The sequence below is a fragment of the Nyctereutes procyonoides genome, unplaced genomic scaffold, assembly GCF_905146905.1.
Source record: "Nyctereutes procyonoides isolate TBG_1078 unplaced genomic scaffold, NYPRO_anot_genome, whole genome shotgun sequence".
NCBI classification, from domain to species: domain Eukaryota; kingdom Metazoa; phylum Chordata; class Mammalia; order Carnivora; family Canidae; genus Nyctereutes; species Nyctereutes procyonoides.
Window position 1 is genome coordinate 80934127 of NW_026575125.1, and position 144179 is coordinate 81078305.

Below are 144179 nucleotides of genomic sequence, written 5' to 3' on the forward strand. Positions count from 1 at the left end.
AAAGTCGCCAAAAGCAGAATTCACATTACATTCAGAGACTGGGGCTCTAGCTCTCTGATTCATCTTTCTTCTCTCCCAAAGGATGACCAACGCATATTGAAAACAGGACTCTGGCAGCCAGTGGATGGGCCTTTCTACTTTTTGAAGGAGTGAAGACAATGAGAAGTAGACTCTGTCCATGTGTCTGGATCAGGGCTGGGTTTGGAGGAGAAATGGTGTTTTTCTACAGACAGACAAGAGCAGGCCCATTTCACTGAAGTCCAGGACTCCCTTCTGACAGGGTTCAGTGGCAGGCTTCCCTGAATCTGCTACAGCAACCACTTGCCCCCACCATCTCCCCTTCCAGGCATTCTTCTTGGAATCCAGTTCTCTGCTCCAACAGTCTCCCACTTCGGAAAGCTTTGTCAGTGTCACCGGATGTACACAGGCAGCAGCTTCAGCCATGGGAGAAAGTCTTTCCAACTGGCAATCAGTTCTGACACTGACACAGATGAGACAGCAAAAAAGGTTGTAACTTTGGGTGGTCATGCCAGTGGCTCAAGAGAAAGGAACAGAATAACAAAGACCAGGAAGATAAAAAACAAATAAACAACAACAACAACAACAAAAACGGGGCAGGAGGGTGGTAGAGAGGGAAATTGCAGAGAAGTACAACATCCCTTTCTTTATATGTTGGTTGTTTTTTGATAGAAACTCCTAGAAGCCTTGTTCTCAGTGGCTCTATAGGGTGGGCACTGAAGTGCCTTTCGAGCCCTAGCAGCGAGGCTTCATGAATGCCACTGGATGCCTTGAGCACTGGCAGAATTTTTCCCGGGGAAACCATGGCTCTGATAAACTCCAGCTGATCCTAATCTAGGGGATCTCAAATAAGCACAAGTCTGCCTTCAGGTCACTATGCATCGAAGTTGGAGCAGAAGAAGATGGCAGAGGAGAAAGTGTTTTTGTTTTTACATAAAAGCAACTTTCAAAGAATGACATGAAGTCAATGACTTCATGAAGTCATGAAGGCAGATTTTATTTTTTTATTTTTATTTTGTTTTAGATTTTGTTTCTTCACAAGAGACTCACAGAGAGAGGCAGAGTCATAAGCAGAGGGAGAAGCAGGCTCTCCTCAGGGAGCCCAACGTGAGACTCAATCTCAGGACCCTGGGATCACAACCGGAGCCGAAGGCAGATACTCAACCCCTGAGTTACCCAGGTCCCCCATCAATGCAGATTTTAAAATTGTTTTCTACAAGTTCTTAGTGATACCAACTGGAACAACAGACACTTCTGACTTCTGAGTTCTTGCAAAATCCTTAAACACATTCAGAATCCTAAAAGAAAAAAAATCAGTAATATTTAGGATTTTGGCATTGTGTGCATTCCATTGTAATATTTGTGTGGAGTTTATGGAGGCTTGAAAGAGAGAGAAATAGAGAATTACCTGTCTTGCAAGTGGGCAAATCTCCCTAAACACCTAATGCCAAGGTGCTTTCAGCTTTATTTGCTCCCTTACATGCTTAGAAAACCAAGGCCAGAGAATGGTCTGATAGATTAGTCATTCTTCTTTCAAAGTTCTGGCTCTCTACCTAGTCACTCAGACACAGCTCACTCAAGCTGTACCCATTTCACTGTCTGGGATGTAATGGGTTGAAGAGCCATCTAGCTTAAACTGTTGTCATTTAATTCCCATGATTTGACTCCAGTCCAGGTGACCCCCAAAAGGGCCTTCGTACTGACAGCAGTTGGCAACTCCAGTCTGATCATCACTGATCTCAAATACCTTGAAGAGAGTGGCTTCCAGAATTTCCTGGATACTCAAGATCGCCGAACCAGATTCATTGGCATGTATTGAGCAACTATAAACCATAGCTCATCAGTGTACATTTCACATGCATCTTCTTACTTCCTAACCCGGTTATAACAGCTCGGCCCTATTATTACCATGAGCAAACTGAGGCTCCCACCAGCTAAATCATTTACCCAAGGTCACTTAGTGCTTAAGTGGCAGGATAGGAGTCTGCTCCTTCTGCATGATCCAAGAGGTTGCACTGACTCCTTCCAAAACTTTGTCAATGATTTTTCCCCTTCAATTCCTTTCCAAGACTCTCAGGAATAGCCCATGCTAGCTGCCTTCTGTTCCTACCACCAAACCACTCCTTAACCCTTTCCCTGCTCCCCACTAACCAGCCATCCAGAAGGTGACCAGTGACAATCACCAGCAAGTCCAGGGGCCTCTTATCAGACCTTCAGTTGTAACACATCTATAGGATCAGACATTCCCTCCTTCTTGAAACGCTCCTCTCCTTGGCCTCTGCAATTTCCCCATTTTCCTGTTACCTTCCTGATTGTGTCTCTGTCTTGTTCAATGGACTCCTCTTATGCCCTCCCCCCTCCCCATAGATGTAGATTTCCCTTAACTCTATCCTCCACTTTGCCCTACCCTCCTGGATTCAAGTATTATTCCTCTGCATATGAAATGACCTCTGGGTAAGGTAGCAGAGCATAATGGCCGTGAGCACTGACCCTAAATTCAGTATGCCTGAGTTCCAGTCTCCCCTCTGTCACATGCTAGTAACTTTGGTGAGTTACACTGTACCTCTGTTTGCTCATTTATAATATGAGGACTACCGGGGATCATGTACATGGTGCACTATTCCATGTCTGACAAGTAGTGAGCCTCATGCAAATATTTGCTTTTATATAGTCTGAGCCCCCAGGCCCTAACTTCCACCTGTACTCCAGATCCACACCAACTGGTTGCTTCATATTTCTACCCTGAAGGTCACTAAGAAACTCACCATGTCCATAATTGCCTTCATGTCTCCTTCATTTCTACCTGTGCAAGATCCCACTGTTTATTTACTCATCTCTGTTGGAGATTGCCTCTTCCCTCAGTATGCCATCCAAACCACCCTTTCACTCACCATGGATATTCCATTGGTTACACACCCCCACCGATTCTACCTTTCCAGATTCTCTAATCTGGGCTATGTAAAGGTTCCGAAATTGATAGTGGTTGAACACCATGTGAATGGAGTAAATGCCACTGAATTGTCCACTTTAATTAATAATTAACTTATTTATTTATTTATTTATTTACTTACTTATTTAGAGACAGCACTAGCATGAGTTGGGGGGAAGGGCAGAGGGAAAAGGAAAGAATTCTAAGTAGGCTCCATGCTCAGTGGGGACTCTGGTATGGGGCTTGATCTCACAATGCTGAGATCATGACCAGAGCTGAAATTAAGGGTTGAATGCTTAGCTGACTGAACCACCCAGATGCCTCTGAATCGCACACTTCAAAATGGTTGAAATGGTAGGTTTTATGTGTATTTTACCACAATAAAAAAAAATCCATGTCTCTCCACTCCCATAGCTACCACCACAGTCCAGGCCACTGGAATAAGAGCCTCTGAAGTGAGCTTTGATGTTTCTACTTTTGCCTACCCCCAAAGGCACTGATCCAGTAGGTCTGAGGGTGGAGCCTGGGGACATGCCTACTAATAAGCAACCCTGCAGAATGCTTACTTTAAGGTTAGGAATCTCTGCCCACAGGATGAAGTTCAAACTCCTTAGTCTGGCAAGGCCCTTTATGTCTTTTCCTAGTGTGCCTCTCTTCCCCTGTATTTCACCTTTTCCTACAGTTGCTTTATACTGTGGCCAAGCATGTTAATAGGCCATGAACTAAGGAGTAGGATTAGGAGAACCCTCTGAACTTCAAGGAGAAAGAAAGCAAGAGGGAGAGGGGGAGGAAAGAAGGAAAGCAAGAGCTCTAGATTTAGATCATACTTCAAGTCCTAGCTCCTCCACTCACTAGCCATATGACCCAAAGGAAGTTCCGTAATTTGTCTGATCACCAGTCTCCTCTGTTGTTTTTTTTTTCCTCTGTTGTTTTTTAAAAAGCAGTACTATGCGGGCAGCCTGGGTGGCTCAGTGGTTTAGCTCTGCCTTCAGCCCAGGGCGTGATCCTAGAGACCCAGGATACAGTCCCATGTCGGTTTCCCAGCATGGAGCCTCCTTCTCCCTCTGCCTGTGTCTCTGCCTCTCTCTCTCTCTCTCTCTCTCTCTCTCTCTCTCTGTGTGTGTGTGTGTGTGTGCGCGTGTCTCATGAATAAATAAATAAATAAAATCTTTAAAAAATAATAAAAAGCAGTACTATGCTACAATCTGGCTGGGAAGATTGGATTAGGTAACATATGCCAGATGTTTCATGTTTGTAATACTTTTGTTAAAAAGAAATTAATGGGGGGATCCCTAGGTGGCTCAGTGGTTTAGCGCCTGCCTTGGGCCCAGGAGGTGATCCTGGAGTCCCGGGACTGAGTCCCGTATCGGGCTCCCTGCATGGAGCTTGCTTCTCCCTCTGCCTATGTCTCTGCCTCTCTGTGTGTGTGTGTCTCTAATGAATAAATAAATAAAATGTAAAAAAAAGAAATTAATGGGTTTTTAAGCTGGGAGGAAAAAAAGAAAGGATACATGTTAAAGACATAGTTTTTCAATAAATATTAGAGTTGTTTTCTTAGTATTTAGCCCGTGTGTCATCCATATTGAGAGCTAAATACATTTTCTTTTGCTGTTGTTATTATTAATATTAAAGTTGGGGCTAGGATCAAGCACACCAGCAGAGAGCTTAACCTTGGCAAGGTGAAGGAGCACGTCTTCCTGAGCGTCGGAAGAGTTTGAGATGGCTATGTGCAGATGGGTCAGATGGAAGTTGAAGAAGCTGCTGTCATCTGGCCTCAATCTTTTCAGTAATGAAGGAGGTGAGGTCATCTCCTGAGAATGAGGGGGAGGCATGGGGCTGGGGGCTTGAGGAGAGCACAGGAAGTTTGGAGCAGCTGCTGTAGGGAACGTGATAGGGAGTCAGCAAGCGAGGAATGAATGGATTGTTGAACAGCCAGAAGGGCAAGCTTAGGGTAGAATGCATGCATTGGCATTGAACCCAATGAGTAGGGTTTCTCTGACAAGCTAACCATGGAAACAATCACCTTCAAGGGGTCACCCAGGGCTGCAGACTGGAAAGGCAGGAATAGGACAAAAGTTAAGGTGATGAAGGATTCGAAGATGAGCACAGGAATAGTGGAAATGTCCACCAACCTGGGCTGAAAAGGTTTACTTATTCATTCAAAAAATATTTAACTACCATATGCTATATAAATATTATGCAAGTGGCTGGCATGGGAGATACTGCAATGAACCAGAAACACAAATTCCTTGCATTCAACATATATCCATACAAAGACTTGCCCACAAATGTTCATAGAAGCTTAGTTCATCATTGCAAAAAACTGGAAACAACCTGATATCCTTCAGCAGGTAAATGGATAAACAAACTTTGGTACATCCTACGATTACTAAGTAATGAGAAGAAACAAACTATTAATATATGCAACAACATGAGTGAGTGTCAAAATTAAGTATGCTGAGTAAAAGGAAGTGCATACTGCATGATTACATTTATGTAAAAGTCTAGAAAATGTGAGTTAATTCATAGTGACAAAAAGCAGGACACCAACTGTCTGGACCAGTAGGAAGAAGGCACAAACGGTCAAGAGAAAATATTTGGTGGTGATGGATATGTTCATTAACTTGACTTTGGTGATGATTTCACAGGTATATATGTAAGTCAAAATCAATCACATCATGTATTTTAAACATTTTTTTTGGAGAGAGAGAGAGAATGCAACGATGAGTGGGGGAGGGGGACAGAGGGAGAGAGAGAATGCCAAGCAGGCTCTACACCCAACACGCAGCCCAACACAGGGTTTGATCCCACAACCCCGAGATCATGACCAGAGCCAAGATCAAAAGTCAGATGCTGAGCCACCCAGGCGATTGTCACATTATATATTTTATTATTTTTTTTATAAATTAATTTTTATTGGTGTTCAATTTACCAACATACAGAATAACACCCAGTGCTCATCCCGTCAAGTGTCCCCCTCCGTGCCCGTCACCCATTCACCCCCACCCCCCGCCCTCCTCCCCTTCCACCACCCCTAGTTCATTTCCCAGAGTTAGAAGTCTTTATGTGTGTGCTTTTTAATGTTCATTATACTCCTCCCAAGGTATACAAAATATATCTAAAGTTTTTAAATTGGCCTGAAGAAAATCCCTGCCTTCACGGAACTTACAGCCTAAGTGGGAGACACTGATAATAAACCAGTAAGTAAACAAACATGATATTTTTAGACAGGGCTTCATACTATGAAATTAAAATAAACAAGGTAATGGGATAGAGAATAGTGTGCAGGCTGGGAGAAAAGAGCAACTATAGATAGGATGGTCAAAGGAGGCCTCTGGGGAAGTGGCATTCGAGCTGAGACTTGAATGATGAGAAGGAAAACAGCCATGAGAAGATATGGAGGAAGAATATTCCAGGCAGAGAAATAGCTCATGCAAAGACTCTGAGGCAGGAATGAGTTTGATGTGTTCAAAGAACAGCAAAAGGATTAGCCTAACTTGTGTTTAGTGAGCAAGAGGGAAGGGTATCAGATGAGGTTTAGAGAAGTCTTGGAGAACACGGGAAGGAGTTGGAATTGTATTGTAATTGTGTGGGTAATCCAATGGATGGCCTTAGGTAGAGATGAGACATGATCTGCTTTATACTTTAACACTGCTCTGGCTGTTGTGTGAAGAACTGACTGCAAGGGGTCAAGGGTAAAGGCTAGAAGACCAGTTAGAACGTGTTCTATTAAACCAGGTAAGAAATGATGGGGGTGTAGTCTATGGTGGTAGAAGTGGCCATCATGAGAAATGGTTATATGTGGAATTCCTTTTGGAAGTACAGTTGAAAGGACTTGACCCTAAATTGAATGTGAGATGGTGAGGAGAAATGCAGAATCAGTAGGACTCCTGTTTTGGCCTAAGCAGCTAGATAAATAATGGTAGTACCATTTACCAAAAAAAAAAATGGGAAAGATTAATATGGCAATGCCCACCAGCCAAAGGACACCAGGAATAAACCTGTAGTTGAACAAATTGGGTTTATGACTCATGGCAACAAGGGAGATTCATACCATGGGGAATCATGGGTGTCCCAATAACTGGTATTAGAAAGCACTTATTATTGGATTGGAGCTTCTCTTAGGTGATTTGGGAGAGGGTCTAAGGAAGTGATCATCTTCTCTGGATTGGATGCTATTAGGAAGGGAGGGTAATTCTGTGATCCAATGTCTTAGTAACTCTTATCTAGAATGAAGAAAGACTAAAGGCATAAGGGGGAGAGAAGTAGCAGTTAGCTAGGAAATTAGAATGTTTGGTATTTTCCAGTTTCACAATAACCTTGTTTTTGCCTGTATCCAGATAACATTATACAGTAGCCTTGTTTTATCTCACTTCATCATGATCACAGAGACATGTCTTGTCATTAAACTAATCTGATGTCAGTGTTCTGTGAGATGGTTTATGTCCAACACGAGAATAAAATGACCGACCTGTGAACACCAGGCCAGATTCTAACCAGCAATGAGGCCCAGATATAATCGTCAGACCAGTTCTCTGATGGCAAGGGCTGCTTTTTCTTTCTCAGGTAGAAGAGCAAATTTTGGGAGGAAGGGACTCAAAAGCTCTGATTTGGACATGTTAACTTTCAGACAGGTTTAGATACCCAAGTAGAGATGTTCAGAAGTCAGTCAGACACACAAGTCCGGAGCTAGGGTAGGGGGTTTCCAAAAAAAATATAAATTTGAGGATCATCATTGTTAAAATGATGTTTATATATGAAGAAGATATTTTGCATGTTGGGACTAGTTAACATCACCACGGGAGGAAGAATAGATGGAGAAGAGAAGCGATCCTAGGATGGAGCCATGGGCAATTCAACAGCAGGAGGAACTAGCAAAGGAGATTAAGAAGAAAAAGGATTGGTGAAGAAGGAGACAAACCAGGAGATTGAGTTGTTGTGGAAGTCAAAATAAAGTCTCAAAAAAGGTGCGTTAAATGCTGCTGAGCAGTCATAGAAATGAGGACTGAGAATCGAGCATTATATCGGCAACACGCAGGTCATTAGTGACCATGACAAAGCCTTCCCATTGCCGCAGTGGAGGAAACAACCCTACTGCAGTGGATTGGGGCAAGATTGGAAGCTACCATAACTGAACCTTGACCATGAGCCAGGCACTATGTAAGTTACTCAATCTTCATCACAACCCTGGGAGGTAGGTACTATTTCTTACACCCATTTTACAGATGAGGAAAGGAGGTTTGGAGAAGGTTAAGTAATGTTCCTCATATTACCCAGGCAGTCTGGCTCTAGAGTCCATGCCAAATGCATTACACTCTTCTGTATTAGTGGATGATGGAGACCATGAAAAAGTGGGGTTCTTGAACTGACCCATCCTTGAACTTGCTAGAGGTAAAGCCCAAACCTCTGAGGGATGGTTCCAGTTACTTGGGACATGGAATGGAGACTAACCCAGCTGATTCCAGAGCAGCCTGCTCCGAGTAGTGTTTGTCACATGGGTATGGCCAGAGTTTGGTACGGATGTATAGAAAGATGGAGTGAAATGGTAGCAATTCCTCCTTATGGGTCCTCAAGGACTGCATCCTAGTATTTCTTCCCTCAGTCTCCTCAACCATTCCATTCCACCATCCTGTTTGCTAAGGTAGCCTTCCAACCCACAGAGTCTAACTGGGGAGCAGGCCAAGGGCTTCTCTCTCTCCCTTCTGCCTGTCCCAGTTACTCCCATCCCCACCCCCATCTCACCCTCCACCCTAGGAGACTCACATGGAAATGCAGGTGGCTGAGGGTTGAATCTTCCAAGCACTCCTAGAAATAGTGGAGATGAATAAAAAAAAAAGCCAAAGTGCTGTTCTTGAGCTTACCACAATGGTGGGACCACCAGACCACCCATCTCAGATTTGGGAATCTAGGACAAACCCTTCCACCTTCACACCTCTCACCATCATTGTTGTCCAAAAGCCACCATTGAAGATGCACTGCTCCCCTTTGTTGTGGCAACTTGGAGGCAGTCAGCTGCCTCAAAATGAAGCTAAACATCACTTTCACAGCCACCAGCTGCCAGAAATTCATTAAGGTAGACGAGAAACACACACTTTGTACTTTTGATGAGAAGTGTATTACCGCAGAAGTTGCTGCTGACACTCTGAGTGAGGAATGGAAGGGTTATATGGTCCTAATCAGTGGTGGCAATGCCAAACAAGGCTTCTCCAGGAAGTAGGGCGTCCTAACCCCTGACCATGTCCACCCGCTACTGGGTAAGGAGTATTCCTGCTACAGACCAAGGAGGATTAGAAGAAGAAGGCAGAAATCCATGGGGGTTGCTTTGTGGATGCCAACCTCAGTGCTCTCAACTTGGTTCTTATAAGAATAAAAGGAAGAGGAAAAGGATATTCCTGGACTCACTGATACTGCTGTGCCCCATTGCCAGGGCACCCCCCAAAATCTCACAGAATCCACAAACTCTTCAATATAAAGATGGTGTCTGCCAGCATATTGTGAGAAAGCCCCAGAGCAAAGAAGGCAAGAAGCCTAGGGCCAAAGTGCCTACCACTCCACATCTTGGTACTCCACATGTCCTATAACACAAACGTCAGTGTATTACTCTGAAGAAACAGTGTCCCAAGCAAAATAAGGAAGAGGCCATAGAATATATTATGCTTTTGGCCAAGAGAATGAAAGAGGCCAAAGTAAAACAGCCAAAACCAGATTGCCAAGAGATAGAGGCTGTCCTCTCTGAGAGTTTCTCCCTCAGAGCCTGAGTCCTGTCCAAATGGAGGATTCCTAAGAGTAACAAGTTGATAAGATCAGACATCCAAAAGGATGACTATTAGGGTCATCACTGGGATGAAGAGCGGATTAGATGTAAGTGAATAAGACCAACAGCCCCTGGCAGCAGGGAAGGAACAGTTCTAGAAGATTGGGACTGAGAGTGATGGTAAAGCTTGGAACAGGAAAAGAAAATGTGAGATAAATACTGATCCCATAGTTCTGCCAAGGGCTGGTCCTGACCACAGTGCCCCCAAAGGAGTGGTCCCATGAGAGCAGGAGCGAAATTAACATGCCCCTTTTCTCTATTCTCTCTTCCAGGCCTGCTGGATCTGCAACCCCTGCTAGGTCATCATGAGATCCTAAAAGAGCCAAGGGGAAGGCCCCCTGTTTCTTCAGGGACCTGACATGTTTTCAGGAATGGACAACTTGTGGGTCAGGTATGAGGGAATTCAGCGAATTTGTACAGAAATCCAGTCTTCTGTGACCGCCCTAGTCCTCAGCAGGGTTGCAAGAGCATCTGACAGTAAGAGGAGGATGTGGCTTGAGGATCTGTGGGAAGCACAGTATACCCTTCCCTTGACCACCAGCCCCAACACACCCAAACCTTTCAAGAGAGCACTCTTTCCAGATTGCATTGAAATCCACAACTAGAGACTCTTCCCTTGAGTTTCACCTTTACGTTGTCCTCAATGATCTCCTATAAAATGTGAACACCCCTGCAGGGGGTGTCATGTGAAGCAATGATTAAGCCCTATTGCTCGATACAAAGTCATTTAGGTGCTTGCCTTTTCCTCTAACTTAAGAAAAAAAGCACCGTTGCACAAGAACTTGAAGGTACTTAATGCTACTGAATATTGTACACTTTGAAAGACGGCTAAGGTAAATTTTACCTTCTGTATTTTTTTAAGATTTTATTTATTTATTCATGAGAGACACACAGAGAGGCAGAGACATAGAGGGAGAAGAGGCTCCCTGTGGGGATCCTGATGTGGGACTTGATCCCAGGACCCCGGGATCACAACCTGAGCCGAAGGCAGATGCTCAACCACTGAGCCACTCAGGCGTCCTTACCTTCTGTATGTTTTACCATAATTAAAAACAAAAACAAAAAGAAAGATGTATCTGAGGTATCCCTCTGTCCGTTCTGAGCAAATTCTCTTCAGACTAAGAGGCTCAAACCACAGCTTTTTCCAAGACCCTGCCCTCCCTCAGAACATAGCTGATGAGGGACTGGCAGGGTCACCTAGTACCAAACTGGGCAAAATTCAGTGTCTTGGTACTTCCTGTGTCCTGCAACACAAACACTAGAATATTACTCTGAAGAAACAGTGTACTAAGAAAAATGAGGAAGAACCTGCAGAATATGCTAAGCTTTTGGCCAAGAGAAATAGGCCAAAGACAAATGCCAGGGACAGGTGGCCAAAAGAGAGGCTGTCTTCTCTGAGAGCTTGGTACTCCACATGTCCTATGCTCGAAGATCCAGCACAGAAGGAAGAATCACTTTAATCACACTAAATGTCTTCCTGGGCTGGCCTTAGGGTGTGTTAAATAACAACAGGGGCTCTAAAAGTGACTTCTCATCTGGCTTCTTCTCCCAAAGCCATTTTGATAGGTAATCCGTTCACCGAGGGTTGGCTATTGATCCTTGGTGGTCCTCAGTAATGCTCCCTTACCTTCACAGAACATTCTAAAATTTTAGATTGCTCTTCCTCCACCTCCCTCATGAAGCCTATGATTCCTTCCCTTTATTCTCTTCTGCCCTCTCTCAATCCTTGACCTACATCTTCAAAGTCTAGATTCCAGTCCTGGTGGAACTCTGAAAGTACAGCATTATTGTATTTTTTTTTAAAGAGGTCACCGTGGGCTTATGGGTAGAGGGGATGAGTAGGATGGTGAGATGGTTACCCACAGACTCATAGTCATCCAAGAATCTGAGGATGGTGGAGATAGGTTCAGGAATCTGGGAGCTAGAGGCCAAGTCCCTACAATCCTCTTCTCTGAACAATAATAGCAGACTCTAAAGAGTGGAGAATTTTCTATGCCCCCTGCCGCCCACCTTCCACCACCTAAAGGCACTCCCCCATGGAAGGAAAAAGGAAAATACAAGTCTTAACACCTTATGCTTCTTAGAGCTGCTATACTTCTAGCTTTTCCCCATGCATTGTCTTACTTGATCCTTAAATCCCCACAGCTGTGGAGACAGGCCCGGTGAGGTTAGGCAGTTTGTTCTGAGAAACAAAGCAGGCTAATTGGCAAAGCCAGGGCTGGACCCTGGCTTTCCTAATTCTAGTTCTGTGCTCTTCACCACACCACAGTGCATTTGCTTTAGCTGTCAGGCAAGATTATTTAGAAATCAGCCCGGAGCCTTTTCTCTTTGTTGATACAAATCATGTGCAGATCTTTGGTTTCTAAAAGAGATGGCAAATTGAAAAGGAGAAGGTGGTAACTCCAAACAAATGAAAGACCCCATTTATAGCCCTCTAGAAAAGTGAACAATAATAACATAATAATAATAATAATAATAATAACATAATGCACAGCATTATGTCCATAATCGAAGAAAAGTTTCCATTTATTCTTGCACTGTTGATGCATGCTTCCAGACACTGGAACTCAAAACATCTCCTGATTGTGCTCTGTTGGAAGCCTCAAGTTACAATTAAGGAAGCATGGGTCTCTTTCTTCCTTATTATTGAGCAAAGAGATTCGACCTGATCTAAAATAGGATCTGCTTACACAGAAGGGAGAAATAGCCGGGTGGGTGGCAAAAGAAGAATCACTCCAACTTATTAGAATCAAGTTCAGGAGAAGGCTAACGTTTCCCCCGATTTGTACAGTTAGTTAGCTCCTGCTACTCAGAAATATATTATCAAAACCACCAAACCCCTGGTTTTCCTTTCTTCTCTCTTTTGCTGACCACAATATGACTACCTCAGTGCTGTTGACAACCCCCACTGGCTGGTAGAGTGTCCTGGCTTCTGGGAGACGTCATTCATTATCTGGGAAACAGTCGTAATCCTGAATGTATTTAGAAAAAGCGACTGGCCAGTAAAGCAAACCGCTTTCCCCAGGCCAGGTCACTGTTCTCACAGGAAGAGCTCTGTGGCTCCTCTTGCTACATGTTCTTCATAGGTACCCTAATCATCATTAAAAGGTTAAAATATTTTTAAAAGCAGAAATAATAGTTTTGCGGTGGGATTTGTTTTCCCACAGCTGGTGCATTAATGTTGCCTATGGGCATTGGCTGGAAGCAGCTTCCTTTATGTATATTTGCAATGTGTTTTTCTAATGTCTATGAAAAACGGTACCAACGTGTCAACACCTACCCAGGGATTATGCTCACTATCAGAACAACCTTGTGTCCCCATTTATGCCAGATAAATGAGGGACATTGCTGTACCTGACTCCCAGGGTGAGGACTATTTCCCCCACGTGCCCCTGACATGGCTGGGTATCTGTGCCCTCCCTCCACATCTGTGCCTCCCTGCCTGGCCCTGAGGTAGCTTTCACAGCGTTCCCTTTCTTCCAGTCATTGTCTTGGACTGCTGCCCACTCCCTGGCCCCCACCTGCCTTAAGGCTGAAACTAAAACTGGAGATCAGCCAATGGGGCAAGGCCAGTTGATCTTCAAGGAGTGGGTCCTGGGAATGAAAGGAAGTTCATTTAACTTATCAACAGCTCCAGTAAAATACTAGATGGGCCAGAAGGTCAAAACCAATGCCTTGAATGAGGCTTAGATATTATCAGCTCATTTAAGTGCCCCATAATATGTTTGCCTTGCTGTCACAGAAATCAGCTGCATTTAAACAAGTTGGCTTAATGCTAAGAGGTGATTTTTATGTGTGTTTGATGAAGCCCAAACAGCCACCATCAGGAATAAGTATTTAAGCCCTAAGCAGGCAAGTTCTGATGACCTTCTTGAGACAAGGAGAATAAATGAATAAACATGCATCTGTCACTTTACCCATTGCTGGTTAAGACTGCTCAGTTGAAGCATCGTCCCTCTGACTTAAGATATACTGTATTTGTTGGCTTTTCTCTTTTAGTAAGCTACATGTTGGAGACTTACAAAGGTGGTTTCTAAAAATTAACTTTGATAATGGCTAATAGTGATGGGTATGAGAGGTCTTTAAAAGTATATCCTGAAGAACTGCTTTAGTGGGAAATCCTCACTTAGCATCATGATATTTCAAGGTGCTTCCAAATTAAAGAAAAAAAAGTAGTTATAAAGCAATTCCAACTTTTGAAACCCTTGGAAAAACAACCCATTTAGCTGTATCAACTGTTTCTTCCAGTTCCAATTCCAATCACCTCTACTGTATTGGAATTGAATACACAAATATAAATACCACAACCACACAACCCTCAAATCTAGACATTTCCAAAAGCAAAAAGGATTCCTTTTCTACATAGTCCTGGGACTCAAGGCTAAGATCTTTGAGAGAAGAGTCTTAGGCTATTGCTTAAACAACTTTTATTACCTGTGAGATTACCCAGGTTACAGAGGAAGGGAACATCTGAGCCACCTGTTCCATACATGAAGCAGACAGCTGCCATAACAACTGAATTGACCTGTGGGGGGAGGGGGCGGCATTTTGAGGTACTGAGGTGATACACCTAGCGATAGTTACCCACTCCAGAAGATGGCAAAGTTGCTAAAAGTCAGGCAAGTTACCTCTGGGATGACAACTGGATGCAAGAAAGCCATAGAGTTGGGGTCATAGGCCTTCCCCTGCCCTTGGAGTTTCCCTCCCCCTTCAGTCCTCATTAAGTCCATTGTAGCCCACCAAAGGGTCCTAATGTCCTGCTAGCTCCCTGCTGCAAGAGGGAGGGGAAAGATGTCTGAGGTCTCTTCGTTGTCTCTGTCTCGGTCCCTAAGGCAACAAGAAGCTGGAGCTGCTGGGGCCTGCCTGGCAGGATGGCCCACCCGTTGGCTCCGCAGAGTGAGCAGTCCCGGCAGTCCCCGGAGCAGAGTTCTGATGGACTTCACTGCTTCACCTCAACGCCAAGGGCTGGACTTGTGCGATTCAGTTCCCAGGCGGCTGGAGCGTGGTGTCAGGGCTGTCTGAAGACAAGAGAGCAGAGGCGGTTTAGTGCAGTTGGCTGTGTGGGGTGGGAGCAGAGGCCTCGGTTGGAGGGAGAGGCGGGAGAGGAGGGAGAACGCGGTCTGGGGTGGGTAGGGTGGTGCTTCTTCCAGGGCCTGCCAGACAGGGTCTAAGGGGTCCTCTCGTCGTCGTCTGGGCCTCAGGTGAGGCGGCGCCTGGAAGGGGAGAGAAGGAGCAGGCCGCTGGGGGACCGCGGGGAGCCGAGGGGGGCGCGCGCAAGCAAGCAAGCGGAGCGGCGGTCCTAGACCCCCTCGGCGGTGCCCGGAGCCGGAGCGGGCGGCGGCCCGAGGGCTAGCGGGTGGCGGCCCTCCGCGGGCGAGCCAGCTGCGGTCTCGGCGTCGGCGGCAGCCCACTCGTGCACCGCACAGGCCTGGGCGGGCTCGTCCTTGACGTTGACGAGATTGCGGGAGCGGGTATAGGCCAGGATGAGGCCTCCGGCCAGGCAGGCGTAGAAGATCATGATGAGCAGAATGTAAAGATAGGCGTCGTCGCCCTTGGCACTGGTGGCCTCGCGGCCCACGAACGGGTCACGCACGACCCCCATTCCCATGCTCGGGCCGGGGCCAGCGCCCAGGCCGCTGGCGTTGCCCCGATGGTGCAGCTCAAGCAGCAGGCGGCTGAGCAGGGTGCGTAGCCGCTGGCTCTCGCTGCAGTTCATGGCTGTCGGGGAATGGCACGGTGGCTCCAGGACGCTGCTGACCTTTCCCCCGGGGGCGCAGGGAAGCAGGCAAGAGAGAGAGAAAGGGAGAGAGAGGCGGCGGCGGCACCTGGCTCCTGGGCGGGCAGTGGCTGGGGGCACTGGCAGCGCGGGCCTCCTTATCCCCTCACCCCCGCCCTCCTCCCCTTCCCCACCACGCCCCCTCCGGCCCGAGGCCGCCTCTTCCCAGGCTCCCGCTGTCTCGGCGCTCTGGGGAAAGGGGACAGCTGGTAGGGGGGAGGAGAGGGGGACCAGGGAGGGGGTGAGGCCCGCGGAGGGGCGGAGGGGCGGGGGCTCGGAATGTGCGAGGCCCTGGGCGACAGAGGCTGGTGTAGCAGCGCGCTGGGGCCAAGCCTGGACCCTGGGCTGCAGAAGAGAATTCCTTCCGAGTTCTGGCCACCTGCCCCGCGGGCCGGCTTTGACTTTGGTGCAAAGACAGCCTCTGGCCCCCCAAGGCCAGCCCTGCCCCAGGGTGCCACCAGCGCTGCCGCAGAATGGGCAGCCGAGGCCATGCTCCTCCAACGTCTGATGGCAGTGGCTCCGGTAGCCAGGGCCCTGGCCTATCTTTCCAGCCTTATCTCCTTCCCCACCCCTGCACCAAAGCAGAGCATTTCAGATGCTCAGGACAAATCTGGTGACTGAAGCGCAGTACAACTCCCTGGTCTCCCAGAAGGGCTTCTGACAACAGACCATCCTCCTTGGAGGTCCCCCTGCCCTGCCCTCCTATCCATTTGTAGATAGGCCTACCCACCTTAGCAGGGGGATTGTACCATCCATGGCATGAGCCTGTTTCCCTCTGGGAAGCCATCTTCCCAGAAATGAAACCAGGCTCGAACATTAAACGGGAAACGGGCATTAAAAAGGCCCTTTGGGGGCACCTGGGTGGCTCTGTTGGTTAAGCCTCTGCCTTCAACTCAGGTCATGATCCCAGGGTTCTGGGATGGAGCCCCAAATCAGGCTCCCTGCTCAGCTTGGAGCCTGCTTCTCCCTGTCATCCCTGCTTATGGTCTCTCTCACTATCTCTGTCTCTGTATCTGTCTCTCTCAAATAAATACATAAATAAACAAGCAAACAAACAAACTTTTTTAAAAAGGCCCTTTGTGACAGTCTCTAGATATCTTGGGATCTGAAGAGTGTGAGTTCTAGAGAACATGCGCACCGATCACCTCCACATCCCATTAGGCTAGCGCCCAGCCCCATGCCTCTCCAGGGCTTGATAATAGGTCTAGGCCCTGCTGGCTGGTTGTGGGGCAGCCATTTTTCCCCCATTGGGAATCTTCTTTGAGGGGAAAATCAGACACTGCGACAAAGATCAGACCACAGTATGTTAAATCACAATCAGCCTGGGCTTCACAAAGGAACCGTGCTCAAAGGGCTGATTTTTAGACAATGAATAGAAAAAAAACATGAGGCCGTGGTTGCCAAGTGATAATAGAAGGAATGAAAAAAAAAAGGATAGGGCTTTATGCACCCTTGAGACTCAAGCTGCCTTTTTGAGAACCTTTCGTCCAACTGCCATTCAGTGTACAGGTGCCATGAGTTAAAAAAAAAAGAGGGTTTTGGGGTGCCTATCCCCCTGCTGCCCCTTCAGGGAATGCAGCTTCTGTGTGTTGGGGTGAGGTTGGAACCCCAGGGCACTATACCCAGAGTCTCAAACAAAGCCTTGCAACTTCTAGACAGGTCTCAGAGACACTCCATATGGCCCTGACCACTGACTCCCTCCCAACCACCTTGCCTCAATGTCCTCACCTTAGTGGGGCTCAGGGAAGAATCACTAAAGTGACTTAGCATGAAGAATGCCAGAGAACACAGCTAGAAAATTCTTGAAACCAGATCAACCTAAGGATAGGACTAAAAAGCTAAAAGGCTCCTCTTATCATGCTCCAGAAATCTCTAGCGTCTAGGGATAGGGGGTGAGAGAGAATCCCTTTCACTGTCACATAAAAGTAATCATTTAAATTCCTATTGTACTTTGAACAGCCTTATGAGCTCAGAGGATTCTTTTCATTTTCAGAAGAGGAAACTAGTTCAAGTAGTTAAGTAGCGGAACTAGAATGATGAAGTTTGACCTTGTTCATCAGAGTCCTAACACATTACTCTTGTCACATGGATGGTATCCACGAGCTGCCTCCATTTCTCCACACCTCCCTTCCCTGGAACCTTCTAGAATCCAGCATATTTTGCCAAACCACTCTCTGTAAATTCACCAATGACCTCCTGACCAAATTCAAGGATCTCTGCTCAGTTTTCATCTCTGACCTCAAGGATGAATTTGATACCATCAACCACCCACTCCTTCCTGTAACTGTCCTACCCTTGGCTCTCATGGCATTGCATTCTCAAGTTTCTCTTCTTATCTCTCTGACCCATCATTCTCTGTCTCCTTTGCTGGCTCCTCTTCTTTCCTCCTCTGTTAACTGTTGGAATCCTTGAAGACTCAGTCCTCAGCTATTCTCTCTTAACATCCATTTCCTTGGAAAGTGTCTCCTTACATGGCTTTGAGGACCAACTGGCATATATTTAGCCAAATTTGAATCTCTAGCTCTGATTCTTTGTCACATCCACCTGCTCCTTCCTTTCTGGTTTGGCCACAAACTTAATCCAAACTCTCTTTACCTCAGGTCAAATATGCAAACGTTTGGCAGAGTCTCCTGGCAGATCTCCCTGCCTATAACCCAATCCACCCTGATTTGGGTAGAATACAGATCTTCCTCAACTTAAAATGGGGTTATGGGGCAGCCCAGGTGGCTCAGCGATTTAGTGCCGCCTTCCACCCAGGGCCTGATCCTGAAGACCTGAGATTGAGTCCCATGTCAGGCTCCCTGCATGGAGCCTGCTTCTCCCTCTGCCTGTGCCTCTGCCTCTCTCTCTCTCTCTCTCTCTCTGTCTCTGTCTCTCATGAATAAATAAATAAAAATCTAAATAAATAAATATAAAATAAAATAAAATCGGGTTATGCCCCGATAAACCCACCATAAGTTAAAAATTTCTTAAATCATGGGCACCTGGGTGGCTCAGTTGGTTGGGCTTCTGCCTTTGGCTTGAGTCATGGTCCTGAGATTGAGCCGCATGCCAGGCTCCCTGCTCAGCGAAGAGCCTGCTTCTCCCTCTCCCCCTACTTGCTGCTCCCTCTGCTTGTGTGCTCTGTCTCACTCTCTTGCTCGCTCTTGCTCTTGCTCTCTCTGTCAAATAAATAAAAAGCAAATATTTTAATTCAAAAATGCACTTAATACACCTGACCTGCATCGCAGCTTAGCCTAGCCTATTTTAGACATGCTCAAAACTCTTCCATTAGCCTACAGTTGGACAAAACCATCTAACACAAAGCCTATTCCATAACAAAGTATCAGAGGTCTCACGTAACTTACTGAATACTGTACTGAAAACAGAATGGCTGTAAGCCTATCAGTTATTTATGAGAACAAATCATAGCATATATAGCCAGCATGGGAAAAGATCCAAATTCAAAAAAAAATTTGAAGTACAGTTTCTAAGAATGTGTACCACTTTCACACTCTTGTAAAGTCAAATAATTGTTAGTCAAGCCATCCTAAGTTGGAGACCCTCTGTAACTCTCTTCCAACACCACTTCCACCAATTCACCTCTATGTTGAAAAACCCAGAATCGCTCCCTGTTGCTTCTTTAATGAAGTCCCATCTTCTTTGGTGGGCCTGAAGTCCTCACCATTGATGGACACCATCTCCTCCCCTTGAATTTGAAAAACAGCTTTTGGGGTACCTGGGTGGCTCAGTCAGTTGAGAATCTGCCTTCAGCTCAGGTCATGATCCCAGAGTCCTGGGATTGAGCCCCACACTGGGCTCTCTGCTCAGCAGGGAGCCTGCTTCTCCCTCTTCCTCTACTTGTTGCTCCTCCTGCTTCTACTCACTTGTGCTCTCTCTGTCAAATAAATGAATAAAATATTTTTTTAAAACAGATTTTTCCCGGAGTCCTCTCCAATACACTGTGCCTTCCACCTTCCTCAAAATCCACTGACTGGAGGAAGCCTTGCTTGATACCCCTGTTGATGCTCTCAGAGTCTTTACAATGCAACCTTCCTGGTGGTGCCTTAACTCTGACTCCAGCACTCAGCAGAGAAAATTTGGAAAATGGAAAAAAGGCCAAGAAAAAAATTACCAATAGCATGCACACCTGCTGCAAACAGGCGCACACATGCATACACCCCCTTACACACATCATTGTTTTGTGACCTATCTTTTCACTTAATCACATCTTGTGAATTTTTCCTATGTCAATTACATTTTAATAACATCATTTTCTTGTCTGCACAGTATTTTAGACCACAGATCTACCATTATATATTTAAGTTAGCTCTTATTGTAAGATTTCTGATTCTTCCCAGGTTTTTGCTATTCAAAATAGTGTTTCTTTTTTTAAAGACTTTATTTATTTATTCATGAGAAACAGAGAGACAGAGAGGTAGAGACACAAGCAGAGGGAGAAGCAGGCTCCATGCAGGGAGCCCAACGTGGGACTCGATCCCAGGTCTCCAGGATCATGCCCTGGGCTGAAGGCGGTGCTAAACCGCTGAGCTACCCAGGCTGCCCCTCAAAATAATGTTTCTATGAATACACACAAAGCTAATTCTAATTCCATTAAATGAAGTAATTGCTAGAGAGAGCACACATTACTCATTTACAGAAGACTGGCATGGGGAGCGGGAGATGTGTGAAAGGGGGTGGAATTAGGAACGAAGACTAGTCATAAAATTTTAAAAGGCCCAACCCTTGGCAAAAAAACAACCGGTGTGTGTGTGTGGGGGGGGGGGATTCTGGTTTTGTTTTTACTTAAGGGGCTGCTGGGTATCCCTTCAAATCCTAGTCTGAGGCCAGCCCCGAATGGCTGAGATGCCAACCCCATTTCCCCACCACACTTAATGAAACTGCAAATCCCTCAGACAAGGATTGGATCTCATTCCTCCCACCCTTCCACCCCCTCCTAAACCTGCCCTGTACCTGTCAAATAATCATCTGTTTCTCCATCGTCCAGAACTCACTTATTACCTGGATGGTTATCAAGTGTGTCAACAAAGGGAAGTCATTTATAATCTTGTATTTAGACTTTCACAAAGTCTTGGAAAAGATTCTGTTCCATGCCAACTTTGTCTTAAAAGTACAGTTGAGGCGCCATGTGCTAGGAAATACTTTTGCCATTCCTTGAGACTGTGAGTGCTTCCTGCCAATAGCGCAGCTCCATGGAAGTTGGTTGAATTGAACCTGAGTTGAATTTGGCTGGTGGCCAAAGGACAGGCACAGATGGTAAGCACTGTTGGAGTCCAGAAGGCTGGCAGACCCCCAATGGGCTCCAAGAAAGGGCAAGAGAGAAAGCTTCTTCATACACAAAGTATAGACCAAGAAAGAATCATTCATTCATTCACTCATTCGACAAATATCTATTGCATGTTCCACTGGGCAGAGGGCACCGTGCTGAGTCCTACAGACATGAAGGTGAATGAGTCACATTGGCGAACTGTCTGGGGCTTCATAACTGTAGCAGCCACTCCATAAACTGCAAGAAAGCAGGGAGCGTGAGGATCTGGAGTGGACTGAGTAGTGGGCATGAAGTCTAGCCAGAGTTCTGGCTTGGAAAGAATTCGGACTTGGGACATGCTTTAAACACTAGAGTCCGAAGCCTTGTTTGAAAAAGGAAGACCGCAGGTGGTCTGAACTCACTGTCGTGGCAATGTGCCCTACCCACTCCCGGCAGCACCATCTCGATTCTGTGGCTCACCACCAGCTGCCACAGCAGGTCCATGCTCAAAAGAGGGAGGAGAATAAATAAGAAATCTCCTGGGTCCCACCAGGGCTTCTCAGTTGTTATATAGGAATATGTGCAGTACTTGGAGGGGGTTGGGTGGAGACTGGAGTTTGATAAAGGTCACAATATTTGTGGTTTGGAATGGACCTGAGGGGCTTCAGGTATCTACTTTAGAGACTTTGGGGCATCTTGGTGGGCTCATGCTGCAGCCATCCTATATCCAAGCCACAAACTGAAGCATCAGATACAGTGACCTGGTCTCATGTATTGAATGCTTAACATGCACTGGGCAGACTCCATTATTATAGTCACTAACTGTACAGCAACCCTACGAGTTGGGTAGGGGTGATGTCAAAAATATTTAATGGCTGTAGTAGGTCTTGGGCACTGATCACTCAGAATAGGCAACCAGTTGGAATAGATGCTGGCCATAAACAACCAGTTTAGCCTTGCAGAGCCACAACATTATGGAGCCAAGAAGTAAGAAAGGAGCACAGACTAAATGGCTTCCTCTTTCGCATCTGCTGGGAAAGAGGAGGATCTCATCTCCTCTCACCCTGGATCATTCTGCACCTCTCTCCTCCCCAAGGGTGCGTCCATTTGTTCTCTCTGCCCATTGCAGGTACACGAGAAGCTCCCTTGGCTGTTAATCCTTCTAAAGCAATGAAATCTGTTGCAGCTGCCCCACTCTCCCAGCAGTTTTCCAAGGATATTGCTCGTTGGCTTAAAATTCTTGAATGGGCCCCACTGGATCGCCAAATTATCACCCTAGGGCACCCTCCAAGACTCTCTGTTGCTCTGGCTTGAAAAGGCCTTCCAGTCCTATTTGCAACAATAACTATTCACATGTCTTTCATGCCAGGCACTTGTCCTTTTTAAATTATTATCTTTTTGCTGAGATACAACTGATTTACAACATCATGTCAGTGTAAGATTTACAGTGTGTGGGTTTGATACATGTATACATTGTAATGTGATGACCCCCACAGTGGTAGCTAACACCTGAACCACTTGACCCATGTATCTCTTCTTCTTCTTCTTCTTCTTCTTCTTCTTCTTCTTCTTCTTCTTCTTCTTCTTCTCCTCCTCCTCCTCCTCCTCCTCCTCCTCCTCCTTCTCCTTCTCCTTCTCCTCCTCCTCCTTCTTCCTCTTCCTCTTCTTCTTCTTTCTTCTTCTTTTTTGGTGGTGAGAACAGTTACGACATTTTCCCACCAGATGAAATTTCACTCTCCTTAGCATCCCCAGTGTAGGATAACAGTGACATATGTGCTTGTCAGATGGTCCCTGCAGTCCTTTTGAGGACAGGTGCTGTGTTCCTCCTCCTTGAATCCCTCACTTAGCATGGTGCAGTGGCTGCCAAATCATAGGTGCTCAGGAAATATTTACCTAGGTTTGAGGTCTGCCTTCCTCCAATGAGGGCTCTTTTGTAATGCTTGAAAGAAAAATTCACTTCATGCAGGATGCCAAACTTAGTGGTTATAGTTTTTCCAGAAAGGAAACTTCATTGTGCAAAATTTCAAACACACAGCAAAGTGGGAAGAATTTTCCAGTGGATACCTTGTCACTTACTATCCATCACTAATGGTTTCCCATCTGGGCTTTATCTACCAGTTCCCTAGCCATCTCTCCACCTGTCTGTCTATCCATTGTCTTTCTTCCCTTTGAAGTTGCCAACTGCTAAGCATTTTCCACATGCCCACCCTTAACTTGAATTCAGTATTTGCTTAAGATTGTTTTCCTTTCGAGGTAAAATACGCATACAATGACATGTGCAAGCATTAACTGTACATTTGCTGGGCTTTGGCAAATGTAACTGTGTAACTTAACCACTGGCTAAGATAATAGAACCTTATCACCACTCAAGAAAGCTTCCTCTTGTCCCTTCCCAGAGATAATCACTCTTCTGATCCGCACCCCCCCAATTGGTTCGTTTTGCCTGCTACAGAACTTCACATAAATGGAAACATACAGCATAAATTCTTTTGTATAAGACTTCTTTTACTCGGCCTGATGTTTTCAAGAATCATCTATGTCATTACATACATCAGTGGTTTGCTCCTTCTGATTGCTGAGGAGTACTCCATTGGGTAGTGATGATAGTACAGTTTGATTATCCATTATCCATCCTCCTAATGATGGATACTTGAGATGTTTCTGGTTTCTGGCCATTAAAAGTAAAGCTATGGGGCGCTGGGCTGGCTCAGTTGGCAGAGCGTGCAATTTTTGATCTTGGGGTTGTGAATTCGAGCACTCATGCTGGGTTTAGAGATTGCTTAAGAATGAATCTTTTTTTTTTTTAAGGAAAACTGCTATGAATGTTTTCATACAAATCCCTTTGTACGAAAGGGTAAATATCTTGGGTAAATATATAAAGGTGGAAATGCTGGGTCACCAGTAAGATATTTTAGAAGACACAGCCAGACTGTTTCCCAAATTGGTTGTATCATTTTATACTCCCACCAATCATGTATGAGGATTCCAAGGGTTTGTGGTTACTTTTAGCCTTTGTCTTGTACCCATGAAATGCACTTACCCTTATACTTATTAAAGGGCCCAGCTGGTGTGTGGTTTATTACTTAAAGCCGGTGTGTGGTTTATTACTTAAAGCCTTCCCCTCTATTTTGCTGAGTGTTAGATATACACCCAAACTGTAGATAAAGTTGCTAAAATGTGAGAGTCAGTTCTGTGTGAGGACAGCCTTCACTGAAAGCTTATGTGTGCCAAGGACTGGGATAAGCACTTTATATGCATTATCTCCCTCAGTCCTCACAAGGACCCCATGAGGTAGGTACAGTACGATTCCTGTTAGACAGATGAGGAAACTGAGGCCCAGAGAGGTTACATAACTTGCCCAAGGCCGCATAGCTTGCAAGTGGTCACACTGGTCATCTTTATTACTGTCATGCTATAATGCTGCTGTGTAATGTCCTTTGTATAGAGGCTTAAGGGGGGAAAAAGACTCCTTTGTTGGAAGACTCATCTCACTGCCTTTATTTTGCAGCTGAGGATAGGAGGTCCAGGGAGAGGGGACTTGCCTGAAGTCCCCCATCAGTTGATAGCAGAGCCATCTGAATCCAGTCCAGAGGAATTTCCACTCCACTGCACAGCCTCCTTCAATTCGCTGCACAATTCAGATTTTATTTCTAGCTTTTTAATGGTGACAAGAGTCTGCAAACCACTTTGAGGTCTTTCAAAGCAGTGTGTGAATCTCAAAGGGTGGCAGAAGATCAACCTTCCTTCTGGGCCAAGACACAAGGTCAGAAAGTCAATTGTCAAATTTCTGTCAATACATGCCTCGACATTATCTCAAAAATGTTTCTTCCACCCACTCAGTTCTCTCTGGAAAGGTAAAGAAAACAAAGTGGATACTCAGGGTATTTTGTGGGAAAGGCAGAGTCCCGAGGGCACTTTTCTCTTGGACTCCCACAGCGCCATCTGGTGGAAGCCTGGGATTTCTGCAGTTCTTCGTTCAGAACGTTTTCCCTTTTTAAAAATTTTGTGTATATATTTTTTAAATTGGAGTTCGATTTGCCAGAATATAGCATAACACCCAGTGCTCATCCCATCAAGTACCCCTCTCAGTGACTGGGTGATGGGCACCCAGAACGTTTTTCAACTGGAGAGTTTAATGGCGGGTTTCCCTGCCAGGTCCTGCGCCAGGCCGGTTAGTCCCCGCGGGATAGAGAGGAGACCTACCTTCTATGATAAAGCTAACTTTCTAAGGAGTCAAGGGCTACCTAGACCGTTGCAACGTGGTGTGGTAAAGACCCCATAAGAGACAAATGATAGAACATGGTGGTTAAGAGCAGCCGCTCCAACCTCAGACAAATAGGCATTTTGGTTCTGGCTTGGCCACGTAGTGGCCGGCTGTGTTATCAGAAGCCATCAATGAGCCTCTCCTACGCAATGTCCTCACCATATGATGAGAACAGCAGGGTTCACCTCCCCTCACCCCTGCGTCGTGAGTTATGGCAAGGCAGCCTTTGCTTCCGGGGGTGCCAGGGCTTTCGGGGAGGGCCTCTGAGCTGGGACATGATCTGGGAACATTTAAGAATCACTGGAACTGAGGCCCAGACCAAATGAGAAATTGGTTCCCACAATGAGTAGGCACAGCTTGACATAAAATTAGATGCTAAGAGAAATATCAAGACGAGTTGTATCAACTACCATGTGTTTGTTCTAATTTTTGGCTTTGTTCGGGGCAATAATGCTTCAGTGGCTCTTTATTCATCCAGCATTATGCTAAATAGGCATGATGGGGCTTACTGATTTCCCACTGCCTCCAAACATGAACAGTTCACAACCCCTTCTCTGATTTTCCAAATTGTGCCTGGCATACACCAAGACGGTATATGACTCTGTGTTGTTTTTCCCTGCAAACTTTTAACCCTTTCCTTTTATCCAAATGTTACTCATCATCCAAGGTCTAGACTCTCTCGTTCATTCATCCATTCATGAAATTTTTTTTGATTGACACATAATTGACATGTTAGTTTTAAGTATACAACATAATGATTCATACTTGTATGTATTGTGAAAGGATCACACTAAGTCTAGTGAATGTAGGTCACCATATGCAGTTATAGAATTTTTTTCTCATGATGAGAAATTTTAAGATCTATACCTTTAGCAACTTTTGAATATGTGTCACAGTACTATTGACTATAGTCACCATGCTGTACATTACATCCCCATGACTTATTTATAACTGGAATTTTGTACACTTTGACCCCCTTTACCCATTTCAACAACCATCCAACCCTCTCTGGCAACCACCAGTACATTCTGTATCTATGAGCTTTTTTTTTTTTTTTAAAGATACTACATATAGGTGAGAACATACAATATTTGTCTTTTGCACTCCAGACATTTCCCTTAGTGCAATGCCCTCAAGATTCATCCATATTTTCACAGATGGCAACATTTCCTTCTTCTTATAGCTGAATAATATTCCTCTGTGTGTGTGTGTGTGTGCTTCCTGTATTTTCTTTATTCATTCATCCATTGATGGACACTAAAGTTGTTTCTATATCTTGGCTATCATAAATAATGCTGCAGTGAACAGGGAGGTGCACCTCTCTTTTTGAGATAGTGTTTTGTTTTCTTCAGATAAATATCCAGAAGTGGAATTGCTGAATGGTATTTTTTAACTTTTTGAGGAAACTCCATACTGCTTGGCACTGTGGCTGTACCCATTTACAGCAGTGTACAAGAGTTCCTTTTTCTCTACATCCTCACCAACACATTTTATTTCTTGTCTTCTTGATTCTAGGCATTCTGGCAGGTGTGAGGTGATAGCCCATTGTGGATCTGACTCGCTTGAAATATTTTTCTGAGAACACACTATGTGCCAGGCACCGTGGCAGGCCCTGGAGACAGAGCAGTGAATGAGACAGACTCCGTCTACCTTCACAGAACCAACAGTCTGCCTGGGACTATAAGCATGAAAACAAAGTATCATGGCCACATGTTGCCAATGCTTTCCAAGAAGGGGGATATATCTAGAAGAGCATTTTCAATAGTTTTCACTGAAACAGCACACATAGATACCATCCACGATGCTCTGGAATTAATGAATAAGAAAGCAACCTACCAGGAAGCCCTGGCCACCTCAAGGGCCAAGGGCATTAATATCTCAGGCACACTTGGAAGCTCTGGGTGATCTCTGGTCTGTAATCTCAAGCTTTGAGATCGCTGTTGCTCTTACCCCACTTTGTCCTTGCAGGCTGATGGACACAGAAGGGACGCTGCTACAGGTGAATACACATTCTTTGTTACTAGCTAGAAGCTGGTAAGAGTCACTCCTACCTCTTCAGCATTAGGCTCGGACTGGAGGCTCCAAGGAAGCCTTCCTCCCAGAGACAGGTTGCTGAATCCCTACAGCTCTGGGCTAGTTCGGAGTTTTTCTTCTCTGAGCAAAACCAAAGGCCAACCAAAATATCTCACAACCTTGGGAGATGGGGTTGGGAGAGCTCTTGTTTATATCATAAGTACAAGGGAAGAATTAATAAGCAAAGAGAGCCCAAGGGACCTCTTGCTGACAAAGCAGTCTCCTACTGAAATGAAACAGAAGACCCCATGTCCTCTCATTTCCTCAGAGCCCCTGAGGGAGGTTGATTCTCTCACCATCTCAAATCCCAAAGGCTAATGAAATGTAGATGTGGATTAGAAATGATGTGGACCCCCCAGGAAGGCTGGGGATCAAACCAGACCGATTCTAACTCCTCTCTTAGTCTCTCAAGTCCTTCATGCCTCCAACAGTTGCTATCTGGGCAGGAAGATTTACCTCTCTGGCCCTGCCCTTCACCCCTCCTGGGGAGCTACCTTACTATTCTCCTGTGCTCACGTATGCTGTTTGCCATCCCAAATTGAATGTGGACATTGGAGTGCCCTCTCTTAAGGAATGTTGAAGTTACAGCTAAGGTAGGGGATGTTGGCCATGAAGAAGAAATTGTCTTTGGACATGTCTGTAATAGACATGTGTGTATATGTATATCCCATTCTGAGCTTCCTATAACTCCGAGGGCTGGCAAAGAGCAAGGGCATGAGAAGAAATACCCGACTTCGAAAGAACTGTTTTCAGATTCCTGCTGCAAAAGTCATCCTGGGGATATACAATATTTGGGAGTCTCTTGACTTTTTTCTTTGATCTATTTCTTAAGACCCCAAGGCCAAAATATAAATTGGGTAAAGTCAATGTTTAGCACTTCCATGTGGCCCTACCATAAAGAGCCTGTTTCTGGTTCTTGATGCCCTTAGCAATACCTCCCAAGAAACACCCTGGTTTTAGATCTCATTCTCTCAGAACCTCTTTGGTTTTCAAGCATCAAAATAAGTAAGCTGCCACAGGGAAAGAAAAATCAATCTCATACAAATAAGAGAGGGTTGGGGCACCTGGGTGGCTCAGTGGTTGAGTGTCTGCCTTTGGCTCAGGGCATCGTGATCCCAGGGTCCTCGAATGAAGTCCCACATCGGGCTCCCTGCAGGGAGCCTGCTTCTCCCTCTGCCTGTGTCTCCGCCTCTCTCTGCCTCTCATGAATAAATAAATAAAATATTTTTTTAAAAAAGAGAGAGGGTTATGGGAGCCAACAGGTAACCAGGCGGGAACCCCCTTCCTTGATGACCCAGGAAGACCATCCTCTCCTCTATGAATTATTCTGTGCTTTGCTTCTAAAAAGTGGTGCTTTTTGTGTGTTTGGGGTTTTGTTGTCATGTTAATCTTCCAATGTGATCCTTAGGTGCAGCCAGGGTGAAGAAGCCCTTGAAGGGATGAGCTTGACATATGGGAGAACACAGAAGTAAAAGAGAACGGGAGACTCCTGCTGGAGTAATCCGGTAAGACAGGCAAAGAGAGATCTCTAGGATCCAGGAACTCAATACCCAGCTGACATTTTGATTTGAATAAGAGTAATATCAACAAGGTGACATTTTAGCAAGGTTAAGTTTGGCGGGTTTCTCTACCAGCAGTGATGGAAGGAATAGGCTTGGCAAGAAGCTGGTTAGGAGGTCGGTGTGGTAGTTCTAGGTGAAAAGGCCTGAGGGTTCAATCGGTGTGGTTCGAGTGGGGAGTGAATAAGAGATGAACTGTAGGTACACGCAGATGCCACGTCTCTCACAAACAAAGCTCTGCTGAAACTACAAGTGCATGTACACATTGAAATATACTAATCTGCATTTGGGTGGGGTTTTTTTTTTTAAGATTGTATTTATTTATGAGAGACACAGAAAGAAGGTAGAGACATAGGCAGAGAGAGACGCTGGCTTCCCATGGGGAGCTGGATGTGGAACTTGATCCCAGGACCCCAAGATCACCACCTGAGCCAAAGGCAGACACTCAACCACTGAGCCACCCAGGCGCCCTACTGCCAAACATTTTTAATAAGCTCCAACCATACTCTTGTACTTTCCAATCAGCTTTCTAGTACTTTCTTCTTAAATGAGCCTGGAAAGATGACCAAGCCTTTAAAGAATAGAGACAAAGGCAAGCAGGGGAAAAAAAGCCAAATGGAGTAAATTGGCTCTGCAGGGTAAAGAAAGCTTAAAAGAAAAACTTAGAAACAACTGCTCAATCACAGAAAGCTTCAAAAAAGGAACATATAGGAAACAAACAAAACCGCCACCTCTTCAAAACATGATAGCAGGAATAAAACATTCAGGAGTTGAACTAGCCAGTAGAGGAACTAGCCAGTAGAGGAACTAGCCAGTAGAGGAAGTCTCCCAGAAGGTAGAATTTTTTAAACTATGAAAAATAGGAAGAAAAATACTATTAAAGGATCAGCCCAAGTGATTCATCATTAGGACAACAGGAGAGAGAGAGAACACAAAGGAAACAGAGAGAAAGAAATCAATTAGATAATTCAAAATAATTCCCCAGAAGAGATGTACATGGGTTTCTGTGTTGAAATGGCCTAGTACAACAGATGAAAACATACCCACACGAAAGCACATCGTCATGAGATTTCAGAGAACAGATTTTTATGAGCTTTGGAGAGGAAAATCGAGTCTTATAGAAGGGGTGGGAGAAATCAGAATGGCTTTGAACTGGGGTGCCTGGGTGTCTCAGTGGTCGAGCATTTGCCTTTGGCTCTGGTCATGACCCCGGGGTCCTGGGACCGAGTCCCGCATTGGGCTCCCCATGGGGAGCCTGCTTCTCCCTCTGCCTGTGTCTCTGACTCTTTCTGTGTGTCTCTCATGAATGAATGAATGAATAAATAAATAAAATCTTGAAAAGAATGGCTTTGAACTGCTCAAGCTAACACTGGATGCTTACTAATGTCAGTGGAATAATGCTTTCACTGTGGAGGGGGAATTTTCCATCTTGAATACTACAACTGAGCAAATGACCAATTCAAGATCTCACACGTACCTCCCATATCTCCCTTCTCAGTAACCTACTGTAGGATGTGTTTCTTCAAAGAGGGAATAATTCAAGCAGCAGAAAGACGTGGGTTAAGGAAACAGGTGGAGGGAACTCTAAGGATGAGAGTGGAGTTAGAGTCTAAGATACTGGAGGGATAATCCTACAGTTAAGGAAGGTGGATGATCTAACTTGAAATTGTTCAGAAGGTTCTAGAAGACATTTATTCCAAAGATGAAGAACTGCTCAAATTCAAATTCTTAATATCTGCAAATCTCAGGAGGGACGACTAGTGGTGGAGGGTCTGGGGTTAAATCCTTTGTGACAAGTACACAGAAAAAAACCCAAGCCAATGTGAGAGAGGCTTATTATTGCCATCAGGGGGTTAAAAGTGCAGGAAAGAATTAATCATGGTTTTCCTATACGCCTTCTAGCTTTGAATAGCACAGCTATTATCATTTAAACTTATCAATTTAATTACATGCCTACATTGACAGGATGGGGAGTGTGCCTCTGCAAAGCGAGAGGTCAATAAATAATGACAAGGCTGAAAGGTAGCAACATACCCACACTATTTAGATACAAGAGAGTAAATACCAAAACAAACCACCAAAAGTTGAAAGTGGTTGTCTATGAGGTAGAAAAACTGGGAGGGGTGAGGGCCAGGGGTCGCTCTCTTGCCCAGGCTTCGCAGGGCAGTGGGCTTTAAAACTGCTTACAAGACTGTGGCCTGCAGAGGCTGTGGAGGTGTGCTGTCTAGCAGGAGAACGAAATTACAGATTGGGTTCCTCAGTGGCACTAACTGCCTTTCAAATGCTCAACAGCCACGTGGGGCCAGTGGCTCCTAGAAGGGATAGGAGAGATTCAGGACATTTCCAATTCAACAGAAAGCTCTAGCAGATGGAGCTCTTCTGAGGGGTCCTGAAATCAACTGGGGGAGGGTCACGATCAGCATTTCAATGAATGAACTAGAATAGAAAGTCAGTAAGCATCTCATCGTGTTGGGTCTGGTTTTGTTTTAACAAAAACAGGGTCACAGAATATTATTTTGCATCCATGTCAGCATGTGGACACAGTATTGAGAATCGCAGTTAAAAAAAAAAAGTGGGCACCTGGGTGGTTCAGTGGTTGAGCATCTGCCTTTTGCTCAGGTCGTGATCCCGGATCTTGGGATTGAGTCCAGCATTGGGCTCCCCACAAGGAGCCTACTTCTCCCTCTGCCTGTGTCTCTGCCTCTCTCTGTCTCTCATGAATAAATAAATCTTTTTTTTTAAAGTTGTAAAACGCTTTTTTAAATTATAGGGGCAGAACTCTATTTTTTTTTTTTTTGAGAGAGAGAGCACAAGAGAGTGGCAGACTCCTTATACCCAGAAGAATCCTCACTTCTTGTGATGGTGTCATCCACAGCCTCATATCCTTCTTAGAAACTTTGGGATCTAGGGCATCATTAAAAACCCACCTCAGGAGGCACCTGGGTGGCTCCTGGGTTACGCGTCTGCCTTTGACTCGGGTCATGATCACGGGATCCTGGGATGGAGTCCCACGTTGGGCTCCTTGCTTCGCAGGGAGCCTGCTTCTCCCTCTCTGTCATTCCCTCCCCTACGCTTGTGCTGTCAAATAAATAAAATCTTAAAAAAAAAAAAGCAAACCTGAGACAGCACAATCACAACTGAAAGCTAGATGTGATGAGCCCCAGGAAACATTACACTCCCTCTTTTGTCATTCACTTTTCCCTATTTGCAAAGGGTATCTTCCTTTGAAGTTCTGTCTTTTTTCTTTAATATAGGAAGAAGAAACTGAGGCTAAGAGGGCATCATGAGATTTGTCCAGGGTTACAAGGCCAGTGATAGAATGAGCCAGGCCTCCTCACCTCTGTATCCAGAACTCTCCAGTCTTCAGGGACTGGCAAGCCTTGAAGTCTTAAAGCCCTGAGTGTGCTAATAAGCAAATATGTGAGACTACCTCACCCGTGAAGATGGTCTGGCTACAATAATGATGATGTCGGCTAACATAAGGTGATCCAAACACTTTACGGGGACTAACGTGTTTTAACCCTCTCGACCACCTGATGGGGTAGAGCCTATGATCAACAAACCCCATTTGCTCAGATGGAAAAAAGTAGTGGACCAGTGTTCCTGACACTTGCTTAGTCGCACTGCTAGAGAGGAGGGGGCAGAGCCTGAAAATAGCCTGAGGCCATCCAGTTCCTGGACTCTAACACTGTTTCATACGCACCCTCATAGGTCTCAAATAGATTAAGGAGCCTACAGGTAACAGTTACCATTTAGCAGCACTTCCTAATGATCCGCATACGCACCCTCATAGGTCTCAAATAGATTAAGGAGCCTACAGGTAACAGTTACCATTTAGTAGCACTTCCTAATGATCCGCACACCAGGACTGTGCTTTGTTTCACAATATCGGTAGTGCAAAGGAGTTCTACTTTATTAACTATAGCAATGTAAAGGTTTTGGGTTCATATTCTCCAAACCAATGGATAGGATGTATACAGGCCAGGTTAACTGCTTAATGCAACTCCATAAACCTACAGATGAATGCTTTGCAAATATGTGTTTCAAAGTCTGGCTAAGGGGTGCCTGGATGGCTCAGTTAAGTGTCTGCCTTCAGTTCAGGTCATAATCCCAGGGTCCTGGGACTGAGCCCCACATCGAGCCCACATCATGCCCCCATCATTGGGCTCCCTGCTCAGCAGGGAGTCTGCTTCTCCTTCTCCCCCTGCTCTTGTGTGCCCTCTCAAATAAATAAAATCTTTTAAAAAGTAAAAATAAATAAGTCTGGCTAATAGGGGTGCCTGGCTGGATCTGTCGGAGGAGCATGTGCCTCTTGATCGCCGGGTCATAAGTTTGAGCCCCATATCGGGTAGAGAGCTTACTTAAATAATCTTTTTTTTAAAAAATCACCTAATCTAAAATAAATAAATAAAGTCTGGCTAATAGTATTCAAACCTGCAGGTTATGTCTTGGCGCATCATTAGGCACAAATAGCCCCGATAACATGAGTAGATTTATTTCTTAAGATTCGAGTGCAAACTTAAAAACAGGAACAAACCAAGCTTTTCATTAGGAATAAACACAAAAATCGAAGTAACAATCTTGCAATCATGCATTTTAACAGAAAGTACAAAATATGAATACGTTCTAATTTGTAACTACATTTGAAAATTAAAATATTTCTCTGAGTTCCAAATACCACACAATCATTAACCTGCTCTCTCATCTTGTCACCTAAGAGACATTTGTCATGTGCTATCAGGAAAACACAGGCAAGGATTTTTATTAATCAGTCTTTATGCCAGAAAGAAACATTATTCTCCTCAACTTTTGACTCTTTGAATCATTCACCTGTATCTCAGTTCTGAAAAGCCATATGATTATAACCTCTGTTCTAGGGTAAAAAAAAAAAAAACCAGCAGCAGCAGTAATACAAATATCAAGGAGGCAAGATAGTTTCATGTCATTAAAGCAAAAGTCACAAGTGTTCGACTTAGAAATGTACAGAATTGTAGTAAATTTTTAAAGTACAATTTCATTTGATGGCTGACATGTCATAACAACAGTGAACAATTTCAACAGGTATAAAAATGTAGGATTAAAATCTTTAGGCTCAAATACTTGAAAAGTCACTATGAATATGGAGAGATTGGTTTACATAATACCATGTATTTTTTTTTTCAATGAAAAATCAGGGGGTAGAGTAGTGGCATCTCCCTGGTCCCATAACAATATTTGGAGTTTCACAAAGAATTAGCAGCACCCAACTTTAAGTGTTAGTTCCATGTTTCTAAAGGACCTGTACAACGATTAGTTGGCAGTGTTCTAGCTTTCAGGAGATGGGAATGGGCAGGGGTGCAAATATTGGAGTATGCATGCAATTCATATAGTTAAAATCACCATTCCGAAAGGGAAAACTATTCACATATTAAAAAGGAAATCATCCTTAAAAGATCAACAGTGGAGGGCCTGAATAGGAGGAGCTGAATAGTAGTCTACTTGATGACAATGGTTCTTCACCCTTCAAAGGCAAGTTGGAAAGAATAAGAATACTCACACACCCGTCACTTCAGAGAGAGCTTGCCTCGAATTTAACATTGCAGAACACTGAACAGAAATCTTTAAAAAAACCTTCATTCTTGCTTATAATAACACCGGATTATTTTTTTTCCTTTTCACCACCATATACATAACATTTAAATATTTTCATTATAAATATCTTAGAGCAAAAAGAATGTATTTTGTTGCAGTGGTGGCCCACATCTGTACAAAGCAATGTAAGCAACATATATATGTATATATATATGTATATATATATAAAATGATTAAGAAAAAAGTGCAAAGAATAACAGTATTAAGAATTTTTGCTTTTTACAGTAACTATGGTTCAAGTGTGATAATCTGTCAAATACAGAATCCCGGATTTGAATGAAAGATTTAAAAAGAAGCCCACATGCCAAATTACTGCCCAAGAATCAGTCCCTTATTGAGGACCCTCCCTTGGCCCAAATCGAGCATTTCCAGTTTCTAAACTCCTCCCACAGTCAGGAAAATAGTGGTAATGGTGTGTTCTTCCCCCCTCACTTCCTCAATTTCATCCAAGTGAAGTCATCATTCAGGGATTTGAACAAGAGATGGGGGAAGTCATTCCTCATAACCCGCTTTGCTCAAATTAAAGCTAAATGAAAGGCTTTCTGAAATCAACTATGATCAAGGATGAAATCAGCAACAGCAAACAGACCTTGAGCTACAAGAGTCACTGAAGAAGAGGATATTTTAAAATCAATCCCTGTTACCAAAGGTAAATTCAGAACTAAAATTCATTCCCAGGTTCAGTGCTGTGCAAGGGTTGGAATTCTAAAGACTTAGGATGCCATCACCTTTTTGCATGAAGAAAAGGCTTCCTGTTAACATGGGATTCACTTTTGATCACCTCACTCTTGGTCTCAGCCCTTTCTTTTGAACAAACATGGCCAATTTCCAATAGTCTTGAAAATGTACTTTGCCCTTAAGTCACTCAAATAATGACAGCCGCTGATTTTAAAACCTCCAAGTTTCAGAAAAGCAGTTCAATTTCCCTTTAAATATATTACTAAGTATTTTTGGTGTGTTTAATGGTTGTTGTATTCAGACTTTGGGCATTGTAATTATTCACAATAGAATGGTTCTTCATCTAACCTATGCCAACAATTATGAATCCTAAAATGGTTTCCAAGGTACTACTAGTTGATTCTATCATATTACAACTGAATTTTGCCTTCAAGATACATGGTTGGAAAGAGACTTTTAAAGTCCTGCAGCACTTCTGCGTTGAGTAGTGTTAAAACATATTTTTTTTGTCATGCTTACTATTTTAAGCTTCTTCTGAACTAGGAAGACAACAGACATCAGAAAATGCAAATTGCCGCAAACTACGTTCGACTCTGACTCCAATTTATTTTGTTCCACATTAAATATGTTCCTTGAAGAAAACAGATCTATTTTAGGCTAATTTAAAAAAAAAACAGGATTTTTGTTCTAAAATTAATAACACAGCTCAAGGGAAATGACTCTTCACGAGAACTAGGCAAAACTAAGTTAAAGTAGACTCAACGACTATTTTAATCACTTTGCTTTTGCTTTTGTTTTTTTAATTACCATGTCTTTAGAATGATATACGCCTTATATTCTGACAGCTCAACAAGGCTGAAAATTCTAGAGCTGAAAAAAAAAACACCAGGCCACCTCCTGTATGGCTGTAAGTGAGCAGCAGCATTCTATTTGCCCCCATACATTCGCTCGATGTCTTTGAGGTAATGGTTCTTCAGCTCCTTCCTCTTGAGTTTGAAAGCATCAGTGACCAAACCAGTTTCCGGCGTCCATGGCTCTGGACTTAAGCGAACCTTGATTGGAATTTCAAATCGCTCCAGTTTCACTGAAATGAGAAGTGAGGGGAAGGCAGGAGGAGAGGGAGAGACAGGGGAGAAGGGAGAGGCGAGAAGCCAGTTAATTAGTAAGGATCCCAGTACCTTACAATGTCATTGTAGAGTTCTCGAAGTGTACATGAATTGTTTCAGTTGAATGTACTTTTAGCCTGCAGTTTCTCATTTTATTCTGCTATATATGCAAACCCCCTCCTCTTCAGAGTCTTCCTATTTGTTGTGTCCTCTGCCTGGGATGCTCTTCCCTGTTGGCAGCTGTGTGGCTCACTTCCTGACTTCACCCAGGTGTCTGCTCAAATGCCGCGTCCCGGAAGCGGCTTCCTTGGCCCTTTGGCCCTTGTGTCCTCTTTGCCTCCCTGTCCTCGGGCACTACATCTCCTTCTAGATACTTCTCACCACCCAACAGATTACACGTATCTGCCTCACCCACTAAAACGCAAGGTCCATGAAACAGAGGTTTTGCTTTGTTCACTGCCTTGCACAGGGCCACCGTACGAACCCTCAATAAACACATACCTATGTATTCATTTGTTCTGCAGAAAACTACGCCTCTGGACAACTGTTCTGCATGAGCTTTATTAGACAGTCAAATAAGAATCAAAAGGGGGAATGGGGAGTTTCATACTTTGATGGGATAAGAATTTGAGGCCTCACATACTGTGTCTGCGTTAACCAATTCAGCGCATGTGGAGAAAGATGCAAGAAAATAAGGCCACAGAATCAATCAATAGAGCACTTCGATAATTTAAAATTCAATTATAGTCCCTCAACTACTTATTATTAATACAAGCTCATCCCTAGCATCCTGAAAGCCTTTTGACAGCAGTGTAAATCTGCAGAGGAGCTTTATTTTACATGCAATTATGTAAAACAGCAATTATGAAGGAATATGCATGTGTGTGTGTAAAATCTGCTAAACAACCTAGGTGACTTGAGAGACCACTTGGCATGGGTGACAAGCCAAAACCTCAAATTCATGGAAGTTTTTGACCTAATATTGGTCTTGAGTTTCAGGAAAGCTTGATTCGATTTACTGAATTTCTCATTAAAAAGAGAGAAAAATATAAAGCTGAGTGGGGAAAAATAATCTTTCAAACTATGGAGAACCAAATTCCTAAAAATAATACCTGAACCAGCAGTAAAAGAACATGAAACTTGTTTGAATTCTCCACATCTACTCTGTTGACACATTACGGCTCAGTTATGGGGAGGTGTCTGAAAGCTCATCTGCTGAGATCACACTAGGATCTCAAGGAAACCTTTACATTCTCAAGTACAGATCTAGCTCCAGAACCTTTTTATTTCATGACTTTCCTTATTTACATAGGCCCTATTCATAAAAGTCACTGTATTTAATTTTTATTAACTAAATTCTGGTTCAAAGGCGGGGAAAAGGCTACATGAGAGGTTTCATTTTGGGAACTCCTAAATATCTAGTGCCACAAGATTTAGAGAATAATGGGCAATTACCCAGTTTCTGATAAACAGGATATGCTGCCAGCAAGTACAAAAGAGCACGGGGAAGGAAAAATAGAATTTTACACGTGGCATTTTATCAGAATCACCTAGATTATGAAATATAGCCTGCAGGTGGCAGCAAATGTTTTTTAAGCCACTGGTAGTTATCAATTGATTATAATAATTGATTATCAATTATCAACCAATTTACAATTGGTTGTAAAACTACTACTTTGTATTTTTTTAAATGAGACTTTATTATTATTATTTTATAAAAGAGAGAGCACACTCATGAGTGGGTAAGGGGGAGTGGAGGGGCAAAGAGGGAGAGAGAATCTTAAGCAGGCTCCACGCCCAGCACAGAGCCCAACCAGGGGCTCCATTCAACCCACAACCCTGAGATTAAGACCCTTAAGCCAAAATCAAGAGTCCAATGCTTAAGTGACTGAGCTATCCATGCACCCCTATTACTTTGCATTCTTATGATAGATACTACCTATACCTGAAACCATGTCCATAGGGTTAATGAGGTTAAAACAGAAAATTTAAAGCTTATTTTTCAGCCACCTGCTTCTCCCTAATCAGCTACTGTTTCTTTCCAGACCCCCCACTAATAAATCCACTAGCCCCCTCTGCAGGCTAAAAAATGAGGCTCTGCATTCCTTCCCCGGAGGTAAAGAGCCAAAGGAAGGCCCCATCTAGTTTATACTGGTTCATGGAGCTTACACCTAGCCCCTCACCTTGTCTTTAGGTGACCTCCTGAAAGCAGGGGCCAAATTTTGTCTCATTTTTGTGTTAAGTTTCCACCCCAAAGTGAATATGGGATGTATATTACATATAGGTTTGCTCAATGTGCATGCTCCATCTTAAGAATCATAAGTTTCTGGTGCCTGGGTGGTTGAGTCAGTTAACTGTCCAAATGTTGACTGACCACACAAATTTTTTTTCAAAGATTTCCCTTCATAAACTCTCTATAATTTTTTACATTATGATTTGTTCCTCAGTTTTTTTCAAATAACCAGTTTCATTTTAAGACTAAATAATTATCTTTCAACAAAAACAAATTACCATTCTTCATACCTGTTTTTCTCATTTCCTTTTTTTTATCTTTCAGTTTTATTTTAGTCCCAGTTAAGCTACAGGATCATATTAGTTTTATTTTATTTTTTAATATTAGTTTTAATATTAAAAGTACAATGGAATAAGATTGGAATTTGGTTTTTCTCCCTGTTAAGATGACAAAAACCTGTTCTCCTTGTGACAACACTGGAAACACTGACTATATCACTAAGGCTTAGATCAAAATGTCCTATTTGAGGGCAATGTACATCATCAACCCAAATGTGACCAGATAGCCTTCAGGAACGAAGGTCAACTTTAAGGATCCAGTAGAGCCCCTTGGAGATACCAGCCTGATACCCTGCTTCCAGAGTACCCAGAAGCCATTCCAGGTGAGTAAAGGAGGTCACTTCCGGGCAGGTGCAGGAACCTCAGGATATCTCAGGGACCTCAAAGGGAGGAATTCACCCAGATCTATAGATATTGCAGGAGAGTCTGATAGCAAATATTTGGCCTGGCTTCTGAGTCTCAAGAAGCTATTAAAAGTTCAGTTCTAAAATTCTTTATGAAAAGTTCCAGCAATAGATATTTAAAAGAACGTACATGGCCAATCACTACTCTGGCTGCACTCAAGTAAAAAATTAGGCTAAGTTAAAACTGAATTCATTTTACAAATAAATTAGTTTTAAAGTGGTAATCTTTGTGCATGTTAGATGCTAGTTCTAATGAACTATTTCTAGGTGTTTGTCGTGTCCTATAAAATGAGGCTGAGTACTGAATTCTCCTGGCTTCCCTTGACTTGAAATCATTTAAAGTTAAAACTGCTACAACGACCAATGTTTAGACAATACAATCTTCTTGCATGTTGCCGTGTGGGCCACTCGGAGAGAACACCAGGGACTAAACTACAAACCAGGAGATCTGTCAGATGGCCACTGCCTGCCATCACTCTAGCTAAAGATGCTTCAAGCCTGACATCTAGAAATCTTCTCACTGGCAGCTCTCAGGACTTAGACACTGGCTTCATAATTGGCTCCAACCATTAACATGTGTTTTTCTTCTGTTTCCATAGAAATGTCACTTATTAATTACTTGCTTACATAACATAGGCCTAGATTTGAGAGCCCACCTGCAAGACCACCTCCTGAAATGAAATAGCTGCTTAACTGAACTGACCTCAAGACTCAGACTGTGCATGACGTATGCGGTACACTTCTTCCCCAAGGTACAGAACAGGTCAACTCCAGCTACAATGGAACAACGTTGATCTGTGTGCTATTTTTCTAAGAAAAGTCTTGGCCAAAAGGGAGATCTCCCCATTACTCCTAACCAGCCCTGAGGGAGCCAGGTCTTGGCAGCTGGAAAATAAGAGAAATCTACTGATTTAAAGATCTGGTCCCCCCCCCCCCGCCCTTCTCTACCCCAAGGAAATCATAAAGAAACCAGTCACTGCACTAACCCTCTTAAACCTTTTTATGCTATATGTTGACAAACTAAACTCTAATACTAATATTAAAAAAACCTTATTATCAAACAAAATGGGAATCATTGGAGTTAACGTGCCTGGTTACCAGGAGGATAGAATCTGACGCTTGTTTGGGGAGAACATTTTTATCCTGGTAGAGAATCCAGGCTCATGAACATATGATTGAGAATCTTACTATCACCTTAGGTGCGTTCACTGACAAAACTGCTCTCATCACTGTTGCCCAACAGAAAGAAAATAGATTTGTTAGCCAAGGTAGTGTTTGATAACTGCATTGTTCTGGACTATATTATCCTTGCAAAACAGGCTAGGATATGTGCCATTTCTACACAACTTGCAGTGTATATATAATCCCTCTAAAGTAAGAACTCATTTAGATAAAAATCAGAGAGCATGACACTTGGCTACAGTGAATTTGCCCAGAGGTGTGTTGAGAAATCAATTTTTACTGGACTCTTTCTCTGGATCCTAGAAGAGATGAGGTCAATTCTCCAGGGACTACTAAGATTTGGGTTATCTTTACATTATTGTACTTTACATTAGATATGTAAAAATCAAATTTGCGTTCCAATATTATTGTAAAACAATCAAAAAAAGGAACTAATATTCTGGTCACTCCAAATGTCCATATTAAGCCAAGTACAAGGAATTTTTCCAACAAAGTACAAAGTTGCTTCATTCCTCCAATCACTAAACTGTGCTCTTTTCCATCAGGAAGTAGCCAGAGTGGTCACTGTCCCAATTCCTTCAAGATTGAGGGCAGACCAGAACTCAAGGGAAAGTGAAACCATGCCCAAGAGGTCAATGAGTTTGAAACTAGCAGGAAATTTAAAGCTTGTTTTTCAGGGACCTGTTTCTCCCTAATGAGCTACTGTTTCTTTCCAGACCCCACTAATGAATCCACTGGCCCCCTGTGCAGAGACATACACTGAAGGTCATGGGTAAGGTTCCAGCCTATGAACAAGCAAGGCTCTGCATTCTTTCCCCAGAGATAAGGAACCCCAGACCCCATTCAGTTTATGCTGGTTCACAGAGCTTGCACCTAGCTCCTAACTTTGTCCTTAGGTGACCTCCTGAAGGCAGTGAAGTGAATATGGGATGTATATTACGTATATGTTTGCTCAATGTATGTGCTCCATCCTTCCTAAGTCTCATATTTTCCTGCCATTTTCATCAATATGTGTGTATTCCCAACCACTATGATATTTTTAAAAACCCAAAAACAGAAAGAAAAAAGAGAGAACCCTGTCCTCTCCCCCTTCGGGGAGTTGGATTTGAGGCTTGCCCTCCTGCCTCTTGGCAGCCTTGTTTGGCTGCCTCTAAAATCAACCCTTTCCTTCCTGCATACTCAATGTCTCAGTGATTGGCTTTGCTGTGTGATGGTACACAAAGTTGGGTCTGGTTAGGTAGCTCATACTTCTTAAAACATGAAGAGGCCCTCTATTAAAAATATGTATGCTTACAGGCAGATTTAGCTGAACACAATCAAGACTATTTTATTCTTTTTGCATTAGGTCTCTGAAATAATCATTGGAAGCAAAATATTGGCAAGGTAAGTGTTTTGTGGCACAGGGCAACTAGGACTTATACGTTGAAGCCCATAATTATTGTATATTATCCAAATTATTGTTTGATTTCGTGCCTCAGTCTAAGAAAGTTATGAGGACCCCACAGGTCCTAGAATTTTACTCCATTTTTCACCTGATTGTGATCCAGGTTGACTTTCCCCATTATTGCTTTTACAGTGAAACATACAAGGACAAATTACTCAAGTTGCATTTTACCCATTAGTACATTCGGAGAGTGACTCAGAATAACAGCCTATTGGCTAAAATACTTTTTGGAATACCACATTAAAAAATTAGGATCTCTATCAAAGAATATTCTGGTAGCCTGGTGACAGTAATATAAAAAGTATGGTTTATCAATGGTACTATAACTGATAAAGCCATATTTAAGAAAAAAAACATTAAGCCCTTGTCTTTATGGTCATGAAGTAACTTAATTTTGAATCTGGTTATGTCAATAGGCATCTGTTATTTGAACCTTTATAGTGTCCAAAGTTAACTATAAGAATGCTCTGTTTTAACATAAAGACTTCTAACTCTGGGAAATGAACTAGGGGTGGTGGAAGGGGAGGAGGGTGGGGGGTGGGGGTGAGTGGGTGACGGGCACGGAGGGGGACACTTGACGGGATGAGCACTGGGTGTTATTCTGTATGTTGGTAAATTGAACACCAATAAAAATTAATTTATAAAAAAAAAAAAAGAAAAAAAAAAAAAGATTACCATAATAAAAAGCCTATGTTCACAAAAGAGAAGCATGCAAGACACACAGGGGTCACTGGTACATAGCAATTACCAAATCCCGTAGTGCGGTAGTTGTGAAGACTCCTTGAGCTGGAAGTGGAGAAAATGATTTGCTTGGACTCTGGTCCAGCTTTATGAGAGGAATCTCTTTGTCCATTGTTATCTGTGGGCCTCGACTGTCCTCTGGGTTGTTCCTGCCATTATCCTTTGTGTACGCACCCAAAGTTAATGTTGGAGAAAGTGCCTTTTTTAGGGGCTTCACCACATTTATAGCCTATTTTCTGTGGGTGGGGACTTGATAAATTGGAGTTGCTTTGGAAGCCCAAAAGCCATAGACAAGGAGGAATTATGATTCATTGGCAATGTAATTTCCTTAAAAACTTAGTAGGATTCTCCTTTATTTGCTTAGAGTCAATTCCTCATGAAATTCCCCACAGTGTTCTTTTATTATCCTCATCGCCCGAAGGATGCCTTCTTTCTTTCCTGTTATTGATATAATTTCTGTGTTCTCTCTTATTGATCTGTGTTCTTTGAGATTTATTAATTTAATTGATCTTTCTAAAGGACCCAGGTTTTGGTTTCATTTTGTCTGTTATTTTCTATTTTCTGTTTCATTGATTTCCATTTTTACCTTTTCTGTGCTTTCCTTCCACTATCGATTAAATTTTCTCTTCTTTATCTAGCTTGTACTATATTTTCTTCCACTGTCTTTGTAGTTTTATTTCCACAGTTACATATTTATTTCTCATGAACTTTATATTTTCTATGAAGTAGAGGGTCTAACTTAATTTTGCCTATGTAAGTGATCCAGTTTTGCAAACACCATTGACTAAATAATCTCCTCTTTCTCTAATATCACTCTCCACTAGACTAGATTCTTTCTTTGTATGTGAATCTGTTTCTAGGCCTTTATTATACTTTTTCTATTGCCCTACTTCCCTGTTCTATTACCAGTATATTAACTAGTATGGCTTTATAATATATCTTAATAGGCATATAATTCTTCCTTTATATTACAAATAATTTTTCTCTGGGTACTATCTCGAACTTTCACTTATTATTGACATTTTAAAAAAGATTTTATTTTATTTATTCATGGGAGAGAGAGAGAGAGGCAGAGACATAGGCAGAGGCAGAGGCAGAAGCAGGCTCCTTGTAGGGATCCCAATGTGGGACTCAATCCCAGGGTCTCCAGGATCACACCCTGGACTGAAGGCGGCACTAAACCACTGAGACACCCAGGCTGCCCTATTATTGACATTTTTTTTGTTAATATCTTTTTCTAACAACGTTTTAGACACTCTACAGAGGTGAATGTGTTTTTCCCCTCAATAATGCAAATAAATTCCTGTTCTATAATTTAAAAAAAAAAAAAAAAGAATGCTCTGTTTTGGGGAGTGCCTGGGTGGCTCAGTCAGTGAAGCATCTACCTTGGGCTCAGGTCATGATCTCAGGATCCTGGGATTGAGCTCTACTTTGGGCTCCCTGCTCAGCGGGGAGTCAGCTTCTCCTTCTCCCTCTGCCTCTGTCCCTGCTCAGACTTGCACGTGCTCTCTTTCTCTCTCTTTCTCTCAAATAAATAAACAGAATCTTAAAAAATATTTCTTCTTGGGGAAAAAGTTTTTTAACTTCAACCCAGTAACTAATATTAAAAACTAATAAGTGGAACCTAAATAGTTAATTTAAAAGAATAAATTCTAGTAGCCTAGTTAGGGAAATAGGGGTAGGCTTGTGTATCTCTGATAAAAGTATAAACTAGCTTTTCTGGGGGACAAGAAAGTTACGTGTCAACAGAGCGGGGAAAAAAGCCTTTAAAATATACATTTTCCTTGCCTCAAAAATTCCCTTACTAGGGATTCATACTAAAAAAATAAATAAGTAAATAAGTGAATATGCAAGATATGTGTTATATTTGTTTACAGTGGGGCCCAGAGAAAGGAACTCACCTTAAAAGTCCAACAAAGACTCAAGTGGCTACTCCTATACCAGAAAACTATTAAAAATGACAATGCAATTCTGTATCTACAGACTTAGAAACATGTCACTGATGCTGATGGGTTGGGTATGGATACTGGAAAGAGTGTAACATTAACACCCAAAGACTAGTACTATAAAGTGATTTTTTTTACTTCTTCCTTTATTGATTTTCTGCACTGTCTAGTATTTTATGATGAATGTAACATAACACCTCATCAGAAAAGCGAGGTTTTCATTTTTTTAGGAGAGGAAGCAACAAGGTTAAAACTAGGTCGCTAGCTTCTTCTTTTTTTTTAATTTTTTTTAAATTTTTTTATTTTATTTATGATAGTCACAGAGAGAGAGAGAGAGAGAGAGAGAGAGAGAGAGAGGCACAGACACAGGCAGAGGGAGAAGCAGGCTCCATGCACCGGGAGCCCGATGTGGGATTCGATCCCGGGTCTCCAGGATCGCGCCCTGGGTCAAAGGCAGGCGCCAAACCACTGCGCCACCCAGGGATCCCCGCTAGCTTCTTCTTAAACATGAAGAGCTCACCGTTTCTCTCTGTTCCCTTAGAAAATAATTTACACAGTTTAAGATAACTTTTAAAATTAAAAGAAGGTATTAACAGCAAGGAAATAGCTGAAATGAGAGAGAGGGGACACTGGATGAGAGTTCACAGAAAATTTTGGAATATCCAAAGCAAAGAGAATAGCAGTAACTGATGGAGGGTCGAGGGAGCTAAAAGGTAGCTGCCGATAGACAGACAGACAGACAGATAGGCAGGCAGGCAGGTTTAGTTTTTGGGAAGGCTGACCTCGAGAGAGACTCTGGACTCTGAGAATACCAGAGGGAGTAAAGCTGAAAAAACCCACCCCACACCCAGTGTCTTTCCAGTGTCCTCTTTTTGGCTCCTGGAAGGGGCAGGTCAGGCTAAGAGCCTCCAGGCAGGAGACTCAAGAAGTCTTTTTGGCAGAAATGGGTTGATTTAAGACACTGAATCACCTGTCAGTGAAGCCCAGTAAGCTTTCCAAACAGGATTCTAATGGTTCGTTCTGAAGCATGAGTGGCCAGACAAGGGGGCACAGGTATAGGAGAGGCTGTGGCCAAGCACGCAGGAAACAGGACTTGGGGGAACAGACAACAGGGGAAGAATGCTTCAGAACAGGAGCCCCTTGAACACCCTCGGGGGAGTCAGAGACAACACACCGACCGCACTCATGACAGCAACAGGATGTGATCAGAAGAGCACAGAGAAGGAACACCTGGGTGGTTCAATGTTTGAGTATCTGCCTTTGGCTCAGGGCATGATCCCGGGGTCCTAAGATCCAGTCCCACATTGGGCCCGCATGGGGGAGCCTGCTTCTCCCTCTGCCTATGTCTCTGCCTCTCTCTCTCTGTGTCTCTCATAAATAAATAACTAAAATCTTTTTAAAAAAATTTAAAAAGAATATGGAGAAAGTAGGAAAGAGCTTTCAAAATTCTAGAAGTTGGAACTTCAATAAACAGAAGAGATGAGAAACTGGAGGGCCTCTGCCAGAATGTAAAACAAAAAGGATGAGAGAGAAAACAAAAGAAGATAAAAGGTAATAAAACAAGAGCATGAAGGCAGGAGGCTCCCACAGTCAGGTGAAAGGAGTCCCAGATAAAGACACAAACACAAAACCTGGGGGAGAAAAACTATAAAAAGAAGAGCAAGCAAACAAAGATAAATGGATATTTCCCAGAACTGAAGGACAGAGATCTATGGATAGAAAGGGCCCATATCAAGTTGGTATACATAATGACAAGCCATTAGGGCTCTGCACCAGGGCACCTCATTATCAACTAGCAGGACAAAGATAGCCCATTCCAAACACAGGCTGGGTGACCAGTTAGCAGGGATGTTGTAAAATGCAATGAAGAACTGGATAGGCTATTCTACTCTACAACATTTAAAGATCTTTCCAACATACAATTATAATATATATATGTACATACATAGAACATACAATTATATAATACATAGAATACATAGAATTCATATATAATACATAGAATATAATATAGAATATATCCTATATATAGAATATAATACATAGAATACATACATAATATATATAATATATACATAATATATACATAATATATAGTATACAATATATATGTATATAATATATACATAATATATATAATATACATAATATATATAATAGAATACATAGAATACATAGAATGTGTATATATATAATTTTATACAAGATCATTTTCTACATATATAATTTTTTTCAAGATGCAGGTTTTAAAAACCCTGTATTTTATTATTAAAACAAAATAATTAAATAGACACCTCAAAGAGCCTAATGCACAAAACATCATTAAAAAATGACTTCTAGGGACTTCAACAGACAAGCAATTTCTTACTTACTGGCACTGGCAGCTTCTCTAATTTCTTTCAGTATTTCAGCTTCCATGGCAGGGTTATTGCAGATATCAACCCAAGATCCTTCCACACCTTTCTGCTGTGCCAAAAGTGTCAATCTTTTCTGATTAGGAACCACAAAACTAATCACATAGGACTGATCGCTAAAAAATTAGAGAAAAACCACAAAATTGAAATTAAAATGTTGAGAACAATTATTTATAAGTTATTGACTGGAACAGTACACATAATTCCAAATACATATTTCTCTTGTGTGTTACAGTTTCATTAAGATGTAATAAAACCCACTGTACTAGCATAAACACATTTAACCAATGGATAGAACAGAAAGCCCAGAAATAAACCCCTGCATATATGGTCGAATGATCTTCAATAACAGTGCCATCACAACTCAATGGGGAAAGGACAGTCTCTTCAACAAATGGTGTTCAGAGAATCAGATATCCATATACAAAGGAGTGAAGGTAGACTCAGCCATACCATACACAAAAATTAACTCTAAATGGATCAAGAACCTAAATATGTAAGAGGTAAAATTATAAAATGTCTACAAGACAATACAGGGGAAAAGATTCATGACACTGGGTTTGACAGTGCTTCCTTGGATAGGACACCAAAAGCATAGGCAACAAATGAAAAAAACTGATAAATGCGGGTACAACAATAATGTAAATTTTCAACATATCAAAGGATATAGTCAATAGTGTGAAAAGTCAATCTGTGGAACTGAAGAAAATAGTGGTGAACCACTTCTCTGATAAGTTATTATCTAGAATATATAAAGGATTTCTGTAACTCAATAACAAAAAAGAAACCCCAAGTAACCCAACTAAAACAAACACTGGAAACTATAAAACTCCTAAAAGAGTATGGGGTAAGCACTTGACATCAATCTTGACAATGTGTACTGTTGGATTTGGCACCAAAAAACAAAAGCAATGAAAGCAAAAATAGACAAGTGGGACTATTTCAAACTAAAATGCTCTGCACAGGAAGGGAAAGCATCAATGAAATGAAAGGGCAACCTGCCCAGGTGCCTGGGTGGCTCTGTCAGCTAAGCATACGACTCTGGATTTTGGCCCAAGTCATGATCCTAGGGTCGTAGACTGAGCTCTGTGTTGGGCCCACACTCAGTCCAGAGTCGGCTTGAGGGTCTCTCTTTCCCTCTCTCTTGCCCCTTCCCACCCTCTCTCACTCAAATAAATAAATAAATCTTTAAAAAAAATGAAAAGGCAACCTACAGAATGGGAGAGAAATATTTGAAAATCATTTATCTAATAAGGGGTTGATATCCAACATATATGAAAAAGTCCCACAACTCAAGAGGAAAAAATCCAATTAAAAAATGGGCAGAGAAACTGAGTAGACATTTTTCCAAAGAAGACATACAAATGGCCAGCAGGCCTATGAAAAGGTCCTCAACATCACTCATCATCAGGGAAATAAGTGCAGCTCAAAACCACAATAAGATATCATCTCACATGTGTTAGAATGGCTATCATCAAAACAACAAGAGCTAACAAGTCCTGGCATAGATGTGGAGAAAAGGGAACCCTCATGCACTGCTGGGTGGAGATGGAAATTGGCTCAGCCATTATAAAAAACAGTGTGGATGTTCCTCAAATATTAAAAACAGAATTAATGTATGATGTAGCAATCCAATTGTTTGGACAAAGAAATATAAATCCAGAGGATATGAAAAGACATTGAAGAGATATCTGCATTTCCACTTCACTGCAGCAAGTGTCACAAAAGCCAAGATATAGAAACAACCTGTGTTCATCAATGGATGAACGAATAAAGGACATGTGCTATATATACACACACAAAGAAGTATCATTCAGCTATGAGAAAGAAGAAAATCCTGCCATTTGTGACAACATAGATGAATCTTGAGGGTGTTATACTAAGTGAAATAAATCAGAGAAAGATAAATACTGCATGGTATCATTTATATGTGGAATCTTACCGAAAAAAATAGTGAAACTCAGAGACAGAGTAGAAAAGTGGTTGCCAGGGGCTGGGGGAAATAGGGACAGGTTGATAAAAGGGTACAAACTTTCAGTCAGAAGATAAATAGGGTCTGAGGGTCTAATGTAAAACATGGTGACTACAGTGGATAACACTATATTGTATAACTGGAAAGAAGGGAGAAAAAAATCTTTAATGGGCAAAGGACTTGACATTTCTCCAGAGAGGATACAGAAATGGCCAACAAGCATATGAAAAAATATGACAAGCATATGAAAAAATCATTAAGTGGGGAGATATCCCCTCACGCCCATTATGGTGACTCCTATCAAAAAAATAGGAACAAGTGTTGGTGAGGATGTGGAGAAAATGAATGCTTGTGCAGTACTAGCAGGAATGTAAAAAATAGTGCTGCTGCTGTGGAAAATAGTATGGCGGTTCCTTAAAAAAATAAAAGCAGAACTGCTGTATCCTCTGGCAATCCCATATCTGGCAATCTCCATGTTCAGTGCCCAGGAGACACCACCCATCCGCTCTTCCTGACTTCAAGTGCCTCCCGTTGCCACTTGCCCACGACAAAGCCAACAGTCCATGACCTCCACACTCCAGAAAGTGGGCCTCATCCCCTTCCAGCTCCCAGCAGACCCTGTTCATCCTCAGTCTCCCACTGCTCCACCATCTGGTCTTAGCCCCCCAAAACAGCCTTCTCTCTCCCAGAAAGGCTGGTCCTCCTGCCTTCTCTGCCCCTGAATCCCCAAGGCAACATCAAGACCTATGGGCTCCTGTAACACTGTGAGGGGCTCAGAGCAGCCCCAATAAAGTTCTTGAATAGTTAAAAAAATCCCAAAAGAACTGAAAGTAGAACCTTAAAGAATTATTTGTATACCCATGTTCTGAGCTGTAATATTCACAATAGTCAAGAGGTGGAAGCCACCAAAGTTGTCCATCATTGGATGAATGGATATACAAAATATGGTCTATACATGCAATGGAACATTATTCAGCTCAAAAAAGGAAGGGGGGTTCTGACACCTGGTACAATACAGATGAATCCTAAGGACATTATACGGAGTGAAAGAAGCCAGTCACAAAAAGACAAAAACTGTAGGATTCTATTTAGATGAGGCATGTAGACTAGTCAAATTCACAGAAACAGGAAGGAATTGGTGGGAGCCAGGGACTGGGTCCAGGGAAAATGGGGAGTTGTTTAGTGGCTAGAGTTTCAGTCTTGGAAGATAACAAGTTCCAGATACTAACTGCACAATTATGTGAACATACACAACACTAGTCAACTGTATACTTAGAAATGGCTGAGATGATGACTTTTAGGGATGCCTGGGTAGCTCAGTGGTTGAACGTCTGTCTTTGGCTCAGGTCATGATCCTAGAGCCCTGGGATCAAGTCCCACATCTGGCTTCCTGCATGGAGCCTGCTTCTCCCTCTGCCTATGTCTCTGCCTCTCTCTCTCTCTCTCTCTCTCTCTCTGTGTGTGTGTGTGTGTGTGTGTGTGTCTCATGAATACATAAATAAAACCTTTTTTTAAAAAAAGATGACTTTTATGTTCTGTGGGATTTTTTTACAATTATAGTTTTTTTAAAGGGTGTGATAAAGCCCATAAATATGAATTCTATTAACATATCAAGAAAATGGCCCAATCTCTTAGGTATTTGATTTAGAAAACTTGTACCAGCTATGTTCTTAGGAAAATTACTTAACAACTTATCTCAGTCGTTAAGGATGTTAAGTGAAGTAAGTTTTCTGGCATGGCTAACTAAGTATTTATGGCAAAACACAGTTGGTGTCAAAGAATTAGTGAAGGGCAGCATGGGTGGCTCAGCAGTTTAGCGCCTGCCTTCAGCCCAGGGTGTGATCCTAAAGACCCGGGATTGAGTCCCACATCAGGCTCCCTGCATGGAGCCTGCTTCTCCCTCTGCCTGTATATCTGCCTCTCTCTCTGTCTCTCATGAATGAATAAATAAAATCTTAAAAAGAATTCGTGAAAATGTCTGAATCATCTCAAATGATCTTCAAGTTGTTGAACTTTCAGAAACATGTTACATTCCCCAACGCTGATTAAATGTTATTTATCTTATGATTATGAGTGATCAAAATGTTTTCCAGTTGTCCTTTTATTCTAAGTATAAGGAAGCACAAATGCAACTTTTAAAATTACCTTTTGGCAAAAGCACAGATGTTGTCTATGAGTGGACAGTTCTTCAGTGCAGCTTCCACCTTCCCGAGAGATACATATTCTCCTGCTTGTAACTTCACCAGATCTTTCTTACGATCTAGACGTCAGTTGTGAAGAATGTTATCCACAGTCTGTTTTCTTAAAGTGTGCACAATTCTGATATTGTTTCAGTATCACTGCCTTAATATTTATTCACAAAGATACTTCTCCTAAAATCTTGTTATATATAATGCTTGTCCATACACATCAATTAAAAAGAAAATACCTAGCTGAAGAAGTACTGGCTCAAATGTTCTACCCCATACAGAATGCTTCAATATCTTATTATAATCTTAAATACCATAATAAACTTAATAGAAGGAACAGGATCTTGGAGCATAAGATTTGGATAACAGCTCTGCCCATTACAAGCTATGTGAGCCTGGGCAGGTCAGCTGACCTCCCCAACCCTCAATTTTATCAGAGATACTGATACCTACCTCATACAAGCATGTAGCACCATGTCTGGTATACAGAACATGGTAATAAATGTTCATTCTCCATTTTCCATATATGACATGATCTTGTTAAAATGACAGTGCTCCTGGCACAGGATGGCACAGCCTGAATAATCATTGGTTGCCTTACAACTTTGAGTTGAGTGCCAACTTGCCTATCCGTAGCCTGGGAACCCATTCTAGGTGCCAACAGAAACTGCCTTTGATTCCAGTGCAAATAAGGACCCATAAAAAAGGGGGCAGGGGTGGGGGAAGGAAAGGGACTGGTCCTATGGGGATTTCCCCAGCAGATCTAATTTCTAGATGAAGAACCACTTTTCCCAGGAACTAACTATATTCAGGTCAGATATGGGTCCAGAGATAGATTTAAATGGACCACTAGGATAGGACTGAGGAAATTTAATGGCTCAAGAAGGACCTGACTGGCAGCTTACAGAATGGTCCTTTCCAGCTAACTAGTCACATTTTTATTTTAGGTTCTGCCTGCTTGAAGTGAATAAACATAGGGCTATCTTGGAGTTAAAAGTCTATTTCCGTAGGCTCAATAAGGGCAGTGCCAAACCAACTGACATTCTCAGAAGAATGAATTGCTGTTAAGGATTTATAATTTTCCAAGGCTCAAGGATCGCTGGAGCCATAAAAATAGCCTCTAGGGAAAGTAACATGTCCACACTGCTTCTTGAGTGGGGAGGTAAATGGTGAGGAATTCTATTCTATGATATACTAGGTAGGGTATGTTAACAGTAGATGGTTATATAGTACACCATGTGTAGCTGACCAAAAAATACCACCTCTGAACACTCTTTGTTTTCTCACAAAAAGAACATACTGACCTATAATCTGTAAACATCCATCAGGATGAAATTCTCCAATATCACCAGTGCAAAACCACCTTTGGCCATTTTCATCCACAGAATAATCCTCTGCTGTCTTCTCTTCATTTTTAAAATATCCCATGGAGATATTTTGTCCACCAATCACGATTTCACCTCTGGGGTTTGGCTTGTCATGAATTGTATAACCGCCTGGAAGCCATGAAATGAAATTAGTTACTGTCGTAACACAAAAAGTACTTGCATTAATTCTCAAAACTCCTATGCTAATAGGTTTCTGCGTTATCAAATTTTATGTCACTTTATGGGAGAATATTAGTTTATATTTATTCACATTGACATGAGGATCATGGGTAACTGTACTTTCAGAAGTACCAAGGAAGGCTCAATGATGATCACCAACCACCACCTATGCAAACATTCCCAACAACCAAAAAATTTCACACTTAGAATATCATTAGAAGTTGGGCTTCACAGAACTCTGTTAAGACAAAAGTACCCCCAAGAAGGTTAACACTTGAAGCTGTTATAATTACTAATATGCCGATATTAATGCATTTCAGATTTTTTTCCTAAGGAGATTTTATTATTTTTGTTATTAAATTTTATTTAAATTTTTATTGGGGCACCTAGGTGGCTCAGGGGTTGAGCCTCTGCCTTTGGCTCAGGTCATGATCCTGGGGTCCTGGGATCGAGTCCAGTATCAGGCTCCCCACAGGAAGCCTGCTTCTCCCTCTACCTATGTCTCTGCCTCTCTCTCTGTCTCTCATGAATAATAAAATCTTTAAAAAAAATAAGAGAACACTGAAATAATTGACAATAACTCTAAAGTATTTTACCACTATTTGTTTCCTATTCATTACTGAATAAAGCTTACTTTAAGGGAAATATACAAAAAACCTGAATCCACAACCTGAAATGTTGGATTTTATGTTCTAAAAGGATTAAAGCAGAGTTCCTTTCAGCTGTTAGCTGCTTTTACATTTTTACACTAGACAACACTGCAATTGGACAAAACCCACTGTATGTAAAACATTAAGCTCATTCCTATTATAGAAAGCACAGGTTCTGATTGATGGCAAGTGATGTGGAGCATTTTTTCATGTGCTTGATGGCCATGTGTAGGTCTTCTTTGGAGAAATGTCTGTTCATGTCTTCTGCCCATTTCATGACTGGATTGTTTCACTCATATGTGGAATATAAGAAAGAGTGCAAGGGACCATAAGGGAAGGAGGAGAAACTGAATGGAAAAAAATCAGAGAGGAAGACAAAACATGAAAGACACCCAACTCTGGGAAACAAATGAAGGGTTGCAGAAGGGGAGGAGATATGATGAGAGGAGCACCGAGTATTATACATGTTAACAATTGAATTTAAGTAAAATATTACCAAAAAAGGAAGCAAAGTTTCCTTCTTAGCAAGGAAATCTCCAAATACATTTCCAAAAATGGACCCACTCCCCAAAACGGACATTAAAGCACAATTCCAGATAATCAGAAAATGAAGATTAGAGGCAAAATTTGTCTTACCAAGTTGTAATGATATACTGTATTTTCTCTGATTTCACGGCCTCATAAATAACCCATCTAATAAAACAACTGTGATGCTGAGGCTCAATACAGCCATGCCCATAGTGCCTATGTTCTCTGCGGATTTCTATCCTAGAACTGGAACGGCAATGACCATAGGAGGAATCAAGAGGGCTTACGCTCAAGTTGTAAAACTCTTGGGAATGCAACTGGATTTCAAATGCCATTTTTAAAAAGAAGTGGCTGTCTGCTCATGGAGCGCTGACAATAACACACATCATAAGAAACTCACAGAGGAGAAACAATTTTAGGGACTTCGAGTTCATGTCAAAGCCCATTCATTTTCTTGGGTTTGAACAACTTAAGGGAATTGTCCCTAGAAGGTCAATTACATTTTCTGTCTATGGCTCCATCCCAAGGTGAGTAATTCCCTTTTGAAATGATTAGCTTTTTAATTGCTTTTGCTTTATCTGGCAAGGCCAGGCTGTTAAATTATTTTGTGGTCAATGCACACATTTCGTGTTTTTCACAATTTTCATCAGGAAGACTGATGTATTTTTGTCTTCAGCTGATTTTTAAAAATTTTTTGTACATTTTTTATTGGAGTCGATTTGCCAACATATAGCATAATGACAGATCTTCTAAGCATAATATCTCCAAAGAAACAAGAGCTTTAAATGTCTTTAGCTGATTTGTCAAAAGGTGTATTACCCATGTATATGAAGTGCATGCTTCCCTTTGCAATTACATATACAAATAAAATTATCCAAACAGCAGAATTGAGTCTCAACTGTGAAAATGTTTGCTGGGATCAAGAGTTAAGGGGTTGGGGTGTGTGTGTGTGTGATCAGTCAGTCTATCCCCTAAAAACCTGGGGTTTCCAGGCACTTGGGTGGCTTAGTGTTTGAGCGTCTGCCTTTAGCTCAGGGCATGATCCTGTGGTCCTGCTATCGAGTCCCGCATCAGGCTATCCGCAGGGAGTGCCTGCATCTCCCTCTACCTATGTCTCTGCCTCTCTCCATGTGGCTCTCATAAATAAATGAATAAAATCTTAAAAAAAACACATGGGATTTCATTTCCTGGCCCAACTAGCAAAGTTGAGCTTCAAATGTTAGGATATATCTCCTTCTCCAAACCCAGGGAATGCCCCACTAAGAAAGTTTTTCTTCTTTACCATCAAGTATTCTCAAGTTCACAATCATTGTGCCTAGATTCTAGAGATTTTCTTTTCATCTTCGGGACCTGAAGATGTTACTGAGGAGAAAGAAAGAACAAGGAATAAGCAGAAGGAGAGGCTCACTTGCTACCACAGACAACCTAACACTTTAAAGCCTGGGTATTTGAGGCTTACAGTGGTTTTCAGCATTTGTTAAAGCAGTAGAGCTTGTCATAAAATTCTTACCTTCCTGCCAGTCTTTCAGCTTAATTTCACAGCAAATAAGAGGAGCTCCAACTCTGCCAGTAGTATAGTCAGTAACTATGAGGGAAAATGTAACAAAGATATTAGCATACCACATTTCAGACTTGTGCCCAAGGGAGACCAGGAATACTGGAGTCAGAGCCGGAGTCTCACAGATGACAAGAAAGAGGCCATTGTGAGTGCAAAGTGTAGTCAACATTTCAATATTTCAACTTCATTTCAACAGTGTAGTCAATTGCAGTGTTACATCATTTTTGCTTCTCAACAGGCTGTCTTTCAGATAATTAAGTACAAAATCCTCTGTTAAAGTAGGGGAGTTGGCTCCACCATTATCCACCTAGGATTCCAGTAAGACAGATTTGGATTGCAATTCCTTCTCTACCACTCACTGATGGACTATGTAACTTGGACAAATTACTTAACCCCACACAAAGCCTCCATTTCCTCATCTAATACATGGAGAAAGTAAGGAAAGTAAGGAAACCTACTTCTTGTAGGGATATGCCATAGGGATTAAATGAGAAGATGCTTGGAAGGTGCTTAACACTTGTTGGCACAAAATAAGTTTTCCATAAACATTAGCTGTTATTACCAAACATGATGATGGTGATGATGATGATGAGGAGGATGATGATGATGATGATGATACTCTCCTTTTGAAATTTGGATGCCCTATTATGCATCATCAAGTATTATAGATCATCAATATTGTACCTAGCGTGAAACTAAGCACTGAAAAGAGAAAACATCTAAAGGGATCCCTGGGTGGCGCAGCAGTTTGGCGCCTGCCTTTGGCCCAGGGCGCGATCCTGGAGACCCGGGATCGAATCCCACATCGGGCTCCCGGTGCATGGAGCCTGCTTCTCACTCTGCCTGTGTCTCTGCCTCTCTCTCTCTCTCTGTGACTATCATAAATAAATAAAAAAAAAATTAAAAAAATTAAAAAAAAAAAGAAAACATCTAAAGAAGGAGACTGTGCCCTCAGTGAGCTTACAAACAACCTGGGCCAAAATGCACATGAAACAACTTAGAACACATTTAAATCGTCACTTGCATGGTACCGGCAGTGAGCACAACAGCACCCCAAAGACTAGAAAGATCAATGTAAAATGAAATCATGCCTGGTTGGCTCAGTCAGTTGAGCATTTATTTTCAGCTGGGGTCATGATCCCAGGGTCCTGGGATTGAACCCCACATCAGGCTCCCTGCTCAGCAGAGAGCCTGTCTTTCCCTCTCCCTCTGCTGTTCCCCTGCTTGTGTGGCACTCTCTCTCGCTCTCTCTCTGTCAAATAAATAAAATCTTTGTTTAAAGAAACCATTGGGAAAGACCTAATTGAAGAGTTGGGCATGAAAAGGCAGCTGTGACCAGTTAGCCAAAAGGGCATTCTATGAGAAGGGAAGAGAAAATATAGATAGGTGAGAGCAAGAATGCCCACATGAGAAAGAATGAGGAGATTGGCTTGTCTGGAGAGCAGAGCCAGGTATGTATGTGGAGATGTGGGAAATAATGGATGGGGATGATGACGCCAGATCAAAGATGTCTGGAAAGCTAGGTTTGCCAGGGATGAAGCAGGTTTTGAGATGGAGGTGTCTAACCCAAGTACACGGGATCAATCAGAAGTGATATCATAAAGGCAGGCACAGCAGTCCAAAGGCTGTTACCTCAGAGCAGTGTGAAGTAATAAAAGGCTCAATGCCAAAGTCAGCATGCGGGGGGAGGAACAATCCAATGGAGAAGTGGGAGGACCCAACAGAAGTTAAAGACACTGAAAAATAAACAGTTAGATGACTTCAAAGCTAATGCCTTCAATGACCTTAAGGATGGTAATACCACTGTGTGCAAACAATCTGTGAGGTGGAGAGATGGTATGGGATGATGGCACTGATTCTGGACACAGTAAGTTTAAGTAAAAGTGGGATAATCCCCAAAATATTATTTTACCCAGTATTTGCCAACCCAGGATGATTTTGCCCCTCAGGGGATATTTGGTAATGTTTCCAGTTGTTCCACTGTCACTACTGGGAGGAGTGAGTTACTCTTGGTATCCATCTGGCTGCTAAACATCTTTATGCACAGGAGAGCACAAACAATAAAGAACTATCTGGTTCAAAATTTCAGTAGTGCCAGGGTTGAGAAACCCTGCCAAAGGATGATGAAAATACCAGAAGAGAAAACAAACAAGAAGTCAGGACTGGGATATGCATTCAAGAGGGAGCATAAGAATGATACTTTATTCCAAGAGTGTAGTTCTCCCAGGAAGTAATCATTTAGAGAGTAAAGATTAAAGGCCCAGGGTGAAGAATTCTGAGGACTGAGTGGCATCAATATTTACAAGGCTCCAAAATAAAGGGCACAAATGATGGTTCAAATAAAAATTTCAAAAAACTCCAACTATTCAAGGTTTGCCCTGAATCTGATACTACTTATGAGATATAAAAGTGCCATGGCTCCCAAAGCTAGTGCAAATGGGTTTTATTGGTGGCAACTGACATCGAATTATTTGCCATGTTACCAACACTCACCTTCAGTAACTGTTCCAGCGCCACATGATTCTGTCAGTCCATAACCTTGACCCACTGGGCAGCAGAAGCAGACATTCATGAATCGGTGTGTCTGTGGAGACAGTGGTGCTCCACCAGACAGCATCATGCGGACATTCCCTCCCAGCAAAGCCTTCACCTTTTTAAATAGTAACCTTGAAAAAAAGAGGAGGGGGGAATAATTTTAATACTGCATACATTGTTCTTGGTGACATCTTAATTTATAAGCTCTGAGTAAGATTTCTCAACTTTGGTTGGACACCTAAGTTTGAGAACCATCATGGTGATTAACAAGAAGTTAACAAAGTGAGATGTTCACAAAACGCTTTGAAAAAAAAAATGCCAGAAAATGCCAGATGGTAGTCACACCTGTGGTGAGCTCAGCATAATGTACAGAGGGGTCGAATCACTCTGTTGTATGCCTGAAACTAAGGGAATGTTACATGTCGACTATATTTTAATTTTTCAAAATGCCAGAAAAACTCTTAAAAATGCAAAAAAAAAAGAGTGCAGTGTCAGGAAATTGGTTTCACATATAGTAAATGAAAGAAAACGATGATGTTAAAGGAAAATAAGTTACAGTTCTCTTTAGAACATTATCGATATTTTTTCTCTCTTAATGGAAAATGTTTCCGTGTCTCCACCCCCAGCACTGCATTTTAAATAGCTGTTATATTCATCTACTTATTATACTGTTTTATGAATACAATAAATTAGAATCCTTCATGCATAATAAAATCTTGATCCACTTTTAGTTAGAAATGACCCTTAAGCTCAAATGTCTTGATTCAAAAGTCTAGTTCTTCTTCACAAGGCCAGATATTAACATTGAATTTTAAATATTTACTCGATTATTAAAATTTGTTAAATTGCCAAGATCAGAGCTCAGGATCCTCTGTGTTGGCTATATAAGCAATGAGGGTTAGAAGCAAATAAAAGAGAAATGCAACCTTATGATGATGGTAATGCTCAAACTAAATTAACTTGCCAGTTACTTATTCAGTTTCCAGATATAAATACACAAGAAGATTTAAAGGCTCACACTATAGAGTCTATGAAATGTACTTACAGATTGCAAAGTGGCGCATCATATCCTTTTTTTATCTGTTCCAATTTGTAATCATACCCTAACTTGAACAGTGTTTTCTGAATATAATTCATCTCTTGGACTTTGCTCATAACATTCTTATAAATTCTATCCATGATCTCCTAAAAGGTAAGCAAAATATTCAATAATCTGAAAAGAATTACACCAACACTGAAACAGTCTTTAGGTGAAGATACCTTGTTTATGTCATCTTAGGTAAAAGTCTTCAGCACAATGGATATATTTATTATATAATTAATTTTACTAAATGTACTTGTTCATGATTTCAAAAAGACTAGGGACAAGTATAGGGGTTTTTCAGTTCTATACACTAACTTTATCTAAAAATTTTTTAATGTTAACAGGACTGTAATTCATTCACCTCCCCCATAAAAACCTTTTTTAATTCTTTTCTTTCAAATATATTCACTTATTTTCAAATAGCACCAGAACACCCAACTAGGGTGAATCTAATCCTGATGGCTTTTTTTCACTACTACCTTGTGACTCAGTGCATGGCAGAAAGATTTACAGTATTTCTTTTTTTTTTATTTACAGTATTTCTTTAAAAAGTTTACTTACAGAGTTTTCTGTCCCTATAATTTAGGCATTTTGATTCCCTTTCGATAGAACCTAAGATAATAAAAAAGAATATAGGATTCTTGCTCACAGCTTCTTGGAAAACTAAAAGCAGGACAAGGTTTGGGATATAGTGACTCCCAAGATAATACATAAAAAAAAATAGATAAGCAAAAAGCCCAGACTATCACTAAATGTTTTCTAGAAATGTTTTTGTTAATCACAAATTAACAAGAATTATTGCACAAAGCACATCTATTTATAAATATCTGGTTTTAAATATTTAAAGTAGCCATTAGGGTAAATTCAGTTGTGCTACAATGAATAACTTTATGAATGGCTCTTCCGATATCAGAATAGAGCTGTTCACAAATGAAGACAACAAAGCCATCTTTTACATTATGCTAAACGAAATAAGACAGACGGAAAAAGACAAATACTGTATGATCTCACTTATATGTGGAGTTTAAAACAGCCAAACTCAGTAACAGAGAGTGGACTGGTGGTTGCCAGAAGCAAGGGAGTGGCGGAAATAGGAGATATTGGTCTAAGAGTACAAACTTACAGGTAGAAGATTAGTTAAGTCCTGGGAATGTAATGTACAGCACAGCATGGTAACTATAGCTAACACTGTATTATATATTTGAAAGTTGCTAAAAGAGTAGGTCTTAAATGTTCTCATCACACACACATATAATGGTAACTATGTGAGGTGATGGGTGCATTTCACAACTTACACATATATCAAATCATCACATTGTATACTTTAAACTGATACAATGTTACATCAATTGTATCTCAATAAAACTAATGGGGGTGCAGAGAAGCTACTACAGGATTCAAGCATGGTACAACGTCCATTTCCACAGATGGAATCATTATTATATAACTGAAATATTTGACTAGATCTGTGATTGAGAAATTCCAAAAGTTCCCCTAAAAGACTTTTAATATCCCATAACTACCCCTCTTATAAAAGTGAACAGGATGTTGGGTGGGAAAAAAAAGCATATGGGAATGAGACAGATGTGTGAGAACTACCTCCACTGCTCCTTCCAGTAGATGCAAGTCATAGGCACAGAAAGGCCTCAGTGAGTAAGGAACATAAATGATACAGTTACAATAAGTTGGCAGAATTTATTGTTAGTACATGAAGTCACCCTCTACTTCAACCTGATAATTACATGATGTTCAACTGAGTCACTGCTTATAAGAAGCAGTGATTTATTCTAAATTCCCTCTTTTGACTATGTGAATATGTGATACTAAATGAATCTTTTATTCTGACACAGTAAAGAAAATATAATCTATCAATTCTTGGTGTGTGTGTGTGTGTGTGTGTATATGTGTGTGTGTATATATATATACATATAGGCCTTTTTAAAGGCCTATCTACAGAGGAGGAGGAGGAGCTAAGGGAACCAACAAAGTTGGGTGAAGCATCAGTGGATCACCAATATGGGAGATGGCTTATTATCACTAGATCCGAAGAGGTAAGTGGAGAGAAGTATTACTGGAACCTGGTTAGGACAACAGCTATGGGCAAGGTTACAGCCAAGGGGAAAGAGATTGTCCAATGGGCACCTGACAGCTTTCCAAAATCACAGCCCAGAAGGGAAGGAGAAAAGGCACTAAGTGTGCAGAATACCCCCTTTCTCTCCCCCTGACCTGTGATCTCTCCTGAGTGCCAAATAATTGGCTGAACCCAACCAGAAATCAGAAGTCAAGCAATGCCCTGGTAACTCATCCACAGAAGTTAGCCTTCTAAGACACAAAGTAAAGAAGAATGGCCAATGTCCAATTAGAAGATACACAGCCTATCAGCTAACTCCTGTTTATTCTTGGGTCCTAAATTCAGATACTACTTCCTATAGTCTGTGGCCCCTTTCTTTCCCTACATTCTCTGATACGGTTTACTAGGGACCCCTGCACTTTGGGTAATAAACCCAAAATATTGCTTCCCCAACCAAAAGAATCCTAAGCAGACAGACATAGTCATTAAGACAACTCAGTTCACACTTGAACTCTAGCACCTATGGGCTCTGTGACCTCAGGCAAGTTTTTTCCTTTATGAAACTGGGAAAACAGGACCCACCTAGAAGAGTCTTAGGGAGGATTAAATGAGAGAATTCATCTAAAGCACTTAGCACAGTGCCTAGAACACAGTAAGCAGGAGTGCTATCACTAGCATCACTTTCGTATGCTTTAATGAGAAGCTTCTTGAAGCTTGTAAACTTGCTGAATTCTACAGCACCTCTAAATAAAAAGGCAAAGGTCACTCTGACCTATCTTAATTCTTTGGTCATTTGGTAATTCTGTAGTTAGAGGCTTAAAAAAAGTAACTTCCATCTCTAATTCTTAGAAAACTTGGGCTGAACACTTCACAATCTAATCTCTGACTTTCCGTGTGCAAAAATAGTTCTGAGAAAGATACTGGGATAAGACTTCAAATCTGATCATAATATAAGCAAGTCATGATACACAGTCCCACTAGAGTTCCCAAGCCTAAATAAGTGCTAGAATATATTTGATTATGCAAGTATGAAACAGGGTGTTAAGTATTTCAGAATTTATTAGTAAAAGGCCAAAAAATGAAACACCTGGGTGGCTCAGTTGGTTAAGCATCTGCCTTCCGCTCAGTCATGGGGTCCCGGGATTGAGCCCTGCATCGGGTTCCCCGCTCAGCAAGGAGCCTGCTTCTCCCCCTCCCTCCTCTCTCTTAAATAAATAAGTAAAATCTTTTTTTTTAAAAGGCCAACAACCAGTATCATCTTTTCGTAAAAGGCACTATTTCACATAAGGATTTTAAATATCTAGAAGTTATCTTTTTTTCTCTGGAAGCTCTCTTCAGTGCCAGTTTCCTGGTCACTCTAAGGGCTGGGAGGATCAGATCCGAGACTCAGTTCCATAACCTTGGATATGCTGTGTTGGTTCTCTGGGATGGCCTACGTTTCATGTTTTTTTTAAAAAAATTATCATGATACAAAAATGATCTTTAGAATCTCTTCTCCCTTTGAAACATTTTTTTTCCTTTGAAACATTATGACTGATTCTCACATGAGGTGATCTGAACTCAGGTCATTTTTAGCCGTTGATTGTCAAGTATCAGCACCACTTAAGCAGGTATACATTTCAGAAGCTTGCCATCTAATCCTTCCCAATGTTTATGAGAGATTTAGATGAACACACTTGCCATAATTCCCAACAAAGTAAAATCAAAATTTAAAACCATACACAAGTCCCTTAGAGTATTACCCTTTAAAAAGTCTGAGTGGGAGCAGTAAATGATATTTACAATCTATACTCACTGGAACAGCTGCCATGAGTGTAGGCTTCAGTACAGTACAGTCTCCTTTGCTTCCTTTTTTAATTTTGCTGGACTACATTAAAGAAAAAGTAAATACAATCAGGAAAGCCAACCTTCACAAAAAAAAAATGCTGTAATTTGAGGATTAACACTGACAGTGACAAATTCACACATGGAATTTGCTCCTCTACTGCCCTGGGATTTACAGGTTCAAATTTTCATAACCTACAAAAGTCTAGAACGTAAGTGTTTTAGCCTGTAGATTAGTTCTTCTAGCACGATTTCAGCCTTCCTGTGAGTTGAAATGTTGATTCAGAACAAAGGAGAGGAGGAGGGGCAAGATGGCGGAAGAGCAGGGTCCCCAAATCACCTGTCCCCACCAAATTACCTAGAAAACCTTCAGATCATCCTGAAAATCTACGAATTCGGCCTGAGATTTAAAGAGAGACCACCTGGAACGCTACAGTGAGAAGAGTTCGCGCTTCTATCAAGGTAGGAAGACGGGGAAAAAGAAATAAAGGAACAAAAGGCCTCCGAGGGGGAGGGGCCCTGCGAGGAGCCGGGCTGAGGCCGGGGCGAGTGTCCCCAGGACAGGAGAGCCCCGTCCCGGAGGAGCAGGAGCTGCACCAACCTTCCCGGGTGGAAAGGGGCTCGCAGGGAGTTAGAGCAGGACCCAGGAGGGCGGGGATGCCTCGAGCTCCCTGGGACACTAACAGACACCTGCGCCCCGGAGAGTGCGCTGAGCTCCCTAAGGGCTGCAGCGCGCACGGCGGGACCAGAGCAGCTCGGAGGGGCTCAGGCGGTGGCTCCGCGGAGGGGGCTGCGCCGCTCCGGGAGCAGCTCGGCGGCCGCGGCGGCGGCGGCTCCCGCAGAGGAAGAGGCTCAGCACGGAGGGGGCTGCGCGGCCGGGAGCAGCTCGGAGGGGCTCGGGCGGCTCCGCAGAGCGGCGGCTGCGCGACCGGGAGCGCGAATCGCAGGCCCCGGAGCACAGGGCGCTGGGACACAGCCCAGGATCCGGCCTTGCCCCGGGACAGGCAGAGGCCTGGAGGGCCCAGGACAGCAAGGACACTCCTGCCCCGAGCTGAGCAGATCAGCGGCCCCGCCCCGGAGCCTCCAGGCCCTGCAGACAGAGAGCCCCGTAGTTCCTGCGGAGGCTGAATCCAGGCTTCCAGAGCTGCCTTAACAACTGCGGCTGTTCCTCCTGGGGCCTCACGGGGTAAACAACCCCCGCTGAGCCCTGCAGCAGGCAGGGGCAGAGCAGCTCCCCCAAGTGCTAACACCTGAAAATCAGCACAGCAGGCCCCTCCCCCAGAAGACCAGCTAGACGGACCAGTTCCAGGGGAAGTCAAGGGACTTAAAGTCTACAGAATCAGAAGATACTCCCCCGTGTTTTGTTTTTTTTTTTTCTTTTTTCTTTTCTTTTTGATTTCTGATTGCTTCCCCCACCCCTTTTTTCACCTTTCTTTCTTTTTCTTTCTCTTTTTCTTCTCTTTTTTTCCTCTTTCTGCTTCTTTTTCTTTTTTTCTTTCCTTCTCTCTCTTTCTCTCCTTTTCCCAATACAACTTGTTTTTGGCCACTCTGCACTGAGCAAAATGACTAGAAGGAAAACCTCACTTCAAAAGAAAGAATCAGAAACAGCCCTCTCTCCCACAGAGTTACAAAATCTGGATTACAATTCAATGTCAGAAAGCCAATTCAGAAGCACTATTCTACAGCTACTGGTGGCTCTAGAAAAAAGCATAACGGACTCACGAGACTTCATGACTGCAGAATTTAGATCCAATCAGGCAGAAATTAAAAATCAATTGAATGAGATGCAATCCAAACTAGAAGTCCTAACGACGAGGGTTAATGAGGTGGAAGAACGAGTGAGTGACATAGAAGACAAGTTAATGGCAAAGAGGGAAACTGAGGAAAAAAGAGACAATTAAAAGACCATGAAGACAGATTAACGGAAATAAATGACAGCCTAAGGAAGAAAAACCTACGTTTAATTGGGGTTCCCGAGGGCGCCGAAAGGGACAGAGGGCCAGAATATGTATTTGAACAAATCCTAGCTGAAAACTTTCCCAATCTGGGAAGGGAAACAGGCATTCAGATCCAGGAAATAGAGAGATCCCCCCCTAAAATCAATAAAAACAGTTCAACACCTCGACATTTAATAGTGAAGCTTGCAAATTCCAAAGATAAAGAGAAGATCCTTAAAGCACCAAGAGACAAGAAGTCCCTGACTTTCATGGGAGGAATATTAGGGTAACAGCAGACCTCTCCACAGAGACCTGGCAGGCCAGAAAGGGCTGGCAGGATATATTCAGGGTCCTAAATGAGAAGAACATGCAACCAAGAATACTTTATCCAGCAAGGCTCTCATTCAGAATGGAAGGAGAGATAAAGAGCTTCCAAGACAGGCAGGAACTGAAAGAATATGTGACCTCCAAACCAGCTCTGCAAGAAATTTTAAGGGGGACTCTTAAAATTCCCCTTTAAGAAGAAGTTCAGTGGAACAATCCCCAAAAATAAGGACTAAATACATATCATGATGACACTAAACTCATATCTGTCAATAGTAACTCTGAACGTGAACGGGCTTAATGACCCCATCAAAAGGCGCAGGGTTTCAGACTGGATAAAAAAGCAGGACCCATCTATTTGCTGTCTACAAGGGACTCACTTTAGACAGAAGGACACCTACAACCTGAAAATAAAAGGTTGGAGAACCATTTGCCATTCAAATGGTTCTCAAAAGAAAGCAGGGGTAGCCATCCTTATATCAGATAAACTAAAATTTACCCCGAAGACTGTAGTGAGAGACGAAGAGGGACACTATATCATACTTAAAGGATCTATCCAGCAAGAGGACTTAACAGTCCTCAATATATATGCCCCGAATGTGGGAGCTGCCAAATACTTAAACGAATTATTAACCAAAGTGAAGAAATACTTAGATAATAATACACTTATACTTGGTGACTTCAATCTAGCTCTTTCTACCCTGGATAGGTCTTCTAAGCACATCATCTCCAAAGAAACGAGAGCTTTAAATGATACACTGGACCAGATAGATTTCACAGATATCTACAGAACTTTACATCCAAACTCAACTGAATACACATTCTTCTCAAGTGCACATGCAACTTTCTCCAGAATAGACCACATACTGGGTCACAAATCGGGTCTGAACTGATACCAAAAGATTGGGATCGTCGCCTGCATATTCTCAGACCATAACGGCTTGAAATTAGAACTCAATCACAAGAAGAAGTTTGGAAGGACCTCAAACACGTGGAGGTTAAGGACCATCCTGCTAAAAGACAAAAGGGTCAACCAGGAAATTAAGGAAGAATTAAAAAGATTCATGGAAACTAATGAGAATGAAGATACAACCGTACAAAATCTTTGGGATGCAGCAAAAGCAGTCCTGAGGGGGAAATACATCGCAATACAAGCATCCATTCAAAAACTGGAAAGAACTCAAATACAAAAGCTAACCTTACACATAAAGGAGCTAGAGAAAAAACAGCAAGTGGACCCGACGCCCAGCAGAAGAAGAGAGTTAATTAAAATTCGAGCAGAACTCAACGAAATTGAGACCAGAAGAACTGTGGAACAGATCAACAAATTCAGGAGTTGGTTCTTTGAAAGAATTAATAAGATAGATAAACCATTAGCCAACCTTATTAAAAAGAAGAGAGAGAAGACTCAAATTAATAAAATCATGAATGAGAAAGGAGAGATCACTACCAACACCAAGGAAATACAAACGGTTATAAAAACATATTATGAACAGCTGTACGCCAATAAATTAGGCAATCTAGAAGAAATGGACGCATTCCTGGAAAGCCACAAACTACCAAAACTGGAACAGGAAGAAATAGAAAACCTGAACAGGCCAATAACCAGGGAGGAAATTGAAGAAGTCATCAAAAACCTCCCAAGACACAAGAGTCCAGGGCCAGATGGCTTCCCAGGGGAATTCTATCAAACGTTTAAAGAAGAAACCATACCTATTCTACTAAAGTTGTTTGGAAAGATAGAAAGAGATGGAGTACTTCCAAATTCATTCTATGAGGCCAGCATCACCTTAATTCCAAAACCAGACAAAGACCCCACCAAAAAGGAGAATTACAGACCAATATCCCTGATGAACATGGATGCAAAAATTCTCAACAAGATACTAGCCAATAGGATCCAACAACACATTAAGAAAATTATTCACCATGACCAAGTAGGATTTATCCCCGGGACACAAGGCTGGTTCAACACTCGTAAAACAATCAAGGTGATTCATCATATCAGCAAGAGAAAAACCAAGAACCATATGATCCTCTCATTAGATGCAGAGAAAGCATTTGACAAAATACAGCATCCATTCCTGATCAAAACTCTTCAGAGTGTAGGGATAGAGGGAACTTTCCTCGACATCTTAAAAGCCATCTACAAAAAGCCCACAGCAAATATCATTCTCAATGAGGAAGCACTGGGAGCCTTTCCCCTAAGATCAGGAACAAGACAGGGATGTCCACTCTCAGCACTGCTATTCAACATAGTATTGGAAGTCCTAGCCTCAGCAATCAGACAACAAAAAGACATTAAAGGCATTCAAATTGGCAAAGAAGAAGTCAAACTCTCCCTCTTCGCCGATGACATGATACTCTACATAGAAAACCCAAAAGCCTCCACCCCAAGATTGCTAGAACTCATACAGCAATTTGGTAGCGTGGCAGGATACAAAATCAATGCCCAGAAATCAATGGCATTTCTATACACTAACAATGAGACTGAAGAAAGAGAAATTAAGGAGTCAATCCCATTTACAATTGCACCCAAAAGCATAAGATACCTAGGAATAAACCTAACCAAAGAGGTAAAGGATCTATACCCTAAAAACTATAGAACACTTCTGAAAGAAATTGAGGAAGACACAAAGAGATGGAAAAATATTCCATGCTCATGGATTGGCAGAATTAATATTGTGAAAATGTCAATGTTACCCAGGGCAATTTACACGTTTAATGCAATCCGTATCAAAATACCATGGACTTTCTTCAGAGAGTTAGAACAAATTATTTTAAGATTTGTGTGGAATCAGAAAAGACCCCGAATAGCCAGGGGAATTTTAAAAAAGAAAACCATATCTGGGGGCATCACAATGCCAGATTTCAGGTTGTACTACAAAGCTGTGGTCATCAAGACAGTGTGGTACTGGCACAAAAACAGACACATAGATCAATGGAACAGAATAGAGAACCCAGAAGTGGACCCTGAACTTTATGGTCAACTAATATTCGATAAAGGAGGAAAGACGATCCACTGGAAGAAAGACAGTCTCTTCAATAAATGGTGCTGGGAAAATTGGACATCCACATGCAGAAGAATGAAACTAGACCACTCTCTTACACCATACACAAAGATAAACTCAAAATGGATGAAAGATCTAAATGTGAGACAAGATTCCATCAAAATCCTAGAGGAGAACACACGCAACACCCTTTTTGAACTTGGCCACAGCAACTTCTTGCAAGATACATCCACGAAAGCAAAAGAAACAAAAGCAAAAATGAACTATTGGGACTTCATCAAGATAAGAAGCTTTTGCACAGCAAAGGATACAGTCAACAGAACTAAAAGACAACCTACAGAATGGGAGAAGATATTTGCAAATGACATATCAGATAAAGGGCTAGTTTCCAAAATCTATAAAGAACTTATTAAACTCAACAGCAAAGAAACAAACAATCCAATCCTGAAATGGGCAAAGGACATGAAGAGAAATCTCACAGAGGAAGACATAGACATGGCCAACATGCACATGAGAAAATGCTCTGCATCACTTGCCATCAGGGAAATACAAATCAAAACCACAATGAGATACCACCTCACACCAGTGAGAATGGGGAAAATTAACAAGGCAGGAAACAACAAATGTTGGAGAGGATGCAGAGAAAAGGGAACCCTCTTACACTGTTGGTGGGAATGTGAACTGGTGCAGCCACTCTGGAAAACTGTGTGGAGGTTCCTCAAAGAGTTAAAAACAGACCTGCCCTATGACCCAGCAATTGCACTGTTAGGGATTTACCCCAAAGATTCAGATGCAATGAAACGCCGGGACACCTGCACCCCGATGTTTCTAGCAGCCATGTCCACAATAGCCAAACTGTGGAAGGAGCCTCGGTGTCCATCGAAAGACAAATGGATAAAGAAGATGTGGTTTATGTATACAATGGAATATTACTCAGCCATTAGAAACGACAAATACCCACCATTTGCTTCAACGTGGATGGAACTGGAGGGTATTATGCTGAGTGAAGTAAGTCAATCGGAGAAGGACAAACAGTGTATGTTCTCATTCATTTGGGGAATATGAATAATAGTGAAAGGGAATATAAGGGAAGGGTGAAGAAATATGTGGGAAATATCAGCAAGGGAGACAGAACATAAAGACTCCTAACTCTGGGAAACGAACTAGGGGTGGTGGAGGGGGGAGGAGGGTGGAGGGTGGGGGTGAATGGGTGACGGGCACTGAGGGGGACACTTGACGGGATGAGCACTGGGTGTTATTCTGTATGTTGGTAAATTGAACACCAATAAAAATTAATTTATTAAAAAAATTTTAAAAAATTAAAAAAAAAAGAAAATAAGAAACAGGCTGGGGTCCTGGGTGATTCAGTTGGTTGGGCTTCTGACTCTTGATTTTGGCTTAGGTCATGATCTCAGGTCATGAAATCGAGCCCTATGTCAGGCTCACATAGCTGGTGTGGAGCCTGCTTAAGATTCTCTCTCTGCCTCCCTCCTCCTCTGCTCCCCCCTCTCTAAAAACAATTTAAATAAATAAAATTTACAAGTTAAAATAAGAATCTGCTGTAATGCAGTTCATTAGTCTATAGTTCAGATGTAGGCTCTGTGAGTCATGTTGACACGGCAGGAAGAAAACCAACTCTTAAGAAACAGTGTGATCTGCCAGCAGCACCAGCCTCATCATTTAGAAGGTTCTGCTGGCAGAACTCAAATGCTTTTATCCTACTTTAAGACGGATAAGGGAAATAAAAAAACTACTTGTTTCATGTATGTGCAAGCGTGTGCACATTTGCAGGTGGAAACCTACATCCCCACATACATACCACACAAGGGAGAGCTGCCCTGTGGAGACATAGATGGACTCTTATGTCCTTTGAGTAAGAGCTGTCTCCCCCCGCCCCGACTGTGGTCCTGACCACTTGTTGTTTTAGAGAGCTGTTCCAGGGAGCAGTAGCCACAAGGAGCCCCTCCTCACTGTCTTTATTATTCTGGGTAATGGTATCAGTTAGTTCTCTCGTCTCTTTAAAAAAAAACAGTTTATTTATTCATGAGACACACACACAGAGACAGAGGGGGGGGGGCAGAGACACAGGCAGAGGGAGAAGCAGGCTCTATGCAGGGAGCCTGATGTGGGACTCGATCCTGGGACTCCAGGATCACACCCTGGACTGAAGGTGGTGCTAAACCACTGAGCCACCCAGGCATCCCTAGTTCTCTTGTCTTAATCACAACTGCAATAACCCTAGTTATGACAACATCACAATTATCTGCTGGCTTCATATGGGGTGCCTCAAGCCTCCCCCATTTTTCTGATTTCTGATGTGATGTAGATTCCTGGGTTTTAGATTCTTGAGATTGAGACTCTTTATTATAAAGTTCATGAAAAGGGTGGATGGGACATTCAGTCCATCTGCCCACTTCCCTACATCGAGGCAACTGTTTTCAGAAAGGCAGTGAAAACAAGGGTTGCTAGTCCTGGGCTTCCAAACTTTCCTGGGGGGGGTGAATCACACTCAAAGCTTACTGAAATTCTTTTCACATTTTCAAAATATATTAAGCATAAGAAAAACCCACTGCAGTGCATTGAAATGTAATCACCACAGATTTTTCTTTTTCTTTACCATTATAAAGTCCCCTACAAATTTTGTTTTACAATTCAAGCTGCAGTTTCATTCACAGGTCTATTTTAAACTCAACTTGAGCAAGTCTGGTTTATTAGTTTACTTGATTACTTATTCTCTCCACCCTGTTCTAACAGATCTTAAATGTGAACTTTCTGTTGAGTGGTTAATCCAGTAGCTTTCCAATTTACAAACAGGTTGTGTTCTTTAAAGTATCAAGTATGTAGCTGTTTAGAACCCAAAACATTTTCTCATGAAAAAGCCACTTAAAAGAGGTGGTTGGGGGACGCCTGGGTGGCTCAGTGGTTGAGCATCTGCCTTCAGCTCAGGGGGAGTCCCACATCGGGCTCCCTGCATGGACCCTGCTTCTACTCCCTCTGCTTATGTCTCTGTTTCTCTCTGTGTGTGTCTCCCATGAATAAATAAATAAATAAATTTTTAAAGAGGTGGTTGGATTATCCTGGGGGTTGGGGGGAGGTGGTCATAACTAGGAAGGGACATGAGGAATATTCTGGAATCCTAGAAATGTCCTTTTTCTCTTAAGATTCATTTATTTATATTAGAGTGGGGAGAGGGGCAGAAGGAGAGGGAGAGACAGAATCTCAAGCAGATTCCCCACTGAGCATGGAGCCCAATGCAGGGTTCCATCTCACGACCCTGAGATCATGACCTGAGCCGAAATCAAGAGTCAGACTCGACCAACTGAGACACCCAAGTGCCCCAGTGTTTTTTTCTTAATCTAGATATTGATGGCCACAGAAGCCTCTATGTGTATATTAAATCCAATCAAGTGGCGCATGTAAGATTTGTGCACGTTAAGTTATACATCCAAAAACAAATTTTCAAAAAGATGGCTGGAATCTCAAATTCAGACACATCCAATTAACCTTTTCGCCTTAATATTACATAACTAACCTAATCTCTCCTAAAATGGTAATTCTACCAAAAAAAAGTATTATAATTTCTAATTGTGAGCATCAAGGACCACGTCTTCTTGCCAACTGCATGCTTTACAGACATTCCCAAATAAAAGACAGCACTGCCTAAATCATAGTGGGCCCCTAGGGGCAGAAGTGTCAGAAGCTGCCCCAAGAATCAAGTCATTCCACCTACACTCAGTTTATCCCTCAGCATTTGGGACCTCACAGCAACCCCAGAAACTCTTTTTTGCCCCAATGTCTGGCTGACACTTTTCTATAGCAACTCATCCAAAGAACAAACTCCATGTAACTGTGGACAGTAGGTACTAGATGTGTGATTTCAAATGGGCTTCCAATACAGGAGTGAGCTCTACCATTGTTGGCCTTCCTACTGTCAACAGCAGGGAGAAGGGAGAACCTGGACTCAGGGCACAAAGCCAAGCATTGCCTTTGGATATGCAACAGTACTTTCCACGATGATGGAGATGTTTGGTCCCTGTGCTGTTCAGTGTGGGAGCTGCTAGTGACACGTAACTATTGAGACCTTGAAATGTGGCTAGGGCAACTGAGTGGTGAAATTCTGCTCATCTAATTGTGATGATCTCTTCTTCAGTATGTGGCTAGTGAATACCACAGTGCTAGAGAAACCGCAGAGTCAAACTGGGCCCCAATCCTCCCACCACATCGCCTCCCAAAAAACCTACCACTATTTGCGGATCATGTATCAAAAAGGCTCAGTGCATTCATGTTCTCTATCCTAGCTATCCAGAATCAACATCTAATAAAGACAAGATGAATTAGTTTCAAATCATTTAAAAAGGTGTATATTGATGCTAACAAATCCACAAGATTATTTTCTGCAGCTACATATTTGCCCATGGGAGCTATTTCTGATGTCAGGGAGAAGGCTTTCACAGAATTAAAATATCTCCAGTTTCAGTAATACGTTGTCAGCCAAACAATGCCACTTAATATGATCATGCTAGTATAGTGAAAAGCTTGTCACCTGGTCAGAGAGTGTAAGTGGAGAAGAATATCCAATCCTACAGCCATAGGTAAAGCAAGATATCTCTGCTGTCAATTCTAGTACATGAGCCAGAGGCAAATAGCCAATGTATGTGTCCTTTGGTCTAAAACAAAACGAGAAAAACACTTTAGCCATTCTTAAAAAGGTGTGGTAATTAGAAACATCAATAATCTTGCCATTTTAATACAGATCGAGTTTAGAGAATGCCAAACATGAGCTCTGATCTTTAAGAAGAAAGTGGAAGAATTCTCTCTTACCCCAGTCCAGGAATTCTCTCACACTGGCCTGTCATTCCAGCTATCAAATTGCTATGGTGCATCATCACTCCCTTGGGTCGGCCAGTAGAACCACTGGTATACATGACAATAGCCATGTCCGAAGGAGTTGGTCTATTTGGAGGGACGCTCACTAAACAAATGAAAGAGAACCATATTTTCTTCAGTTTAAAAGTTAGATTGCTAAACAAAGATGAAGATTTTTAAGATTTTTTGCATCATGATAAACTACATAGAATACTCTCTCCTGATAATCACACAAAGTACCGATCAAACTGTGGTTACCTGCAATGAGAATTTCAAACTCAATTTGGCCCATTTTCTGGATGCTCAACCCAATTCCTGTCTACTCCTTCCCTTCCACTGTGTTGAGGAAAGCTATCCAGGACTTTGGAGAATTGGGAGGATAGAGTATTGTGTGCAAACTCCTCAGGCCTCAGTCTTCTCATCTTTAAAATGCGATGGCTGGACCTGATTGTGACTCTTAACTACTGGTGGGCATGAGAATCACCCATGGAACTTAAACAAAAACACTATCTCTGGTCCCTAGCTCTGAAAACTCTGTGTCTGGAAAGGGGTGAAGGCTCCACAGGTGACATACACATGCCTGATTGGAAACCACTGGACCTGATCTTTTTTTACCTGGTTATAAAAATAATTGTATTTTATAAAAAACTGAACCATGGACACTGAGTTAGATAATCATTATACATTTAACAGATTATTTTAAGATTAGCTTCCAAGCAACAAGTAAAATCCAAAGAACACCAAACCAAAATTAACCTTTTCTATTGTTTTTATCATTGCTTCTTGAAATCTCTATAGGAAATCATTTTTGCAAAGTACTGAATGTGCAGTTAGATGAAAAGAATGGTGTAAGAGGTCCTTTCTCTCTGACTCACTCGCTCACTCATGCCTGTAGTTAGAACACTTGTCATGTGTCTGGCTTTGGGACTCTTTTGGGTCTTCCAGATTTAGTGCCTATTGCCCTATCGGGATTGGATTATACTTTGATTCTCTTTAATCAAAATTAGATGGGAATTTTCAGATACTGAGAGAGAAAGGGAGAGAGAGACCATGTGGAGGGGTTTATAAGCACTTCACTCCCTACCAAAGGTAATATCTAGATAGTATCTAAGCTTCATTCTGTCTGAAAGCAGGGGTGTTTAATCATCTTAGAAGTCCTGAGCTCCAGTGCTATCTTTGCTTACTGAATGACTGGAAGAGGAAAATAGAGAGGCCTTTATTAGACACAGCCATCTTGAACAGGGGTCAGCAGACTCTTTTTGCAAAGGACCAGACAGTAAATATTTTAGGCTTTGAGGGCCATACAGACTCTGCCAAAACTACCCAGCCATAGACACTTGTTAAATAGTCATGATGGTGTTCCAGTCCAACTTTATTTACAGAAACAGACAGCAGGCTGTAATTTACTGACCTCTATGCTAAAGTTGTGCTTCTCAAACTATGTGTTGTGAGGGCCTCCCCCCAATAATTTATGGATGGATGCTTTTGGAAAATACAAGAAAAATGTGTTATTGGGAAAAGGAAATTAAAAAAAGATAACATACACACTTAAAAAGGTTAGATTAAAAAAAACAGACAACACATTACATTTCAATAAATACAATTAGAATAGTCATACACAGAGAAAGTGTATTAGAAAAACTAAATATTGCTTGAAAGTATCTTCTAGCCTACCAGTAAAGAGAACTGCTATTATCAACATTACATTCTTGTCATTCTATGATACTAACAGTTGAGTAAAATTGAAACTCCCTGTTTATTAAGTGCCTAGATTCACACTCTAACCAAATGCTGGATATGTCAGTATTTTAAAACTGTAATGTGACATAAATTTGTTTCTTGCTGTTAATTTATCTACTATGGGCTGACAAGTGTTATGTGGATGAGATGTTTATCTAAACTGCTTCTATGTTTTAAAAATAGCTTTATTGAAGTATATTTGATACACAAAGAACTGCACATATTTAACACATACAATTTGGTATCTGGACATATGCAAACACCTGTGCTACCATCGCCATGATCAGGATAACAGACCTCTCCATCCATCACTTCCCTCCATTTCCTTGTGTTCCATTGTTGTTGTTGACTTGATCTGTCAGGTGACTTCAACTCCACAATTCTAACATGCTAATTTTAAACAGCACACTGAGCCTTCCACTTTCAAGGTGGTATATTGTAGTAAGCTTGTAACCTCCTTTCAATTCCAGGATACACCAAAATGGCCGAGAATCCACAGGCACATTATCACAATTAAATAAACATTTTATAAGATTGGTAAATTTTTAAAAATCAGCTTATAGGGCAGCCTGGGTGGCTCAGCGGTTTAGTGCTGCCTTCAGCCCAGGGCATGATTCTGGAGACCTGGGATAGAGTCCCATGTCGGGCTACCTGCATGGAGCCTGCTTCTCCCTCTGCCTGTGTCTCTGTCTCTGTCTGTCTGTCTGTCTCTTTCTTTCTCTGTGTGTCTCTCATGAATAAATAAATCTTTAAAAAAATAAAATAAAAATCAGCTTATATTCTTTATGGTACTATAATGGTGATCCTGTAGCGGTGGTGCTAAAATGGTGATACCAAAGATTATACATTTGTCCAAATCCACAGAAAGTACAGTACCAAGAGTAAACTCCAATGTAACCTATGGGCTTTGGATGATAATGATGTGTCAGAGTAGATCCATCAATCATAACAAATGTACCACTCTGATTAGAGATGCTGGTAAAATGGAGGAGCCTATGCATTGTAGAGGCAGGGAGTGTATGGGAAACCTCTGTATCTTCTCCCCACTTTTGCCATGAACCTAAAACTGCTCTACAAAATAAACTCTATTTTTTAAAACTCTGTTAACAAAAATGAATTAAATTTTTATGTACCAGTTAACTTTAAAAATTTAAAGTGTGATTTACCACTGCAATAACCAAAGATAAAGTTATACTTAAATTGGGTAATGCTAATATCCTTAAAGATATCTACTGTTGGAGCACCTGGCTGGCTCAGTAGGAAGAGCACATGACTCTTAAGCTCATGAGTTTGAGCCCCATGTTGGGTATAGAGGTGATTTAAATAAATAAAACTTTAAAAAAAAATCTCTACTGTCAGTTTATAAAAATCAAGCAAATAAGAACCGCTGCCTTTCTCTGATGACTAATGGAAGCCATAGCAGTAGATAGGCTTCTCACTCTCAAGACATGTGACACTTCATTTCCTGTTATCATAATAACCTACTAAGGTGAGGTATCACCAAAAAAATACATGTGTCCCATTACTAAAGAGAGAAACAGAACTAAGTGGGATATGTGGTCTATCAGGTTATTTCTTACATAAAATTAGAAGGACCAATACCCGGGATCCCTGGGTGGCGCAGCGGTTTAGTACCTCCCTTTGGCCCAGGGCGTGATCCTGGAGACCCGGGATCGAATCCCATGTCGGGCTCCCAGTGCATGGAGCCTGCTTCTCCCTCTGCCTGTGTCTCTGCCTCTCTCTCTCTCTCTCTCTCTCTCTCTCTCTCTCTCTCTCTGTGTGTGTGTGTGTGTGTGTGTGTGTGTGTGACTATCATTTAAAAAAGGACCAATACCCCTTACATTTCGTACCAAAATCCTTTGGTGAATCAACAGAACTGGCAACAGATCTGTATCAATAAGGACCTCCCAGTTGACCTCAATCTTGCAGGGTCAGTCTGGTGTTGAGAGACAATTCTCTATGGGTCTCTTGAGTTTCTGCATATCTTGTGAACAGAGACAGTGACTGGGTGCCAGACTATCTTTTCAAGGATATGTGCACAATAAACAGCTTTGGAAAATGGAGACCGTGTCTCCCTGCAGAGCCAAAGAGTAGATGTGCTTCCTGCCCAGTACAATAAAAATAATCTCTCCCTCTAGGGCAAAGGGCAGTCATACTGCCCTCTATAAAATATTTGGGCTCCCTGATCTCATGGTTGTTCTCCTGTAACACGACTGACTGCGGGTATGGTTATCATCCCACCCTCTTCACACTGCTGTATGAAAACTGGGATGTGGGGAAGAAACACAAATGCTGACAGTCTGGCTACTGCTTTTGCTGTGAATTAAAAAACTGTCCTTCATCTATGACTCAGGAGTGTTGGACCTCCAAGAAGCTGTGGCTGGCTCACTCGTTTGCTTGCAAAGTAGGGTAGAGCCTCAGCCTCTGTGCTATTCTCCACACTGGGTAAAAGGCTAGAGTCTCTCTCTGTTATTGCAAACATGTTCAGTCCCTAGTGGTCATATACTCAGAAGGTAAAGAGGGGTCAACCAACATTTTTTCCTATCAAAATGAATCCTTTTCTCAGCTAGTAGACTATTGTGATCTTCACATTAAACATAAGGAAAGAAACTATTTAAATGAAGTCTTTAGGGGTGCCTGGGTGGCTCAGTTGGTTAAGTGTCTGCCTTTGGCTCAGGTCATGATCCTGTGGTCCTGGGATCAAGCCCCATGTTGGACTCCCTGCTCAGTGAGAAATCTGATTCTCCCTCTCTCTCTCCCTCTGCTTGTGCTCTCTCTCTCTCACTCTATCTCCAACAAATAAAGTCTTTTAAAAAATAAATAAACGGAGTCTTTAATTTCCTCAAACCTCTGTCCTGATGACCAATTGACATTTTGCCACAAGGCACATCTACTTGTTTCAAATGAAGTATCAAATACCATCTCAGTGGTGGCATAAATCTGAGCATGAGCTTGGCAAACAGCTTTGTGTCCTCTGATACATCATTAAAAAATCACTAGCATTAAGCACTTCAAAAGAAGAAGGCCCGAGAATTGAGTGGAAGGCCCGAGATCTTTTCTTTACGTGAGGTCCAAGTTGGAAAGTTAGTGGGTTACTTGGAAAAAAAGAAGTTTGGCAGCAACTGCCATAAAGTCTGAACCACTGAATACATTAACTATCTAGTAAACTTTATTTTATTAAGATTTTATTTATTTGACAGAAAAAGAGCAAGCATGGGCTGGGGGAGCCAATGCAGGGCTCGATCCCAGGACTCCGGGATCATGGCCTGACCCAAAGGCAGATGCTTAACCAACTAAGCCACCCAGGTATGCCTATTTAGTAAATTTTAAAAGACTGTTTACCTTTGAGGAGAAAAGAAGAGAAATCTTTAATCATATATGGCCTTGATAAACATTTAAGAAAAAATTTTTTAAATCAAAGAAGTTTAGTTTCTACTTCGATTACTTCTTTTCCTAATCTACTGAGATAAACCTCAAGTAGACTAATACATTTTGGTTTCACTGCTTTACTTACAGTTTTCTGGCTTGGATCCCAACTCTTCTACTGATTGCATGCTGTGAATCTCAAATCCTTCAGGGTATTCTGCTTTATTGATAGTCTTATTGTCCACATAAATGATGTGTTTAACACAATTGATATCTAATAATGCTGTCTGTTGAGCAGAAAAAAGATTCAGCTATTAAATGCAGGCCTGTAATAAACTCAATTATTGGGCATTTTCATGTCCTGTCAGAGAACACTACCATGAATTCAAAGAAAAAAATTTATTTACCTTAAGTTTACTTTCTAGAAGTTCAACACTAGTAATCAGGTAGGTAGCCTCAGATTCATTTAACCCATGAACTACAGCTTCTTTGCCAAGTGTGGCATATAAAGTCACAACTACATAACAAAAAATAAAACACATGTTAACTGATAATCATTTATGAGGTACATTATTTAAGTCAGCCTTTTGTGATGGGTACACTCATGGATGCAAAGACATTTTATAATGTCATTAGATTTCATAGTCTCTACTATTACCTTTAAACATTGCCTGAAACTTCCTGGTAGCCCCAATTTCTCCTTACAAATAAATTCTCAGGATTCTAACATCCTAAACCTGAAGAAATGCAGCAATACTGGAAGTGCTACAACTGTACAAAAATTAGTCAATCAAGATTCTCAAGGCCCATAAGTTTCTGGCTGAACTCTTAACTTAGGTCAGACCAAGCCCACCTAGAACTACCCTGTGACAAGTGCTTTCCTTGGTCATAGCACCAAAGAATGGGTAAGTCCTTGAGAATCTTCAGACTGAGGATCTTAAGTCAGAATCATGTTATCATTCCTTTTAGGGAGTTTTTTTAGTGGGCACAGTGTCCAAGTTGATTGGTGACCTTCAAGCTGTAAGTGGGTGGGCCTATATTTTGGACCTACCAGACAAAGGAAACCTAAGCTGAAACCAAGATCAGTTAGAATCAAGGGACATCTGCTAAACTTAGATCAGATTGGAAATTCAGCTCTACCCTCGTCCTGTGGGAGATAGTAATTTCCACTTTGGAGTTGGATAAATGACTTTGCAAACCCAGAAAACTGTAAAAGTAAGTATAGGGATGATAAAAATTTGGCAGTCATATCTAATGTCAGTTCAAGCTGTTATGTGCTCATTTCACATGTAAAATGGAATAAGTCAAAGAGGAGGCCTCGAAGTGAAGCAGTGAACTACAATAATCCTAAGCAATGATTTTTGTTTGTTTGTTTTAATCATTATTTTGTGTGTCGCTTCCTAAATCATACCCCCAAATCCCAAATCTTTCAGGTATAATTCACTTCCAATTGAAAAGTAAAATTCTAAATTGTGTCCATTAAGCTGCCAATTCCCATACTGGCTCTAAGAAATTAACTTTCTTTAACAGGAATCATCAGAGAGCTTTTCACCACAGCATGTACCGTTTTATGTATAGAACTTATGTAGAAAAATTGCTAAAGACCACCTACCATGAAAACAATAGGATTGCAGGACAATTTCACATGTTACTAAAAACCTCTTTCCTCCCCTTCCAAAAATGTAAGGCACTTACGAGGGAAGTTGTACTTAAAGCAGGTCTGAGCTGCAATCATCCATTCGGCCCTGGTCTCACAGAAAATGGCAATAGTGTTCTTTGGTTTCAGTCCCAGTGCAGTGAGTCCACTACCAAAATTATTCACTCTGCAGTTCACTTCAAGATAGCTCATCCATTTATAACTCCCAAGAATTAACTGTTAAATGGAGACATGCTCTAATATGAGTATATTTATTCAAACAAGCAATTAAAAGGCTATTCAAAGTATAGAACTCTAAAACTGCCTTTAAGTAAATATACAGAAACTGTGAGCACCTTCTGTAAATTGGTTACACAGCATATTTACATGGAATAGCAGCATATTTAAAAATGCGTTTGATGTATGCTACAGGGAAGCATATCTTCCCCTTCAAAGAAAAATTATAAAGCACAAAGATGCCGTACCTTCTTAAAAACCTTTCCATTCGGCTGCATTTCATTTTCTTCACTTAGGATTTCTCTGGTCCCGAGGCTGTCCTTCTTCCCAAACTTGGACACGGCATGATCAAATAACTTATCCAGAGTGTCAGCTCCGGGGATGTCTATGACAGCTAGTGAGTCGAAGTGCGTGACAGAGCGATATGGACTTCCAGGTTTGTCTGAAGTGGGCTTAGCTTTTATTCTCTTTGCCATAGCGTTTTTCTTCTTGGCATTGGTAAGAAAATACCATGGAATAAATATAAGGGCACTGTATATTGTTATTAACAAGTGGACAGGCAGCAAAATAATGGTGAGCACGTTTAGCCTAAGTTTCATAGTGGCAAGGCTTCTACAGTGGTGTTTATTTCTTGTTATTCTTTGGCTGCAGAAAGCCTTATTTTGCTGAAGAAGGCAATAACGGAAGCAGCAGTAAGAGTAGCAGTATAGCCAAGGCAGTTCAATTTTAATGATACAGATAAAAGTTAGTAATCTTTGGAAGCCGACAATAAAGTACACCTGTAGGTGAAGACAATGAACCAGGCAGAGAGCAGGAAAAAAAAAGACAAAACAAAACAAGAGCATTAACAAGTTGATAGCAACATTGATTTAAATACTCAGGTCTTCAGTAGTTTATATCATTGATCTGATACAGAAAGTTGAAATAACTGGTCTGAAAGACTGGCACTTTCCATTTTTAAGCATTGCCATAAACTTCTGAATTTAATTTTGTCTGGGTTTTTAGGGATACTCTACTCTGAACATCACTCTGCAAGTCACTTGAGCGACAATACTTTCATGCTTATACAAACATATGGCAGGGATAGTAAAGTTTGGTTGAACCTTGGGAATGCAGATAATGAGGTTTCTCTTAAATATGTAGATAAACTGGGTAGATTTAAGTAGGGTTAGGTTTTGTACCTGAAATGGGAGAAATACCTCCCCTTTCCCCCAATTTAGGCTTATTTCCCAACAATCAACCCAGAAATGCTATTCTGAGCTCTCGTTAAGGTCAATTTCTGAGGTAATAATGCTGTTCACTAGCTCCTATCCGCCCCCAACTGTTAAGCAGTATAATGGCCAAGTCATTTCCTAAGTGTTCGTTTTGCGCTCAGAATTGCACCCAGTGCCTGGGAACAGCAGGAACATGGGTCCAAACTAGTGTCATCCCCAGCCCTTGCTCATGACCAGTCAGCACTTTAGAAGGCAATCAGCACACAAGTCAGATCCAGTGTTTTTCAAACTGTTTTTGGTGGGGCAGGGGCTGAGGGGGGGGGCAGCTAAACCACTTCTTCAAATAAAAATTCATGCAGACTTCCCACTTAGGTGACAAAAGCAGAACTGCTCTGGCTGAATTGGGGCCTGGGGGTGTCCAGGGCCCCACCCTGGACTGCCAGGAACCCCACTCCCAGAGCAACCACTGCTGAAGCATTTCTAGGAAGAGCCTTGCAGAAAGAGTAAAGTGCTATGGTGTGTGGTACATGCAATAAATGCAACAGGCATTCAGAGGGAGGGCAAGCAGGCTCTGTGGAGAGGAGACTTAAACTGGCCCCAGAGAAGGAGGGAAAGAATGGAGAGCATTCCAGGCAGGGAAGACACATGGAGAGACACAGAGGTAGGAGTGAAAGGGCTTTGAGGGGCTGGAGAGTGCCAATAAGGAGGCACTCACTAGCCTGAATGGGGCACAAAGTGCATGCACATTGGCTAAAGAGCCTATGGTAGTACAGGATCTGACAGATCAGACAAAGTAATTTTGATTTGATTGGGCACAAAACCAGGGGCTATTGCAGGTCAGAGAAATAGTGCCACTGGATAGCAATGACCTTAGGGTAATAATAATTCACAGGGGGCTGGGCCTTCCTTCAACTGAGAAAGCTATTTTGGTGAATGGCGGCGTATTTCAACTATAAAAATTAAAATAATAGTTCACTTTGAAGAGTCAAATTGAAGCCCATCCTTCTGCAACTCTTGTGGGAATAGACTATTGAACCCAGGGCAGTTGTTTGTTTTTACACCAATTACCATAAAGTGGTAGCTTAATCCTGCCTCAGGTTTTGTGCATGTCCCTAAACTCAGTGGGGGTAAAATGAGCAAGAAACTACTAGTGGAAAGACCTGGGTTTCGATCTCCATCTCTGTCACTAACTCGCTGTGTAAGCTTGAGCCAAACAATCTAATGGAGCTAAATATCAGACTAGATCAGTAGCCCTTTGCTACAGAGGTGATGGACCCTTTTAGAATCCAATGAGGGGATGCCTGGGTGGCTCATTGGTTGGGTGCCTGCCTTCAGCTCAGGTCATGATCCCAGAATTCAGGATCGAGTCCCGCGTCAGGCTCCCTGCGAGGAGCCTGTTTCTCCCTCTGCCTATAACTCTGCCTTTCTGTGTCTCTCATAAATAAATGAATAAATCTTGGGGCAGCCCCGGTGGCACAGTGGTTTAGCGCCGCCTGCAGCCCAAGGTGTGATCCTGGAGACCGGGGATCGAGTCCCACATCAGGCTCCTTGCATAGCATGGAGCCTGCTTCTCCCTCTGCCTGTGTCTCTGCATCTCTCTCTCTCCCTCTCTCTCTCTCTCTCTCTGTCTCTCATGAATAAATAAAATCTTCTAAAAAAATAAAATAAACCTCATATTCTTTAAAAAAATAAAAAAAATAAATCTTAAAAAAAAAGAATCCAATGAGATCTATACACCCAAGCTATGCAAAATGGTATATATAATTGCGGGGGGGGGTTTCCTGAAAATCCCTCCACAAACCACAGAGGGTGATACCAACCCTGAAGTAAGAACTGCTGGCTTAGATGATTTCCCGGGGTCCTTCCAAATTTAAATTTTGTGATTTACCCTAGGTAGAAATTGTTTCCTCAGTCTGACAACTCTGGTCATTAATTTCTTCAAGATAAGGTATGTCAATTGTCTATCATGGTGTCCAAGTCCTCAGTATGCCAGGTCCCCTCTAACCTCTCTCTGTCACCCATTTCATGACAACCCAAATTCACAATAATCCTTCCTTTTTGTAACTTGCTACATCACTTGAAATGTCTACCACTCATTTTGATCTTTGATTATATTACCAAACATCTAAGCACCTAAGTATATGGCAGAGACCAGTAGTTCTCAACCCTATCAAACTCCACACCTTTCTCAGAACATTTATTCTGTAATGCTCTTACAATCGTAAAGGGTAGTCACAGATGATAACCTACTTATGTGTATAATTCTAAAAAATAATTCCCTACTGGTGATAGAAAGGAGTACCAAAAGGAAAATAATTCAAGACAAAATAATGTTTATTTCAATATATAAATTTTCAAAGACAATACCAGAAGATCAAAAAAAGTCTTGCCTCCAATTGAGAAATTGTCAGACTTGGGGCTGAAGATATATAAAGAAGACAGTTTTCAAAGGGCTTATAACCTAATTGGATTAACTGTATTATACATTTTTTTTAGCCATTCATGGTATATACATTTACTCTTTTACACATATTTGCCTTAAGCCTTGGAGGTCAGGAAACATCTTCCACTTAATCCTAATATAGAGAAACAGATACAGACACACACACACACACACACACACACACACACAATAGGCAAGCCGAGAAGAACATTTAGGTGAGGAGAGATCAGAGACATTATTTATTCCAGCCATTCTGAAATTCTTTCTGGTAGTGGCAAGGGGGGCATGGGTAATCCATTGGAATAAAATCTTATGCGAATATGGAAAACACAAATATAGAGAGACAAAAGCCAAAAGCAGAGCTGCTTTGGTGGGAGAGGATTGGCAGCCCCTGACAGGACTTCTTGGAACCCCCAGTTCAGCTGAATGTTTGAACCACTGATGTTGGTGAATGAATAGCAGAGTGCACGTTGTAACCAAGGCCCGTCCATAAGTCCGGTACTCTTGCAAGCCCACTGGCCAGCCTCTGCCCAGTTTTGCTTGTCATTTGAAAATCTTTCCTTGCCAAAGGTTTTCCAGGGTTACACTCAGATCCATTGATAAATTCATTTTTTTAAAAGATGAGAACACCTACCGTGTGTAAGTTTTGAGCACTTGATACGAAGATGAGTAAAGCATGCCCCCAATATTTTATATGCATGTACACACGTGTTCATATGTGTGGGAGAGGACAGGGAGATCAGTTCACAAATATATAGAATATAATATATGCCATAAAAGGAGTGCCTGGCTGGCTCAGTTGGAAGAGCATGCAATTCTTGGTCTCAGGGTCCTGAGTTTGAGCCCCATGTTGGGTGTAGAGATTACTGAAAAAAAATAAGCTATATATCTCTCTTAAGAACAAAATGCTAAACATATTCAAAAGAGGGGGGATACTGCATCTAGTTTGGGAGGGATAAAAAAAGAGATGAAGGAGGAAGTGGAACCATCCAGAAAGGTTTCACAAAAAACATAGTACTTGAGGTAGGCATGAAGGATGGTATGTTTTCAAAAGACAAAGAAAATGACTGGAACAAGAGGACAGTCCTAAAAGAGAGAACAAAGTGATGAATGAACAGATGGAGGCCGAAGAGTGCGGGATGGATGTGAGAAGCAGCAAGTAGTGTAGCAGATGCTTTAATGCTTTCCATGTCAAGTGCTGCTCCACTTTCAGGATCTAAGTTAGTGGGAAAATTGAATTTTTTGAGAGCCAGATTTACTAGCATGCAGTTCTATAACAGACACAGGTGTATGATGATTTAGCAACTCAAGATTCAACACCTGCCTATTATATTAAGAGGGAGTGAATTGTTCTCTACAGAAGAGAAAGTCTGATTTCCTGGGTGGGAAATGGTAGGAGGTCTGGGTCCAACCTCACATGTGCTGTTAAGTGGGACTCCGAACAAGTCCTATGACCTCTAACATAAAAGCTCTCAGTCAGTGGCATCATGTATAAACACAGGAATATTACCTGCATTATCTACTTTGTGGCACTGTTGGCAGAATCCTTCCCCACAGCCAGCTTACATTCCGCAGGCGATAATTATCAGTCCCTGGAATACACTCTCAACCGTCCCGCCCCCTTTCACTTTGTTGTCCTTATTGGGCAAAACTACAACCTGGTTAAATCCAATTCTCCTCTGGAGTCTGCACCTGCACCCACGCAGCTGAATTTGGCTGGAGAAAAACTGGACTGTGCTGAGTACCGCTCCCCCCCCCACCCGCTTTATACCCACGACAGCCCTCAATGCTGCGAGGAAACCACACTGCACCATACCACTCCATTCACTGGCTTGCTCTCCTCCTGTGTTTCGTGCTGGCTCCTCGCTCTTCTGACCACCAACGCTTGCTCCTCCTCCATCCCCATTCTCAGCTGCTGAGCTGGCTTATTGTTTTGCTGAGAAAATTGCAACAGTCTGAGAACTTGCACACGTTCCCACCACTGTACCCACCCACCTTCTTGCATCTGTGGCCACGTGCTCTTTTCTCTCCCAAGACTATGCACACGGACCAGTGCCTCTCCCGGCTAGGGTTAACCCCTCCACTGGTGCTCCACGGCCCTGTCGTGTCCCCCCCTCCCCACTTGGTGATGCTCCTCCATGGACTCTTCCCTCTCACACTCCATTAACTTTCCCTGCTCCACTGAATCATGCCCATTAGCATAATAGGCTATTATTTCTCTCACCTTAAAAAACACTCCCTCTCTTGTATGTTCTCTGGCCACAGCCCCATTTCTTCTTCTCTTGGGGACTCCTTGAGAATCACCTGTGTTCTTCCTCTCTCAGTTCTCTCCCCCTATTTCCCCTTGAACCTACTAGTCAGGCTTTTACACTCCCCTCCACAAATTGCTCTGATCAAGGTGACCTCCATGTCTTCACGTCCCAAGGTCAGTTAAGGTTCCCTGATCTCCCTTGACTCATCATCAGCCTTTGACCCAGCTGACACTCTGTTCCTGACTGAAATTTCTTCACTTGGCTTCCAGGAGCCTGCACTTCTTCCTGTTTTCTTGACTTCTCGAGCTGTTCCTTCTCAGTCTTCTCTACTGCTTCTTCCTTATCTCCCTGACCTCTAAATGCAACAGTCCTCAGTCATTGAGCCCCCCTCTTGGCTTTCTCTCACTCACTTACATGGTGATCTCATTTAGTTCCACGGCTTGAGATGGCATGTACATGGTGAGGTCTCCCAGATTTCTCCCCCTTACCCTGGAAGTCTTCCTCAAACACCAGATTTGTAGATCCAACTTCTTCCTCAACAGATCCCTCAGTCAAGTACCTCAGACTTAGAATGGTCAAAGCTGAGCCACTGATTGTCCTGCCACACACCTATCCCACCCAGTTTTGCCTGGCTCTGTAATTGCAGCTGCTCTGACCAAAAACCTTAGAGATCCCCTCCTTTGCATCCTTTTTCTCACACATTCCACACCCAACTTCATAGCAACAAATCCTACCAGCTCTACTTACAAAACACAGGCCAAATTCAACTGCTTCTCACCACCTCCACTGCTACTATCCTGGTATAAGCCGCTACCATCTCTCACCTAAATAGATGCAATTACCAGTCTGATTTCCCTGCTTTCACTTTTATAACCAATTCAAAACTTGGCAGCCAGACTGCTCCAGTGAAAAGGTAAGGTAGATTATATTAGTCATCTGCTCAAAACCTTTCAAAGGATCCCTGTACGCTCCACTCAGAAGTTAGTCCTCACTCTGCCCTATGAGACTACGGGATCTTTCCACTCTCTCTGAAATTTCTGACTTCATCTCCCAGGCTTTGCCCTGGTTCATTCTGCTTTAGTTCAACCTGTTCTTTACGGTTTCTGGAAGACACCAGGCAGGATCCTGCCTCAGGGCCTTTGTACATGTTTTCCTCTCTGCCTGGAATGTTCTTCCAAGACACAGGCAGAGCCTATTCCTCCACCTCCTTTTTTGTCTTTATTCAAATATCACCTTCTCCAGCAATCCTAAAATGGCACCCCCAACACCTCAAGGCCCTTTCTTGCTCTGTTTTGCTCCTGAGCACTTATCGCCAATACAACACCTGCTTTCCTTTTCATATTTGTTATCGATGGCCCCATTGGAACATAAGCTTCATGAGGCAGAGTTTACAGTTTGCTGCAGAACATTCAGCAATCACAACAGTCCCTCCACCCATTTGCAGTGCAGTAAACCTGGTGACTGAAATAAGAACGGATAAAGCATTGCTCTGAACAATAAAGTAAAAATGTATGCAAGTACAACAGCCTGGAAGCCACCAACTAAGGTGGCTTCTTTAAAAAAAAAAAAAGTCACTTGTCCGTGTCAACATTCTGGAACAGGGTACGGTCTTAAAATCCCTAAAATAAGTTTGAACCTGTTTTTAGTTGCTTAACAGAAAATATAAAACTGGAAAAACTACCTGTTGCCCAGAAGTACAAGACTGCTCTTCTAAAAGCACAAAGGCTACGTAGTTGGTACTACATGCTTTTTCACCCATGCCTCTTGTAAAAGTATGCTGTCCTTTGAATGAAGAGTGATACCTGCTGCCCTACCCATTAGGAGGACATGAACTCTACATTGTGCTTCCTTGAAATCAAGGAAGGAATTTATTTGTAGGGCTGCCAGGAAGGGGCAGGCCATCATCTTTGGTCATAAAACAGTTCTCGGTTCCTGTTGCAGTTTACCCTTCTGTACGGAGATCAGATTAATAACCACCCATTGAGCATTTACTCTGAGCTAGGCACCATGCTCAGTCCTCTAGACACATTATCTCATTGAATCCTTCAGGAAACCCCTTTGAAGTAGTACCCTCATTTCACTGATGATATAACCAGTCTCAGAGAGGCAATTCCCCCAAGGTGACACAGTGAAGTCAGAATTTTGATCCAAGGCTAATAGACTTTAAACAGACTGTAATAGATTTAAATAGATTTTAAAGCTATGCTTTCCGATCTATTGTCTGTGACCCTGGTCATACTGGTATCATCTAAATAGGTGAATAAATAAGTAAATAGGTGACAGTGACAAACTCCATGTATGAAGAAATCCTGGCAGGAATTTCAAGCACTGATCCTTCCTGTGTCCTAAGGCATTTTTATAGGTGGGAAAAAAACCCTTTAGGTATCTAGTAAGTCATAGCAATCTTAATGGGAAATCAGATAAAATTTTCTTTTACTTTCTATCTTGAGGTCAAGTTTAATGTGAAGTATTTCATTCCAGTTACTTCAAATGCTCTGAGACAGTTAGGTTAAACACAAAAAGCATTAGTGATACATTTAAGCTCTAGTACACAAAGTAAACAAACACTACATATTGACTAGTCTGAATTTAAAAGAAGGAATCATCTCCCCCAGAAGCACACAGCAACATCAATTTGTCAATGAAAAAGAACTGATAAACTGAAGTCCAAGACTTTTTCTCCCCAACGTCTGAGAAAACAGACTATATCAAGCAAGGATCCATGCACTTGCCAAGTTGAAACACATAAGGACAGATTGATGTCATCTGTCCCTAACAAACAACCTTATGAAAATGTAAAAGGAATCAATTTGAAAATCAATGATTAACTGTGTGATACTTCAAGAAATTGCATTTTCAAGTCACACATCGTTTAAGGGTGATTTAAATACCAAATAAAGAGACAATTTGCCTTCTGAAAGGGGTTAGCTGTATCTATTCAACATCAAATCAGAAAACAATTATAAAAGTTCCAAGAGATGAAAGAGATAACATACCTGTGGCACTTTAAAAGATCATATTTCTACATAGATGTTGCATCACTAAGATTTTTGGAAAGGGGTGGAGTGCTTTTTTTAAAATCTTACTTTCTCTCACACACTATTAAAAAATTCCAAATGATTTTAAAATATACAGGAGGAAGCTCAAATATGACCGTAACAGAATGGTTGCATTTGTTTAGTGAAATCAAACTTTGTAGGAGATATATTTATAATATAACACACTTCACATTTTCATATTAAGACTTTAAAAATGTCATTATTTTAAGAAAATAAAAGGCATTAGGAATAGCTAGCAGGATTTTTGTGGTTAGTTTGCAAGACTGAATAATCATGTGAAATATATATTCACCTGCCCTTTGTAAGTCTCCTCTGATTCAAACTGACAAACCAATCTAATCAATATGGTATAGTTTGTACAAACTTTAAACCCAAACCACAGTAATTATACTAAATACATTTGAAAACTTAAGCAAAAAAAGCAAAACCTTGGGTGAACACATACAATGCCCTCTCTCCGCACACTGCACCTGTAACGAGCTCATAGCTATTTTGACTAGAAGCGTCTCACAACTACGACTGATCTTTGGGTGCGTCTCTAACAAGCTTAACCAAGCCTGTCTACTTCATCACCTGGAGAGGTATTAACCCCTGAAGTCGCCATCCTGCCAGTTTCTTCCCAGCTTTTCCCAGCAAAGAAAGCACCTCAGCTGCCATGTTGAAGATGCTCTTTCACACTGTAGAGTCCCCTCCCATAATGCCTTAAGAACATCCCCCAGCATGCATCAGATAATGTTTTTTCTAGGTCATAGGATCTTATAATTGGGATCCTATCTATATGTGTTGAAATGAGATCTAGGAGCCAATGCTGCTGCCTACACACTTCACATACACTGTGTATAATTAGGTACCTATTCCTCATTTTAAGTCCTCACAAGACACTTGATTTTTAAATTTGAAGCTTTCAAATGTTGGGAAACGGGTGTATAGATTTTGGGGACAGACCATGCTAGAAATGGCAACTACTGACAAAGCATATTATGATCCAACTTTAATAGACATCAGGAGGAAGGGAGAAAAAACTAAGTTCTGGGAGGCATGTATTTGGAGAGAAATAAAAAAGGGTTCGGTGCCGTAAAAGGGGAGTAGATAGCACAATGCCAAATTCAACATCCTAGGCCACTGCTGAGGATTAACTGCCGCTGCTCAATGGGAGGGCACATTGTGCCATGGTGTAAACTTTAATTTTGTCTGTAAAGCCTCCTGTTTCCTAAGTATGTTTTCTCTATGGGAACACAGTTATGGTTTTAATATAAGCTAATCAAAACTAATTGGGTTACAGAACTTAACTTTCAAATTAAATTGGTTATAATAAATGTATTTTGTCCGAGAGACTGTATCTCTTTCCTGTCATGTTACCTATAAATAACAAAGTAACACAAATTGCAGGCTGCCAATCAGGAGTATAGGTCTAAAAAAAAATCTGTGACCAGCAGTAATACTTCCCCAAGTATAACTTCGTGTAGCAGGGAGAATTTTGCAACTATACCTTTTTCTGCCACATGACCTACCCTCCACATTTGCTAGAGGAGGAGCCAGTCCAACAGGTTAGTTCTTTGCTAATGTTGTTTCCCAGTACTTTATATTGTTACAAATTATGCAACAATGTAGTCTTATGTCATTTCTTACAAAATGGCCAAATAAGTCACTGCAATTCACCCATATGGTCACCATGTGAAACTGAGTTATGGGGTACCACTCTGCTCTTCAGTATTAAATATACCTTTATAAGTGAGACTAATATAAGAACTCAAAGACTGATAAATCTGTTGAAGATTGACATCCTGTAGCCATACAGTCAACTCTCAAATATTAGCACTAGTAAAGAGAAGGGTACACACATTCAGAAGACTGCAGAAGACTCAAAAAGTTATTTTTTCAAAAAAAAAGTTATTTTTTCAATTCTTAGCATTTCATTATAGGCGTGCCTGACTTTTTAGAAATTAAAGAGTTCTTCACTAAAGGAGGAAGCCACATGACACTAAATACAAGAAGTCGTGGAAAAGCACTCCTAGAGTTCATGTCCCCATACTAGGGATGAGGATTACTTTCCATTCTGTTCTCTTCACGTTCATTCGTTTCCCTGGCCCACGTAGGCTTCACTAAGGTGAGGGAGGCAGGGAAGGAGGGGAATAAAGAAATTAGGTATTTCTGCTTTGAAGTGTATTTTGGGATAGCCGAGGAGGCCCAACTATGCCAATCTAGGAGGACCCTCTGAAGTGTCAAAGGCACTCCAAAGTATCTGTAAACTTTTGAACACAACTGGCCATATGTTTCTGCCAATGCATTTGGCAACTCTGATTCTTTGCCTTGGTTGTTTTTTCTCTTACATATCTAGATGGGCTGTAGGCCAACTGCTATAAATGTTTATATTTGTAGGGTGTGTGTGTGTGTGTGTGTGTGTGTGTGTGTGTGAGAGAGAGAGAGAGAGAGAGACAGAGAGAGAGAGAGAGAGAGAGAGAGAGAGAAGGGATGCCGAGTGGGAAGCAGGGAGGAACCAGACTCTGTGGATCAATAAATCAACTGTAGAAGCCTGAATACTACTGCCCTCAGGATGGCACCACCGCCTATTTCCCAAAGGAAACACTAACCTTACTGATAGAACCCTTACCTCAGTTATCAATCACGGGATAGTATGCTGTCTAAGCAGCTGAATTCAGGATGGCTAATTTGGGCCTGCTGATGAAAATTTCTGGTTTAAGATTTTTCTAACACAGGCTAATCAGGAGAATTTAGCCCTGAGCTACATAAGAACATTAAGTCTCGAATTTCTTTATGCTTGGAATCCAAAAATAGTTACTAGCTCAAAAGAATTAGATCTTCTGTTTCAAGTTTATAACCTATTATAATTACGGTGACTCTCAGAAGACCAGAAATACTAGAGAGACAGCATTGTATGCAGGGTTTTGGTCCTAGAACAAATAACCTCTTGTCTATTTCCTCATCTGCAAAATGAGAAAAGTGGATTCTTATTTTAAGAGAACACAGGCCAGTAAAAGTTTTAAAAGCAAAGAAGGATAGTGAAGGGATGGACACAGTGGCCTTTGGGGTTGGGGGTGGGGTAAAGGGGTACAGACATTTAAAAAAAAAAAACGAAAACCCTACCATTTGCTATCACCATCATCTCATAAGATACAGAAGGTATTTAATGCCCCCAAATTAGATGGACAAATCTTATAATAACAACTAATCATTTAAATGGGAAGAATTTAGCCTTAAAAACTCATGGCCTGCTGTCCTCACTTCACCCTGGACCACTAAAACCTCCTGACTGACCACCATTGATCTAAAAAAATCAATGTTTGGGAAACACTGGACGAAGTCATTTTGAAGGCCCAAGATGCGAACACTGGGATTCTGATTTTGGTCACCGCTCAAGGAAAAAGATTTTACTTAGATTTCAATGATCACTCCCCCTTTTATTAAATTAGTGGTGATGGTTTAAATTTTATAGGTTGTGCAGATTAAAAAGTTTTCCCATTTTACTTATCTGGATATTGCCTTTTTAATACAAACATGGAGATTGGCAGGGTTTTCCCACTACAAACAGAATCAGGGTGACTGTTAGTATGGTTAAAACTTCATTTCCTCCGAGAGCTGATAAAATTACAAATTTAGAACTTTCAAAGAATACTTACAGATTCCCTTTTCCTCTTAAGAAGAGCACGTATATCTTTTGTGATTTCAATCTGCAATAAAAGACAACATTTATGGGTACATGGACATGAAAAAATAACCCCTTTTAAAAAAAAACTCAAATGCTGTTTCACATTACACCTATGCACCTTAGCTCATAATGAGCCAGGTATCACAGGAAAACAAAGATGTGACTAGAGATAACTGGATGGCTAGAAGTAATGCTATTGGGATCACAGAAAAGTAACTCAGCCTAAGAAACAGCAGTCAAAACTGTGCGAAAATGGCAAGATTGGAAAAATGGGCAGAGGAGCTGAATTTCTCTGAAGAAGTTATCCAGATGGCCAACAGGCACATGGAAAGGTGCGCAACATCACTCATCATCAGGGAAATGCAAATCAAAACCACAATGAGATATCGCCTCACACCTGTCAGGATGGCTGTCATCAAAAAGACCAGAGATAACAAGCATTGGCGAGGATGTGGAGAAAAGGAAAGTTTTGCACAGTGTTGGTGGGAATGTAAATCGGTGTAGCCACTATGGAAAACAGTATGGGGGTTGCATAAAAAATTAAAAATACAACTATCATATGATCCAGCAATCCTGCTTCTGGAAACATAGTCAAAGGAAATGAAAACAGGTTATCAAAAAGATATCCACACTCCCATGTTTGCTGCAGTATTCACAATAGCCAAGATATGGAAACAACCAAAGTGTCTACCGATGGATGAATGGATAAAGAACATGTGGTATATACATATAGTGGAATATATTCAGCATGAGAAAGGAGGAAAGCCTGCCATTTGCAACAACATGGATGTATCTTGAGGACGCTATGCTTTGTCAGATGAGCCAGGCAGAGAAAGACAAATGTTGCAGGATGTCACTCATATGGGGAATGTAAAAAAGCTAAAACTCATAGGACCAGAGTTGAATGGTGGTTAACAGGGGCTAGAAGGAGGAACCAGGGAGATGTTGTTAAAGGGTACAGACTGCAACTAGAAAATGAGGACGTTCTGGAGATCAAATACACAGCACGGTGATCACAGTCGAAATACTGAGTCATATACTTCAAAACTGCTAAGCAACTAGATCTTAAATGTTCTTACCACAAAAAAAGAAATGATAATTACGTGATGCAATAGAGGCATTAGCTAAAGCTATGGTGGTAATCATAACAATATATAAATGTATCAAACCAATCTGTTGTACGCCTTGCACAATGTTATATGTCAATTATTTCTCAATAAAAAATTTTTAAAGTAAAAATAAAAAGAAAATGGCAAGAAGCAGGAGTCATGCTCTTACTAGTTTTATCTGTACCTCTTCACCCCCCAAACCCACCAGGACAGGAGCCAAGTTCAGGGACAAAGTCTAACCAGAGGAAACCAGTCAATCTACCCAGACATCCTCACCCCAAGTGCCTGCAGGCACCTAGTGACTTCCCCATCAAAACCCAAAATGAATAATGTCCTTTAAACACTGCAAGATTCTTTCCAAATTAAAATACAGCACTTCTCTAGGCAAAAACCTAGAGATATTTTCATCTTCCCTCAATGAATACACAGATCAGTTTTGTGATGTTCTTCAAGATAACATATGCTATGAAGGCTTAGGGTCAGTTTACAGCTGAGGATTAACCTATTTCGTACACTGCAGGAGAAAACAACTTAGCATTTGAATGCTCAGAATGGTAAAATAAGGCTTCAACCTTCTACTCATTTCCACTCTCACAGCCCTCCATCAATCAGTTAAGACAAAACAACTCTCACAGATTCTTAAATACAAAAGACAGACATGATTCTTTTTCAGCGCCTCTCACTTTGTTTGAAAAACCAAAAACAACAAAAAGCACAGCCCACCAGATAAAAGGAACTAAATCACATTTCCTAGCCTATTTTTTCCTATACAACAGAATAACTGAACCTTAATTTAACTTCTCCCCTAGCCTCCCCCCTATAAAATAGGCCCTCTTAAGGTCATTCTATTACAATAAATCAAAGAAATAATTTCATATTAAAGAACTAAGCAGATTATCACCATGAAGCTTCAGATTTACAAATGGCTATGACTAGGGATGATCTAAGACATAGACATGGCCAACAAGCACATGAGAAAATGCTCTGCATCACTGGCCATCAGGGAAACACAAATGCTGAAATGAGAACCGCAAATTTGGGACACGTTTTTCACCCTTTCATGCGTATATGCAAGTTTCTGTTAAAGCAAGGAAGTTGGAAATCCGTCACAAGGCAAATTTTTAATAGACTGAAGCATATGACATAGTTTGTTTCTACTTAATGATTAACTGGTGGCATGGAAAAAAAAAAGAATACAGCATCTAGAGTTTATCATCTTTCCATTAGGGAATTAGCCAGCCCTGAGAAAGCCTCACTCACCGAACACCAGGGAGCAAACCAGTGTCCAGGCAGCTAGCAGGATGGTGATTAAGGACAAGGCAACCACAAATATGAGGCAGGGCTGTTCAACTTAAGACAACCCTCATGTTCTGAGACCTACTTCAAAACAATGAAGTTTTGCCCTCTTGCAAATAAGTTAGTCTGCTAACTGGTTAGCCACCAGTATTTTGAAAACATTCTTCCGGAAGTAAAGTCAATACTGAACTTGTGATAGCATCTGCTAGAAAGGTTTAAAGCATGATCAATCTTCCTCCTGTAATTAATGTCTCAAGGACCAAGCTTCGTATGTTTAAAAGAGAATGTTTCAAAAAGAGTGGGAAATATTAAAGTCCTGAGCACTTAGTGTGCAAATCTCAAAGTCAGTTCTGGTGAGTCCCTCATAAAACAATCTCCTAAGCAATGATCTTTTTACAGGTCTTGCTTCCGATAAATGTACGTATGTCACATATTGACTAGTAGATGAAAACTGCCACACTATATAATATAGTCCAAAGGTCAAAAAATGTTGAAATCAAGAAACAACACAGGTACATACAAAACAGTAGGGATGACTCTATTATATATACATATATTTGAGTGGGTACATATTCATAGAAAAATTAGCAAGATATGCACCAAATATTAATGCTAGCTATTGTTACATGGTAGGATAACACTCATGTGGGAATGAAGAAACAAAACAAGCAAGCAAAGGTGTGGGTAAGGGGAGAGACAAACAAGTCAACACTCTTAACTCTAGAGAACACACTGATGGTTACCAGAGAGAGGGGAGTGGGGGGTTGGGGGAAACAGGTGATGGGGATTCAGGAGGGCACTTGTAATGATGAGCATTGGGTGATGCATGGAATTTTGAATCACTATATTGTACACCTGAAACTTATACAACTCTGATGTTAACTGGAATTTAAATAAAAAATTAAAGTTACAAAAAGAGACTAAGAAGACATGATAACTAAATGTAATGTAAGAGCCTGCTTATGCTAAATACATAAGGTGTTCTGGCCCAAATTACATACACCATTATGCTACACCCATTGTCTTTACCAAAGCTCGAAGACATAGTCTAGTTTCAGTGCCAACAAAAATAATCCTAACTCTAGAATTATCTTACCACCCATTTTGTTATATAAACTCTCCCCCTGTAATTAATATCTTTATACACATACACATTTAATATTACCATTAGTATAGTTATACACACACACACACACACATATATATATGCAAACAGTGTATGTAAAAATAATAAGTACCTAACCTACGATGTAAGTACTAGGTTTCACTTGGGATGGGAAAACAAACTAGATGTATATAAATTCCACTCTTTACTTATAAAGTCGTACACTTTCAGAACCAAAAAATAGAGTTTAAAATGGGTGTAGTTAACTCATTTCTAAAAGGAAACTCTTCTCCCTCTCCTCTCCGAATGACCACAGGAACTATAATAGGTTCTACTTTCTAGAACATTAGGAAAGCATCTTATGTGCTTCCCTATACGGTAGAATTAAGAATTTCTTCCTAAGACATAGACATGACCAACAAGCACATGAGAAAAAGCTCTGCATCACTGGCCATCAGGGAAATACAAATAAAAACCACAATGAGATACCACCTCACACCAGTGAGAATGGTGAACATCAACAAGACAAAAGACAACAAATGCTAAAGAGGATGTGGAGAAAGGGGAACCCTCTTGCACTGTTGGTGGAAATGTGAACTGGTACAGCCACTCTGGAAAACTGTGTGGAGGTTCCTCAAAGAGTTAAAAATAGATCTGCCCTAAGACCCAGCAATTGCACTGCTGGGATTTACCCCAAAGATTCAGATGCAGTGAAGTGCCGGAACACCTGTACCCCAATGTTTATAGCAGCAATGTCCACGATAGCCAAACTGTGGAAGGAGCCTTGGTGTCCACTGAAAGATGAATGGATAAAGATGATGTGGTTTATGTATACAATGGAATATTACTCAGCCATTAGAAACGACAAATACCCACCATATGCTTCGACGTGGATGGAACTGGAGGGTATTACGCTGAGTGAAATAAGTCAATCGGAGAAGGACAAACATTATATGGTCTCATTTGGGGAATATAAAAATTAATGGAAGGGAATAAAGGGAAAGGAGAGAAAATGAGTGAAAATATCAGTGAGGGTGACAAAACATGAGAGACACCTAACTCTGGGAAACAAACAAGCAGTAGTGGAAAGGGAAGTGGGTGGGGGGTTGGGGTGACTGGGTGATGGGCACTTGGCGGGATGGGCACTGCGTGTTATGCTAAATGTTGGCAAATTGAACTCCAATAAAAAAATAATTTCTTCCTAATCTGTATTGATTAGTTTTACTCTTAAGATGAGTAATTATGAGCATATCAGAAAACAGGGACACCTGGCTGGCTCAGTCAGAGAGCAACTCCATGCTGGGTATAGAGATTACTTAAAAAAAAAAAACTTTAGAAAAAAGAATATTAGAAAACAGCAAAAAAGTACACTACTGCTGTTTTTTCTGTTACCCAGGATTAAATTAAAAACAGCATCAAGAGGGAAAAAACACATTTTCTTTTTTTTTAAAGATTTTATTTATTTATTCATGACAGACACAGAAAGAGGCAAAGGCACAGGCAGAGGGAGAAGCAGGATCCATGCAGGGAGCCCGATGTGGGACTCGATCCTAGGACTCCGGGATCATGCCCTGAGCCAAAGGCAGATGCTCAACCGCTGAGCCACCCAGGCGTCCCCACATTTTCTTTTAAAGTTCTCAAGTCACAAACATCAATATATCCTACTTGTAAGGTCTGCTTAAGGTATAGCTTTGCTATTATGAAACAATCACTGGGTGGAAGAAAGTTAACAGATGAATATTGCTGCCACACTGGTAATTCTTGATTTGGGACCAACAATCTTAGGGCACTGATTTTTTTAAGATTTTATTTATTTATTCATGAGAGACACAGAGAGAGGTATAGACATAAGCAGAGAGAGAAGCAGGCTTCCTGCAGTGAGCCTGACATGGGACTCAATCCTAGGACCCTGGTATATCACAACCTGAGCCAAAGGCAGACACTAACACTGAGCCACACAGGTGCCCATAGGACACTGAGTTTTAAACATTTTGGCCAAATAGTTTGCATCATATCAAATACTGGACTTACCGAATTGTCTTCTTTCCAAATTTACTCAAAAAACATTAATATGTGGATGATTCTGAAATTATAGGGCTTTTATTATAATACTAAAGACCTGAACAAAAATCGAACAAGTGCTTGTTACTTTGAGTAATCCTCACCAGAAAGTACCCTGTGTAACTACCAAAACTTTCCAAAATTCAGGTATTCTTTGCCAAAAGTTAATTTTGTTTTTAAAAACAATAAAAGCATGAGTCTTAATAAATGCACAGAAAGGCCCAAGTCATAAACATTAAGCTCTCAAGGAGCAATAATTTTAGGAGAAAAAACAAACTAGCACTTACCCCCTAAAGTTGAGATTAATAAACTGCTCGAGAAAGGAAAAATAAATTTTGAGAAGCTAAGACTGTTTTGATGGTTCTTGAAGTATCCAGGCCCACCAGTTCCCTGCAGTGCTACTGTTAATATTACATTCCCGCTTTCATTTACCAGGAATGTTTTATTTACTACAATGGCAATGCATGGAAGTTCCATCAAAAGTAGTGCCAATTAAGAATCAAGAAATTAGTGTTGCCAAATATATACAAAAAGGCACTTTATATACTATTGACATAAGTGTAAATTGATCCAAGCCTCCTAGAAAGCAATTTGGCAATATGCATCAAGAGTTCTTATGTCATACCTCCCAACCCAGTAATTCCATTTTCTACTTCTAGAATATCCTAAGAAACAAATCAGCATGCACACACACACACACACAAATAGAGATAAGAGTCATCACTGTTACAAAGAGAACAGAAGACAGAGAACTAATTTCAAATGCCTAAATGGAGACTGGTAAAATAATGATGCATCCGTATGATCAAATGCTACACCATTATCAAATGCAGCAATGTCAAAGAATATTCAAGGATGCAAGAAAATGTTCAAGATGTGCACAGCTTAATTGGCTGAAGAGGTAACTTAAAGAATATCAACTTCTTCAAATATATGCAGGCTATAAGCTGAAATGGGTAGCCCTTAGGTTGTAGAATTACTGATAATTTTTAATTTTATCCTTCTATTTTTCTTATGCTTCCTAAAGCTGATGCAGTGACCATCAACTAATAATTAAGTAGAAAATACAGCACGAGGCTTTCAGTTCATTCTAGTGTGTGTTTGTGTGTGTTAAATAACAATGAACATCACCCCTAAGGCTTTCAACACTACTTAAGTGACAAAGTGACACTGCAAAAGAATCCAAAAGTTGACTTTACCTGCACTATGCAAAGATCAGACACTTCTATTTCTAAATTAGACTCAAAGTAAAAGAAACTTCTTTTGCTAATGCAATATAATCTCCAAAGCAAAATAAAAGTTTTTTTGTCTTGCTATAACTTCAATGTTAAAGGTTTCCTAAAACTAACAATTGTCTTTGCTGTCCCCTCTGCCAAAATGTGACTAAGAAAAATTGACTACTATTGGAAACTGAATAGACGATATCAAAAAGCTGGACAATCATGAGGGGTTCTACACAGATTAAAATACAAATAATTTATTTAAAGCCTGGAGTTCCACTCACCCGATTACAACAAACAGGAACTCAAATGCCAGATGATATCTGCCTAAGATTTAATAGGCACCTCATCGGTCATACTCACCAATGCTTCTGTCCCACAAGGAAAAAGGTTTTCATCTGACCAGAATCAGCAACCCGGGGCGGGGGGTGGGAATCAAGGCCTTCCTTCAGAAAGAGTATCACAAGCAAAAGGCACCTAATGGGTATCATCTCTCTGCCTTCCACCCAGGTGGTAAGAAGGATTTTAAAGGGAGTGCATTTCAGAAGTAAATTCTCCATCAATATCCACTTGTTTACAACCTCAACTTTGGGACCAATGACTCTGAACTTCAGAGCATATCATCTTACCTAAGACTAAGAGTGTCTTGCTTCAGACATTCCAATCAACTGTGATATCACATTACAAATGTGTACTAACTTCAGAAAGGAGTGGGCAGGAAAGGCTGATTCATTTCTTTCCCTCCAAGTTTTCATTTCAAAATGCTTCGGGTAACAGTAAAGTATCATTAAGTAATCTACTTCCTGTAAATTCCAGACAGCTATGAGCGTGTCCTGTAATAACCTTGAAAGGGCCCAGCAGCACAGAGTTCACAGTACTAAAAATTACTGAAAGAATACAGCTGATTTCATGCGATTCCACTGCAACATACAATAATATATCCACTTGAAAATCAATTTTTTAACTCCAAAGTGAAGGGAAATCCATCTGTGAGTGCTGGTTAATTCAACTGGGTTGAGCCAGTGCTTCGGAAGCTAAGCTCACAAATTTGATTCCTGTATGAACTGGTTAAAATGACAGTGATTACACTTGCCAGTTAGACAAAGTCTGTCCCCTGGTTTACCTTTTGGCCTGGTGTAATTATTGTCAAAGTCTCCATCCCTTTTTTGGCAAAACATCCCTAGTGAGGACTCCAGTAATAACGCTAACTCTAGACCCACAAGAGAACAAGGCACGAACGTATGGCTACATTGGCAAATCCAACCTTCACCCTGCTGAGAAACATTAACTCTTGACTGAATCCACGGTCATATACAAATGGGCAAGTAAATGAAAGTACCAGCTTTGTGTCATTAAACATACATACACATACACACACAATTCTTTATTCCAAGTGTTTCAACAATGCAAAATATGACAATTTTAGTTTACGTACAACTGAGTCTTCATAATCCAACTTCTAAAATCTAGATTAAAACCATAATTGGGTGGCTCAGTAGGTTAAACATCAGACTCTTGGTTTTGGCTTAGGTCATGATCTCACCAGTTGTGAGATGCAGCCCAGTGTTGGGCTCCGCACCTAACAGTGAGTCTGCTTAAAGATTTTCTCCCTCTATCCCTACCCCCACTCACACACACACTCCCTCTAAAATAAATAAACTTTAAAAAGCCTTAACTGATAAATTCAAATTGAGGTCAATTCCTCATCTTACAAAACACATTTATACATTTTAAGTACATAAAAGGATAAATCAGATCCACTGTAAGAAAAGATCTCCATTTACAGGCTCTCAATTTATAAAACTTTTAAAGACTATTATTCTGTTTAAAAAGTTGTATTTACTGGATGCCTCGATGGCTCAGGAGTTGAGCTTCTACCTTTGGCTCAGGGCGTGACCCTGGAGTCCTGGGATCGAGTCCCACATCGGGCTCCCTGTATGGAGCCCACTTCTCCCTCTGCCTATATCTCTGCCTGCCTGCCTGTCTCTCTCTCTCTCATGAACAAATGAATAAAAATCTTTTTAAAAAATTTTTTAAAAATAAAAAGTTGTGTTTACCCAGGGTGCCTGGGGTGGCTCAGTTGTTAAGCAACCAATTCTTGATTTTGGCTCAGGTCATGAGACTGAGCCCCAAGTGAGGCTCCATGCTTAGTGAAGAGTCTGCTTGAGATTCTCTCTCCCTCTCTCTCTGCCTCCCCTTACCCCCTTCACTTGCATGCACGCACCCTCTCTAAATAAATATTTTTTTAAAAAGTTGTGTTTACCTTTTAACTAATTTAAAATTCAGAGAAACAGATAATTGCCAAATTAACTTTAGCAATCAGGGAAAAACTCCAGTTTTGCAGGGAATACATATTACTCATTTTTAACAAAAAAAATATACAACTATAACTTCCCATCTATGATTTTTCTGGAAAATACGGGTTAGCAACCTTAGAGTTGCAGATCAAATGAAGCATTTGATTTCCAATCAATGACAAAAGACCAAAGGAAACTGCAGAGTTTCTGGGCTACCCCAGATGCTGTAAGCTTAAGGAGTCTTTTTACATATTTATTAGCTTTAGCTCTTAGAAGAGTCTGTGCCTAGGACAGCCTAACATTCAGTTTACTAAGAAAAACTGTTTAACTTGGCCAATCTGAAGAAAAGACCACAGATTAACCGGATAAGGCTAAAGAAACAGTGAAGCTCCAATATAACACAGTGCCCTGCTGAGAGGCAGTTGACCGTGGTAGTTAGGAGCCAAAATGCTGGAGCCAGATGGCCTGGCTCCAGCTCTTGGCTATGCCCCATACTAGCATTGGGTGACCTCAGGCAAGTTATTTACCCTCTTTACCTCATTTGCCACAATTCTAAAATGGAGGGAATACTATTACTCCTGTTGTGAGGACTTTTGTGAAGCTTCAGTGGAGCTGATCTCCTGGCTCTAGCCATTATAAACTTCTTTTAGTTTCTCAAAAGCACCAAGCTTAATCTCTCACTTCTGGGTCTAGCACATGCTATTCCTTCTGCCAAGAACATTCTCTTCTCCCTTTCCCTGGCTTCCTTTAAGTCTTAAAGTTAAAATGACACTTCTAAAGAGCCTTCCTTGACCTCCCCCACATTAGAGCAGGTGCCTCCACTTTTTGCTCTGTGAGCACCCATGTAGCACAGCACTTAAACTTGTTCAGGTTCCTGCTCCCTTGCTGGGCCAGTGGGCTCCTTAAAGGCAGAGGCCATGTCTAGCTGGGTTCCTGCTCTACTCCCCAGAACCTAGCACAGTACAGAGACACTGTAGGTGCTTACCCAACAGGTTTGGAGTGAATTAACCAGTCATACTAAGCAGAAAGGAAGCCAAAGAGTGATTTCCAAGTTAAATCTTTCACTCTTAGGTAGACGTGTATGCCTCCTCCCATCTGAGCTATATAAACATGTTTCCCTCTCACACAGTGGAGAAACTTGAAATTAAACATGACAAGTGCCATATTCTGACAGAATACAAACTCGATGCCCTTTTTGGATAGGAACCGTGACTTCATAAACAGAACAAATAACTGTTTGGTGTGTTACTTATTATTTCATGTCTCGTATTCCAAAACCTTTATTTAAATAAGGATTATTACAGCAAATTACATGGCTAGTGTAGCTCCCTGAGTATTATCAGCTGGGGTAAATGAAACCCGTAAGTGCCCTGGCATAGGTGGAGGGAAGAAAAGGAGAGACCATGAACATAGAAATTCATAAAAGAAAGAAGGGAAAAAATGAAAGAATTTGATATGTTGGAGAGTGGCAAAGCATCATTAGCTGCTCCTCTATAAGGTACCACTGGGTGGCACCAGTGTCCCTGGCTATCGAATACAGATATGGAACTAGGAGACCAAGCTATCGGGTGATCTTACATATAGCTTGAGTTAAAAGTTCAGAAGTCTATTTTCCTTATACAGATGGGCAGATGCAATTCACTGGAGTACAAGTTTTCAGCATATGTTATCAACACAGGCATAGGTCTTAAGGATCCTGTTTATCAGCAACACCTGGAAGGGGAGTTTGTCAACATTTTTGCCTGATAAAATGTTTGTGTTAGCTAACCATTCTAAATGGCAAGATACGCAGTACAGTGAGAGGCCAGGGATTCTCAACGGAATGAGAATGGTGAGGAAAGGGATCAGAATAATCTAGAAGGCTTTTTCAAACTGTTAGGATGACCTATACAAAATTGCCAATAGTCAAAATCCTGTTACGTGCCAGAAAACAGCAATTTCAAATGGTCCAACCTAATATACAGGTATTTGGAATCACAGGCTTAATGAGCCACTGTTACTGAGAAGAATTCTTCTCAGGTTTATGGGGGGGCGGTTTGAGAACACATGCATAGTTTGGTCTTAAGTTATGAAGAATTAACTAAGTTCAGGAATGGAAACAACAAAATGTCTTAAGGGAACATGTTAATCTATATTAAAAATATCAGACAACGGAAGATGTACATGTAAAAAATGCTCTATTAAGTGTATAAAAAGCAAATTATAAAACAGTATATAAAACACATTTTGTGACCTCTCTTTTAGGGAAATCCAAAGGTTTTTTTGGAGGGGGAATGGATTTCTATTCTCTACAGAAAAAAAAATGTGGAAGGATATGTATTAAAAATATCAGTAGCTGGCTCGTTTAGGGGATTATCCATACTTTGTCTTTATCTTTTTGTCTTTTCTGAAATAAACACGTATAGGGGCACCTGGGTGTTTCAGTTGATTAAGCATCTGCCTTTGGCTCAAGTCAAGATCTCACAGTCCTGGGATCAAGCCCCAAGTCAGGCTCTTTGCTGGGCGGGGAGCCTGCTTCTCCCTCTCCCTCTGCCTGCCACTCCCCCTGCTTGTGCTTGCTCTCTTGCTTGCTCGCTCTGTCTCTGTGTCAAATAAATAAATAAGTAAAAAAAGAAAGAAACATGTATAACAATTTTGCATTCTGGAACAGAAAAAAAAAGACTGGTAGAAAACCTTGAGAAATCAAAATAAATTTTATGGTTTAAACTGTAGTTTTAGTACTATACTGTTACATAAAATGTTAACATTAAAGGGGAGCTGGGAAAAGATGTACAGGATGTAAGAGCTATCTTTACAAATTTGCTGCAAATCTAAAATTATTACAAAATGAAGCATTTATTTTGCAAAATAAGCCATATTAAGATCACATCTGAAAACTCTAGAACAAGGAATCTATTTGGTTAAAAAGAGCCCTACATATAAATGAGAACATGCTGAAATAAAACAACTTTGACAGGAAGTTCCTGTGCTCTCTAGCATGACAACAGAAAGGTGTAAAGACTGTCATATAATATGGCCTCCCCTAAGTGTAAAAGTGATGTCACCCTATTGGGCATAGAAGCAGGAAACAAATGGTTAAGTCTCTCTTCTTTTTGGTTTTATATCATCATTGCTGGGGCAGCCCCGGTGGCTCAGCGGTTTAGTGCCGCCTTCAGCCCAGGGCGTGATCCTGGAGACCCGGGATGGAGTCCCACATCGGGCTCCCTGCATGGAGCCTGCCTCTCCCTCTGCCTGTGTCTCTGCTTCTCTCTCCTCTCTGTGTATTCTGATGAATAAATAAATAAAATCTTTAAAAAATATATATCATCATTGCTGAAGACTCACCACCATACTAACATTTCTATTTGAAGAAATGAATTAAAAATAAGTACAGCCCGTAACAACTCATTTCCTTTGTCATATATTTTAAAACCTAGCCTCCCAAATCCTGGGCCATTACAGGTGTGTGTGCATGCATTTGTTCAAAAAATATTCAGTGAGCACATACTATGCCCTGTCTTTGTGGAGCTTACTATTCAGTAAATAATATTTAAGTGGACTAACACAAAGAACATATAGGTAGAATAGGAAAGGAGGGTCACCCATGAGGCAGCCCTCAACCCTATAATAACAGCCCAACCAGACAAGTATATACTTTTTTTAAAAGCTACAAACAGGGATCCCTGGGTGGCGGAGCGGTTTGGCGCCTGCCTTTGGCCCAGGGCACGATCCTGGAGACCCGGGATCGAATCCCACATCGGGCTCCGGGTGCATGGAGCCTGCTTCTCCCTCTGCCTCTGTCTCTGCCTCTCTGTCTCTCTCGGTGACTATCAAAAATAATAAATAAATAAATAAATAAATAAATAAATAAATAAATAAATAAATAAATAAAGCAAGCTACGAACAACAGCTACCCTCTGAGATTACCCATTTATATACCTGTTACTGCTTAGGTCTTAGTTGGCTTGTCTAAAATGTACTTTTTAAAAACTTCCTTCAAATACTTAGGCAAAGTCTCCAAAGCCAAAGAATGAAAGTGAGTCTCTAAAAAACAATAAAGTACTAGTGCAGAGCTGGAAGACAAACCCAGAGCGAAAATATCACAATGAATTTCACCTGCAGACCACTAGCCAGGTATTACAAATAGCATTGCCTTTGGGTTACACCACTACCATGGCAAGCATAAAATTTGGAATATGCTAGTTCCATTGCGGAACATATCCAACAGAGGTGGGTTTTTAAAGATGTATCTATTCATGAGAGACACATAGAGAGAGGGGCAGAGACATAGGCAGAAGGAGAAGCATGCTCCTCGCAGGGAGCCGGATGCAGGACTTGATCCCCGATCCTGGGATCACACCCTGAGCCAAAGGCAGCCGCTCAACCCCTGAGCCACCCAGGTGTCTCTCCAACAGAACTTTTATTAATTGGAGGTTTTGTTACTTAAGTATCTAAAATGCCTCAACATAAGAGTTTTGCACAGGATGAGAACCACAAAAAGAATTTCAAAAAATTGATTCAAAGAGAAGCACCAGAGCACTAGAAACTTCCAAGCAGAGTTGGAGTCTTCTTCCCATAGCCATGAACCACTGCTGTTTAAGGGAGGAGGAGTATGCACCATACAAAGGTCAGCCAAGAAACTTGCTACAATGTCAACACTGTGCTATTTACTACTAGCAGATATTGCCCAAGTATCCCCGAAGCACTGAACTTCTGCAGCGTCGGCAATGTAATTTGCCTAGAAGATGCCCCTTTGCAATTATTTCTGTCAATGTTCAATCTAAAATATATCACCTTTAAAGTAGGTTACAATTCAATCCTCCTTGAAGCATCTGCAACCAAGGTGAGGAGCAGTAAAAGGTTAAGAAGGCGCTTTGATTTTAGAGGTATATGGGATAATCTGCTGCTTACTCTTCCTCAAAAGCAAAACCAAGGCGAATCCAGTGGAAGGTTTTAAAGCCAAAGGTCTCTGTTTACTTACTATACATCTTCAGGACTGATGGTTATGGGGCAGTAGCTTACCGGCCAGATTTTTAAAGAATTAGAAAAGGTATTATCAAAACATTTCCAACATCTCCATCCTAGAGTTCCCAGGACTGCTGTGCCAGCAAGTAGAAGAGAGGGGCACTGAGGGTCAGTGCCTGGTACCAAGCCCAGGCAACGTCCTGATCTTTCAACAGCAATTGGGCAGCACCGGTAAAGGCAAGAGAAAAAAAATGATTTTAAAGGTCTAGCAATAGCAGGACACAGCCCCAGACTTGGCCAAGTACCAAACTCAACACAAATTCCCAGAGTTTAGATGACCATCCCACAGAACAATTTTATGCAAGCCAAATATGTAACTGTGCTACTTTGAAACATCACTTTTTTTTTTCACACCAGAGGTGGAGGTCAGCATCAGAGGCAACAAATCTAAGAAGCAATTTTGCATCCTAAGCAAATTTTGCTCTATGCAATGAAAAAACTTTTTCTCATGATCTCATGACAAAATGTTGTAACATATAGAAGAGAAGGGACACAGAAAGTTACTGCAGTGTTACATTAGCTTGGAGGGGTACAAAGTTAGAGAAATTAACTCTAGGTTGAAAAACAGTTCTTTCAACCAAAATTACCTGCTTCAGAAAGAGTTGCCTATGCATGGTGACAGATGGTGACTAGATATTGTGGTGATCATTTTGCAATGTATATAAATGTTGAATCACTATGTTGTACACTTGAAACTAATATAATGTTGTCAGCTGTACTTCAATAGAAAAACAAAAGCAACAAAATAAAGGATAAGTCTTTGATTAATTACCCATTCAACAAAAATGAGTTGCTTCCATCTCAAGATCAGTAAAGTAACACATTATGTAACAATCCTACCTTTGAAAAAGATAAGAGTTTTGACTCGGTTTTGCAGATTTCCACTGGAGACTGTGGATACCACCGAATTAAACACGGCAGGGCTTCTCTCTCTCTCTCATATATATATATATATATATATATATACACTATATATATATACACACACACACATATATATATATATATATACATCATATATATATATATATATATCTTAGCTTATATATATTATAAGCAATTGGGCAGCACCGGTAAAGTATATATATATATAGTATAGAGGTTCTAAGCTTAAGGAACCTCATAGGCTACATCCTGTTGTTAAAATATGTCTTTATAGCACAAACTGGAGGTGAGATTCCAGGTTTTCAAACTTTAAGGTATGTTCTGGGTACAGATGGTACAGATCATATATTCACTGCCACCTCCTACTCCTTTGGTAATGCCCCAGTATAGCATCCACTTCCTCTTTCCTGCCTGTTGTGCCTTAAGCAACACATCCCTTCAATCAAAGGCAGAGAGGGAGGTGATCAGTCTTCCTCATTTGAGAACAAGATGGTACACAAGCACTTTCTCCCTAAGGTATTTGAAAACCTGCCATCTTTAGGGTTAGAGGCTTTCTGAGAACAAGATCAACTGAGAGTTGTGTGAGAGACAGCTCTCTCATTTCACCAAATGTTATCACTGCAACAACTGTAGGTCAATCTCACTCCACACAAAAGTTTCAGGTTAGCAAAGAACCAGGATGTAAATGCAGGCCACCGGTGAGAGGCAACAGGGACTGGGGAGCTATCTGGGCACTGATCCATGTTCTTTCCACCGTGGCGCCCTGGCCACGCACTTAGGCTTATGGCAGATCCAGGGTAGGCCCCATCCAGCTAGGATTCCAGACAGCGAGCAGGACTGGTGCAAGTGTCATTCTAAACCCACTGAATATTCTGTACACCTGGGGTCAAGAATCATCCCCCATTCACTTCTACTCATGTGGTCCCAAAATACATGCTGTGAGAGTGAGGTGGGGGAACTCCATTTCAAAACAGGAATAAAAACAACAGCAGGGGGTTCGAGAGGGTTTCCATTTTGCAGCTGTCTCTTCTCCAACTACTTTTTTTGGGGGGCGGGGGGAAGAAGTCTTCTCCAACTACTTTAAGGGATACCACCTGTAAAGAATAAATTCTCTGGTAGTTCCCAAAGAAAGCAACTAACCTACAAACATTTTAATACTCAACAATCTCTCAGTGATCAAGCGAACATTAAAATTAATGTAAATGTGTATATAAATTAAAAATCTGCTTCCACATAAAACTCCTGGCCTTTATACTTGACACTAATGACAAAACCTAGGAATCCAAAAATTTCTGGGGGAGAATTTGAGTTGAGCAGACGTCTGCCTTCAGCTCAGGGCGTGATCCCGGGGTCCTGGGATCGAGTTCCCCATTGGGCTCGCCGTGGGGAGCCTGCTTCTCCTTCTGCCTACGTCTCTGCCTCTCTCATGAATAAATAAAATATTTTTAAAATGTGTAATTTAACTGTATTTGAATATGTTAATGACTACATTTCTATTTGGGGAAATAAATACCACATAGCTTCCCTTCTGTGGATTGCTATAATTCACCAACAATGAGTCTAAACCCTACTCCTTTTCTAGTTTCCTGATTATGGAAATGACTTACATCACGGAAACTCTAACCTACTCCTATAAGGCACTGCCTAGCCACCAAGGGAATCCCAAATATTTTACCAAAGATTTTAAGCCAAACTAGACCAATCTTTCAATTGGCCAAATCCTAAAGGCTTCTGTGGTTCTAGGTATAAGAATGCCATTTTCCCGGGCCTGCTTTTCTCTTTCCTGCTCTATTTTGCCTGAAACACATTCATCTGACCATTGTTTATAGCTAGCTCTGTCCAGTTTGACCCCTCAGTCAAGTTATGATTTTTTCAACTATTGTTTTAAGCAACTTCTCGGTATCTTCGGTGGTCATGTGGAACATAGTGTCTTTTACTTGGCTTTATCCCATGAGTTATTAGTGCTGCTTCTGTCTTCTTTGGTTTTCAAAGCCACAACTGAATTTTAAGTTCATTCACCAAGTTCCTGTTTCCTGTCTGAGGGAAATGCTCAGCTTTCAGTTCATCTGCGAAGCAGAAACTAACATATCATGAACAGAGTGAATGAACACCATCTCAACGGTAGCAGCTCTGCTCATTTCTCCAGATTTTCTTTGACGACTCATCACTCAGGTACCTCCAGGGGACAGGTCCTTCGAAAACCCTATCATTTTACTGTATTAAAATCCTTTAACCACATATGGAATGCAATAAACAGAATCCCTAAAAGAAAACAGGTGTTTCACCAAGCATTCCACTGCCTTAACTTCACAACCACTAGAATCTACCAGTAATGTTTTCAATGCCTCCTCAGTAAATCTCACATGCCCTTCTCACTAATCAAGTGGGAAATACAGAACCTCTATCCTGACTCCTCTGTAAAATCTGCTGCCTTGACAGCACCCATGAGAGAAAAATCCTCATGCTGCAAAATCAGTTCCCAATAACCTAAGGTGCACAGCTTTGGAGAACACGAATGATGTTTCAATTACCGTAGCAAAAAACACAAGCAGCTACAATGGGTCTTCACATTCACACCATTGTCTGCAAGGTAGACTCTTCTTTTGGTACTCTACTGAATTTATTAAAAATGGTTACAGTATCAAAATGTATTCAGTGTAACATAAAGTAAGGTAAAATTTTCACCTCCAAGTTCACAGCATAAACCCAGAAGAGGTTATAATGAACCTTCAGTGGATGTGCTTAATAAATGCTTTGTAGACAGGATCGTGGCTGGCTCAGTTGGAAGAGCATGCAACTCTTGATATCTCCAGGTTGTGAGTTCAAACCCCATGTTGGGTGTAGAGATTACTTAAATAAATTTTTAAAAATGCTTCTAGAAGACATGAGAGAGCAGAATGCACACATACTTGCCCAAATCAAATTTGATCCTCCAACACAGTTCTAATATTCAATTTTATATACTACAGATGAAGATACCATAGACAAAGATCCATGTGGCTATAACCTAGATTTTCTTCACTTTTAGAACTTGTAAAATAATACAATTATGCTCAAACCTTTGCCAAAAATTAGAACAGTTGGTTGTTCTCTGAAACAAAGCAACTGTTCAAGTTCAGTTTTAAACCCTTATTAAAACCAAACTCCTTGGGGCGCCTGGGTGGTCCAGTCAGTTAAGCATCCAACTCTTGATTTTGGCTCAGGCCATGAACTCAGGGTTGAGAGATTGAACCCTGTTTTGGGCTTCGGGCTCCATGCTGGGTATAGAGCCTGCTTAAGAGTCAGTCTCTCCCCCTATCTCTGCACCTGCCCCTCATCCCTCAGTCCTCCTCTAAAAGAAACAAACACAAAAAACCTAATTCAAAACAGATTGCTAATGACATTTTGATATATTGCACTTACACATCATTACTAGTAACTACAATTTAAAGAACGTGCTCATTGTTAAATTCAAAACAGACCTGAACTGGTTCACCATTGAGAATTTTTAAATTCCTTCGTTATTTACTTTTGGTGGCCATGACTTTTCTTTTTTGTAAGATTACAGTTTGCCCTAGAAACCAGTTATTTTAACTAGAACACTGTATTTACATGGCAGTGTGTTTCCTTTCCCACCAGGAGGTCTTTTTCACTTATTCAGTTAAGTGATGCTCCCAATATAATGCTCCCAATATAATGCCAAGTTGAAGGAAGCAAGTTACGAATCGATATAAACAAAAAGAACCCATTTTTGTAGAATGATACATGTTTGCACTTGTGCATATGTGTATATGCAAATGCTCATACATGTGTAAACAAACATATATACCCAAAAGTTGGCAACAGATCTCTCTGGGTATGGAATTACAATGCCTTTATACTTCTTTATACTTATATTTTTAGTGTAGAAAATCTAAGAAATACAAATAGTACTTTAACAAAGAGAGAAATTACCAAAAAAAAAAAAATACCCAAGCACTCACTAAACGAAGGCACTACATTTCTAGCAGTGTGTCATCATGTAATTCATAATATCGGGATCGTATTATAAATATCCTCTAGTGTGTTAATGTTTCGTACTATTAATCTGTATAATTACTGTCAAAATAGCAATCACATATTTAGAAACTCACCATGGAACTGTACTGGGTAAAACAACACTCCCTTTCCCCCCAGAGATAACTACGCGTGGTGTATATCAATTAGACCTTTTTGTATTATCCACACATACAGTAAGGTTCTGCCGCTGTTTTTAGGTAAGTGGAATCATGGGATGTGGTCAGTGTTGATTCCCTCCTCTCTCTCTTTTAACAGTGTACTTTAGAACTCCTATGTCAGTTTGTCTAGGTCAATCTGAGGGTTTCTTTAATAGCCCTATGGTATGCCATAGAACAGCATATTATTATTTAAATCATTCCCGTATTGATGGACATTCAGGTTGCTGTGAAGTTTTCACTGTTATGACCAGTTTCACTTCAGTGAAGCCTTATAGGTATCTTTATACATGCACAGATATTTCCCTAGTTTCTGAATAGTATTGCTGGGTCAAAATATATGTACATTTTAAAATGAGAGGATTTGAGTATTTTTTATCAAGAAGCTATACAATCTGCACTCACAGTAACAGGGTATGATAGTACCCATTTCTTTGCTAAAAGTGGATATTATATTTAGCGTAGCCAATTATTTGGTGAAAAATGGTTTTCATTTCCCAGATTACTAGAGGGAACTTGAGCATCTCTTCTCTTATTCATCATTTTTCTTTTCTGGGAAATGCCAATTCACAACCCTCTGCTACTTTCTCTAATGTGTGTCTTTTTCTTATTGATCTGTAGCAGCTCTTTATATATTATGGATATTATATATAGAAGCCTTTTTCATAAAAGGCATAAGATTTATGCGATCTGAAGAAAAAAACAGAGTATATAGTAGATAATGTTATTTGGAACAGTTGATTAATTGAAAAGGTCAATTAAGGTAAACAATCATAAAAAGCATTCACATGACAAACGTTTCATTTTACCTTCATTTCATCAGTAGACAATGTGCACATGTTCTTCAAACTTCTGATAGAGGACCAAGAGACCAAGACCTTTAACTCCAGGCCCACTGATTGTGAAGAAATTTGAGCTGAACTCTTAGAAGATGTAGGACTTCAAAGTACTTAAAAGACACTAAGCACTATAAGTGAAGAAAACTTTAGATTTTTATTCTTATTTGTACAAATCTTTTATCATCTTACCCACACCTACCTGGACAGGAGTCACTTGCTTTCATCAACTCCAAGACACTCGATTTGTTTTAATGACTTGAATGTAACTATCACCCAGGTTCAACAATTATTCACATGTGCTAATTTTAAAGTTTTATATCTCTATGCACTCCACAACTCCTCCCCGTCCCCATAAAATTTGAAGTAAAACTCAATCCCAGACAATGTGTCATTTCATCTGAAAATTTTTACAGGTTAAGTACCAAAAGCATCTGTTCTAATGGTGGGTCCCCAAGCATACTGGCATACTGGAGACCAACCTACTAATAGCAAATGTTTAGTGCAGTTTATTTCACAAAGGAAACAAAGAACATCATGTAATATAGTGAGCCAGTTAGGAGGAAGTCAATTAAAGTTTCTACTGCATAGGTAAATGGTATTTTCCCCTAGTCTGTCACTTCCATTTTAACTCTGCTATGGTGGTCTTATGCCTCCTAGAAGTCCTTTAAATATATACCTAAATATTTAAAATACATCCTTAATTTCTTTTTGTATATGATGGGAGGCAGGGTCTATTTTTTCCCCATTGTAGAGCCAACTGTCCTAATTCAATTTCCATTTTTTAAGATATTACTTATTTATTCAGGAGATACACACAGAGAGAGAGGCAGAAACACAGGCAGAGGGAGAAGCAGGCTCCATGCAGGAAGCCCAATGTGGGACTCAATTCCAGGACTCCAGAATCATGCCCTGAGCCAAAGGCAAACGCTCAACCACTGAGCCACCTAGGCGTCCCCTCAATTTCCATTTTCAACATCACCCATAGGACATTCAAGAAAACTGAAGTGTCAACTTTGAACTAACAAAACAAAGCTATGCAAACAAAACAGTAAACCAACAGTCTAAGTGCGGCTTGATAAGGCTTAGACTATTATGTATTTAGAGTTTGGAGAGCAGTGTTGGGAGCAGGAGCAATAACTGCCGTATCTGGCTCTATCATTAGCACTCTGGCTTACAATTAGGATCTCCGAAGGACATCACAAATGCATAGACCACTTTCTGAATCTCACCAGTTGACATACCTGAAAATTTACATCATGCTGAAATAGCCCACACTTAACAAAATCAACTTTCCAACCCTCCGTCCATTCCTTAATGCTGTTCCTAGACCACAGCACCTTGCAGACTTAGTAAACAAAATGAATATTCTCTTCTGAACCACAATTTCCCATGGAAATATAACTAAAAGGTCCTAAAAGTCAAGGTAAAGTTTGTTAAATTTCCTTCATAACACAGATACTCAATAATTTATGAGGTTGCTTTATCTCTGGGTAAACTCTCTCTGTCAAGAATCAAGAGTAAATAGGCTTTTGGAGCCATACATTCTCTGTTTTAACTCTAATAATGTATTTTGAATGCAGCCACACAAAAACAGGTGGTGGGCAGTTTAGAAACCAGCAGTATTTTGCCAGCCCTTGCCTTATACCGATGATTGATCTTCATCAAACAGGAATCCACTACCCTAGCTGTACACTTATTTGAGCAAATGTGGTGACACTGAAGGGACAGGTAATCATTTCAGTACCATCTTACAGAAATGAATATTCTCAAAATTAATCACTAACCTTTTCCTGTAAGTTCTTCTCATAAAAGGAACACATCCATTTTTCAAAATATAAAATTTTAAGTCCCCTCAAAGCTAATGCTTATTTTTAAAGAAAATGAACACTAAGTACTATAAAAGGAAAACATACAGTTTAGATGTACAAATTCAAGTCTTTTATTCATTATTCTGGTAATCGACACTGAGTGTAAAAAGCCTAGTAAATTAAATACAGTCATGATTCATGAGCTCACTACTCGAAACAGAGAAGGAACTTTTAAAGTACATTTAAAATGAGAACACAAATTTGTTCTCTGGATCACTTACCAAAAACATGATTTAAAAAAACTATACAGGGATCCCTGGGTGGCGCAGCGGTTTGGCGCCTGCCTTTGGCCCAGGGCACGATCCGGGAGACCCTGGATCGAATCCCACATCGGGCTCCCGGTGCATGGAGCCTGCTTCTCCCTCTGCCTGTGTCTCTGCCTCTCTCTCTCTCTGTGTGTGACTATCATAAATAAATGTAAAAAATAAAAATAAAAATAAAAAAACTATACAGTTTTGGGAAAATAGTTTAAATTTAGAAAGTGAAACCAAAAATCTCCTTGGCACATCGTAGCTACTTAATTTTAAAATATTAACATTTCACAGCCTGGTAAGGCAGAAATTATATTTTTAAGGCACAAAAGATGGCAGCCATTTTAATATAGTGAGAGCACATGTGAGTATGTATTCACACTCAGCCATCAAGGCTATTTGTTCACAGAATACATTTGAGTTCCAGGATTGTTGAAAAAACTGTTCAACTGCTTACAGTAATATTGAATTTTATACAGAATAGCAAGGAATAAAATTAAATAACAAAGGCACATAAGACCTCTTGAGAGCAAAAAGACTTTTTGTTCTTTGAAACTCCCCATGAAGAAGATGAAGACAAGCTACAGACTAGGAGAACATATTTGCAAACCACATACCTAACAAAGGACTAGTACTTAGAATATATAAAGAAGTCTCAGAACAGTAAAAAAAAAATCTAACTAGAAAATGGACAAAATACATGAACTTACATGTCACTTAAGGAGACATAGAGATGACAAGTCATTGATATCAATAGACACCAATCAGAATGGTTAAAACAGAAAATAGTAACAACAGCAAATGCTGGCAAGGGTGAAGAGCATTCATACATCGCTGGTGGAATGTAAAATGGTACCAGCGCTCTGGAAAACAGTTTGGCAGTTGCTTTTAAAATGAAACATGCAACTACCTTACAACCAGTATATCATCCCAGAGAAATGGAAATTTATGTTCACACAAAAAGCAGTACACAATCGTTCATAGGAGCTTTATTTATAATTGGTTCAGAACAAAAAACAGGAAACGACAGATGTCCTTCAATCAGTAAATGCTGAAACAAACTGGGGTAGGTCCACACTATGGAATAGGATTCAGCAATGAAAAGGAACTAACTGGATACAAGATATTCTCCCCACAAGAATTTCCAGGGACCTCCCCTGAGTGAAAAAAAAAAAAGCCCATATAAAAAAGTTACATAATGTAGGGTTCCATTTATATAGCTTTCTTGAAATGATGAAATTATAGACTTGGAAAACAGATTAGCAGCTGCCTGGGGTCAGCAAGGGAGGGAGACAGCTATGGCTATAAAAGGGCAACACCAGGGATCTTTGTGATGATGCAACTGTATCTTCACCCTGGAGGTGGTTACATGAATTTATGCATGTGATAACACTGCACAGAACTAAATACACAAACGCAAATGAGTGCACGTAAAATTGGTGATCTCTGAATCAGGTGGATGGATTGTATCTATTTCCATTTCTTTATTGTGATATTATACTACAGCTATGCAGATGTCACCACTGGGGAAAATTAGATAAAGGGTATTGTTTCTTAGAAGTGGATGAGAATCTATAGCAGTCCCAGTGGCGCAGCAGTTTGGCGCCGCCTGCAGCCTGGGGCGTGATCCTGGAGACCGGGGATCGGGTCCCACATCGGGCTCCCTGCATGGAGCCTGCTGCTCCCTCTGCCTGTGTCTCTGCCTCTCTCTCTGTGTGTGTGTCTCTCATGAATAAGTAAATAAAATCTTTAAAAAAATATATAGCTACCTCAAAATGAAGAGTTAAAAGACAAATAGAGTATAGAACACCAGCCAGTGATAAGAATGGAAAAATAAAGCTTTTATTTTTGCTACCATCTCAGGGATTGAAAGTCAAGGAAGGGGGAGAAAAAGTAATGCCAGGAAAAGAAGCTATAGGCTACAATTAATATAATCATATAAGTAATTAGTACAAAATATATATATACATACATATATATATATATATATATATCTTCACAATTCCCCCCATAACCATCCCAGACTATAAAGTCATAAGATGGTTTTCTTAACTATCATATCCTGGTGGCCTGGCACAAAATAAGTGACAGCTGAAGGAATGAGATAAATTCAATGAGTGATACAATGAATGAATGAGATGCCAGCATATTCTTTAAAATTCCTAGTCAGTTACAGTTACAAGGCAGTAGGCGGTATGTACACAATCACTTTCCAACTTCTAAAAGCCATGAACGTTAAGAAAAAAAAAAAGTGTGGTATGCACACATTTCACTTGCAAGCAGAAGCTAACAATACCTGACTTTGTTAAATGCTTCCCGATTTACAGACTTCCACATATCATCTTCACTCATTGGATAAGGATGAATTAAGAATTATGGACACATATGTTAGAATAAGTATATGCAGATCTTTGAGAAAAACATTCTAAACAAGCAGTAAAACTAAGGACTTATGGCAGAGCGTTAATGCAATTTATATCATATAATCACATATACAGATTCATTATGTCATTTTTTTTCAGTATAAGAACAAAGAATTCAAATTAGGGGGCTTATGGCTCAGTCTGCCAATCATCACAATGCTTTGACAGACGCAAAAATGAAGAGAGGTTAAGTGACTTGTTCAGGGTTATACAATTCACTACAGCTGGATCCAGAGCCTCTCCAGGGTCCCATTTCTCCTCTTACTGAATTGGGCAAGACTCTCCTTTCTCCTCCACCCATCCCACCGCTACCTGAAACCCAAACAAAAATGTTCATCTGAATCACTTATTTTAATAGGGTTTTCAGGGAGGGGGAAAGCTTTTAATTGTTGCATTACACCTTCCCATGAACTTTTAGCTGTCAAATTTCTTCCCACATCAGAACAAAATGGTACTTTATTCTATGGTGTAAGTATACTAACGGTCTGATGTTTCATCCTCCACCTAAATGGTGGAGATGGTGTTAATTCCAACAGGAGACTTATATGTCTTGCACTTTAATGGCTCCAATTGAAAAAGCTATTTTACAATTCAAGGAAGAAGGTATTATGCCATAAAAAGCTTGACCGATACGTTTGATGATGGTCCTGTAATTGAATCTCCACTTGCACGCAGCCTATGTATGAAGGATAGTAAAAAACTATTAAGAGGCAAAATCCAAGGAAAACTAAAGTAACCAGCAACTACCAGGAAATGGGGCTTTAATTAGGTTAACCCTCCATTATGCAGTAATATGGGACTGAGCATGAATTTGTCAAGTCCTAGAATCAAAACACTAGAGAAACCTTATTGTGCTCCAGTCTAACATCCTCATTTTAGTAGATGAACTGAGGCTTCAGTTAAGCCATTTACCAATAAAGCAGACTGCTTGCTCTTTCAAAGAGATTCATTTTTCAAATGCCATTTTGCCCTTATTCTGCATCTCACCGTCGTTTCTGGGAGCGGTGGCTGATTATTTTTAAGGTGAGACGCTAGAGCAAAACCCACTTCAAGAGGGTGGAAAAATGCCTTTGAAGGAGGAGATGCTGGAGTGAGGAGGAGAAATGACGTCCTATTTAAAATATGTAACCCCTTAATGGGGGTTAGGCAATGAATCATATTCTCCTCGATTTTGCTCTGTGCTATAGACATCGGCCGCAATTCTTTCTGTAGGGTACTCAAAGGAGAGGAAGAGGAAGTGATTAAAGCTAATGCTAAATATACAGCGTTCATGAGGACAGGGATGTAGATAGAAAAAAACAGGAAAAAATATGAGCGTGGTTCTGCTAGAATTCAGCCGTGTTCCAACATACCTAAAGATACGGAAGCTAAAAGGAGATCAGAAGCCAGGGCATCTCTCAAACCCGAAGGGCGGATGCTGCTAAGGCCAGATAGGGTCCCCTAGCCCTCGGAGCCAGAGCAACGCAGAGGGGACAAGATGGTGTTGAAGTCTAGGGGCGCCCTAAAGGTCGTTTGGAGGTCTGGCAAGTACTTGAGGTGCTCTTTCGGAAAGGATCAGGGCAAAGCACCGGAGCCCTGTCGGGAGGATGCTTCTGGCCCTCGCGGGGTGGGGAGCGGTGGGCGGCAGGAAGAGAGGCAGGCCCGGTTCTCAAGGCCCCTGGACCTCTGCGGAGAAGATGCAGAGACCCTAGGAAATCTTTCCGGGCCCCGTGACTGGGGTTGGGGCGGGGAGGAGGCGGGCGGATAGCTCGGCCCGGCTCCAGAAGAAAGCGAGCGTATTCCGGGAACTGGGACATCCCCTCCACCTCAGCGGCAGGGCTCAGGTGTGGGACAGTGGGGCGGCCAGAGCTCGGGTGCTAATTACGACGGGGGGTCAGTAGCTGGGGTACTCACCCGAGACGCGGCCCGCGGTGTCTTCGCAGCCGGCCGGCGCCTGGCACTCGGGAAGCCCACGGAAGAGCCGCGTGCCCGCTAGCGCTGGCTGGGACGAGAGGGGCGCGCCGCGGAGGCCAGAGAAAAAGCCGCAGCGGCGCGCGCGTACCCGGTCAGCCGGCGGAGGCAGGACGAGGCGCCGCGGCGCGAGCCCGGAAAAGACGCGCCCGGAGGGGCGGGCGGAGCGGGGGCGCGCGGTGGTGTGGCTGAGCCGGCCGAATCGCGGGCGGCCGACGTCTCGGCCCACCCACGCTCCCGCCTCCGCTCGCTCCGGACGTCAGCCGCGGAGGCGGGGCCCAGCGGGCTTCCCAAGGCGAGGGGAGGGGCGCTGCCGGCTCCCCGAGTCGGCTAACGGCTCCTTGCTGGCTCGCCACAGCCTCTCGCTCCGGCTTCCGAGCCGCTGGGCGGGCGGGCCAGCCGCGTTATCTACTGCGTTTTCGGAAGGGCCCAGCAACTATCTGATTACAGCGAGGCTTGGAGCGCGCCCACGCCCGCACCTGTGCTCGCTTCCTAGGACTCAGCCCCGGGAGGAAAGTTCCCCTCGGGTCACCTTCCAGCTGCCCTTTAGAGATATTCATCTCTGGACTGCTGCTCTTTCTGCAGACGAAGATCCTGTTCTTTGATTAAAGGCATCCTGCTCCTCCAAGCCGGAGCTACTGCCTCCTTTCCTTTAACCTCGCCTCTCGCCGCGTTAAAAGACCCCCCGCCCCACCCGCTCCCTCCCGCTTGTGTTTCACTGGCTGCCTTTTCTTTCCACCGCGGTGACATGGCCAAAGACCCACAATTGATAAGGAGAAGTCACTGCAGCACGGTGACATTTTCCTGGCCATGATCGTAGCCTAGGAGCCAGTCCTACAAAGACCGTTCCCAAGAGATTTGAGAAATTGCTGTTAAAAGTTAAGATTCTGGTGAGCTGTCTCTGGACTGCAAAAGGGATTGACCACAATTGTAAATGAGCCGCGACAAACTGCCAAGAATTTATCACCAGAAGAAGTAAAACACCGACGTTCTTCCAAGTTCCCTGATGCATAATGGAGGACTAACTTCCTCTTCCTGCTGGTGGTGGACATTTCATTTCTCTTGCTGTTTTCCATCTTCCCATAGAAGTACACGTGTCTGTCACCCCTCCAGATTATAGACGAGAGTCATTCTTAAGCTTTATTATGCATCCAGAGCATCTGGGGTGCTTGTTAAAATATGGGTGACTGGAAGATTCCAAACAGCCTCCAGATACCATGATTAGGATCTGAGTGGGGCTGAAAATTTTGATTTTTAAATAAACATCCCAGGTGACACTATGCGTGGTCGGGGGCCCACAATTAGAGAGCATAGTGCTACATACAGCTCTTGGGTGTTACTTACTCTGAAGTGGGATTACTTAGCCAATTTACAACAGGCTCACCCACTTACCTATAATATATCTACAAATGTTACTATAGTACTCATGAACTTCTTTTTCAAGATTGACCTAGAAAGTTCGGGACTTCAAACAACAAGTTTGTCATGTTTATTTTATGAGATCTTGTTGTAATACTAGAAATAAGTAATCATTTGTCAGCTATATAATTCACTGGGTACCTGCAGGGTACAGAACACTGTCATCCACGGCAGTGTTAACGCAAATAAAATTGGAGAAATGATCGTCCCGGCCCTCAACAAATTTACTGTTTAGTCAGGGAATTAAAACACAGACTCGGGACAGACCCCGTGTAGCATGTAAGTCAATCTGTTGGACCAGGAAACACTTGTCATTAGAGAGTACTTTTGTCAGGGGGCCCCCCTCCCTGGGGTGGCTCAGCCTGTTAAGCCTCCCACTCGATTTCAGATCAGGTCCTGATCTCAGGGTCATGATACAGAGCCTGTTGATGGCCCCTCATTGGGCTTGGAGTCTACTTGAGGATTCTCTCTCAGTCCCCTCTCCCTCTCTAAATGAATGGATGAATAAATAAATGGTACTTTTGTCCATCTCTACCAAATCTGTCATTTAGCCCGAACCTCTTCAACTACGTAATCTCCTTAGCTTAGTGAAGTTGTTCCAACTTTACAAGGTATAAAGAGCCCAAAGCTTTCAGCTTTTATTGGTATGTATGACTCTGTATACATACATACCTATGCACATACATATATATATGTACTAATGACCTAGATCGAGTTATCAGGCCCAGAAACTACTTCAGTTGTTTAAAATCTTTATCACTTAAGTTATTCATTAACGCAGATGGTCCTGGCTACCTTAATCATATACTCCATCTCCCCTTTGCTCTATAGTTAACCACACCCAGGACGAAGATGGAAGAAGAGCTACATTTCCAAAAAGGAAACCAAATGGATCCATACAATTTCTAACTTTGCTTTCTCATCTTTTCAAGGCCAAAACAAACCTTGTCAAACTTCTTGTCATCAGAAACCCTCCAGCACTCCTACCCAGGAACAAAACATTCCCCCAGCCTGCTGCCTGACATTTTAAGGAGAACACTTCCACAATTGTTTACTAATTAGGAAGACAAGGGATTATTATCCCTATTTTACAGGTGGAGAAGTAGATTCAGGTGAAGTGACTTTTCCGTGTCCCACAACTAACTAGAGCTTGGATCGCCTACCACAGTTCTCGTGACTCCTGGACTACAGCATTTGCCACGACATCAGGCATCCTTGGTCCTAAGTCCTACCCAGGACTGCCAACCCAATTAGAAACAGAATAGATAAACATATGGAAATGGAAAACGGAAACATATACAGTGTGGTCAACAGATTCAAATTACGACATGAAAAGCACTAAAAGCATGAAAATGAAGCTGTCTGAAACCAAGTAGCATTGAACGTGACAGCTCTGTTTGCAGGTACTGATACTTAGGCCTTGCTCATTTTATTCTCCTGTAACAAGAAGCTGAAACAGATAGCCAAGCTTCTCCTGGCATTAGTTATTTATGGAAGGGCAGAAAACAACTGTTCTTCATTGACCGTGTAACGAGCTTTTGCGTGTTAAACATACTTCACAGGTTTGTGAAATAATAACTTCCTCCTGTGGTCCAACTATAAGCAGCAGGACTTTACAACAATATTTGCACAGACAAGCTATGTTGTGTTTTGCCATTAGCAAGGCCTTATTTTTTTTTCAGGCCCGATCACCAGGCCAAATACTGTCTTTGATGGCGTGTCTGAAACAACTAGTGAAATCAGAAACCTAGACAGATGATCTTACTGTGAACATAAATAATAACCCAAACTACCCCATTCAAAACTGTTCAGAGGCATAGTATCTAGATCTAAATGTCATTTGAGAAATGATCCTTTTATCATTTCAAACAACTATTTCTTTTCAGTCCAGCACATTTGCCAGGTTTTTATATTAATCTAAAGACCAAAATAAAGGGAAAGTCCCCCAACATGTCTGAATGGAAGGGGATAGTATTGTAAAGACTCAATTCTTCCTGGATGAATCGATAAAGCTGGTACAGTCCAAATCAGAATCCCAGCAGGGTTTTTTTAATGGAACTTGACTTCAGTATCTCTTACTAATTCTTTCTTGGGTCTTTTCAAAGTGAACTCTTGTCCCCTCTAAATAAAATCCTTCACAGTGTCCTTGCAAATTGCTTTAGCAACCTTCCCAAAAGGGACAGAAAGAACAAAGTATTCAGATTATCTGTAACGCCAAAGGCAAATGAAATGGGCTGTGGGTGTCATCAGATCTGCGTGGACATTACCTTTAGTGTATTTTTGCACACTTTCTGCAGTGATTCTAGCCCAATAATGTCAGGGGAAAAGAAAGGTCATTAGTATCATAACTCATATTTGACCTCTCTTCATTTTCCTTGCCCTTTCACATACAAGAATATTTAATTCATCTCCCTTTCTTTTTTTTAAAGACTTTATTTGCTTATTTGAGAGAGAGAGAAAGGGGGGGCAGGGGGACTGAAAAGCAGCCTCCCTGCTGAGCAGGGAGCCTCATGTAGAACTCAATGCCAGGACCCTGAGATCTTGACCTGAGCCAAAGCAGATGACCAACTGAGCCACCCAGGCACTCCTCATCTCCCATTCTTAAAAGACAAAGCAAATAGAGACAACATTTTCAAATGTCCCTTATTAGGAATCTCTGACTACTAGAGCCGGGAGGCCCCTCAGAGCGCAGACTAGCATCATGGAAACCATGTGGACTTTGGACACAGACCACCCTACAGTTACATAATCTCTTCAAAGCCTCAGCCTCCTCATCTGTAAATTGGAGCTAATAATGGTCCCTCCTTCACAGGGCTCTTCTGAGGGAGGATTATATGAAACCATGCTTGTAAAAAGCCTGGTTTGTGATAAGTGTGGAGAAAACAGTGGCCGTTAATTACCAACTTCGACCTCCTCATTTTACAGATGAGAAAAAAAGGAAGCCGGTACCAAAATTCACATCCTTCCATTTGCACCACATCAACCTTTCTTCAGATTCTCCTGTTTATGGAATGACTTTCTTTAAAGCCAATGGCTAAATTCCTTAAGTGGTCTACAACCACCACATTCACTTTCATTTACTAAATCACTCTGACCTGCCCGCTAACCTCCATTCCCTTCAATCCTCTAAATATGTCCTTTGCTAATGCCTTCTGTGAAATGGACAAACCCCTTCATTATACCTACATATTCACTCTGCTTAAGCCTGGAACATTTATTCAAAGCAATCCTTCTCCCAACTAAAATGCTGTAATAAAACTGTCTACTTCACTTGGATGTATGTGGCACCAGGTCCAGGCCAATTTATTGTCATTCAAATGGAAAGTCTTTAGCAATGTGCTTAAATAACAATGACCACCAGGTATTAAATACTCACTCTGTGCCAGACACTGCCCCAAACACTTTACCTGCATAAATTCATTTTACCCACACAGTAAGCTTACAAGGTAGATACGATTATTATTTCAGAGGAAAACGTGTGTATGGCTGAACAAGTAATATTTCACATATCAATCTCATTATCACATAAGCCCATCTAAAATAGAAACAGATTCTCATTTTGGAATATCCTACTTCTATATTAGACACAGAGGGAACCCTTCCTATAAAAAGACATTTAAAGCGAATACCTGGAAGGTGAACTCATAGATTTTGAGTCACTTTTAGCTAGATTATGTATCTAATCCAGACCATCTATATGGGTAGCTTTCAGAATCAGAGTCTAACCTCAATTGTTTTTAAAGATTTTATTTATTTATTTATTTATTTATTTATTTATTTATTTATTTATTTATTTATTTGAGAGAGAGAAAGAGCACAAGCTGGGAGAGGGGCAGAGGGAGAGGGAGAAGTAGACTCCCGGGTAAGCAGGGAGCCCTATGTGGGACACGATCCCAGGACCCTGAGATCATGACCTGAGCTGAAAGCCAACACTTAACTGACTGAGCCACCCAGGTACCCCTAACCTCACCTTTCTGCAAGCTCATGTAAGTATTTATGAAAGAGTTCAACAACTTGGATTTTGTTGCCTCTGGGCAAAACATTACATATGGTGATCCAGATCAGTTTATGAAACAGTTTTCTCTCTTAACTGAGCCATGATGCAAATTAGGCCTTATATAAAATTGTCCAAACTCTTTGTAACTACGCATCACTGTCCATGGATTAATATGTTCCTGGAAGACTATTTTTAAGCAAATTTTCATATGGTAAGCTTATCTCTATTATTATTTTTCTTACAAAAGAAGCACATGTTCACTTATTTTGTTCAAATAGAAGTATATGAAGTAAAAGAGTCTCTGATTCTGCTCTACACAGATAATGACAGCTGTAGACAATGATACACATCTTCCCAAATGTTTGCCATGCACATATATGGTCACTATACTTATTTTTCTTTTTTTAAAGATTTTATTTATTTATTTGATAGAGACAGAGCACAAGCCTGGGGTGTAGAAGGCAGAGGGAGAGAGAGAAGCAGGTTCCCTGCTGAGCAAGGAGGACCCCAGGATCATGACCTGAGCCAAAGGCAGACGCTTAACTGAGCCACCCAAGTGCTCCATATATACTTATTTTTCAAAATGAGAATATATTATACATATTGCTCTAAAATCACTTTTATCCACTTAATAATATATCACAAACTTCATTCCATGGTATTATGTTTGTATGTAGATAGCTAAGTAATTAAGCTCCATCCTTTCTTTTTTAATGCTACCCTATATTCCATAGCATGGATGTATCATGATGTATTCGTCATATCCCTATTAATGAACATTCAGGATTTTCCCCTAATTCTTCACAATACTCCAATTAATATCCCTCTGCATGTATCTTTGCGTATTTACTCTAGCATCTCTATATAGCTAAGCCCTGTAAGTGGAAATGATGCTGGGTCAAATGCTATGTGCATTTGAAATTTTAAAAGACACTGTCAAGTTGTCTTTTAAAAGGACTAAACCAACGTATACTCCTACTTAGAATATGAAGAGTGCCATTTTCCTCATATCCTTGAAAACATTGAATATTATCAATCTTTAAAAATCTTGCCAATCCAATAGGTAAACAATACTCTCATTATTGTTTCATTTCCTTTCTTTAAAATGTTTGATAATTTTACATTTTTTCTAAAAGTAATAACTATTCACTATAGAAAACATAGAAAGCACCAAAAATATATAAAGAATGCTCTTTATTTTTTTTTTAAGTTTAAGTAGACTCCCCACCCAACACGGGGCTTGAACTCACGACCCTGAGATTGAGTCATGTGCTCAAAAAAAAAAAAAAGTCACGTGCTCCACCGATTTAGCCAGCCAGGCACTCCTGAAGAGTGCTCTTTCAATCCACAATTCTACTGCCTTGAGTGAGGTACTATGAATATTTTGATGTATTTCTTACCAGTTCTTTCTTATGCATATATTTTCCAAAATTGGAACCATTCTATACATCTAGTTGACCCTTGAGCAGTATGGGGGGGGGTCGGAGGGCTGATGCCCCATGCAGTCAAAAATCCACAAATAGCTTTTCATGCCCCAGAAACTTAACTACTAACAAATAGCCTGTTGCTGACCAGAAGCTTTGCAGATAACACAGTCAATTGGCACATATTTTGTATGTTACATGTATTACATCTATATTTTTACAATAAAGCTAGAGAAAATTAAGCATTATTAAGAAAATCACAGAAGAGAAAATACATTTATAGTGCTCTGCCATATTGATTGAAAAAATTCCACTTATAAGTGGACCCACACAGTTCAAACCCATGTTGTTCAGGGCTCAAAGTATAGTATTGTGTGCTTCTCTTCACTTGACATTTAAAGTGGGCTCTCCCCTATGTTATTAAAAATCATTTTATTTTTTAAAGATTTTTATTTATTTATTCATGAGAGACACACGGAGAGAGAGGCAGAGACACAGGTAGAGGGAGAAGCAGGCTCCATGCAGGAAGCCCAATATGGGACTCTATCCCAGGACTCCAGGACCAGGACCACACCCTGGGCGGAAGGCAGGCACTTAACTGCTGAGCCACTCAGGTATCCCTAAAAATTATTTTAAAACCATGTTTAGAGCTGCATAATATTCCAGCATATAGATAGTACATAATTTATGTAACCAGTGCCCTATTGTTTGTGGGGCATTTAGGTTGGTTTCTAAATTTTTCTAGTACTATAAATGATGCTGTTATGAATATAAATTTGCATGTCTCTCTAATTAGTTTCTTAAATAGCTCTTAGATGTTGACTTGCTGAATCAAATGATCCATTTAAAGGTAATTGTCTCATATTGCCAAAACAGTTTTCCTCTGATTTTTGATAGACATTGAGAAGAATAATTAGTGATAGTCCCATTGATAAATAGACCCCAGTAAGAAAACAAATGCAGGTACTGATATGCTGTAAAATTGTAAAAGTAATTTTGAATCAAATTAAATATAATGATTTTTGAAATAGGTCACCAACACAAAATAGTGTTTTATTCAGGGTAGAGGGGTTATTTCTTTTGTTTAGGATTCAAGTTTGGGGAGTTTTTTGGCAGGAGTACAATATTCTGACCTCCTACTGGAGAAAAAAATGTCGGAGACGGAGCGTTTAATTGAAGAGAACACACCAACCTAAGATAAGAGTCTCTTCAGCTGCAATGACATCTCCCTCAGACCCCCTGTTGCCAGCCTTTTGCAGAAGCGGATGCTTTTTTGGAAATAAACAAGCTGACCCAGGGCTGAAAGAAAGACACAAAACACAGAAACCCCAGGAAAGCACAAAAGGAAAGTATGCCTGTAAATTAACAGAAAAGAAATAGCCAAAAGGTAATAAAAATATCAAAAGCAGGTCTTCAGATAATGCAGATCAGATCAGTTCCCTGATTGAGTTCTGTGATCATAAATTTTAATAGGACCTTTATCTTACCTACTACTGTTTTTAACCTGAAAAACCTCTAGCATTGGAGATAAATATTAATGCAAAGACCATGCCTTCATTGTTTCCACTGGCTTTGTATGTATGTATTTTACTTTTTAGTTTTTTAAGATTTTTATTTATTTATTCATGAGAGACACAGAGAGAAAGAGGCAGAGACACAGGGAGAGGGAGAAGCAAGCTCAATGCAGGGAGCCCTATGTGGGACTTGATCCTGGGACTCCAAGATCACGCCCTGAGCCAAAGGCAGATGCTCAACCGCTGAGCCACCCAGGCGTCCATATTTTACTTTTTTTAAAAAAAATTCATTTATTTAAATTCCAGTTAACAGTGTAATATTAGTTTCAGGTATACAATATGGTGATTCAATAGTTCCATGCAATGCCTGGTGCTCATCACAAGTGCACTGCCTCTGCCTCTGCCTCTGGATTTTAATCCGAAGATTATGAACCAGCTCATGCTGTGTGGTACCTAAATGTAACATAACCCTTCGCAGATAGATCTTAAATTCTTGACTCCTCATCAGGGACTGAAGTAGTGAATTGTACTCTCCTGACAATGAGATGACCCAGAGCTCCCTCGGAACCTGTGTTAGGCTGGAGGGAGGCCCCTGTGCTGGCAGGACAGAATCACCTTAACCGTTTACAACAATATTCCTGACAAGTAAAGAGGGGGGAAAGTTTCAAAACCCAGTATCCTCTGGCAGAAAATAAAATGCACCATCAGACTAAGTGAAAGTCAAGGTACCCTCATGTGAAGTCACAAAAGTTACAGAACCAAAGACTGGAAAAGTTCTGATGAGAAATGTTTGGGCCATTGACTAGGAAACAGTGCAATGCCCTGAGTCAGTTACACAGTTTGATAAACAAACATCTACGACACACATTGCAAAACGGAGATTAAGAAACCTCAGGGCAGAGGGCAGATCATCACACATACGAGTGTACGGAGGCACTCAGCCAATACACAAAGAGAAGCCTGGCTTCAGAACTTAGAAGCCTGTGTCCCTGGGCCTTTTTTTCTTTGTTCCTTTTTAAACTTGTTCTGTTGATACAGGTTTGAACTGAGGCAACAGTTTTCATTTCTATACGCACAAACAAAGTAAGGGTACGCATCTGCCTTTGAAATTTAAAGTACATAACACATGAACTTCTCAAATAGAAGTTCAGAGCTGTAAAGGACTGGGAAGATCATCGAGAGTCCAATCATTCACGTATTTACAAATGAGGACACTGTGGTCTCCAAGAGGTTAAGTCATTTATTCAAGGTTACAAAACTAGTCATTTCAGTGCAAGAGGGTTGGGTCACCAATCTCCTGACTATCAGCTCAGAGCTCATCCTACTTTGCCACATTGTCTACCTCATATCCGTTTCCCAGCAGTTTGACAATCTAACTGTAGCACAGTTACCCAAACCACACCTATTAAAGGGCTCTGAGTTGCTTGGATTAAAAAAAAGTCAGGAATAACTAAAGAAAACAGGAAAATATGATCTGTTTAATTTTTGTGGAACATATCTGAGAAAGCAAGCAGAAATTTTGACGAGAAAGGTGGGTTTTTTTTTCTCCTTTACTTATTTTGTTAAAGAAAAAAAAAACCCCACAAACTTTTCTAATATATTTGTTAATTACCTGCGTGTGTTCAGCCCACTCTAGAAATGTCCCTTCCGGGTTGGAATGTCCTCCTTACCTAGTGGACATATGAAGTTGATAGTCAATTTGTCCTGTCTATGATTGCTTTCCTTATTTCCTGTCCACTACTTTTATGACATTCCCACTCTTTTATTTAACTGTATCAGCAAATATTCAAGGTCTGTGAGACTTGCTATCAGAAAGGAACTTTCCGTTGTTGTGGAAAATGTGACATTCTCAGGGGTGGGGGCCAGGAAGGCATTTGGGGCATCTGCCAAATAGAATCTTGTGACGCTAGCTCTCTCATTCCTGTCTGCTTCTGATCTTTCTATCTTCCACACTGTCTAAAAGAAACCATAAAAGTTCAGAAATATTCTGAAGTCGGAAATAGTCTACATTGAAAATGACCAATAAATACATGAAAAGATGCTCAGCATCATTAGTCTTTGGGGTAACGTAAATCAAAACCACAATGAAGTACCATTTCCCATCCACTAGAAAAGCTCTTTTAAAAAAAAGAAAAACCCCAAGTGTTGACAAGGATATGGGAAAAAATGGGAATCTTTCACACTGCCAGCTGGGATGCAAAATGGTACAGGTGCTGTGGAAAACAGTTCAGCTGTTCCTCAAAAAATGAACCATGGAGTTACTATATAATTCAGCAATTCCACTCCAAAGGTGTAGATCTAGAATAACTGAAGACAGGTACTCAAACAAACACACGTACACCCATGTTCATAACAACATTATTTATAATAGCTTAAAAAACTGAAAATAACCCAAATGCCCGTCCATTTATGAAAGGACAAACAAAATGTGGCACACCCATACAATGGAATATTATCTGGCCATAAAAATAATGAAACACTGGTACGCGTCAAAAAGGCCAGACACAAAAGGCCACATATGAGATGATTCCATTTGTACAAAACATCCAGAATAGATAAATCCATAGAGGCAGAATGTAGAATACTGGATGCCAGAGGCTGAGTGAGAGAACACTGCTTAACAGGTACAGGATTTTACTTCAAAGTCATGGAAATGTTTTGAACCTAGACAGAGGTGATGGCTGCACAATATTGTGAACATACTAAGTGCCTCCTGAATCATATACTTTAAAATGGTTCATTCTATGTAAATTTCACCTCCATAAATCATGGAAAATGTGTATTGAAAGAACCAAGCCAAAGACTATGAGCTTTCTGTTTTTAAAAGTTCATGAAATGAAGCATTGGAGAAGACACTGCTAATAGTAATATCTCTGGAAATAAAACTGAGTACACAAAGCTCCCTGGGGGTAAAATTTATGTTCAGTGAGTTGCAGGGTGTTTTTCTTGTTCATCCCATTTTGGCCTGTTTCCTAAGACTTAATGTTTTCTATATCTGCCTGAAAGCCTAAGTCCTAAAACCTAACAGCTTTAGCAGTGGTGTTTTCACCTGTCCTCATGAGTTTTTCTGGTTCTCTTAAATAGGAAAGAAATCTAGGAAGAAAATTTAAATTAGGTTTTACTGCAATACCACATTCAGAACTACTTGAATAAAATCTTCATTGACATGCAATATAGCAAGTTATAACCATTTTATGATTTGATGACATTAATATACTATGTAGTGCGTTCCTAATTAAGGGGGCATTCAAACTACAAATGGTTCTTTTTTAAGATTTTATTTATTTATTCATGAGAGACACACACACACACAGAGGCAGAGACACAGGCATAGGGAGAAGCAGGCTCCACACAGGGAGCCCGATGCAGGACTCGATCCCGGGACTCCAGGATCACGCCCCAGGCCGAAGGCAGGCGCTCAACCACTGAACCACCCAGGGATCCCCTACAAATGGCTCTTTTAAAACATTCTGTGTTCTGGGTGGCTCAGTGGTTGAGCAGACTTCCTTCGGATCAGGTCATGATCCTGGGGTCCTGTAATCGAGTCCCACATCAGGCTCCTTTCTCCCTCTGCCTCTGTCTCTGCCTCTCTGAGTCTCTCATGAATAAATAAATAAAATCTTTTTTAAAATTCTGTATTTTGAAGTTTTACTCCCCAATTTCCATTTTATATTACGAGATTAATGGAATGCAAAACATTCCCTATAAATTCAGAATTTCCAGAAATTTCAAATATTTATTCCCCACTCTTGCCTTCATCCATTCAGTCATTCAACAAATATTTATTTAGTCGGACTCTATGCCAGACTGGGTGTGGGCGCACAGATTCAAGCTGAGCTAAAGAGACAAAGTCCCTGTCCCTAGGAAGCTTACATGGTAATATAGAAGACAAACAAGATAATTTCAGGAAGTGTTAAGTGCTATGGGCAACATAAAACTATGACATCAAGAGTAGGTATGTGTGTGGCAGGGGAAGGGACTGTACTTTAGATTTAGGTGATAAGCTTTGCTGAGAAGATGATGTTTGAGCTGAGATAAGAATGATGAAAAAGAGCCAGCCTTGCCCACCCAGCTGGAGGATGAGTAGTCCAGACAGAGATCATCACATGCAAAGGACACAAAACCAATCTGGCCTTGGGCCTCGGGCAGCTGGATCTGTCAAGAGAACCAAGGGCAGAGGGGCATGGGAAGAAGATGGAAAGGTAGGGAAGGCCTGATTTTTCAGAGTTTTATAGGCTAGGGTAAAAAGTTTAATTTCACTCAGGTACACCTATGATAAGAAATGTCTTTCAACACCAATAGTAACTTGGCCAAAACAGTAGCTAAAAGGGGTTGTTGAAACACACACACACACACACACACACACACACACCTTAAAAGGGGATATACCAAGACAACTATGCCTCTCTCTGGTTGTAAGAAATTAATGCAATCAACCTGGAAGACTGTTTTCTTCCCATCTAGTCCAGGGTTTTCTCAACCTTGGCACTATTGGCATTTGGGGCTGGAGAATTCTTTATTTGAGGAGCTGTCCTGTGTATTATAGCATCTTTAACAGCATAGCTGGTCTTTACCCATTAGATGCCAGTAGCACCCCTCTCTTCCCCAAGGTGGTGACTGCTCCTAAACATCTTCAGATGTTGATAAGTGTCTAGGGTGTGTGTGTGTGTGAAATAGTGACATTGGTGTTGGTTGAGTACCATTGTTCTAGTACAGGACAAGGAAGTAAAAAGGTACCATGTACAGAGAAGGCAGATTTTGAAGAAAATGGCACTTTCTTTTTTATTTCACATTTCCCACTACCTCCAGACTCATTCCAAAGCTTCTCTTGATTCCCTGAACTCATGCACTGGCACTAAGTAAATATTCAATGAATTCATTCAATGCAGACTACCAATACGTACACATTGAACAAATTTTTTTCTTCGATGGCACAGTGGTAAGGAGAGGATACCACTGCATTTGAATAATCTGGGTCACTGCCTCAACTTTCAGCTCATTTTGTTTATATGGAGCCTCAGAGGGTCTAAATCTTTTGCTTTATGTTTATATGACACCAAAAGAATTACTCCTTTTATGCATTCCAATAAAGTTTTCTGAAAACACAACTTTTATTCACTGACTTCAATTATAAACTTAGAATTGTATTTCCATATGCAACATCTAACAGAGTAGAACATCAGAGGCTCTAGAGCAGGGTTTCTCAACCTTGGTGCCATTGACATTTGGGGTCAGATGATCTATCCGGCAGACTATGGGACCAGTATCCCTGGTCTCTGCCAACTAGATGCCATAATCACCCTCCCCAGACCCGATTGTAAAAATTAAAATGGGGGTGGGAGGGTGCCTGGCTGGCTCAGTCAGTGGAGCATATGACTCTTGATCTCGGGGTTATAAGTTCAAGCTCCACACTGGGTGTAGAGATCATTTAAAAAAAAAAAACCTTAAACAAATTAAAAGATCTGCAATAAATATTTAGGCATTCATATTAGTGTAAATGAATGCTAAATACAGTTTTTTTTAAAAAAAAGATGAATAAATCAGTATGGGAGAAGAGACAAATCTTCCGTATAGAATTCCAAATAATTTATGTAGATATCCCCCCCCCTCAATGAGATGGAGCATAACTACTCACCCTGCAAATAAAGGCTGCGTGTGGTGGCTTGCTTCCAAAGAGGAGAGTATGGAATGGGGGAAAAATAACTTTAGAGCAAAGAAACATCATAAACACTCTCTTGGACAGGTGGTCAAGATTAACACCATCAGTGATAAGTCATGTTGATAGCACTAGATATGATGCGATGAGGACAGCACTTGACCTCTATTATCCCTCCCCTTAATAGCCACATTCTAATCATGAGAATAGAGAATAACATCAGACAAATCCCAATTCAGGAACATTCTATAAAAGTTCGGACCTATATTCCTGCAAACTGTCAAGGTAATCAAAAGCAAGGAAAGTCTGAGAAACTGGCACAGCCAAGAGAAGCCCCGGGAGTCAGGACGGCTAAATACAATATGGTTTCTTTGATGAGATCTCGAAACAGAAAAGGATCCTAGGTAATGACTAAGGAAATTTGAATGAAGCATAAACTTCAGTTAGTAATAATGTGTCAATGTTGTTTCTTTGGTTATAACAATATATGGTGCTGATGTGAGATGTAAACAATAGAGAAAATAGAGGTCAGGTATTTGGAAGTCTCTGTACTGAGTTTGCAACTTTTTATAGTTCTAAAACTATGAAAATTAAAAAGATTATTGTTAAGAATGCTGGCGGATATTGCCATATGTCCCCTAGGTGGCAAAATCTCCCCCCAATTGAGAGCCACTGTTCTAAGTCAATGAAACCCGTTTGCTTTCTCAGTACAGCACTTTCCAGCCTTTATATTTTACCAACTCCAGGTTCTTGGCCATGGTGTCAGCAACTCTTGAGGGTCAAGGAATTTTCTTATGATGTCAAGATCTCCTGAGTTGCCACCCACAGCCTCCAAAAATTTCCTCGTCTCTAATTTTGTCTGGCAATTCATGACACACCAATTGAAGTCGGGTTCATTTTAATTTCCCTCATGGGTGACAGTATCTAATAAATCAGGTTTATAAATTCTTCTCCTTCAATAGTTGGCCTATTTGATTATTTTTTTAATGGTTTTCACTGTTCGAAAATCTTCATTGTGAAATGACTAATTAAAAAGGGTGACTTGCACGTCTTTGCCATTGCCATAACTGTAGTTTGGAAGTGATATTGTGTTCCTTTTAAGGCTGCTTCACCTGGTGAGATATCCCACTGATTTATGGAACAAAAGGCTTCAGCTTTGGCTATGAAATAGTATTAATTTAAGATAAAGGGTTCTGCCAAACTTAACATCATCAATCACTTTTCATAGTATTTGGTGATGAGAATTCACCTTAGTGTTTATTCTGCCATGAATACTAATTAATTGCTGTCCTCTTTTGGATCTAAAGACGAAGGAGCAAAAGACTTGGGGTCAATATTGAAATTAAGCCTGAGAAAATGAAAAAGAGCAGTAAGAAAGGATGACAAAGAAAGTCAGTGACTCTTCCAAGGTTTAATTCTCTTTCCAAAATGGTGGATCCTTTTTTTAAAAAAATGTTTATATTTATTCATCTGAGACACACAGAGAGAGGCAGAGACATAGGCAGAGGGAGAAGCAGACTCCCTACTGAGAGCCTCAATGCAGGACTCGGTCCCAGGACCCCGGGATCATAACCTGAGGTGAAAGCAGACACTCAACCACTGAGCCATCCAGGTGCCCTGGTGGATCCTTTAATATCACTGTTTCCGTCCTCCAATATGCTCTTCCCCTTCCTACTCAGGCCATGATGGAAATATAGCCTATGTTTTTATTATATGCGTAAAAGAGTATCTTGGCTGGGTTCAAGCTGGTGCTAGAACTTCATCTGAAAGAGACTAGCTGATTGTTTCTCCTTTCCTTTCCTTTTTTTAAAGATTTTATTTAGTTATTCATGAGAGACACAGAGGGCAGAATGAGAGAGAGAGAGAGAGGCAGAGGGAGAAGCAGGTTCCATGCAGGGAGCCTGACAAGGGACTCGATCCCGGGTCCCCAAGATCACACCCTGGGATGAAGGGGCGCTAAACCGCTGAGCCACCTGGGCTGCCTCCCCCCTTTCCTTTACCTATTGGCATAAGTCTGTATGCATGGGGACTTAATTTTTTAAATTATTTTATTTATTTATTCATGAAAGACACACAGAGAGGCAGAGACATAGGCAGAGGAAGGAGCAGGCTCCATGCAGGGAACCTGACATGGGACTTGATCCCAGGACCCCGGGATCACGACTAAAGCCAAGGCAGACACTCAACCACTGAGCCACCAGGTGCTCCAATGCATGGAGACTTTAGAATTTGGGTTGAAGGAAGAGTAGTAAGTTGGATTTTTTTTCTTTTTTTCTGGGGCACACAGAAAAGAGAAAGATATGGAAAGAATAGAGGGAAAGAAGATTGTGGATGCTTTGGCTAGCCCTTTGGGTTCAAGGCCCAGTCGGAAAGGGAGAGCCAAAAGCTGAAGGCACCATTTTCATGAAGGCCCCTCTGTAAGTCTGGGCTCAAATTCTGCTGTTTCGAGCCAAAGTGACAAAATTTATATAAAGTTGGGTGAAGGGCCCAGATCTCAATACCTTGAGGACTAGAAGTTCTGTGCTATTTGCACAAAGGGCATTAGCAATGGAGGCAATGATGAGGTGCCTTGACTAGTAGTCCTGACTATAACAATGTGAGCGAGATTTTTACAGGCACATGTGGTAACCCCTCCTACTCCCTGCCACCCTGCTGAGAATGGTCAGAAATAACTGGACAGTCTTTGGAATGGGGTTAAATTCCTCTGTGAGCAGGTGGAGCCTTGCAGCTGATGAAGTTTGGATAGTAGAGTTCATGTGATCTCATTTCACCAGCTGGAAAAGTCTGCCATATGAATGTTACATAATTCCTGTTTTCTAGAGCTCGCTTCTAATAAGAACTGGGACTTCTTAAGCCTACCTCCATTATAGAAGAACACTGCTCCATGCCTCAGCTATCAGTCTTCTCCCAGATCTAAAGGAATTCTACTGGGGTTTCTACTGAGTCCTTAAAGCTGTCTTATCTAACATCATAGTAACTGGCTATAGCTCTCATCCTCTGTAAATTCCCTGGAGTTAGTCTTCCTGAGATTGTCTCTTAAGTCAGTATGGACACTCCTCCTTCAGAAGAGTCATTTAGCTTTATCCACCTTGGTAAGCTCTAAATATCCCTTTATAAACACTTCCCACAGGGAGCCACTTGCTTCTTTCAATGACCAGTGATCCTTTCTATGAAACTGTGTCTCATCAAACCACTACTTTACTGAAAATCTAAACTTTTGTAACTCTTGGGATCCCTGGGTGGTGCAGGGGTTTGGCGCCTGCCTTTGGCCCAGGGCGCGATCCTGGGGACCCGTAATCGAGTCTCACGTCGGGCTCCCTGCATGGAGCCTGCTTCTCCCTCTGCCTATGTCTCTGCCTCTCTCTCTCTCTCTCTCTCTCTCTCTCTCTCTCTCTCTATCATAAATAAATAAAATTTAAAAAAAGACTTATAAAAAAAACTTTTGTAACTCTTGGATAACTATGACATTATTTGCTCTTCATATATTTTTTTAAAAATATTTTATTTACTTATTCATTCATGAAACACACACAGAGAGAGAGAGAGAGAGAGAGAGAGGCAGAGGGAGAAGCAGGCTCCCTGCAAGGAGCCTTATGCAGGACTTGATCCCAGGACCCTGGGATCCCAACCTGAGCTGAATGCAGATGCTCAACCACTGAGCCACGCAGGTGTCCCTCTTTGTTTCATTTTTGAAAACTGTTCAGTTGACATGGAATAGAAGTATTCATGCTCTTTGCATTGTGGCAGATACAGAAAAAATTTAAGTGAACATCAAGATTTCTAGACTATGTTATTAACTGACCAAAGATTTAGCACAAATTTCCTGGACCCTAGCCACATATCTTGTTGCTGATTCATGTAAGATCCATTTAAGGTTTCATAATACTATGGTCGGTTATATTGTAGATTTTGGTATCCTGACAATTTTCCTCTATCACTAAGGATATGAAAGGCTGTGTAGTGGGTTCACATTTATTTTTTTGCAACCAGGACTAACAACCCAATGAGGAATTTCAAAACATGTCTTTGGAATAACTTTTTAATCTGTTTCTCAATTAACGTGTAATTCATCCAAAATCCAAGTCTGTGGGTGCAAACTGGAAAATATTCACAAGACGACATGCAAAGCATGAAGAAAATAGGAACAGTACTGAGGTCATATACCAGACTTTATCACAGACATGTTACAAAACATCCTAAGACATCTGTGGTGATAGACAAGCAAAAACTAATGACAAATTCTGCTATCTAGAGAAAGCAGAAAATGAAGATTTTAAAATTGATATCTTGGGAGATTATGTAAGCAGAAATGGTGGTAAAGAAACATCAGTCTTTAGATGAGTCCAGGGTCTACGCTTTCTTTATTTTTTATTTTTTTTATTTTTTATTTATTTATGATAGTCACACACAGAGAGAGAGAGAGGGGCAGAGACATAGGGAGAGGGAGAATCAGGCTCCATGCCCCTGGAGCCCGACGTGGGATTCGATCCCGGATCTCCAGGATCCCGCCCTGGGCCAAAGGCAGGCGCCAAACTGCTGCGCCACCCAGAGATCCCTACGCTTTCTTTAATAAACTATAGCACAGTTGTCTTTATTTTATTTTATTTATTTATTTGACAGAGAGAGAGAGAGAGATAGAGCACAACCAGGGAGAGCAGCAGGCAGAGTGAGAGGGAGAAGCAGACTTCCTGCTGAGCAGGGAGCTTGATGCCGGGCTCCATCCCAGGTCCCTGGGATCATGACCTGAGCGGAGGGCAGACACTTAACCAACTGAGTCACGCAGACGCCTTAACATCATTGTCCTTAAGTCAGATGAAACACCAAGGTCATGAAAAAAAGAGGTCATAGAATGAAAGTAAGTGGAATTATACTAAACCCAATGCACATTCCAACAGTTTCCACATAGCAAGTGCAAGTTGCAGGCAGCCCCTCTCCCCAAGAAAATACTATAAAGTCAAAATAAAACGGAGCTCTCAGGACCTTCCCATTACTATAGAATTTCAGATATCCACAGCACTAGGCACGCCAATGTGGAAAATGACAAGCAAGTCATCAATGAGCAGAAGCTGCTATGTGCCTTTCACAGTACTAGGTGCTATGGAGGGTGTGAAAGAGATAGGATATCTGATCCCTTATTGTGGAGACAAGACTTACATACATAAAGCAGAGGAAACTATAAAAGAAAAGAGATGGGCTAAATGCAGTGGTGTCAGAACAAGTCCAGAAAGGCCAGCATAGTGGAGACTTTTAAGAAGTCTGGATTTGAGTAAGACAGACACTAAAGGAGGGCAGAGAGTATAGCAGAGTGCCTCCTTGGAAGTAGAGTCAATATGAGTGCCCGCAGAAACTGAAAGTGAACATGGTATGTCAAGGAGAGTCTGGAGACTGGCCTGATGGGAGCAGAAGATTCATGTTGGAGAAGAGTTTGTAAGGAAGTTTTGGAAGGATGGATGCAAAGTGGGATAGACTTTTAGAGCTATGAGCTGTGGATGGCCCCAGAAATGGCAGATAGATTTCCTGAAACATATGAGTGTAGAGAGGATTGCATCACGTATGAGACTCTTTGGTCACCCTTCCACACATGGAAGACTCTGCCAACAGTGTCATCTCTTAGCAGTATACAAGGAGGTGATGATGATGCAGACATGGAGCAAAGTAAACATAAAAAGGAATGGCTTGGAGTGTTGTTCCTGTCTTCTAAAAGTGAACCATTATTGTTGTACCAAATAAAGTTGAAGTCATTTTTGTACAGAAAACTTAACCTTTGCCTGGGGAGAATGATAGCTACTTGATCAATTGTACAGTTAATACCAGTGAAATGCCTATCTCTTTACCCTGCCCATATTTCAGTAAGCAATTCACTCTTTAATGCAAATCAGATTACTTTCATTTGTCTTTAAAATTTTATCTACACATTGCAGAGATAATACCTACACTGAAAGGTGGCATTAAAACCACAACAGGCACTTCTGGTTTCCAGTCCAACATGTAAGAGCTCAGAAATCACCACTCCATTCTAACAAAAAGTAAAAAGCTGAACAAACTGAAAAATCCACAATTCTTAGATCCACAAAAGAAGTGAGATCTCAAGGCAAAATGCTGCCCTCCAAATTGGAGAGACAGGCAGATACAGAGAATCATGATTTACCTAACAGATATGCAAAGCAGAAACCTCCACAGGAACCAGTGTTGGGGTAGAAAGACCTGAATTGCAATTAATGAATAACTGGAGGCTTAGTGTATGGACAAGTCTGAGAGTTAAAAATCCCAGAGGGGACCCTACACTTTTATGAGTTTTACCTCCTGGAGATCTACTCAGTTCTCTCTCTCTCTCTCTCTCTCTCCTCTCTCTCTTTAGATTTTATTTATTTTTTCATGAAAGACACAGAGACATTGGCAGAGATAGAAGCAGGCTCCCTGCAGGGAACTTGATGCTGGATGATCTCAGGACTCCAGGATGACACCCTGAGATGAAGGCAGACACCCAACCACTGAGCCACCCAGGCGTCCTGCTCTACCCAGTTCTTAAAGTGAAGAAAAGAGGAAAAGCCCTTTAGGCTTCCAGTAGGGGGAAGGGAAATGTAACCATTTCTAAATAGGCCAGAACATTCTGTTCCTCTTAACAATGCCTGCCTTCTAAGAATCTATTTTACTAGAGCCTAGCCCATTAGGGTTTTATCAGATCCTGACTGACTTGGGAGAAAGAAAATATTCCATTTCAGTTTGTTCTTGCTTTCCACGTAGGGGAAGGAAAGTACCCAACACCAGCACCCCCTCCCAACCCTACCCATCTTGTTATAGCTAAGATGAGGGAAAAGGACTGAGAAACACTGGTAAAGTTTATGGTTCATGGGCATAGGCTCATTAAAAGACTGAAACTTAATAATCAGACTATAAATCATCAGACTTTCTCTGCCCCACACCTTACCAGCATATCACTAAAGTTCTATTTACTGGAAATCTTTTCATTTGGTACATCATGTTTGGCTCTCAACAAAAAATTATAAGACAGGCTAAATTTCAGAAATACAGTTTGAAGAGACAAAGTAAAAGTCAGAATCAGACTCAGATATGGCAGGAATATTGGGGTTATACTATTTATTTTTTAAGATTTTATTTATTAATGAGAGACACACAGAGAGAGGCAGAGACATAGGCAGAGGGAGAAGCAGAGTCCCCATGGGGAGCCTGATGTGGGACTCCATCTCAGGACCCCGGGTTCACAACCTGAGTCAAAGGCAGACGCTCAACCACTGAGCCTCCCAGGTGCCCCCCCCAGACTATTAATTTAAAACAACTATAATTAATATGCTAAAGGCTCTAATGAAAAAGTCAACAACATGTAAGAACAGACAGATAATGTTGAGCAAGGAGATGGAGATTCCAAAAAAGCATAAAAGATAAACTCTAGACATCAAAAACACTGTAACAGAAATGAAGCATGGTATTGATGGGCTCAATAGTAGACTGGACATGGCTGAGGAAAGAATCTCTGAGCTTGATGACATGACAATAGAAACCTACAAAACTAAAAAGCAAAATAAACCCAAAGCAAGCATAAGGAGGAAAACAATAAAAATTAGAACAGAAAGCAATGAAATTGAAAACACGATACCAACAAAGAAAATAAAAAGTTCTTTGAAAAGACCAATAAAATCAGTAAGCCTCTTGCTAGGCTAAGAAAAAAAGAAAGATGCCATACATTACTAATATTAAAAATGAAATAAGGAAAAAAATGAAATAAAGGACATCAATACAGATCCTATGGATATTAAGAGGATAATAAAGGAATAATATGAACAACACTTGCCCATAAATTTCATAACCTAGAAGAAATGGACCAATCCTTGAAAGATGCAGTCTACCAAAACTGACACAAGGAAAATTGGCAATCTGAATAGGCCCACATCTATTTTTAAAATTGATGCAATAATTAATAACCTTCTGAAACAGAAAGTGTTGGGGCCAGATAGATTCACTGATGACTTCTACCAAGCATTTAAGGAAAAAAATTACATTAATTCTCTACAGTCTCAGAAGATAGAAACAAAGAGAATATTCCCTAACTCATTCCATGAGGCCAGCATTACTGTAATACCAAGGCTAGGCAGAGATATTATTAGAAAAGACAACTACAGGTCAATATCTTTCAGGAACATCTAAGCAAAAATCCTTAACAAAACACTGGCAAATTGAATCTAACAATGTATAAAAACAATTCTACACCATGACCAGGTGATATTTATCCCAGTCATGCAAGGCTGGTTCAACACTTGAAAATAAATTAATGGAATCTATCACATTAATAGACTAAAGAAGAAAAATAACATGATCATATCAATAGATATCCAAAAAAAGCATAAGACAAAATCCAAAGTAAATTCATGGTAAAAACTCTCAGCAAACTAAGAATAGAGAGGAACTTCCTCAACTTGATAAGGAACATCTGCAAAAATCTTACATCTACTATCATATTTAATGGTAAGAAACTAGAAGCTTTCCCACTAACAGCAGAAGTAAGGCAAGGATGTCCACTCTCACCACTCCTTTTCAGCATCATATTAGAATCCAATTAATGCGCTAAGACAAGAAAAGCAAATAAAATGTTGGGAAAAAGAAACAAAGCTGTCTTTGTTTGAAGATGACATGATTGTCTATGTAGAAAATCTGAGTTGACAAAAAGAGAACCCTCCTGGAACTTACAAGCAATTATCCTACAACTAATAAGATTGCAGGATACTAGGATAATATACAGAAGTCAATGACTTTCCTATATGTCAACAATGAACAACTGGAAAGTAAAATTTATTTTTTATTTATTTTTTGGAAAGTAAAATTTAAAACATAATACCAGGGCAGGACACTTGGGTGGCTCAGTGATTGAGTGCCTGCCTTTGGCTCAGGTCGTGATCCCAGGGTCCTAGGATCTAGTCCCACATCGGGCTCACTGCGAGGAGCCTGCTTCTCCCTCTGCCTATGTCTGTGCTTCTCTCTGCGTGTCTCTCATGAATAAATAAATAAAATCTTAAAAAATAACCCAACATAATACCATTTACATTATAACCTAAAAAAATGAAATACTTAAGTTTAAACCTAATCAAATATGTATAAAATCTCTTTCAGGAAGACTATAAAACTGATAAAAGAAATCAAGGAAGAACTAAATAAGTGGAGATATTCCATATTCAGAAAGACTCGATAGATAGAAAGACTTGATATTGTCAAAATGTCAGTTCTTTCCAAATTGATCTATAGATTCAACACACTACCAATCAAAATCGAGTGAGCTATTTTGTGCCTATCAACAAATAGATTCTAAAGTTTATAAAAAAAAGGCAAAAGACCCAGAATAGCCAACAAAATATTAAGGAAGAACAAAGTTGGAGAACTGATACTACCAGACTTTAAAGCTACGGGAATCTAGGCAGTATAGTATTGGCAAAAGAAGAGACAAATCAATCAATAAAACAGAATAAAGAATCCAGAAATAGACCCACAAAAATATTGTCAACTGATCTTTGACATAGAAGGCAAGGCAATAAAATGGAGCAAAGATAATCCTTTTAACAAATGGCACTGGGTCTATTGGACATCTATACACAAAAAACAAAAAAAAATTAATCTAGTTACAATCTCCACAAAAATTAACTAAAAATGGATAACAAACCTAAATATAAAATGCAAAATTGTAAAAATCCTAGAAGATAACATACAAGAAAACCTAAGGATGTTGGGTATAGTGATGATTTTTTTAAGATAAAATACCAAAGTCAACATCCAGAAAAGAAATAATTGATAGGCTTGCCTTCATTAAAATGAAAAGCTTCAGGGGCACCTGGGTGGCTCAGTGGTTGAGCAGCTGCCTTCGGCTCAGATCGTGATCCCAGGGTCCTGGGATCAAGCCCTGCATCGGGCTCCCTTCAGGGAGTCTACTTCTCCCTCTGCCTATATCTCTGCCTCTCTCTTTGTGTCTTTCATGAAAAAATATAGTCTTTAAAAAATGAAAAGCTTCAGTCTGTGAAAGACAATGTCCAGAAAATAAGAAGACAAGCTACAGATTGGGAGAAAGTATTTGTTCAAAAAAAAACCCTATTTAATAGGGTTAAACTATTAGGTTAAACTATTATTAATAGGGTTAAACTTTGTATATTTTGTATATTTTGAACTGTTCAAAATATACAAAGAACTCTTACAATTCAATAACATGAAAATGAACTACTCAATTAAAAAAAAAGGACAAAAGATCTGAACAGACACCTCACCAAACAAGATACACAGATGGCAAATAAGCATATGAAAAGATGCTCCAGAGGCACCTAGCTGGCCCAGTTGGAAGAGAATGCAGCTCTTGATCTCAGAGTCATGAGTTTGAGACCCACATTGGGTGTAGAGATTATGAAGGAAAGAAGAAAGAAAGAAAGAAAGAAAGAAAGAAAGAAAGAAAGAAAGAAAGAAAGAAAGAAAGAAAGAAAAGAAAAGAAAAGCAAGGCTTTTTAAAAAAGAAAAGATACTCCACATCATGTATTATATTATTATTTTTTTAAGATTTATTTATTGGGATGCCTGGGTGGCTTAGCATTTGGGCCTCTGCCTTCAATTCAGGGTGTAATCCTGCAGTCCCAGGATCAAGTCCCACATTGGGCTCCCCACAAGGAGCCTACTTCTTCCTCTGCCTGTATCTCTAACCTCTCTCTTGTGTGTTTCTCATGAATAAATAACATCTCTTTAAAAATAAATAAAGATTTATTTATTTATTTGTGAGAGAGAGAGAGAGAAAGAGAGAGAGAGAGTGCACACAAGCACAGAGTGGGGCAGAGGGGGAGGGAAAAGCCGGTTCCCAGATGAGCAGGGGGCCCAGATGCCAGCTGGATCCCAGGATCCTGGGATCATGACCTGAGCAAAAGGTAGACGCTTAACCAACTGAGCCACCCAGGTGCCACAACACCATGTATTATTAAGGAAATAGAAGTTAAAACAACAATGAGATACCACATACACCTAATAGAATGACTAAAATTCAGAGCCCTGATTATACAAAATGCTAGTGAGGATGTAGAGCAATAGGAGTTCTTATTTATTGCTGGTGGGAATGCAAAATGATATGGCCACTTTGCAAGATAGCTTGGCAGTCTCTTGCAAAACTAAACTTATTCCTAACATAAG

The 144179-nt window shown here is 41.1% G+C and overlaps 2 protein-coding genes across 7 annotated transcripts; both read right to left on the reverse strand.

The window, feature by feature from the left end:
• Positions 1–15060: 15060 nt before the first annotated feature.
• Positions 15061–15477, reverse strand: KCNE5 (potassium voltage-gated channel subfamily E regulatory subunit 5). Its single transcript, XM_055337483.1, has one exon. It carries the CDS (start codon positions 15475–15477, stop codon positions 15061–15063), a length of 417 nt encoding a protein of 138 aa, XP_055193458.1.
• A 17677-nt stretch (positions 15478–33154) lies between these two features.
• On the reverse strand, positions 33155–119167 carry ACSL4 (acyl-CoA synthetase long chain family member 4). 6 transcript variants are annotated; one of them, XM_055337472.1, is made up of 16 exons: positions 118950–119167; positions 92477–92527; positions 80119–80649; positions 79693–79870; positions 78405–78514; positions 78146–78284; positions 72847–72997; positions 72569–72692; positions 62728–62799; positions 58823–58962; positions 57736–57908; positions 55195–55269; positions 52264–52455; positions 50916–51030; positions 46757–46914; positions 33155–36074 (listed from the first exon to the last, which is right to left on the reverse strand). In XM_055337472.1, the coding sequence occupies exons 3-16, from the start codon at positions 80467–80469 to the stop codon at positions 35917–35919; spliced, it is 2136 nt and encodes a 711-aa protein (XP_055193447.1). In that variant the 5' UTR covers positions 80470–80649; positions 92477–92527; positions 118950–119167; the 3' UTR covers positions 33155–35916. The 6 variants fall into 6 exon arrangements, with proteins under 6 accessions (XP_055193447.1, XP_055193451.1, XP_055193450.1 ...); XM_055337476.1 differs by having other exon boundaries at positions 80119–80355; positions 118950–119166; XM_055337475.1 differs by having other exon boundaries at positions 80119–80358; positions 118950–119166.
• Between the last annotated feature and the right edge of the window lie 25012 nt (positions 119168–144179).

Bases quoted from the DNA above. Each gene is read 5' to 3' on its own strand.
- ACSL4 (XM_055337471.1), bottom strand. From the start codon at position 89,495: ATGGCAGCTGAGGTGCTTTCTTTGCTGGGAAAAGCTGGGAAGAAACTG. The intron at 57,909-58,822 runs GTAAGTACATTT...CTTTTTTTCAAG, and splicing joins GATGCGCCACTTTGCAATCT to GTTACTATTTAAAAAGGTGA. The intron at 46,915-50,915 runs GTAATTTTAAAA...CTAATTTTTTAG, and splicing joins ATCTGTGCTTTTGCCAAAAG to CGATCAGTCCTATGTGATTA.
- KCNE5 (XM_055337483.1), bottom strand. From the start codon at position 15,477: ATGAACTGCAGCGAGAGCCAGCGGCTACGCACCCTGCTCAGCCGCCTG.